This window comes from Bombina bombina, chromosome 4 (genome assembly GCF_027579735.1).
Source record: "Bombina bombina isolate aBomBom1 chromosome 4, aBomBom1.pri, whole genome shotgun sequence".
Classification (NCBI taxonomy): domain Eukaryota; kingdom Metazoa; phylum Chordata; class Amphibia; order Anura; family Bombinatoridae; genus Bombina; species Bombina bombina.
In genome coordinates, this window is record NC_069502.1 from 27,179,525 (window position 1) to 27,323,703 (window position 144,179).

At 40.0% G+C, this 144,179-nt stretch overlaps 1 protein-coding gene across 1 annotated transcript; it reads left to right on the plus strand.

Annotated features, from left to right (window-relative positions):
* Positions 1-22,480: 22,480 nt before the first annotated feature.
* On the plus strand, positions 22,481-80,767 carry LOC128656811 (vomeronasal type-2 receptor 26-like). Its single transcript, XM_053710973.1, has 3 exons — positions 22,481-22,522; positions 26,195-26,318; positions 79,770-80,767. Exons 1-3 carry the CDS (start codon positions 22,481-22,483, stop codon positions 80,669-80,671), a joined length of 1,068 nt encoding a protein of 355 aa, XP_053566948.1. The 3' UTR covers positions 80,672-80,767.
* Positions 80,768-144,179: the final 63,412 nt, after the last annotated feature.

Below are 144,179 nucleotides of genomic sequence, written 5' to 3' on the forward strand. Positions count from 1 at the left end.
ATTACGTTATGTATTATTTAGCTTAGTTAGTTTATTCCATGCTACTATTACGTTATGTATTATTTAGCTTAGTTAGTTTATTCCATGCTACTATTACATTATGTATTATTTAGCTTAGTTAGTTTATTCCATGCTACAATTACATTATGTATTATTTAGCTTAGTTAGTTTATTCCATGCTACTATTACGTTATGTATTATTTAGCTTAGTTAGTTTATTCCATGCTACTATTACATTATGTATTATTTAGCTTAGTTAGTTTATTCCATGCTACTATTACGTTATGTATTATTTAGCTTAGTTAGTTTATTCCATGCTACTATTACGTTATGTATTATTTAGCTTAGTTAGTTTATTCCATGCTACTATTACATTATGTATTATTTAGCTTAGTTAGTTTATTCCATGCTACTATTACGTTATGTATTATTTAGCTTAGTTAGTTTATTCCATGCTACTATTACGTTATGTATTATTTAGCTTAGTTAGTTTATTCCATGCTACTATTACGTTATGTATTATTTAGCTTAGTTAGTTTATTTCATGCTACTATTACGTTATGTATTATTTTTAATTGCTTTATTTTTGTAGGAGATTTATCAGCATGTTTAAATGTAGTAAAGCTAAGGAGAGTTAAGCAAAATGTTTCCTCTATTTCTATTGAGGAGGAGTAATAATTTGCTCTTACTATCCAGTCCAGTGCTATTTTACCAACACAAATTAGGTTATATATCTCAATGATAGCTCTGCTTTTCCTCCCCATAAAAATGTCGTCACCATTTGATTATATGCCTTTAAATCTTTTCTCTTAACAAAAATAGGAAGGTTTTGCATGAGATATAAGTGTCGGGAATAGTAACATTTTTATTAAATTCATTTTGCCCATTTTTCTAGATCATGCTTGATTTTTAGGAAAACGGGAAGATAATTCAAATCACACCATTCTTCCCAGTTTATAGAAAATTGAATTCCAAGATAGGTAAATGTATCTTTAGTCTCCTTAAATGGGATAGACTTTAGAGAATCTTTATTTTTATTAAGCCAAAAGATTTCAGTTTCCTGCGTATTTGTCTTATAGCCCATAAAGCTACCAAAGTCCTGTAAACTCTGTGATAACAGAGGAATATTTTTCTTAGTATCCGAAAGTAAGACTAATAAATCATCTGCATAAAGAAGTGTTATTATTTTTTTCCAAAATAGGTTTATTATTTTGGGGGGGCTTTTTTATTTTGATAGGGCTATTAAATTAGGTGTAATTAGTTTAAAGATCTTGTAATTTGTTTTTATTTTCTGTAATTTAGAGTTTTTTTTTTTGGTAATTTAGTTTATTTTATTGAATTTAGTTAATTGTATTTATTTTAGGTAATTGCATTTAATTGTAGGGTTAGGTTAGGTGTTAGTGTAACTTAGGTTAGGTGATATTTTACAGGTCAATTTGTTTTTATTTTAACTAGGAAGTTATTAAATAGTTAATAACTATTTAGTAACTATTCTACCTAGTTAAAATAAATACAAAATTGCCTGTGAAATAGAAATAAAACCTAAGATAGCTACAATGTAACTATTAGTTATATTGTAGCTATCTTAGGGTTTATTTTATAGGTAAGTATTTCGTTTTAAATAGGAATTATTTAGTTATTAATAGTAAGTTTTATTTAGATTTGTTTTAATTATATTTAAGCAAGGGGGAGTTAGGGTTAGACTTAGATTTAGGGGTTAATAAATTTAGTATATTGTCGGCGACGTTGGGGGTGACAGATTAGGGGTTAATAAAGGTAGGTAGGTGGCAGCGATGTTAGGGACGGCAGATTAGGGGTCACTAATATTTAACTAATGTTTGCGAGGCGGGAGTGCGGCGGTTTAGGGGTTAATATGTTTATTCTAGTGGCAGCAACGTTGGGGGCGGCAGATTAGGGGTTAATACGTATAATGTAGGTGATGTCCGGAGCGGCAGATTAGGGGTTAAAAAGTGTAAGATTAGGGGTGTTTAGACTCGGGGTTCATGTTAGGGTGTTAGGTGTAAACATAAAATGTGTTTCCCCATAGGAATCAATGGGGCTGCGTTACTTAGCTTTATGCTGCTTTTTTGCAGGTGTTAGACTTTTTTTCAGCCGGCTCTCCCCATTGATGTCTATGGGGAAATCGTGAATGAGCACGTACAACCAGCTCACCGCTGACTTAAGCAGCACTGGTATTGGAGTGCGGTATGGAGCACAATTTTGCTCTACGCTCACTTCTTGCCTTTTAACGCCGGGTTTGTAAAAACCTGTAATACCAGCGCTGTAGGTAAGTGAGCAGTGAGAATAACGTGCAAGTAAACACCGCACCCCTCATAACGCAAAACTCGTAATCTGGCCATTGGTTTTATTTCATTTCAAGATAAATAAAGACATGGGGGCATATTTATCAAGCTCCGAATGCAGGCTCGCCAGAAACAGCATTTATGAAGCAGCGGTCATAAAGACCGCTGCTCCATAAAGTGTCCGCCTGCTCTGAGCAGGTGGACAGACATTGCCGGAAATCGACCCGATCGAGTACGATCGGGTTGATTGACAACCCCTGCTGGCGGCCCATTGGCCGCGAGTCTGCAGGGGGCGGCGTTGCACCAGCAGCTCTTGTAAGCTCCTGGTGCAATGCTGAATACGGTGAGCGCATTGCTTGCCGTATTCAGCAAGGTCTGTCGGACCTGATCCGCACTGTCGGATAAATATGCCCCATGTTATGTACCACAACAGTTAAATCTGCTCAAACCTTAATACCATGAATGAAAACAGGTTAATGAACCTTTACTCCAGGAGTATATAATGAGTTTGGAAGTTCTAAAGAAATGTTTAGTAAAAATGCTTATTATGCATTACAGTTTAACTAAACTAGTTATATTGGTCGACTAAAACTAAAACAGTTCAGATACCTAAATTATGACTTAAACTAAAAAAAGGCATTTTAGTCAAAAGAATATGACTAAAACTAAATCAAAATTTGCTAGGGACAGTCAAATCCAAAATGTGTTTTTTTTTATGATTAAAATAGGGCATGTAATTTTAAACAAACTCCCAATTTACTTTTATTATCAATTTTGCTTTGTTCTCTTGATATTCTTAGTTAAAAGCTAAACATAATAGGTTCATTTGCTAATTTCTTAAACCTTGAAGACTGCCTCTGATCTGAATGCATTTTGACCACTAGAGGGCATTAGTGTTTCATATAGATAACATTGAGCTCATGCACATGAAGTGACCTAGGAGTGCTAAAATGCAAGTCTGTCAAAAGAACTGAAATAAGGGGGCAGTCAGCAGAAGCTTAGATACAAGGTAATTACAGAGGTAAAATGAGTATTATTATATCAGTGTTGTTTATGCAAAGCTAGGGAATTGGGTAATAAAGCGATTATCTTTCTTTTTAAACAACACAAATTCTGGTGTTGATTGTCCCATAAACACTAGTATGCACTCTATCTATTAAAAATATTCTTATATATATTACAAGGGTTAAAAGATATATGACAAGCTTTTTAAATGGTAAGATCTGTAATGTATATTTACATACATATACATGTATATATGTGTATTTATGTGTTTATATGTGAATGCATGTATATACATACATATATATATACACACACACACACAAATATATATATATATATATATAAGCACAGGATAGCGTACTCCCACTCGCCAAAAGTTCCAAGACCAGGGTGCATAAATCTTCAAATAGAATACTAGGAATAGGCACTCACTGGATTTAAACCACAACACACTTTATTATGTAGTGACGTTTTGGGAGTGAATGCCCCAAAACGTCATTACATAATAAAATGTGTTGCGGTTTAAATCCAGCGAGTGCATATTCCTAGTATTCTATATATATATTTGAAGCCCTTTCCACTCAAATACCTGAATACAATAACATTTATTTTATTATTCAATAATAAATAATAATTTAATTTTAATATGTAATAGTGTGTTTAACTGTGTATTTACTGTAAATAGCCTACATTTCAATGTTCTTCACATAGGGGAATATTTTCTATGTATTTTTATATGTATACAGTATACATACAGTATATATAATGACAGTTTTTTTCCAGTTTGCACTCTTCATTGAAGTCTATGGAAAGAAGAAGTTAGTAGGGTCACAATATCAGGAGTGTCGTTGTGTGCAAACATTTTACTTTAAACTTGTAATATGCCAGCTAACCCACACACATTAAGTTTACTTCCAGCGCTGCTTGCACATGAATAAAATCTCTAAAAAGCACCCCACTTGTAATTGGGCCGTCATTACCAGCAGCCGGCAGGAGGTGGAGTCAGAGAGCATGAGATGGAAACCCGGGAAACCAACAGGAAAGCATCAGTAACTAAAGCCCTCTGGTGACTCAGGGTAAAGTCTGGGGTTACAACATCACGGTCTAAAGATTAAGAGCCAATGGGTGCATGAAATAAACTATTTTTAAAGACATATATGCTTTGTATAACATTATATGAATGTGGAACTATACAATTTAAAATGTAATTATCTTTCTGTTTTAATACTTAGATTATAAATTACTTGAGAAAACTTCACTTTATGACACCAGGAGGTGAAGAAGTGTATTTTGATGAAAAGGGAAGCGCTTTTGCTAAATTTGATATTCTAAATAACGTTGTTCTATCAGACATGAATATAAGGAAGATTATAGTTGGAAATATTTACTTATCTGCAAAACAAGAACTTCAAATCAGCATCAACGACAGTGCCATTAAGTGGGGCCCAAACTTTAAAATGGTATGAACAAAAAACTGTATAATTTCCTTTGTTATGAATCAGTTGTCACATGACCCTACAACAAGCAAAACCAATGACCATCTGAATCATATGAATCAGTTGTCACATGACCCTACAACATGCAAAACCAATGACCATCTGAATCATATGAATCAGTTGTCACATGACCCTACAACAAGCAAAACCAATGACCATCTGAATCATATGAATCAGTTGTCACATGACCCTACAACAAGCAAAACCAATGGCCATCTGAATCATATGAATCAGTTGTCACATGACCCTACAACAAGCAAAACCAATGGCCATCTGAATCAGTTGTCACATAACCCTACAAAATGCAAAACCAATGACCATCTGAATCATATGAATCAGTTGTCACATGACCCTACAACAAGCAAAACCAATGGCCATCTGAATCATATGAATCAGTTGTCACATGACCCTTACAACAAGCAAAACCAATGGCCATCTGAATCATATGAATCAGTTGTCACATGACCCTACAAAATGCAAAACCAATGACCATCTGAATCATATGAATCAGTTGTTACATGACCCTACAACAAGCAAAACCAATGACCATCTGAATCATATGAATCAGTTGTCACATGACCCTACAACATGCAAAACCAATGACCATCTGAATCATATGAATCAGTTGTCACATGACCCTACAACATGCAAAACCAATGACCATCTGAATCATATGAATCAGTTGTCACATGACCCTACAAAATGCAAAACCAATGACCATCTGAATCATATGAATCAGTTGTCACATGACCCTACAACAAGCAAAACCAATGGCCATCTGAATCATATGAATCAGTTGTCACATGACCCTACAAAATGCAAAACCAATGACCATCTGAATCATATGAATCAGTTGTCACATGACCCTACAACAAGCAAAACCAATGACCATCTGAATCATATGAATCAGTTGTCACATGACCCTACAACAAGCAAAACCAATGGCCATCTGAATCATATGAATCAGTTGTCACATGACCCTACAACAAGCAAAACCAATGGCCATCTGAATCAGTTGTCACATAACCCTACAAAATGCAAAACCAATGACCATCTGAATCATATGAATCAGTTGTCACATGACCCTACAACAAGCAAAACCAATGGCCATCTGAATCATATGAATCAGTTGTCACATGACCCTTACAACAAGCAAAACCAATGGCCATCTGAATCATATGAATCAGTTGTCACATGACCCTACAAAATGCAAAACCAATGACCATCTGAATCATATGAATCAGTTGTTACATGACCCTACAACAAGCAAAACCAATGACCATCTGAATCATATGAATCAGTTGTCACATGACCCTACAACATGCAAAACCAATGACCATCTGAATCATATGAATCAGTTGTCACATGACCCTACAACATGCAAAACCAATGACCATCTGAATCATATGAATCAGTTGTCACATGACCCTACAAAATGCAAAACCAATGACCATCTGAATCATATGAATCAGTTGTCACATGACCCTACAACAAGCAAAACCAATGGCCATCTGAATCATATGAATCAGTTGTCACATGACCCTACAAAATGCAAAACCAATGACCATCTGAATCATATGAATCAGTTGTCACATGACCCTACAACAAGCAAAACCAATGGCCATCTGAATCATATGAATCAGTTGTCACATGACCCTACAACATGCAAAACCAATGACCATCGGAATCATCAGGAACTTGGGACATGTTGATAAAATAAGTATTATCCTTTTGAATTAGGGACGTAAGATCCTTTCATTATTAAGTGGTAGTTTTGTTTGGACATGATGCGAGGTAACTACTCTAATGGTGATATGAAAATGAATGGTGATCATCTACACTTCTAGTTGAAGGAGATGACCTAGGGAAATATTGAGAGCTTTGTAAACCCTATACATTTTTCAGCAAATGTTAGAAGTCTATGAGTAAACTTCTATTCAGTAGGGCATCTTCATAGAGATAAGAGCGCATTTAGATGAGACGGTAGAATATACATTTATATATCAAGTATATAATTTGTGTTAAAACATTGCTGCCAAATTTGTAAAAAAACAAATGTAAGGTGAGGGACTGATGGCGTAACATTACAAATATTATAAGGTGGTAGATGACAGTGATCTGGGGAGGTAAAGGAAGTGAAACTGCTTGGAATGGGCCAGATACTGGCAAAAGAAAAAGCAAACAGAAGACTCAGAAGGGGAGATTTACCAAGAAGCGGAATCTGCTACTGTAGCTCCCTGCTTAGTTTGCGTATTTGCTGGAAACTGTCGTTAAGAAGCTCATTAATGGCGGACTGCAATCATCCCAATCAGATACGATCTGAATGATTGACACCCGCTGCTAGCGGCCAATTGGTTATGAATGTGCAGGGGGCCACTTTGCACAAGCGGACATGATTCCCTATAGACCCCAGAATATTCACATAACCTTTGGGATAAATACTTCATGCCCTATGATTGAGAGGTCTCTGGGCTGGTGAGATCCCTAAAGATTGCTGTTAGTACTACTATTTCCCTTGTGATACTTTATAAGAATACTGCTAGTACTACTGTTTCCGTGGTGAGACTCTATAAGAATGCTGTTAGTACTACTATTTCCCTGCTGGGACTCTATAAGAATGCTGTTAGTTCTTCTATTTCTCTTGTAAGAGTCTATAAGAATGCTGCTAGTACTACTATTTCCCTGCTGGGACTCTATAAGAATGCTGCTAGTACTACTATTTCCCTGGTGAGAGTCAATAAGAATGCTGCTAGTACTACTATTTCCCTGGTGATAGTATATAAGAATGCTATTAGTAATACTATTCCCCTGCTGATATTCTATAAGAATGCTGCTAGTACTTCTATTTCCCTGGTGAGAGTCTATAAGAATGCTGCTAGTACTTCTATTTGCCTGGTGAGAGTCTATAGGAATGCTACTAGTATTACTATTTCAATGGACATAAAGGAAAGTCTGCCTTAAAAAATTAGGCTAAACGTGATTCTGGTCACACTTTTATTTTCAAGCACACAGTATATAAAAGACTGCTGCTAGTACTACTATTTCTCTGATTCAATTTTATAGTATTTCTTCTAGTATTACTATTTACCTGGTTAAAGTCTATAAGAATGCTGCTAGTACTACTATTTCCCTGCTGAAAGTCTATAAGAATGTTGCTAGTACTACTATTTCCCTGGTAAGAGTCTATAAGAATGCTGCTAGTACTACTATTTCTCTGGTAAGAGTCTATAAGAATGCTGCTAGTACTACTATTTCCCTGGTGAGAGTCTATAAGAATGCTGCTAGTACTACTATGTTACAAACTGCTATTTGTAACTGGCCCTTTAAATGGAAAATTGCCCTGCTTCCCTGGATTTTGGAGAAGCCTATTTGCCAGCCTCCTTCCTCATGACTATGGCCCCTGGAAGATTGTGCCCCTGAGAGTATATTAACTTTTATTGGGTGTGTATGGCCCTTTAAGAACCGTCTGGGGACATATTGTGACTTTGGTGAACAATGCCCCTTTAAGACTATGTCCCCAGACCTGTGAAATGACTTGTCCCTGGCTTTTTCCACTTTGTTCAGTTTCATTGTGTGCCATTAAGAGTTAATTTTGTTCAATTCTAAATACAAGTTTGCTGGGATCAGCTCTAATTACGTTTAGTGATAAACCTTACCATTGTCTAATCAGACTGCTAGTGATAAGGTGGACTGCATTGTTTTATTGTGTGTAACTTGTTATCTGCTGAAGTAATGTGGTGGCCTGTCAAAGGGAGTGTCTCTCTATCTAATATCAAATGTGTGATGGGGGATTTTATGCCTCCCCCTGAGAGTGTCCTGTTTGCATGTAACCTCAATAAAAAGCAGGCTGTGTGCTCCAGCACATCAGACCTATTTTGACCCTCTAACTTGCACCTTTGACTCATGTTTGTAGGGTACAGCTATAATCACTACAGGGATTGCTATGCTCTTCATACTCCCTTAGCTACAGGGATTGCATCAGAAGGAAGAGGTTCACCTACTGGAGCCTGGTCATAGGTCCAGGGCGCAGAGCAGACGGCGAGATACCAGCCCAGCAGCGGTGGTTCGTAGAGACTGCATTACGTATGGTGGCTACGCAGTAGTCTATAGTGTCTACGGTGCTGCTGCTCCTTTGGGGAGCGCTAGGAGCATCCCTTTTCTATGGTACAACTTCCAGCCAGTCTGGAGGCAACCGTAACATTTGGTGGCAGCGGTGGGATGGCGTCCTAGCGCAAGTAGCAGCACCACAACAGCACTGGTATCGTAAGAGAGTTATTGAGGGCAACGCTAGCCACTGTGCAGCATCCCTACCTACAGCAGCATGGAGCTGACAAGACACTGGTCAGAACCCTGTGGAGAGCACCTCAACCTGATCCGTCGCTATGAGGGCGCTGATTTCATTCCAGAGGTAAAGAGGCGGCTAGTCCGATATGGTCCATACCCTGCGCAGGAGGTAGTCAGTCGAATCATCCGAAAATTGGCTACTGAGAACGAAGCGGCACGAGCCTTTGAGCGCCAACTGTGGAGTTTGGGGGTATGGACACCTGCTCTCCAGCGAGAAAATGAGTTACAGGGGGCAGAGACAGTTGGTCCTGTCCCCCAGCAGCAGAGGAATATGCAGGGAATTGGGAGCCCAGACTCCATTCCCCAGCGGCAGGCTGAGTTACAGGGGGCAGAGACAGTTGGTCCTGTCCCCCAGCAGCAGAGTGAATTGCAGGGAATTTGGAGCCCAGACTCCATTCCCCAGTGGCAGGCTGAGTTACAGGGGGCAGAGACAGTTGGTCCTGTCCCCCAGCAGCAGAGGAATATGCAGGGAATTGGGAGCCCAGACTCCATTCCCCAGCGGCAGGCTGAGTTACAGGGGGCAGAGACAGTTGGTCCTGTCCCCCAGCAGCAGAGGAATATGCAGGGAATTGTGAGCCCAGACTCCATTCCCCAGCGGCTGGAAGTATGTATGGGAGAGGAGCTTGTTACCCCCTCTCCCCAGCGGCAGCTTAACGCACCAGGGGGAGACAGTAAGCCCCTCAACCGTGCAGATGGGACGTGGTCTCTGCACTTACAGCACAGGGGGCAGAGACAGTTGCTCCTGTCCCCCAGCAGCAGAGTGAATTGCAGGGAATTGGGAGCCCAGACTCCATTCCCCAGCGGCAGGCTGAGTTACAGGGGGCAGAGACAGTTGGTCCTGTCCCCCAGCAGCAGAGTGAATTGCAGGGAATTGGGAGCCCAGACTCCATTCCCCAGTGGCAGGCTGAGTTACAGGGGGCAGAGACAGTTGGTCCTGTCCCCCAGCAGCAGAGGAATATGCAGGGAATTGGGAGCCCAGACTCCATTCCCCAGCGGCTGGAAGTATGTATGGAAGAGGAGCTTGTAACCCCCTCTCCCCAGCGGCAGCTTAACGCACCAGGGGGAGACAGTAAGCCCCACAACCGTGCAGATGCACTTACAGCACAGGGGGCAGAGACAGTTGCTCCTGTCCCCCATAAGCAGAGTGAGATGCAGTGGATTGGGAGCCCAGTCTCCATTCTCCAGCTAACTCCTAACTTGGGCCCAGGGTTAACAGTGGAGATGTTAACCCCCACTGACCCCCACGTTCCCTTTGCCACCGGGCAGGACTATGCCCCAATGCCCCCAGCAGAAGAGCTGGCATTAGGACAGAACACTTCTGGCCTCTGCCCTACAGACCCCCTTGTTACAGGACTGGCCTGCAAACCCCTCACCCCAGCAGAAGAGCTGGCATCAGGACAGAGCGCTGCTGGCCTCTGCCCTACAGACCCCCTTGTTACAGGACTGGCCTGCAAACCCCTCACCCCAGCAGAAGCGCTGGCACCAGGGCAGAGTGCCGCTGGCCTCTGCCCCCCAAGTACCACCAGCTATTTGCCCAGCTGCGCCAGGAAGGCCGAGGATGCTACACTTTCATCCTACAACCTGGAACCTACAGGCCAGTACTACTTATTGTGGGGGGCGCTACTTTGCTAATGTTTATTTGTGGGTGGGTTACGAGACTAACTTAGGCACTGACCGACAGAAGGTCAGGTGCCTGGTTAGTCTCCCTCCAAAAGGGGAGATATGTTACAAACTGCTATTTGTAACTGGCCCTTTAAATGGAAAATTGCCCTGCTTCCCTGGATTTTGGAGAAGCCTATTTGCCAGCCTCCTTCCTCATGACTATGGCCCCTGGAAGATTGTGCCCCTGAGAGTATATTAACTTTTATTGGGTGTGTATGGCCCTTTAAGAACCGTCTGGGGACATATTGTGACTTTGGTGAACAATGCCCCTTTAAGACTATGTCCCCAGACCTGTGAAATGACTTGTCCCTGGCTTTTTCCACTTGGTTCAGTTTCATTGTGTGCCATTAAGAGTTAATTTTGTTCAATTCTAAATACAAGTTTGCTGGGATCAGCTCTAATTAGGTTTAGTGATAAACCTTACCATTGTCTAATCAGACTGCTAGTGATAAGGTGGACTGCATTGTTTTATTGTGTGTAACTTGTTATCTGCTGAAGTAATGTTGTGGCCTGTCAAAGGGAGTGTCTCTCTATCTAATATCAAATGTGTGATGGGGGATTTTATGCCTCCCCCTGAGAGTGTCCTGTTTGCATGTAACCTCAATAAAAAGCAGGCTGTGTGCTCCAGCACATCAGACCTATTTTGACCCTCTAACTTGCAGATTTCACTCATGTTTGTAGGGTACATCTATAATCACTACAGGGATTGCTATGCTCTTCATACTCCCTTAGCTACAGGGATTGCATCAGAAGGAAGAGGTTCACCTACTGGAGCCTGGTCAGAGGTCCAGGGCGCAGAGCAGACAGCAAGATACCAGCCCAGCAGCGGTGGTTCGTAGAGACTGCATTACGTATGGTGGCTACGCAGTAGTCTATAGTGTCTACGGTGCTGTTGCTCCTTTGGGGAGCGCTAGGAGCATCCCTTTTCTATGGTCCAACTTCCAGCCAGCCTGGAGGCAACCGTAACATACTATTTCCCTGGTGAGAGTCCATAAGAATGATGCTTGTACTGTTATTTCCCTGGTGAGAGTTTATAAGAATGCTGCTAGTACTACTATTTCCCTGGTGAGAGTTAGTGATGTCGCGAATTGTTCGCCGGCGAATAGTTCCCGGCAAACATAGCTTGTTCGCGTTTGCAACGGCGGGCAAACATATGCAATGTTCTATCCGCCCCCTATTCGTCATCATTGAGTAAACTTTGACCCTGTATCTCACAGTCTGCAGACACATTCCAGCCAATCAGCAGCAGACCCTCCCTCCCAGACCCTCCCAGCTCCTGAACAGCAGCCATTTTAGATTGATTCGGAAGCTGCATTCCTAGTGAGAGGAGGGACAGTGTAGCTGCTGCTGATTTAATAGGGAAATTGATAGCTAGGCTAGTGTATTCAGTGTCCACTACAGTCCTGAAGGACTCATCTGATCTCTGCTGTAAGGACAGCACCCCAAAAAGCCCTTTTTAGGACTAGAACATCAGTTTATTTTATTTTTTTCCTGTGTAATCTAATTGCAGTTGCCTGCCTGCCAAGCCACTTGCCCAGTGCCACCACTCATATCTGGTGTAACAGTAGTGTAAATTTAAAAAAAAAAAACTTTTTTGACTATGAAACATCAGTCTGCTAGTTTAATCTAATTGCAGCTGCCTGCCTGCCAGCATGTGTGCCAGGCCCACTTGCCCAGTGCCACCACTCATATCTGTTGTAACAGTAGTGTAAATTTAAAAAAAAAAACTTTTTTGACTGTGAAACATCAGTCTGCTTGTGTAATCTAATTGCAGTTGCCTGCCTGCCAGCGTGTGTGCCAGGCCCACTTGCCCAGTGCCACCACTCATATCTGTTGTAACAGTAGTGAAAATTTTAAAATAAACTTTTTTGACTGTGAAACATCAGTCTGCTAGTGTAATCTGATTGCAGTTGCCTGCCTGCCAGCGTGTGTGCCAGGCTCAAAGTGTATACTGTGCCCACTTGCCCAGTGCCACCACTCATATCTGGTGTAACAGTAGTGTAAAATTAAAAAAACCTTTTTTGACTATGAAACATCAGTCTGCTTGTGTAATCTAATTGCAGTTGCCTGCCTGCCAGCGTGTGTGCCAGGCCAACTTGCCCAGTGCCACCACTCATATCTGTTGTAACAGTAGTATTAATTTAAAAAAAAAAACTTTTTTGACTGTGAAACATCAGTCTGCTAGTGTAATCTAATCGCAGTTCCCTGCCTGCCAGCCTGTGTGCTAGGCCCACTTGCCCAGTGCCACCACTCATATCTGGTGTAACAGTAGTGTAAATTTAAAAAAAAAATGTTTTTGACTGTGAAACATCAGTCTGCTTGTGTAATCTAATTGCAGTTGCCTGCCAGCGTGTGTGCCAGGCCCAAATGCCCAGTGCCACTACTCATATCTGTTGTAACAGTAGTGTAAATTTCCCTGGTGAGAGTCCAACAGTATGGCATTTTTTTGTGTGTCTGCCTCTGACAACAGCGATGCCATTTGCAACCTGTGCCAAAAGAAACTGAGTCGTGGGAAATCCAACACCCACCTAGGTACAAGTGCTTTGCGAAGGCACATGATCGCACATCACAAACGCCTATGGGATCATAGTCTGCTTTTTTGTCTCAGGCTCACAGCGTATACTGTGCCCACTTGCCCAGTGCCACCACTCATATCATGTTTAATAGTAGTGTAAGTGTACATTTAAAAAAAAAAAAACTTTTTTGACTGTGAAACATCAACCTGCTTTTTTGTGTCAGGCTCACAGCGTATACTGTGCCCACTTGCCCAGTGCCACCACTCATATCTTGTTTAATAGTAGTGTAAGTGTCCATTTAAAACAAAAAAAAACTTTTGGACTGTGAAACATTAGTCTGCTTTTTTGTGTCAGGCTCACAGCGTATACTGTGCCCACTTGCCCAGTGCCACCACTCATATCTTGTTTAATAGTAGTGTAAGTGTACATTTAAAAAAAAAAAAACTTTTTTGACTGTGAAACATCAGTCTGCTTTTTTGTGTCAGGCTCACAGCGTATACTGTGCCCACTTGCCCAGTGCCACCACTCATATCTTGTTTAATAGTAGTGTAAGTGTACATTTAAAAAAAAAAAAACTTTTTTGACTGTGAAACATCAGTCTGCTTTTTTGTGTCAGGCTCACAGCGTATACTTTGCCCACTTGCCCAGTGCCACCACTCATATCTTGTTTAATAGTAGTGTAAGTGTAAATTTAAAAAAATAATAAAATTTTGGACTGTGAAACATCAGTCTGCTTTTTTGTGTCAGGCTCACAGCGTATACTGTGCCCACTTGCCCAGTGCCACCACTCATATCTTGTTTAATATTAGTGTAAGTGTACATTTAAAAAAAAAAAAAAAAAATTTGACTGTGAAACATCAGTCTGCTTTTTTGTGTCAGGCTCACAGCGTATACTGTGCCCACTTGCCCAATGCCACCACTCATATCTTGTTTGATAGTAGTGTAAGTGTACATTTAAAAAAAAAAAAAACTTTTTTGACTGTGAAACATCATTCTGCTTTTTTGTGTCAGGCTCACAGCGTATACTGTGCCTACTTGCCCAGTGCCACCACTCATATCTTGTTTAATAGTAGTGTAAGTGTACATTTAAAAAAAAAAAAAAAAACTTTTTTGACTGTGAAACATCATTCTGCTTTATTGTGTCAGGCTCACAGCGTATACTGTGCCCACTTGCCCAGTGCCACCACTCATATCTTGTTTAATAGTAGTGTAAGTGTACATTTAAAAAAAAAAAAACTTTTTTGACTGTGAAACATCAGTCTGCTTTTTTGTGTCAGGCTCACAGCGTATACTTTGCCCACTTGCCCAGTGCCACCACTCATATCTTGTTTAATAGTAGTGTAAGTGTAAATTTAAAAAAATAATAAAATTTTGGACTGTGAAACATCAGTCTGCTTTTTTGTGTCAGGCTCACAGCGTATACTGTGCCCACTTGCCCAGTGCCACCACTCATATCTTGTTTAATATTAGTGTAAGTGTACATTTAAAAAAAAAAAAAAAAATTTGACTGTGAAACATCAGTCTGCTTTTTTGTGTCAGGCTCACAGCGTATACTGTGCCCACTTGCCCAATGCCACCACTCATATCTTGTTTGATAGTAGTGTAAGTGTACATTTTAAAAAAAAAAAAACTTTTTTGACTGTGAAACATCATTCTGCTTTTTTGTGTCAGGCTCACAGCGTATACTGTGCCTACTTGCCCAGTGCCACCACTCATATCTTGTTTAATAGTAGTGTAAGTGTACATTTAAAAAAAAAAAAAAAAAACTTTTTTGACTGTGAAACATCATTCTGCTTTATTGTGTCAGGCTCACAGCGTATACTGTGCCTACTTGCCCAGTGCCACCACTCATATCTTGTTAAATAGTAGTGTAAGTGTACATTTAAAAAAAAAAAAAAACTTTTTTGACTGTGAAACATCAGTCTGCTTTTTTGTGTCAGACTCACAGCGTATACTGTGCCCACTTGCCCAGTGCCACCACTCATATCTTGTTTAATAGTAGTGTAAGTGTAAATTAAAAAAAAAAAAAAATGTTGGACTGTGAAACATTAGTCTGCTTTTTTGTGTCAGGCTCACAGCATATACTGTGCCCACTTTCCCAGTGCCACCACTCATATCTTGTTTAATAGTAGTGTAAGTGTACATTTAAAACAAAAAAAACTTTTTGGACTGTGAAACATCAGTCTGCTTTTTTGTGTCAGGCTCACAGCGTATACTGTGCCCACTTGCCCAGTGACACCACTCATATCTTGTTTAATAGTAGTGTAAGTTTACATTTAAAAAAAAAATGACAGGCAGAGGCAGGCCACCCCGCAGGTGCCGTCGTGGTCGTGGTGCTGTGATTCCCTTTGGCCCTAGAATAATGCCCAGTGTTCAGAGGCCACATACCATGAACTCGAAAAGTTCTGAGGACATAGTTGACTTTTTAACACAGGACACCCAATCTTTTATAGCTTCCGCTCCGAGCCTTGACGCACCATCCTCCTCCAGCTTATCTTCGGGCACCTCTCAAGTTACCACTCGCCCACCTGCCGCCACCACCAACATTAGCACCACAGCCACTTCACTTGATCTGTCAGAGGAGTTATTTACACATCAGTTGGAAGAAATGAGTGATGCGCAACCATCATTGACAGAGGATGTAGATAACAGTGATATGTCTTAGTCAGGCAGAATTACAGACATGAACGTACGGTGTGATGATGATGATGTTGTACCCGCTGTTGCTTCCTTTGTTGATTTGTCAGATACAAGTGAAGCGGTTGATGATGACGATGCATCCGTGGATGTCACATGGGTGCCCGCTAGAAGAGAAGAAGAATAGGAGGAAAGTTCAGATGGGGAGACAGAGAGGAGGAGACGAGTTGGAAGCAGGGGGAGGTCGTCGCAAGGAGCTAGTGGCACAGTCAGACAGCATGCATCGGCACCCGGGGTCAGCCAGACAGCACGCCAATCAATGCATTCTGTTGCCACCACCAGAATGCCGTCATCGCAGAGCTCAACAGTATGGCATTTTTTTGTGTGTCTGCCTCTGACAACAGCGATGCCATTTGCAACCTGTGCCAAAAGAAACTGAGTCGTGGGAAATCCAACACCCACCTAGGTACAAGTGCTTTGCGAAGGCACATGATCGCACATCACAAACGCCTATGGGATCAACACATGAGTACAAGCAGCACACAAACTCAAAGCCGCCATCCTCCTCCTGGTCCAGCATCTTCAGCCACGTCAACCACTGCTGTCCTCCTTGCCCCCTCTCAACCATCCGCCACTCCGTCTCTCTTACGGAGCATTTCCTGCTCATCTGCCCACAGTCAGGTGTCTGTCAAGGACATGTTTGAGCGTAAGAAGCCAATGTCACAAAGTCACCCCCTTGCCAGCGTCTGACAGCTGGCTTGTCTGAACTCTTAGCCCGCCAGCTTTTACCATACAAGCTGGTGGAGTCTTAGGCATTCAAAAAATTTGTAGCTATTGGGACACCGCAGTGGAAGGTACCTGGCCGAAATTTCTTTTCACAAAAGGCAATCCCCAACCTGTACTTGATTGTGCGAAAGGAAGTAATGGCATGTCTGGCACACAGTGTTGGGGCAAGGGTCCATCTGACCACTGATACCTGGTCTGAAAAGCATGGTCAGGGCAGGTATATCACCTACACTGTGCATTGGGTAAACCTGCTGATGGCTGCCAAGCATGGAATGCATGGCTCTGCAGAGGAGTTGGTGACACCGCCACGACTTGCAGGCAGGCCTGCTGCCACCTCCTCTACTTCTCCTACTCCATCCTCTTCCATAACCTCCTCGGCTGAGTCCTCTTCTGCTGCTGCGTCTTGCTCAACATCAACGGCACCCCCCCAGCTCCCCAGGTACTATTCCACATCCCGGATATGGCAGTGTCACGCCAACTTGGGGTTGACTTGCCTGAAAGCAGAGAGTCACACTGGACCAGCACTCCTGTCCACCCTGAACACACAGGTGGATCAGTGGCTGACTCCGCACCAACTGGAGATCGGCAAAGTGGTTTCTGACAATGGAAGTAATTTGGTGGCGGCATTGAAATTGGGCAAGTTGACACATGTGCCGTACATGGCACATGTGTGTAATCTGATTGTACAACGCTTTGTGCATAAGTACCCAGGCTTACAGGACATCCTGAAGCAGGCCAGGAAGGTGTGTGGCCATTTGAGGAGTTCCTACACGGCCATGGCGCACTTTTCAGATATCTAGCGGCGACATAACATTGATTTTCGACAGCCCGACACGGAATTCAACACTCCTAATGTTCGACCGCCTGCTCCAACAAGAAAAAGCCGTTAACGAGTATTTGTATGACCGGGGTGCTAGGACAGCCTCTGCGGAGCTGGGATTTTTTTTGCCTCATTACTGGACGCTCATGCGTCCTTTTGAGGAGGTGACAAACCTATTGATGTTCCCACAGGGTGTGGTAACAAACTGAAGTTCCAAACAGGATGTTTGTTAAACAGATGGATTAGTATGAGTAGGTCCCGGGACAGGAATTACACATATGGAGCCAGCTCAAACCAACTTTTAATAGCTGCTCGATGTACCTGTCCTATCTACTTACGTATCCAATCTGTTGGTGACAAATATGTTAGTCTTGTACACAGGAGCAATCGGCAAATCTACGCGTTTCAGCCGCCAGGGGCCTTTATCAAGCTCTTGATAAAGGCCCCTGGTGGCTGAAATGCGTAGATTTGCCGATTGCTCCTGTGTTGAAGACTAACATATTTGTCACCAACAGATTGGATACGTAAGTAGATAGGACAGGTACATCGAGCAGCTTTTAAAACTTGGTTTGAGCTGGCTCCATATGTGTAATTCCTGTCCCGGGACCTACTCATACTAATCCATCTGTTTAACAAACATCCTGTTTGGAACTTCGGTTCGTTACCACACCCTGTGGGAACATCAAAAGGTTACTTACACCGGAATACCCTTTGCACTGCAGCCCGGATTTGTTTGTGTTCATACAGGGATCACAATATCCTCCACTGCTTGCAGAGAACGCTGTATTAATTTCTAACACTGAGGAAAGGAGGACACACACATTCCGGAGTTTTTGGTTACAATCAAGTTTGCACAGAATAGCTATTCTCTGGACATTGTTGCGATATAAACAGGACGATACAGGTTTTAAATAATTCTCATGTATCTTTTTTCTGTTATTATTTGTTATAGATGAGGACATATATTTACACTGATTTTCATAGTGCAATTTCTTACTGCACACATTGTGTCTGTTTTTAGATGCCGGCATCATTATTTTTCATCCATTGTTATATTAACTTATGCAATAAATATTATTATTGTTATTAGAATGTATTTAATTATTTCTATCCATTTTAAAGACTGCCCATTAACTTTATATACTGGATTAGTTTATTGCTATTAGCCTATATCAGTTATATTTATTTTTATTGGCTTCCATATATACAAATATTAAATTCCTTATATTAAATAACCACATATTATTATTGATTTAATCCTTTATGTTTATTCTCTAAGCTCCCCTATGCTGAGTGCCATCCCAGAATAATCTTTTCCGTTTCTTTATCTATTTGGGTTTTTTGAGGTTAACCCATTTGTATCCTCTGGGTATTGGCATTAGAGTAATAGAGTGTTGTATCTCTATAAACACCTCTGTTTCTAGGAGGTGACAAACCTAGTCAGTCACACCGAAGGCACCATCAGCGACATCATACCATTTGTTTTCTTCCTGGAGCGTGCCCTGTGAAGAGTGCTGGATCAGGCCGTAGATGAGCGTGAAGAGGAAGAGTTGTGGTCACCATCACCACCAGAAACAGCTTTATCAGCATCGCTTGCTGGACCAGCGGCAATGCTGGAAGAGGATTGTAAGGAAGAGGAGTCAGAGGAGGAATTTGGCTTTGAGGAAGAGGAGGAAGACCAACCACAACAGGCATCCCATGCTGCTCGTTGTCACCTATCTGGTACCCGTGGTGTTGTACATGGCTGGGGGGAAGAAGATACCTTCAGTGACATCACTGAGGATGAGGAACGGGACATGAGTAGCTTGGCATCCAACCTTGTGCAAATGGGGTCTTTCATGCTGTCGTGCCTGTTGAGGGACCCTCGAATAAAAAAACTGAAGGAGAATGACCTGTACTGGGTGCCCACGCTACTAGACCCCCGGTATAAGCATAAAGTGCCTGAAATGTTACAGAATTACCGCAAGTCGGAAAGGATGCAGCAGCTCCAAAATAAATTAAAAAGTATGCTTTACACAGCGTATAAGGGTGATGTCACAGCACAACGGGAATCTAACAGGGGAAGAGGTGAAAGTAATCCTCCAACTCCCACGACCACGCCGGCAAGGACAGGACGCTTTACAGACGTGTTGTTGATGGAGGACATGCAGAGCTTTTTACGTCCTATGCATCGCCACAGCCCTTCGGGGTCCACCCTCAGAGAACCACTCGACCAACAGGTAGCAGACTACCTCGCCTTAAATGCAGATCTCGAAACTCCGAGGAGCAATGAACCCTTTGACTACTGGGTGTGCAGGCTTGACCTGTGGCCTGAGCTATCCCAATTTGCGATAGAACTTCCGGCCTGCCCCGCTTCAAGTGTCCTGTCAGAAAGGACCTTCAGTGCAGCAGAAGGTATTGTCACTGAGAAGAGAAGTCGCCTAGGTCAAAAAAGTCTAGATTACCTCACCTTTATTAAGATGAATGAGGGATGGATCCCGAAGGGACTGACATTGGGCGATACATTCAAGTAAAAAAGGCCTGATGAGATGAGCTGCCTTGGGCTAAAAATGGTCCACATGCTGCTGTATTTTATCTTCGAATGCCAGATGACTTGCGTGACTTATCCGCCACCAACTAGGGTTCAAGCCGCAATGTTTTAGGGCACTTTCTGCCTGGGAAACAAACATCAAGTTTTCTGGCCGCTGCTAAAGCAGTGGCTGCAACAATACCTTTTTTTCAGGCATGTGTACATGCCTAATTGTTCTGACCTCTGGTGCTGCACTGTGGCTTCAAATACCAAACCAAAAAAAAGGAACGTAACAGGGATTAAACTGAGATTGCACGCGCAGTGCCCCAAATTTGAAGTAGGAGGACCGACCAAGCATCTTTTTCCATCTCCCGGTTCCTAAAATCCATGCCATATACATGTCCCCTGATATGGGACGTAACAGGGATTAAACTGATCAGAATAGTACTACTTAACACACCACTCATATCTGGTGGCACAGTAGATTGCACGCGGTGCTCTGACAAAATGCAGAAGGACATTTGGCAGACTGACATTTGTAATTCTCTGTCTGGGAAATTATCTATCTATCAAATCTATCTATTTATCTATCAAATCTATCTATCGTATATATCAAATGTATCTATTGCATCTATTGATCTATCCATCTAATCTATGTATCTATCTATCAAATCTATCTATCTCGTGGCCGGACTGTTATCTGACAGCCACTTGTGTTTCGGCCATGCCATATACATATCCATGCCACATACACGTCCCCTGATAGGGGACATAACAGGGATTAAACTGATCAGAATAGTACTACTTAACACACCACTCATATCTGGTGGCACAGTAGATTGCACGCGCAGTGCCCTAAATTTGAAGTAGGAGGACCGACCAAGCATCTTTTTTCATCTCCCGGTTCCTAAAATCCATGCCATATACACGTCCCCTGATAGGGGACATAACAGGGATTAAACTGATCAGAATAGTACTACTTAACACACCACTCATATCTGGTGGCACAGTAGATTGCACGCGGTGCTCTCACAAAATGTAGAAGGACATTTTGCAGTCGGACATTTGGCAGACGGACATTTGGCCGACAGACAGAAAGCTAAAGAATGTTCTGATTTCGGCCGAGGGCAGATACGTTCCAGAGTGCTCTGTTCTAATCAGAGCCTCGGGCACCGCAACTGCCTCTGGGAACCTTACCATGGATCTCAGACCGCACGTCTTGTAATTCTCTGTCTGGGAAATTATCTATCTATCAAATCTATCTATTTATCTATCAAATCTATCTATTGTATCTATCAAATGTATCTATTGCGACATCACTAGTGAGAGTCTATAAGAATGCTGCTAGTACTACTATTTCCCTGGTAATAGTTTATAAGAATGCTGCTAGTACTACTATTTCCCTGGTGAGAGTCTATAAGAATGCTGCTAGTACTACTATTTCCCTGGTGAGAGTCTATAAGAATGCTGCTAGTATTACTATTTCCCTGGTGAGAGTCTATAAGAATGCTACTAGAACTACTATTTCCCTGGTGAGAGTCTATAAGAATGATGCTTGTACTTCTATTTCCTGATGAGAGAGGCTATAAGAATGCTGCTAGTACTACTATTTCCCTGGTGAGAGTCTATAAGAATGCTGCTAGTACTACTATTTCCCTGGTGAGAGTCTATAAGAATGATGCTTGTACTGTTATTTCCCTGGAGAGAGTCTATAAGAATGCTGCTAGTACTAATATTTCACTGGTGAGAGCCTATAAGAATGCTGCTAATACTACTATTTCCCTGGTGAGAGTCTATAAGAATGCTGCTAGTACTACTATTTCCCTGGTGAGAGTCTATAAGAATGATGCTAGTACTACTATTTCCCTGGTGAGAGTCTATAAGAATGCTGCTAGTACTACTATTTCCCTGGTGAGAGTCTATAAGAATGATGCTTGTACTATTATTTCCCTGGTGAGAGTCTATAAGAATGCTGCTAGTACTACTATTTCCCTGGTAATAGTTTATAAGAATGCTGCTAGTACTACTATTTCCCTAGTGAGAGTCTATAAGAATGCTACTAGAACTACTATTTCCCTGGTGATAGTCTATAAGAATGCTGCTAGTACTACTATTTCCCTGGTAAGAGTCTATAAGAATGCTGCTAGTACTACTATTTCCTTTCTGATAGTATATAAGAATGTTGCTAGTACTACTATTTCACTGGTGAGACTCTATAAGTTTACTGTTAGTACTAATATTTCCCTGGTGAGATTCTATAAGAATGCTGCTAGTACTACAATTTCCCTGATGAGATTCTATAAGAATCCAGCTACAACTTCAATTTCCCTGGTGATACTGTATAACAATCCTGCTAGTACTACTATTCCCCTTTTGATGCAGCTCCTACTACTATTTCAATGATGAGAGTCTATAAGAATGCTGCTAATATTACTATTACCCTGGTAAGAGTCTATAAGAATGTTGCTAGAACTTTCATTTCCCAATGAGAGTATATAAGAATGCTGCTAATAATACTATGTCCGTAATGAGAGTCTATAAGAATGCTGCTAATACTACTATTTCCCTGGTGAGAGTCTATAAGAATGAGCTAGTTCTTCTATTTCTCTTGTGAGAGTCTATATGAATGCTTTTAGTACTACTATTTCCCTGCTGGGAGTCTATAAGAATGCTGCTAGTACTACTATTCCCCTGGTAAGTGTCAATAAGAATGCTGCTAGTACTACTATTTTAATGATGAGAGTCTATAAGAATGCTGCTAGTACTAATATTTCCCTGGTGAGAGTCTATAAAAATGTTGCTAGTACTACTATTACCCTTTTGATACTCTAAAAGAATGCTGCTAGTGCTACTATTTCAATGGTAATAGTCTATAAGAATGTTGTTAGTACTACTAATTCCCTGGTGAGAGTCTATAAGAATGTTGTTAGTACTACTAATTCCCTGGTGAGAGTCTATAAGAATGTTGTTAGTACTACTATTTCCCTGATGAGAATCTATAAAAATGCTGCTAACAATACTATGTCAGTGATGAGAGTCTATAAGAATACTGCTAGTACTACTATTTTCCTGTTGAGAGTCTATAAGAATGAGCTAGTTCTTCTATTTCTCTTGTGAGAGTCTATAAGAATGCGTTTAGTACTTTTAGTACTAAAAGTACTAAAATCAAATCTAGGAGCAAGATTTAGATAATTGGCTCTTTGAGATAAAGACTCTCAATATCAGCCTTGAGTAGTTACAGATTAAGAGAACCAAATCTATGAGCGAGATTTAGATCATCTGTCCTTTGAGAGAAAGACTCTCACTATTAGCCATGAGTAGTTACAGCTTAAGGGAACCAAATCTATGAGCGAGGTTTAGATCATCGGTCCTTTGAGAGAGACTCTCACTATCAGCCCTGGGGATTTTTTACACTTTTATTCAGATTGGCTGATAGCATTCTATCAGCCAATCGGAATTCAAGGGGCGCCATCTTCGATGACGTCCCTTAAAAGAACCTTCATTCTGGAAGAGACGTCGATTGAAGAGGATGCTCCGCGCCGGGGTCTTGAAGATGGAGTCGCTCCACGCCGGATGGATGAAGATAGAAGATGCCGTCTGGATGAAGACTTTTGCCGGCTTGGATGAAGATTTCTCTTGGCTTCGATGAGGACTTCTGCCGATTCATTGAGGATGGATGTCGTTTCTTCAAAAACTGTAAGTGGATCTTCGGGGGTTAGTGTTAGGTTTTTTTAAGGTTTTATAGGGTGGGTTTTATTTGTAGCTTAGGATTTGTGCAGAAAAAAAGCTAAATGCCCATTTAAGGGCAATGCCCATACAAATGCCGTTTTCAGGGCAATGGGGAGCTTAGTTTTTTTTTTAGATAGGATTTTATTTGGGGGGTTTGGTTGTGTGGGTGGTGGGTTTTACTGTTGAAGTTTGTTTGTATTATTCTTTTACAGGTAAAAGAGCTGATTTCTTTGGGGCAATGCCCCGCAAAAGGCCCTTTTAAGGGCCGTTGGTAGTTTATTATAGGCTAGGGTTTTTTTATTTTGGGGGGCTTTTTTTTATTTTGATAGGGCTATTAGATTAGGGGTAATTGGTTTAAATATTTGATAATTTCTTTTTTATTTTGTGTAATTTAGTGGGGTTTTTTGTAATTTAGTTAATTGTATTTAATTAATGTAATTTATTTAATTGTAGTGTAAGGTTAGGTGTTAGTGTAACTCAGGTTAGGTTTTATTTTACAGGTAAATTTGTATTTATTTTAGCTAGGTAGCTAGTAAATAGTTAATAACTATTTATTAACCAGTCTACTTAGTTAAAATAAATACATTGTAACTATTAGCTAGCTTAGGTTTTATTTTACAGGTAAGTATTTAGTTTTAAATAGTAATTATTTAGTTAATGATAGTAATTCTCAATTAGATTTATTTTAATTACATTAAAGTTAGGGGTGTTAGGGTTAGACTTAGGGTTAGGTTTAGTGGTTAATAACTTTAGTATAGTGGCGGCGATATTAGGGACAGCAGATTAGGGGTTAATAAAAGTAATGTAGGTTGCGACGTTAGGAGCAGCAGATTAGGGGTTAATAATATTTAACTAGTATTTACGATGCGGGAGTGTGGCGGTTTAGGGGTTAATATGTTTATTATAGTGGCGGCGATGCGGGAGGGCCTCAGTTTAGGGGTTAATAGGTAGTTTATGGGTTTTAGTGTACTTTTTAGCACTTTAGTTATGAGTTTTATGTTACGGAGTTGTAGCATAAAACCCATAACTACTGACTTTCAGTTTGCGGTATGGATCTTGATGGTATAGGGTGTACTGCTCACTTTTTGGCCTCCCAGGCAAACTCGTAATACCGGCACTATGGAAGTCCCATTGAAAAAGGACTTTTGGAAAGTTGCGGTAGTTACGTTGCGTTACGGCCAAAAAACTGTGCGGTGCAGCTAAACCTGCAAGACTCGTAATAGCAGCGGTAGTCAAAAAGACCCTTAACGCTGCTTTTTCACTCATACCGCAAAAGTAGTAATCTAGCCGTTTATTAATTAATTTAACAGATTAAGAACAGGGACAAATTACCACCAAATACAATTTTACCTTTTATTTTTCATGCAGCACAGTCACTTTATTTCCCTCCTCAGTTCTTGTTCTTGGGAGATTTCAGTGATATCCCATGAGATCACAATGTGAAATCAGCACTGATTGCTGATTGCAGGCTCCACCTGCTGACAGACTCCTGCAATGCAGCTACATCGAGAATGTGCTAAAGAAAAAGCACTCTACTGAGCATGCAATTAGCACTGATTGCTGATTGCAGGCTCCACCTGCTGACAGACTCCTGCACTGCAGCTACATTGAGAATGTGCTAAAGAAAAAGCACTCTACTGAGCATGCAATTAGCACTGATTGCTGATTGCAGGCTCCACCTGCTGACAGACTCCTGCACTGCAGCTACATTTAGAATATGCTAAAGAAAAAGCACTTTACTGAGCATGTCCGGTGGTGACATAACTGTGCAATTGTTAAGTATAGCATGTGCTTACTAACATTGTTTTCTTTAGATTAGTTTACCTATATATAACAACTGATATTGAGCATTTAGGAGACAAATATTTTAGCAAATACTGACTTTTTATTTTGCTCAGAAAACGTATTTATAGACAGCTCTAATCTATATCTCAGACAAATGTCTTGCAAGTTGGTTTAACTGTTAAACATTAGCTGTGATTAAAGTTTTTCACAGCGATCAAAAATCATCCTTTGCTCTAGCAAATATCTCAGAAACTATATAAAGAACGTTATACTTCATATTAGGCAGTTGAGAAGATATTGTAAAAATATAAAAACACAAATTGAAGTAATTCTGAGGTTGATCACATTAAGGGTGCAAGTAACCTATTTGTAAAAAGTATTTCTAAGGTATCTATACAGGGGTAGTATGGGTACTGTTGACCTCAGCTATGATTGCACTAAATGTATACTACTAGTTTGTGATAGTCTTTAAACTTTGTTGTTTAGTTGTTTGCAATGGAAAGTTTTTACGTTACGGAATATTATGCATTTTAGAATGGAATAATTGTTTTAGTTAGATATCACTTCAGAATAAGACTGATGACCTTCTCTTCTCTCCCCAGATCCCTCAGTCTATGTGCACTGACAGCTGCCATCCTGGTTACAGAAAAGCCACTATAGAAGGACGGCCTAAGTGCTGCTATGACTGTGTCCCATGTTCTGAAGGAGAGATCTCCAATGGCACAGGTTATTACTGTTATTTTTATTTATAAGCACCCATGAATGGGTAGAGGGCCCTGACATGAGTTGACAACTGTTGTAGATCAGCAGATAATAGAAAAGTTAATATAGATTGTATGCATCCCTGAACTGTGGAGTTTTTAAGAAACACTTTAAAGCTAAGGGAAGAGTTATGGAGTGAGGTGAAGATTTCCACAAGATTATGAGACATCTGGAAATTCTTTGTATCAGTAATATAAGGAGCCAACAAATGAGGAGGAGAGAATGAGGTAATGGGCATCTGGAGACAAAGGAACAAATATAGGAGGGAGCAGTATTATTGAGGGCCTTGAATGTTAGGGTCAGGATGTAGGTTTTTGTATCTGGAGGATAGGGCAGGGATTTGCATAGAGACGCAGCAGATGAGAAGTGACATGTAAGGAAGAGGACAGAGAGGATGCAGTTGCAATAGTCAGGGTGAGAAATGAGGACAAAGTTGATTAGAAGTCTAAGTAGTGTCTTGTGTCAGTGTTTGTCAACTGCGGTCCTCAAATACCCCCAACCGGTCAGGTTTTCTTTATAGCTGAACTAGAGCAAAGGTGAAATAATCAGCAGACCAGTAACCACAGTAAGTAACCTGCTCTCACCCATCAGCTGATTATTTCACCTGTGTTCTAGTTCAGCTATAATGAAAACCTGGTCTGTTGGGGATATTTGAAGACCACAGTTGAGAAACAATGTCCTGTGTGATGAAATTATGAATAAAAAAAAAAAAGGTGCAAACGGCAGATATTAGTGAAGGATTGGATGTGAGCAGTTGATGAAAGATCAGTCAAGTGTGACCCCAATGTAATGGGCATCAAGGGTTGGAGTGATTATGCTATTTTCAAAAATTATAAAGCTGAGTGTAGCAATGAAGCCCATAGGGGTTAACTCCAAGGGACAGTCAACACCAGAATTTTTGTTGTTTTAAAAGATAGATAAACCCTAAATTACCAATTCCCTAGTTTTGCCTAACCAACACAGTTATAATTATACACGTTTTACCTCTGTGATCACCTTGTATCTAAGCCTCAGCAGACTGCCCCCTTATTTCAGTTCTTTTGACAGACTTGCATTTTAGCCATTCAAAGCTGACTCCATGGTAAATTCACCTGCATGAGCTCAATGCTATCTATATGAAACACATGAACTAATGCCCTCTAGTGGTGAAAAACTATCAAAATGCATTTAGATTAGAGGCTCTTGTGAGCTGCTGGTGCAACGCTGCCCCCCCGCAGATTCGCCGCCAGGAGGGGGGTCAAACAACCCGATCATATTCGATCGGGTTGAATTGCGGCGATGTGTGTCTGCCTGCTCAGAGTAGGCTCACCAGAAACACAGGCCCCATTGTGTAGTTCATTAACAAATCTAGACAGGTCACAAGGCTTGTTTTTCCCACAGAAAACCTCTGAATTAAATTGTTTCCTATGCAGCAAAGGATTCTGGGTAAGATATGCAAATGGGGTTCACAATGAAACAATTTTTTACTTCAAGTCTGCTTTTACGCCAAAGCATCACTGTTCACACAGCTTATAATCTTAGCTAGGGTTAGTGCAGTGATTCAGAACAATTCCAGGACAGCCTGTACCATGGTGTTTGCCTTTCGTGGTCCTTTGCTGCATTGGAAACAATGTAATTCAGAGGTTTTCTGTGGGAAAAACAAGCCTTGTGGTCTGTCTAGATTTGTTAATGAACTACACAATGAGTTATTTTCTCTATATTTTAAATGTTGTTGTATTTTGCCCAGAAATCAACTTCACCCAGCAGTGATTCACACCTTCTCCCAGCTGATGAGTGGCAAACACCATGAAACAGTCTGTCCTGGGATTGTTCTGATTCACTGCACTAACCCTAGCAAAGCTTATAAACTGTGTGAACAGCGATGCTTTGCCGTAAAGGGAGTCTTCATAAAAGCAAAGTAAAAAAGTGTGTCATTGTGAACCTCATTTGCATATCTTACCCAGAATCCTTTGCTGCATTGGAAACAATGTAATTCAGAGGTTTTCTGTGGGGAAAACAAGCCTTGTTATTCTCTATATTTTGTGCGTAGTGGCGGATTTTAAACTCTCTTTTTGCCTCCCCCTAATTTTAAATGTTGTTGTGTGTATATATATATATATATACAGATATATTTATAGATATATTTATAAATATTTCATCAATGACTCACAACTTTTCTTCTTTTTAAAAGCATTTATTTTCTAACATTTTGGCCCTAATTTTGGCCTTTGTCAAGTTAATGTATAACAAACTTTGCACACATTGGGGTCCATTTATTAATGTGCAGACGGACATGATCCGATATAGCTGTCGACATTTATCGTTGCACCAGCAGTTCTTGTGAACTACTGGTGCAATACCACCTCCTGCAGATTCGCTGCCAATTGGCCGCTATCAAGAGGTGTTAATCTGCCCGATCATATTAGATCAGGCGGATTGCTGTCCTCCAGTACAGAGGTGGTGGACGAGTTAAGGAGCAGCTGTATTAGGACCACTGCTTCCAAACTTCTGCTTCAGCCGGAACTGAAGCGGAGTGGGTCGGAGGCAGCATCCGCTGCTTCTTACATAGACCCCTTTATACCATATAGGTAAACTAAACCACACCCATAACCAGTGCTCCCTCTAAGACCACATTTTCTGAGCTGCCCTGCAGTGAAACAGTTAATAAGGTAACCGTAAATTGTGGTCTGCACTATGTAATGTTTGCTAACTGCAGAATGTTGTTCCCTAATTAACTGTTTCACTGCTGGGCAGCTCAGAAAAATGTGGTCTTAGAGGGAACACTGCCCATAACCCAGGCTCATTACATCTATGCCATCTAGTGGAAAACTGTAGGTATTGCAAACATTTGCTCCTTTAGCTAAACTTCCTGTATAAACTTCCTACTTCTTTCGTTTTTTTCTTTCAAGAGTTTTTGTCTTTCTAGCAAGATTAATTAATCAGTCTGTAAAAAGTGCACTCACATCGTCCGGGGTGTTAAGTGTGACGAAAGACAGTGTAGGGGTATGGACACACCTTCAGAAACCAAGACCACTTCACCTATACTCAGCGATTCACCTTGATTACCGTGAGTATAAGTGAAGCGGTCTTGGTTTAGAAGAAGTCTTTACGGACTTATGGAGATATGATTATGTTACAGGTGTGACGGCTTAATATCTGTTTTCTCTTCTTGTAAGCAACCATCCCCAGATTGGAAGTGTTCCGCATCTATCAACTATTACCACTAAGTATCCTAAAGGGATTTTCTGCATATGTGGAGGTTAGATTGGGTTGCCTCAGCAAGACATAGCTTCCTCTTTTTCAGCATACACAGAACGTTCATTGGGCTCTATTTATCATTATTTTCTGAAATACGGCTTTCAATTCTCCTATCAGTTCTCCTTAGCTCGCCCTTGGAGAGGCGCATAGGTGCGCCAATATTTATCATTAAAACTGTAGTATTTTAATGCCGATTTCCATTGGTGAGATGCGACAGATTAATGATAAATCTCATCATAATTTTTTAGAATGTGCCTTATTTATCATTAAAACAGCTTTGAATTTCGACTATTTGGATTCAATTTAATGTTTATTACATTTAAATCTTAATGTTTCTATTAACCTTTGCCCTGTTAAATCCCGAGTTTTAATACCAAATATATTTAAATCTAAATATTGAAAACCAAGACTTTCATAATGATTAATGTATATTTTTTAAATATTGGTAAATACCACTTTTTGCATTGTTAATAAAGCTTCTGAATTAAATGTTTTTGTGGGTTTTAAAACAAAATACCTTCGACTCTTAACACACCCCCTGAAGACTTATGCAATAGATAATAAAATCTCCCTTGCGTTAAAGACATTACAGCCAAAATTTGAATTGACATGTATGCATTTTGTTTTTTAAATAATCATTTTTAAACATACATCTATTATCAATAATGCCTCTAATAAAAGCTCTAGCTGTTTAAAAAGTGTATTTAAGTATGCACCGTGCACCAGCATTTTATACACAACACTTGTTCAGAGAGCCGAAGGTGCTTTTACCATCTGGTAATGACTCATTTTGCAAATTGCTGACATAATACAGTCCCCACTGGCACTCTTGCAGCTGCAGTATTAAATGCTGGTGCACTGAGACTATCTAGCTGTGCTTCACATGCGCATGCAGAGAAAAATGCTAACACTAAAACAGTGATTACGTTTACTAGAAGCATTTTTGAAAATACATGTATATTGTAAATATGTTTCTATTGAAATATGTAATTCATCTATGGACATTTAAATTTTGTCCGTACTGTCCCTTTAACTATCTTATATTGTTATTATATTGCTGTATTTACAATGATAATCTGTTATCTTAATAAAAATGTATTAGGACACAGATACACCTTTAAACAATATATTTTTATTATTTACAAAAAAAATATCATGTTGTCTTCACATTCATAAAAAGATTATTAATATAATTTCAATTTTTTTTTATTTTAAGCCGCATTGCATGCAATATCGAGTAGTTCTCCGTGAGTCCTTTGTCAGCTTTAATTAACACCTCCAATAATTGTTTTGTATTAATCAAAATGTTTTGATCTTAAGGAACTGTAAAAAAAAATATATATATTGAAATAGGAACATGATTTATAAAAACAAAAACATTTTTTTACATTGCATAACTATTTAAATAAATAAAATGAATCATTAAATGTAATGAACTGCCAATATACACAGTTATGAACATAGAAATATTTTAAAGCTTATCTTACCATAATAAGATAAACTTGAAAATTGTAAGGGACAACAGATGTCTGATATACTCACCCCAGTCATAATTGATGGTTGTTGAAGAATCATTGGATTTGTTGTCATCAAGAACCTCTCTGGCCACTGCTTCTTCTTGCATAGCTATGAAATATAAAATTATATATTTTACTACCTTACGATCATTTTGTCTGATTGATATATATTTGTCTCCTTTTTTCACATATCTATCATTCAACAATATCTCTATAGATATATATATATATAATTAATACACATAAAGTCATCAGCTATTTGTAATCTAATTAAGTAAATTCATTTTTTTTAAAAATATATTTCATATAGGTGCTACTAGCCTAAAATTGCAGTACTCATTTTTATATTATTACTTACTATATTGTAAATTTTCTTCTTGCACAACCACTTCCTCTATTTCATCCTCAAAATCTTCATCTTCTTGTAGTCTCTCATCGTTATTATTGTCCACTCCATCATGATTTGAATCCTCCTTCTGAATTTCTGCTTCATCTAAAATTTATCCAGCAAATGTTATTGTTAATTAAAAAATAATTTAAATCACAAAAGAAACATTAAAATTTTTTTAATGATTACCTTCCAAAGCTGGCAATTCAACATCTTCTTCTTCATTCAAATCATTGGAGATAATTGGCCTTGCCCGACGTTGTTGCCTATGTCTGACTTTAAACAAAATATATATTGTTATTTTATTTCAAAAATGTATTCACATAATCTAACATACAATTGATAGTTTTGATAAATACCTGTTGTATCATTCCCCTCGTTGTCCATAAATACTGTTGGCAAGCGGTCAGACTCTCCACCAGACCTCGAAGACTTCTTATTGGGCATAGATATCTTGGTGCTCTATGGTTTTTGACTATAACATAATATAAAAATTAAAAAAAAAAAATTGAATTATGGATGTATATTTTATTTTTTAATAATATCTGAAATACATTACATTTTAAAACCGTTTATTTTTTAGTGTGAACATATGTTGTGAACATACTCTATTCCCAATCGTTGAAAGAGATTAGATTAAAAAATGATTTCAAGAAGTGTAATCATTTTTTAATCAAATCTCTTTCAAAGATTGAGAATATAGTATGTTCACAACATCTGTTCACACTAAAAATGATTTGAGGTTACAAACATCTAAACACATTTGTCTGTGGTGCCGGTTATTATACAGTACAAATAGATAAAAGAAACAAACAGACATACTTAAATATGTTATCATTGTTCAAGGGAGACAGTGTCTACTGTTTAAAATCACCATTGCATGACACTGATATCTTTGTAATTGTGTTAAGTTGCTATAATCAAAAGAATGAAAGTTAATTAACTTTTGAAACAACTCTTAGACATTTTGTTCTACATAAGTATTAATGAAATTTGTACTAGTAAAACCATTTTTAATTGATTTCTATTTAAAATTGCATACATCATCATATTATTTTAAACAATTATCAATATGTCTAAGGCTTACATTTGTGCAAGTAACAACGGATAAGGGTCCTCAATTTGGATTGCCTCCTGTACAAATCATTGATTCATTGTACCGTTTGAGGCATTGCTTTCTTGTCCTCTTCTGTCCTGAAATACGCCTCACTCTTCTCACCATTTTGCACAGGATATTATTTCTCCTATCCTGATCCAGAGTATAAATTCCCCTTCTTTTTTTTGGAAAATATTTTTCCATGGTATAGGAAATAATTAACAATTCCCCAATTGATAATTTCTTGGATCGTGCCATCTTGCTCTTAAGATTTAAATTTCTAGAATGCTGTACCAAAATAACGGAACTAATTTCTATTTAAAAATGCGCAATTGCGCGTAATAAAATAATTCAATATCTAAAGGTAATATTGCTATAATTTGTTACATTTCAAAGTTTAAATTTATGTTCTAATATGTATTATTAACTAATTGTAACTTGTATTAACACCCTATGCTTTTATAAGCTTTATTTTATCAGTATCTAGTCGTGTTTATGGAAATGGTAACTTTTTACTTACGCTCGTGCTACAAACGGATTCTTTTATGATAGTATTATGTACACAATTTGTTAAGATTAATGATCACAGATATAATTTTAAAATTGGTACTTTTGGATAAAAATATAAAATTGAATTGTAAGAATATACATTAATATTTATTCAAATGGCAATCTTAAACCCAAAGAGATCACATGACCGGAAAGCAATAAAAATACACTTTACTGTGACATACTAATGCGACATAGGGATCTTTCCAGAAATATAACGTTTTCGCCCTTTTTTATGAAGTTTACAGATACAATTGTTTATAACTGTGCTTATAACGGAAAGTTAACTATTGAAGAACTAGTCGATAAGCCTGCCAAGAGGGCTGTCTAATTATTTTTTAAGCTACAGATGTAGAAACAATGTAATTTGTAACTCTTTTTTTATATAAAAATTTAAGCTACAGGTGTAGCAATACTATAATTTTAATGGACTACTATCTTAAATATATCAAAAATACTTTCTATATAATAAACTACAGATATAGCCACACTCTAATTAGACAAACTACTGTCCTAAATAAATACAAATGGAGTTGTGTGTTAGGGTTAAAAAGCAGTGTTGAGAGATCCCAACGCTGCTTTTTAGTGCCCACTGGTATTACGAGTCTTGAAATGACAGGCTCACCACTCACTTTTTTGGCCAGACTTGGAAATACCGCACATCCACTTACGTCAATTGCGTATCCTATATTTTCAATGGGACTTGCATAACGCCGGTATTACGAGTCTAACCAAAAGTGAGCGGTAGACCCTCTCCTGTCAAGACTTTTACCGCATTTAAAAGTCAGTAGTTAAGAGTTTTACACTACAACGCCGTAGCATAAAACTCTTAACTAAAGTGCTAAAAAGTACACTAACACCCATAAACTACCTATTAACCCCTAAAACGAGCCCCCCCCCCACATCGCAAACACTAAAATAAAATGTTTAACCTCTAATCTGCCAAACCGGACATCGCCGCTACTATAATAATTATATTAACCCCTAAACCGCCACACTCACGCATCGGGAACACTAGTTAAATATTATTAACCCCTAATCTGCCGACCCTAACATCGCCGACACCTACCTACATTTATTAACCCCTAATATGCCTACCCCAACGTTGCCGCCACTATATTAAATGTATTAACCCCTAAATCTAAGTCTAACCCTAACCCCCCTAACTTAAATATAATTACAATAAATCTAAATAAAATTACTATAATTAGCTAAATTATTCCTATATAAAACTAAATACTTACCGATAAAATAAACCCTAAGCTAGCTACAATATAACTAATAGTTACATTGTAGCCATCTTAGGGTTTATTTTTTATTTTACAGGCAACTTTTTATTTATTTTAACTAGGTACAATAGTTATTAAATAGTTATTAACTATTTAATAACTTCCTAGTTAAAATAAAGACAAATTTACCTGTAAAATAAAACATAACCTAAGTTAAAATTACACCTAACACTACACTATAATTAAATAAATTACCTAAACTAATTACAATTAATTACAATTTAAAATAAATATCTAAAGTACGAGAAAAAACCCCACTAAATTACAGAAAATAATAAAATAATGACAAGAATTTTAAACTAATTACACCTACTCTAATCCCCCTAACAAAATAAAAATGCCCCCCAAAATAAAAAAAGCCCTACCCGACACTAAATTACAAATAGCCCTTTAAAGGGCCTTTTGCAGGGCATTGTCCCAAAGTAATCAGCTCTTTTACCTGTAAAAAAAATTACAAATACCCCCCAACATTAAAACCTACCACCCACACAACCAACCTTACTCTGAAACCCACCCAATCCCCCCTTAAAAAAACTAACACTAACCCCCTGAAGATCACCCTAGCATGAGATGTCTTCACCCAACCGGGCAGAAGTAGTCCTCCAGACGGGCAGAAGTCTTCATCCAAGCCGGGCAGAAGAGGTCCTCCAGACGGGCAGAAGTCTTCATCCAGACGGCATCTTCTATCTTCATCCATCCGGCACGGAGCGGGTCCATCTTCAAGACATCCGACGTGGAGCATCCTCTTCTTTCTTCGTACGACGACTGAATGAAGTTTCGTTTAAATGACGGCATCCAAGATGGCATCCCTTTAATTTCCGATTGGCTGATAGAATTCTATCAGCCAATCGGAATTAAGGTAGAAAAAATCCTATTGGCTGATGCAATCAGCCAATAGGATTGAGATGGCATTCTATTGGCTGTTCCGATCAGCCAATAGAATGCAAGCTCAATCCTATTGGCTGATTACATCAGCCAATAGTATTTTTTCTACCTTAATTCCAATTGGCTGATAGAATTCTATCAGCCAATCAGAATTGAAGGGACACCATCTTGGATGACAGGTCTTGGTGCAAGAACCATAGGGATATTACAAAACAAATTAATACAACACACAGAGAAAGTCCAGCACTCACTTACAAGCTCTCAGCTAAGATTTAAAAGTCTGGGGTTAACTGAAAGATTTCAAACAGCCAATCGGATTAGAGCCGCTAAAATCCTATTGGTTGTTCTAATCAGCCAATAGGATTAGAGCTGCTAAAATCATATTGGCTGTTCCAATCAGCCAATAGGATTAGAGCTGCTAAAATCCTATTGGCTGTTTCAATCAGCCAATAGGAATGAGCTCTCATCCTATTGGCTGAATGGAACAGCCAATATGATTTTAGCAGCTCTAATCCATTTGGCTGATTGGAACAACCAATAGGATTTTTACAGCTCTAATACTATTGGCTGTTTGAAATCTTTTAGCCAATAGGAATGCAAGGGATGCCATCTTTGATGACGTCACTTGCATTGAAGTTCCAGTGTACGTCGAGACCGTATGAAGAGGATGCTTTGTGCCGGTCGTCTTCAGGATGGACCCACTCCACGCTGGATGGATGAAGATAGAAGATGCTGTCTGGATGAAGACTTCTTGCCACCTGGATGAGGACTTCGCCAGCTGGATGGAGATGAAAGAGGTCACTCTAGATGAAGACTTCTTGCCACCTGGATGAGGACTTTGCTGGCTGGATGGATCCTTCAAGCGGCACTTCAAGAACTGTAAGTGGATCGTCAGGGGATAGTGTTAGGTTTTTTAAGTTTTTTTTGGGTGGGTTTTATTTTTAGTTTAGGGTCTGGGCATGTAAAGGAGCTAAATGCCCTTTTAAGGGCAATGCCTTAAAAAGTTTTTTTTAGATAGTTATTTTATTTGTGGGGGTTTGTTGTGGGGTTGGTGGGTTTTACTGTTGGGGGGAGTTTGTATTTTTTTTTTACAGGTAAAAGAGCTGTTATCTTTGGGGCAATGCCCCACAAAAGGCCCTTTTAATGGTCATTGGTAGTTTATTGTAGGCTAGGGCTTTTTTTTATTTTGGGGGGGCTTTTTTATTTTGATAGGGCTATTAAGTTAGGTGTAATTCTTTTTTATTTTTGATCATTTGTTTCTTATTTTTTGTAATTTAGTTATTTTTATTTTTAGTAATTTTAGTGTTTATTATTTTTTGTAATGTTAAGTTTTAGTGTAAGGCAGGTTAGGGTTTTTTTCACAGGTAAGTTTGTATTCATTTTAACTAGGTAGTTATTAAATAGTTAATACCTATTTACTAACTATTCTACCTAGTTAAAATAAATACAAACTTAGCTGTGAAATAAAAATAAAACCTATGCTAGCTACAATATAACTATTAGTTATATTTTAGATAACTTACGGCCAGATTACGAGTTTTGCGTTAGAGGCTATGCGGTGCTAACGAGCAGTTTTCTCTCACCGCTCACTTACCTACAGTGCTGGTATTATGGGTTTTTACAAACCCGGTGTTAAAAGGCAAGAAGTGAGCATTGAGCAAAATTGTACTCCTTACCGCACTCCAATACCAGCGCTGTTTAAGTCAGCGGTGAGCTGCTGGTCATACGTGCTCGTGCACGATTTCCCCATAGACATCAATGGGGAGAGCTGGCTGAGAAAATGTCTAACACATGCAAAAAAGCAGCGTAAAACTCAGTAACGCAGCCCCATTGATTCCTATGGGGAAATAAAAGTTATGTTTACACCTAACACCCTAACATGAACCCTGAGTCTAAACACCCCTAATCTTACACTTATTAACCCCTAATCTGACACCCCCAACATTGTTGCCACCAACATTATATTTTTTAACCCCTCATCTGCCGACACTATAATAAACATATTAACCCCTAAAACCGCCACACTTCCACCTCGCAAACATTAGTTAAATATTATTAACCCCTAATCTGCCATCCCTAACATCGCCACCACCTACCTACATTTATTAACCCCTAATCTGCCACCCCCAACGTCGCCGCCACTATACTAAATGTATTAACCCCTAGACCTAAGTCTAAACCTAACCCTATTTAAAACTAACTACTTACCTGTGAAATAAACCCTAAGCTAGGGTTTAAACTATTAAACCCTAGTAACTATTCTACCTAGTTAAAATAAATACAAACTTGCCTGTAAAATTAAAATAAACGCTAAGCTAGATACAATGTAACTATTAGTTATATTGTAGCTAACTTAGGGTTTATTTTATAGGTATTTAGTTTTAAATAGGAATTATTTAGGTAATGATAGTAATTTTATTTAGATTTATTTAAATTATATTTAAGTTATGGGGTGTTAAGGTTAGGATTAATAAATTTAGAATAGTGGCGGGCAGATTAGGGGTTAATAAGTGTAGGTAGGTTGTGGCAACATTGGGGGCGGCAGATTAGGGGTTAATAAAAATAATGTAGGTGTCGGTGATGTTGGGGGCAGTAGATTAGAGGTTAATAAGTATAATGTAGGTGGCGGCGATGTCCGGAGCGGCAGATTAAGGGTTAATAAGCATAATGTAGGTGGCGGCGATGTTAGGGACGGCAGATTAGGGGTTAATAATATTTAACTAGTGTTTGCAAGGCAGGAGTGCGGCTGTTTAGGGGTTAATATGTTTATTCTAGTGGCGGCGATGTCTGGACCGACAGATTAGGAGTTAAAAATGTTGCTATAGTGTTTGTGATGCGGGAGGGCCTCGGTTTAGGGGTTAATAGGTAGTTTATGGGTGTTAGTGTACTTTTTAGCACTTAGTTCTGAGTTTTATGTTACGGCGTTGTACCATAAAACTCTTAACTACTGATTTTAAAATGTGTTAGGGATCTTGGAGGTAGAGGGTGTACCCAGGACAGACTCGTAATACCGGCGCTATGGAAGTCCCATAGAAAAAAGACTTAAGTTTACGTAAGTAGTTTTGTGGTAAGGCCAAAGAAGTGTGCGGTGCCCCTAAACCTGCAAGACTCGTAATAGCAGCGGTAGTGAAAAAACAGCATTAGGACCTGTTAACGCTGCTTTTTCAGCCTAACGCAAAACTCGTAATCTAGCCGCTAGGTTTTTTTTCACAGGTAAGTTTATATTTACTTTAAAATAGGTATTATTTAGTTAATAATTGTAATTTTAGTTTAGCTGTATTTTAATTATGTTAAAGTTAGAGGGTATTAAGCTTAGGGTTACGTTAGGGTTATGATAGGGTTAGGTTTAGGGGTTAATGGATTTATTTAGTGGTAGTGATGTGGGAGGCCAGATTTTTAGGGGTTAATAGCTTTAGTATAGTGGCGGCGACATTCTGAACTGCAGATTAGGGGTTAATAGTTTTATGTAGGTGGTGGCGATGTTGGGGGTGGCAGATTAGGGGTTAATAACTGTATGTAGGTGGCGTCGATATTGGAGGCACCAGGTTAGGGGTTAATAACTGTATGTAGGTGGTGGTGATATAGGGGCGGCAGATTAGGGGTTAATAACTGTATGTAGGTGGCGGCAATGTCGGGGCCAGCAGATTAGGGCTGTTTAGACTTTTGGTTTATGTTAGGGTGATAGGTTTAAATGTAACTTTTTATTTCCCCATAGACATCAATGGGACTGCATTACGGAGCTTTTGTTTCCACAATCGCAGGTGTTAGGCTTTTTTTTTGCCGGCTCTCCCCATGGATGTCTATGGGGAAATCGTCCACGAGCACGTCAAAGCAACGATTGTTTTCTGTGCGGTATGGAGTTCAACGCAACCATTTTGCCCGCACAAGCCTGCTTTTTTAAAACTTGTAATACCAGCGCTATAGGAGGGTGAAATAACGACGCTTTTGTGGTGGTCGTTAAAATCCCTATAGCGCTCAAAACTCATAATCTAGCTGATTATTAAATATTATAATTATAAATATTATAGTCCTTTGTATTTAAATATATGTTCATGTACCATATACCTTTGAACCCTTATTAATACTTTTAATAAATATTTATATAAATACTTTTTGAAACATTTTATTTTAGTGCATTTATGTTGTGTTTGGTGCAACTTTTTTTAACTCTCTTTATACAAGGTTTTCAGTCTGACCCAACAATCGTAAATTGTGATTGCGCTTTCGCATTTACATTTACTTTCAACTTGTAATATGAGCGCTATTTTGGTTCTGCGCAAAAAGCTGAGAAAACACGATATCGATTGCACACAAGTTATTGTGCTGCTTGTAATAATATTTAATATATTATACATGTGTTTTGCATATATCCAAGAATTAACAATTTTACTTCAGGTCTCCAAAATCGCTAAATTTCCCAGCACTATTTAGTGTTGCTCTCCAGCACCACTTGTAAATTGAACGATAATAACGCACCCTGCGCTATCAATATAAAGAATAGGGAGTGCTAAAAAATAGTGTAGGCAGCATTAAGATTCTCCTTTTTTATCATTCACTTGTAATACTAGATTGTGCTCTATTCTTGGCTATAATTAATGTATTAACCCATTTTATAATGCATCTATTTGTTACTATTTCAATTTGTACGAATGCGACAAATAGCAAATCATTTGTCAGTTTTTGCATTCAGCTGAAAACAAGGGCACAATATTAAGTTATTGCATTTTTATTTACCCTAATGGATCCCCCATTGCTTCCTGTTGTTCGTTTATCATTTCTTATCATATTTCTGTTTTCTGCTCTAACTTTTTAAATAGTTCTGGTCATTTTTTTTTTAATGCATTTTCCTAAACAATTAATCATAACATTTTACTTTAGATTTTATTCCTTCAAAATGCCTATTTTAAGTATCAGGCCCCCCTTTCTCATACTGCAGGTGTACAAAGTTCCTAGAAAGAGAATTGAACAAAGAATCTGTACCAGGATGTAGGGCGTGCTAATATACCAAACCACCCCTAAATATTACTGTGCCAAACGGAGAGTAAAAAGATACAGTAAAACACACAAATAAAAAACATATAACATACAAGAACACTGATACAAAATGGTCTAAAGTACCTCTGGTATACCAGGATTAGATTAAGTATCGTGCTGGCACTAAAAGGTCAAAAAATAGTCCTAGTAACACCAAAAAAGTTCATGAAGAAAAGATGAACATCCCAGAAATCCACAGACAATTAAATTGAATGGAGCCCTGTAGATAAATGCATATCCCCATTTGAAACCTCCAATAGAATGTGAGCTGCTAAAATCCTATTGGCTGATTTGAACAGCCAATAGGATTTTAGCAGCTCTAATTCCTATTGGCTGATTCACATTTTTCAGCCAATAGCAATGCAAAGGATGCCATCTTGAATCGCGTACCTTGCATTGAAGATTCAGTGTATGGTGGAGACCGTATGAAGAGGATGCTCCGCGCCGGATCTCTTCAGGATGGACCGGCTCTGCGCCGCCGGGATCAAGATAGAAGATGCCGCCTGGATGAAGATTGAAGAGGCCACCTGTATGAAGAATTCTCGCCGCTTGGATGAGGATTTGCCGCTGGGATAAGATTGAAGAGGCGGCCTGGATGAAGACTGTTCGCCGCATGGATGAAGATCATTCAAGCGGGACTTAAAAAACTGTAAGTTGATCTTCGGGGGTTAGTGAGTTAGTTTTTTAAGGGTTTTTTGGGTGTGTTTTTTTTAGTTTAGGGTTTGGGCAATGTAAAAGAGCTAAATGCCCGGCGTTAACAGGCAAGAAGTTAGCGTAGAGCAAAATTGAGCTCCGCACTTCACTCCAATACCAGCTCTGCATAAGTCAGCGGTGAGCTGGTTGTACGTGCTCGTGCACGATTTCCCCATAGACATCAATGGGGAGAGCCGGCTGAAAAAAAGTAAAGCTCCTTAACGCAGCCCCATTGATTCCTATGGGGAAACACATTTTACATTTACACCTAACACTCTAACATGAACCCCGAGTCTAAACACCCCTAATCTTACACTTATTAACCCCTAATCTGCTGCCCCCGACATCGCCGACACCTGCATTATATTATTAACCCCTAATTTGCCGCTCCAGTCATCGCCGACACCTACATTATATTTATTAACCCCTAATCTGCTGCCCCCAACGTCGCCGCCACCTACATTATATTTATTAACCCCTAATCTGCTGCCCCTGACATCGCCGACACCTGCATTATATTTATTAACCCTACCCCCAATGTCGCTGCAACCTACCTACATTTATTAACCCCTAATCTGCCGCCCCCAACGTCGCCGCCACTATTCTAAATGTATTAACCCCTAAACCTAAGTCTAACCTACTCTAACCCCCCAACTTAAATATAATTTAATTAAGTATAAATAAAATTACTATCATTAACTAAATAATTCCTATTTAAAACTAAATACTTACCTATAAAATAAGCCCTAAGATAGCTACAATATAACTAATAATTACATTGTAGCTATCTTAGGTTTTAGTTTTATTTTACAGGCAACTTTGTATTTATTTAACTAGGTGCAATAGTTATTAACTATTTACTAACTACCTTGCTAAAATAAATACAAATTTATCTGTAAAATAAACCCTAACCTAAGTTACACTAAAACCTAACACTACACTATAATTAAATAAATGACCTAACTGAAATACAATTAAATAAATCAAATACAATTAGCTAAATTTCACAAAAATAAAAACACTAAATTACAGAAAATAAAAAACAAATTACAAGATCTTTAAACTAATTACACCTAATCTAATAGCCCTATCAAAATAAAAAAAAGCCCACCCAAAATAAAAAAAAAAACCTAGCCTAACCTAAACTACCAATAGCCCTTAAAAGGGCCTTTTGCTGGGCATTGCCCCCAAGAAATCAGCTTTTACCTGTAAATAAAAATAAAAACAACCCCTCAAACAGTAAAACCCACCACCCACACAACCAACCCCCCAAATAAAACCCTAACTAAAAAAACCTAAGCTCCCCATTGCCCTGAAAAGGGCATTTGGATGGGCATTGCCCTTAAAAGGGCATTTAGCTCTATTGCAGCCCAAAGCCCTAACCTAAAAATAAAACCCACCCAATACACTCTTAAAAAAATCCTAACACTAACCCCTGAAGATCCACTTACCGGGAGAAGTCTTCATCCAAGCGGCAAGATGTCCTCAACGAAGCCGGCAGAAGTGGTCCTTCTGATGGGCAGAAATCTTGACGGGAGAGGGTGTACCACTCACTTTTTGGCCTCCCAGGACAAGCTTGTAATACCGGCGCTATGGAAGTCCCAATTGAAAAAAGACTATACACAATTTGCGTAAATTGGTTTGCGGTAAGGCCAAAAAAGTGTGTGGCGCCCCTAAACCTGCAAGACTCGTAATAGCAGCGGGCGTGAAAAAGCAGCATTAGGACTTGTTAACTCATCTTTTTCACCTTACCGCAAAACTCCTAATCTAGGCGTTAGTTTAATTGTAAGTTTAAACTTACAGCTGCCGGTTTTTTCCTACTTTTTTCCTACTTCCAGTATTACGAATCTTGTGGGTATAGCTGTACAGCACACTTTTTTGACAGTCACGCAACTTAACTACTACTACTAAGTCCTTTTTCAATGGGACTTACAAAGTGCCGGTATTACGAGTTTGCCTGTCCAGCCAAAAAGTGAGCGGTACAGCCCATAACTACAAGATCCGTACCGTAAACTGAAAGTCAGTAGTTACGGCTTTTACGTTACAAGTCCGTAACATAAAACTCATAACTAAAGTGCTAAAAAGTACACTAACATCCATAAACTACTTATTAATAGTGGTGTCGCGAACTTAAAAATTTCGGTTCGCGAACGGTGGACTCGAACTTCCGCCGAACCGCCATTGAATTCAATAGGCAGGCGAACTTTAAAACCTACAAGGACTCTTTCTGGCCACAATAGTGATGGAAAAGTTGTTTCAAGGGTACTAACACCTGGACTGTCGCATGCTGGAGGGGGATCCCTGGCAAAACTCCCATGGAAAATTACATAGTTTATGCAGAGTCTGCTTTTAACCCATAATGGGCCTAAATCAACTAACATTCCCAAATTGTTTGCAATAACGTGCTTTAAAACATCAGTTATGATGTCGTATCTATCAGGTAGTGTAAGGGTTACGGCCGCATCACAGTGACAGAGCAAACTCCAAGTGTTACGCACCGCAATCAACCGCAAACAGTCCACTTGCACAACCACGAGATAGATAGATAGATTTGATAGATAGATACATAGATAACATAGCTCAATCGATGCAATATACATATGATCGATACACTGTACATAGCTCAATAGATGCAATATACATTCAATCGATACGAATTACATCGATCAATAGATGCAATATACATTTGATAGATACGAATGTTATCGAATCAAAGATGCAATATACATTTTATAGATATGAATGACATCAACCAAAATATGTAATATACATTTTATAGATACGAATTACATTGATCAATAGATGCAATCTACATTTGATCGATACGTTTGATAGTTCGATCGATTTGATATATAAATAAATGGATTTGAAATATATATAATTTCCCTGACAGAGTATAACAATAAGACATGTGGTCTGTGACCCGTGGTGTGTTTAGTAGTAATATTCTTAACATTTTACTACAACCTGTTACTCCCCCTATCAGATGAGGTCTATATGGCCTTCATTTGTGGAACCGGGAGATGGAAGAAGATGATTGTTCTGTCCTCCTACTTCAAATTTGTCAGAAACACAAGTGGCTATCTCAAAACATCATGGACAGAAGATAGATTGATAGATAGGATAGATATACATAGATTGATATTTAGATAGAATAGATAGAAGAGAAATAGATAGATTTGTTAGATATATAATTACCCTAATAAAGTCTAATAATTAAACATGCGTTCTTGGACCCAACTAGGTTGTGTTAAGTAGTACTATTCTTCACACTTTCAGCCCTGTAACTCCCCCTATTGGTGGAGGTCTATATGGTGGTTATGATTACCCTGACAAAGTATAACAACAAGACACGCGGTCTGGGACCCATGGTAATTTTGTTGGGACCCACCTGACAAAGTATAACATCAAGACACACGGTGTTGGACCCATGATAACTAGCTTGTGTTAATTATTACTTTTCTTAGCACTTTAATCCCTGTTACCCCCCCCTATCGGGGGTGGTCTATATGGCCTGCCTGATTACCCTGAAAAAATATAATAATAAGACATGCGGTCTGGTACCTATTTTAACTAGGTTGTGTTTTAAGTACTACCATTCTTAGCACTTTAATATCTGTAACTCCCCCCTATTTGGTGAGGTCTATACGGCCTGGATGATTACCCATACAAAATATAATAATAAGACATCTGCTCTTGGTCTGCGACCCATGGTAACTATGTTGTCTTAATTAGTAATGTCCTTAGCATTTTAATAGCTGTTACTCATACTCACCCTATCGGTGGAGGTCTATATGGCCTGCATGATTACCCTTACAAAATATAATAACCAAACATATGCTATGGGACCCATGGTAAGTAGGCTGTGTTAAGTAGTACTGTTCTTTGCAGTTTCATACCTGTTACAACACCAAATGGTGGCAGGTCTATATGGCCTTCATGATTAGCTGCACCCAAACCCAAAAAAAAAGCAGAGTGGTCTTAGACTAACACCCATGGCTAACTCGGTTGTTTCAATTAGTACTATTCTTAGCACTTTCATCCCTGTTACGGGTGGTCTACATGGCCATCATGATTAGCCTAACAAAATACTACAATCCAACCTTTGCTCAGTCTTCATAGGCCCTTCATTGGCTGTATTTTGATAGTACAGTTCTTATTATTTTTATAGCTGATACAACACCGAATGTTGTCAGCTCTATATGGCCTGCATGATTAGCCGCACCGAATACAAAAATAAATCCAAGCGGTCTTGGATTAACACCCATGGCTAACTCGGTTGTTTCAAGTAGTACTATTCTTAGCACTTTCATCTCATCATCCCTGTTACTTCCAGGACTCTCGGTGGTGGTCTACATGGCCATCATGATTAGCCTAACCAAATACTACAATCCAACCTTGGCTCAGTCTTCATAAGGCCCTTCATTGGTTGTATTTTTGTAGTTCTGTTCTTATTAGTTAAATAGCTGATACAACACCGAATGGTGGCAGCTCTATATGGCCTGCATGATTAGCCGCACCCAAAGCAAAAATAAATCCAAGCGGTCTTGGATTAACACCCATGGCTAACTCGGTTGTTTCAAGTAGTACTATTCTTAGCACTTTCATCTCATCATCCCTGTTACTTCCAGGACTCTCGGTGGTGGTCTACATGGCCATCATGATTAGCCTAACCAAATACTACAATCCAACCTTGGCTCAGTCTTCATAAGGCCCTTCATTGGTTGTATTTTGGTAGTACTGTTCTTATTAGTTTAATAGCTGACACAACACCGAATGGTGGCAGCTCTATATGGCCTGCATGATTAGCCGCACCCAAAGCCAAAAAAAAGCCAAGGGGTCTTGCACTAACACCCATGGCTAACTCTGTTGTTTCAAGTTGTACTATTCTTAGCACTTTCATCTCATCCCTGTTACTTCCAGGACTCTCGGTGGTGGTCTACATGGCCATCATGATTACCCTCACCAAAATATAACAACAATACGTGCGTGCAGGGAACCATGGTAAGGTTACTTCCTTTCGCAAAATCGAGTATAACAGTTGCAGGCAGAGGTTCTGACCCTGCATTATGGCTGCACCTCTCCCTAAAAGAGGCATGCGTTACAGAGTCTGTGGGCATGTATGCAAAGAGATGGCCTGCCTAAAAAGAGGAGCAAGGCTGTACAGGTTGTTCTCCTTCAGCCGTTTTATACGCTGTCCCACGGCCACGACCCTCAACAACCATAAGTACCACAAGCCTGGGTACTTATGGACAAATCGTTGTACAATTAGATTGCACACATGTGCCATGCACGGCACATGTGTCAACTTGCCCAATTTCAATGCCGCCACCAAATTACTTCCATTGTCAGAAACATCCCTTGCCAATCTCCAGTTGGTGCGGAGTCAGCCACTGATCCACCTGTGCGTTCAGGGCGGTCAGGAGTGCTGGTGCGGTGTGACTCTCCGCTTTCAGGCAAGTCAACCCCAAGACGGCGTGACACTGCCGTACCCGGGATGTAGCATAGTACCTGTGGAGCTGGGGGGGGGGGTGCCATAGATGTGGAGCAAGACGCAGAAGTTGAAGAGGACTCAGCCGAGGAAGAGGTTATGGAAGAGGATGGAGTAGGAGGAGTAGAGGAGGTAGCAGCAGGCCTGCCTGCAAGTCGTGGTGGTGTCACCAACTCTTCTGCAGAGCCACGCATTCCATGCTTGTCAGAAGTCAGCAGGTTTACCCAATGCGCAGTGTAGGTGATATACCTGCCCTGACAATGCTTTGCAGACCAGCTATCCGTGGTCATATGGACCCTTGCCCCAACGCTGTGTGCCAGACATGCCATAACTTCCTTTCTCACAACAGAGTACAGGTTTGGGATTGCCTTTTGTGAAAAGAAATTTCTGCCAGGTACCTTCCACTGCGGTGTCCCAATAGATAAAAATTTTTTTAAAGCATCAGACTCCACCAGCTTGTATGGTAAAAGCTGGCGGGCTAAGAGTTCAGACAAGCCAGCTGTCAGACGCCTGTCAAAGGGGGAGACTTTGAAAAATTGGCTTCTTACGCTCAAACATGTCCTTGACAGACACCTGACTGTGGGCAGATGACCAGGAACTGCTACGTAAGAGAGACTGAGTGGAGGATGGTTGAGAGGGGGCAAGGAGGACAGCACTGGTTGACGTGGCTGAAGATGCTGGAACAGGAGGAGGAGGGCGGCTTTCACTTTGTGTGCTGCTTCTACTCACGTGTTCTTCCTATCGGCGTTTGTGATGGGAGACCATGTGCCTTTGCAAAGCAGTTGTACCTAGGTGGGTGTTGGACTTCCCATGACTCAGTTTCTTTTGGCACAGTTTGCAAATGGCATCGCTGTTGTCAGAGGCAGACACACACAAAAAATGCCATACTGCTGAGCTCTGCGATGACGGCATTCTGGTGGTGGCAACAGCATGTGTTGATGGGCGTCGGCGTGCTGTCTGGCTGACCCCTGGTGACGATGCATGCTGTCTGACTGTGCCACTAGCTCCTTGAGACGACCTCCCCATGCTTCCAAATCGTCTCCTCCTCCTCCTCCTCTCTGTCTCCCCATCTGAACTTTCTCCCTCTTCTTCTTCTCTTCTAGCAGGCACCCACGTGACATCCACCGACACATCATCATCAACCGCTTCACTTGTATCTGAAACATCAAGAAAGGAAGCAGCAGCGGGTACAACATCATCATCACACCGTACCTCCATGTCGGTAATGCTGCCTGACTGAGACTTATCACTATTATCTACATCCTCTGTCAATGATGGTTGCGCATCACTCATTTCTTCCAAATGATGTGTCAATAAATCCTGTGACAGATCAAGTGAAGCAGCTGTGGTGCTAGTGTTGGTGGTGGCGACAGGCGGGGGAGTGGCACTGGTCACTTGAGACCTGCCCAAAGCACAGCTGGACGTAGATAGTGCGTCAAGGTTAGGAGGACTAGCAGCGGAAGCTGAAGAAGATTGGGTGTCCTGTGTTAGCCATTCAACTAGGTCCTCCTCAGAAGTTTTTGCATCCCCCTGGCACCCGGCGTCTGAACAATGTGCATATTTGTAGGGTCTAAAGGAATCACAGCACCATGACCACGACCACGGAACCTGCGGGGTGGCCTGCCTCTGCCTGTCATTTTTAAAAAAATGGACAATAACAATACTATTACACCAATTGAGTGGTGGCACTGTGAAAGTGGGCACAGTATACGCTGAGAGACTGACAACAACAAAAAAGACAGATGTTTTAAAAATCACCAATTGTTATTTTTTTTAAATATTACAAGTACTGTGACAACAAATATGATTGTTTGTCACTAGTTGGCAAATGGGCCTGTCTGGCACACACACTGGGAGAAAGGAAACTGCAATTCAATGGCACTAGGAGACTGAAGAATCACAGTCAAAACAGTTATGATTAACAAAAATTCCAATCCTGTTACAATAAATATGATTGGTGGCACTAATTGGCTAGTTGGAACTGGCACACAGGCAGGCAGGAGGAAAATGCAATTCAAGGGCACTAGTAGACTGCAGATTGACAGTCAAAACAGTGATGATTGACAAATTTTGCAATACTGTTAAAAGAAATATGATTGTTGGCACTAATTGGATAGTTGGGCCTGGCACACAGGCTGGCAGGCAGTAGAAAAGTGCAATTCAATGGCACGAGCAAACTGAGGATTTTAAGATCAACAATCAAATTTTTTTTAATTTTAATTAGTAACTATACTGTGACAACAATTATGATTGGTGTAAATACAGGGAGTGCAGAATTATTAGGAAAGTTGTATTTTTGAGGATTAATTTTATTATTGAACAACAACCATGTTCTCAATGAACCCAAAAAACTCATTAATATCAAAGCTGAATAGTTTTGGAAGTAGTTTTTAGTTTGTTTTTAAGTTATAGCTATTTTAGGGGGATATCTGTGTGTGCAGGTGACTATTACTGTGCATAATTATTAGGCAACTTAACAAAAAACAAATATATACCCATTTCAATTATTTATTTTTACCAGAGAAACCAATATAACATCTCAACATTCACAAATATACATTTGTGACATTCAAAAACAAAACAAAAACAAATCAGTGACCAATATAGCCACCTTTCTTTGCAGGAACACTCAAAAGCCTGCGATCCATTGATTCTGTCAGTGTTTTGATCTGTTCACCATCAACATTGCGTGCAGCAGCAACCACAGCCTCCCAGACACTGTTCAGAGAGGTGTACTGTTTTCCCTCCTTGTAAATCTCACATTTGATGATGGACCACAGGTTCTCAATGGGGTTCAGATCAGGTGAACAAGGAGGCCATGTCATTAGATTTTCTTCTTTTATACCCTTTCTTGCCAGCCACGCTGTGGAGTACTTGGACGCGTGTGATGGAGCATTGTCCTGCATGAAAATCATGTTTTTCTTGAAGGATGCAGACTTCTTCCTGTACCACTGCTTGAAGAAGGTGTCTTCCAGAAACTGGCAGTAGGACTGGGAGTTGAGCTTGACTCCATCCTCAACCCGAAAAGGCCCCACAAGCTCATCTTTGATGATACCAGCCCAAACCAGTACTCCACCTCCACCTTGCTGGCGTCTGAGTCGGACTGGAGCTCTCTGCCCTTTACCAATCAAGCCATGGGCCCATCCATCTGGCCCATCAAGACTCACTATCATTTCATCAGTCCATAAAACCTTAGAAAAATCAGTCTTGAGATATTTCTTGGCCCAGTCTTGACATTTCAGCTTGTGTGTCTTGTTCAGTGGTGGTCGTCTTTCAGCCTTTCTTACCTTGGCCATGTCTCTGAGTATTGCACACCTTGTGCTTTTGGGCACTCCAGTGATGTTGAAGCTCTGAAATATGGCCAAACTGGTGGCAAGTGGCATCTTGGCAGCTGCACGCTTGACTTTTCTCAGTTATTTTTCAGTTATTTTGCGCCTTGGTTTTTCCACACGCTTCTTGCGACCCTGTTGACTATTTTGAATGAAACGCTTGATTGTTCAATGATCACGCTTCAGAAGCTTTGCAATTTTAAGAGTGCTGCATCCCTCTGCAAGATATCTCACTATTTTTGACTTTTCTGAGCCTGTCAAGTCCTTCTTTTGACCCATTTTGCCAAAGGAAAGGAAGTTGCCTAATAATTATGCACACCTGATATAGGGTGTTGATGTCATTAGACCACACCCCTTCTCATTACAGAGATGCACATCACCTAATATGCTTAATTGGTAGTAGGCTTTCGAGCCTATACAGCTTGGAGTAAGACAACATGCATAAAGAGGATGATGTGGTCAAAATACTCATTTGCCTAATAATTCTGCACTCCCTGTAGTTGGCAAGACGGCCTGGCACAAAAGGCTGGCAGGCAGGAGGTAAATGCAATTCAAGGACACTAGAAAACTGAATACTGAGAGTCAAAACAGTGATGATTGACAATGTTTGCAATACTGTTAAAAGAAATATGATTGCTGGCAATAATTGGCTATGTGGGCCTGGCACACAGCAGGCTGCAAGGCAGGAGGAAAGTGCAATTCAATGGCACCAGCAAACTGAGGATTCCCAACAACTATTACCAAAAATTTAATTTTTTAATTATTAAGAATACTGTGACAACAAATATGATTGGTGTAAATATTTTTCAAGTAGGCCTGGCACACAGGCTTGAAAGGCAGTAGAAAAGTGCAATTCTAGGGCATGAGCAAACTGAGGATTAAGATCAACAATCAAGATTTTTTTTAATTTTAATTAGTAACTATACTGTGACAACAATTATGATTGGTGTAAATAGTTGGCAAGACGGCCTGGCACAAAAGGCTGGCAGGCAAGAGGTAGATGCAATTCAAGGACACTAGGAGACTGATTACTGACAGTCAAAACAGTGCTGATTGACAATTTTTGCAATACTGTTAAAAGAAATATGATTGCTGGCAATAATTGGCTAGGTGGGCCTGGCACAAAGCAGGCTGCAAGGCAGGAGGAAAGTGCAATTCAATGGCACCAGCAAACTGAGGATTCACAACAACTATTACCAACAATTTTAATTTTTAATTATTAAGAATACTGTGACAACAAATATGATTGGTGAAAATATTTTTCAAGTAGGTCTGGCACACAGGCTTGGAAGGCAGTAGAAAAGTGCAATTCTAGGGCACGAGCAAACTGAGGATTAAGATCAACAATCAAGAATTTTTTAATTTTAATTAGTAACTATACTGTGACAACAATTGATTGGTGTAAATAGTTGGCAAGACGGCCTGGCACAAAAGGCTGGCAGGCAGGAGGTAGATGCAATTCAAGGACACTAGGAGACTGATTACTGACAGTCAAAACAGTGATGATTGACAATTTTTGCAATACTGTTAAAAGAAATATGATTGCTGGCAATAATTGGCTAGGTGGGCCTGGCACACAGCAGGCTGCAAGGCAGGAGGAAAGTGAAATTCAATGGCACCAGCAAACTGAGGATTCACAACAAATATTACCAAAAATTAAAATTTTTAATTATTAAGAATACTGTGACAACAAATATGATTGGTGTAAATATTTTTCAAGTAGGCCTGGCACACAGGCTTGGAAGGCAGTAGAAAAGTGCAATTCTAGGGCACGAGCAAACTGAGGTTTAAGATCAACAATCAAGAATTTTTTCATTTTAATTAGTAACTATACTGTGACAACAATTATGATTGGTGTAAATAGTTGGCAAGACGGCCTGGCACAAAAGGCTGGCAGGCAGGAGGTAAATGCAATTCAAGGACACTAGGAGACTGAATACTGACAGTCAAAACAGTGATAATTGACAATTTTTGCAATACTGTTAAAAGAAATATGATTGCTGGCAATAATTGGCTAGGTGGGCCTGGCACACAGCAGGCTGCAAGGCAGGAGGAAAGTGAAATTCAATGGCACCAGCAAACTGAGGATTCACAACAAATATTACCAAAAATTAAAATTTTTAATTATTAAGAATACTGTGACAACAAATATGATTGGTGTAAATATTTTTCAAGTAGGCCTGGCACACAGGCTTGGAAGGCAGTAGAAAAGTGCAATTCTAGGGCACGAGCAAACTGAGGATTAAGATCAACAATCAAGAATTTTTTCATTTTAATTAGTAACTATACTGTGACAACAATTATGATTGGTGTAAATAGTTGGCAAGACGGCCTGGCACAAAAGGCTGGCAGGCAGGAGGTAAATGCAATTCAAGGACACTAGGAGACTGAATACTGACAGTCAAAACAGTGATGATTGACAATTTTTGCAATACTGTTAAAAGAAATATGATTGCTGGCAATAATTGGCTAGGTGGGCCTGGCACACAGCAGGCTGCAAGGCAGGAGGAAAGTGCAATTCAATGGCACCAGCAAACTGAGGATTCACAACAACTATTACCAAAAATTTTAATTTTTAATTATTAAGAATACTGTGACAACAAATATGATTGGTGTAAATATTTTTCAAGTAGGCCTGGCACACAGGCTTGGAAGGCAGTAGAAAAGTGCAATTCTAGGGCACGAGCAAACTGAGGATTAAGATCAACAATCAAGATTTTTTTAATTTTAATTAGTAACTATACTGTGACAACAATTATGATTGGTGTAAATAGTTGGCAAGACGGCCTGGCACAAAAGTCTGGCAGGCAGGAGGTAAATGCAATTCAAGGACACTAGGAGACTGAATACTGAGAGTCAAAACAGTGATGATTGACAATTTTTGCAATACTGTTAAAAGAAATATGATTGCTGGCAATAATTGGCTAGGTGGGCCTGGCACACAGCAGGCTGCAAGGCAAGAGGAAAGTGCAATTCAATGGCACCAGCAAACTGAGGATTCACAACAACTATTACCAAAAATGTTAATGTTTAATTATTAAGAATACTGTGACAACAAATATGATTGGTGTAAATATTTTTCAAGTAGGCCTGGCACACAGGCTTGGAAGGCAGTAGAAAAGTGCAATTCTATGGCACAAGCAAACTGAGGATTAAGATCAACAATCACATTTTTTTTAATTTTAATTAGTAACTATACTGTCTGTGACAAAAATTATGATTGGTGTAAATAGTTGGCTAGACGGCCTGGCACAAAAGGCTGGCAGGCAGGAGGTAAATGCAATTCAATGGCACTAGGAGACTGAATATTTGCAGTCCAAAAAATTATGATTTTTATTTTTTTATATACTGTTACAAGAATTATGATTGGTGCCAGTAATTGGCTAGTTGGGCCTGGCACACAGGCTGGCAGATATGAGTTGTGGATGGTAGGTAGGGCAGCAATTTAACACAGTATGCTGTGTAAGTGACAAAAACACAGGCCTGATAGAAAATTAAGTTAGATTACACTAGCAAAATATTTTAAAATTTTAGATTTTAATATTAAAATTATGTTAAGAAGTGCAATGCACATATGAGTGGTCGCACTGGCTGGCTGCTACGTAGGGCAGCAATTAACAACAGTATGCTGTGTAAGTCAGATAGACAATTAGACACAGGCCTGATAGAAAATAAAATTAGATTACACTAGCATAATGATTTAAAGACTTTTTTTGGGGAATTTAAAGAAAAAGGTTAAGCACATACATATGAGTCGTGGCTGATAGCCTTGGAAGGGCAGCTATTAAAAACAGTAGGCTCTGTAAGTCAGATACACACACGCCTGATAGAAAATACTATTAGATTACACTAGAAAAATGATTGAAATTATTTTTTTGGGGGGGGGATTAAAAAAAGGTTAAACACATATGAGTCGTGGCTCATAGACTAGGGAGGGCAGCAAGTAAACACAGTAGGCTCTGTATGTCAGCAAAACACACAGGCCTGATAGAAAATTATATTAGATTACACTATCAAACAAATTTAAACTTTTTTTTTTTTATATTTAAATTAAGGTGAAGAAGATATGAGTGCTGGGTGGCTGCCTGGCACAGACCAATTAACCAAAAGACTGAAAAAAAATGAGGTATATTAATGCTGAGTGAGCCTGACAGACACAGGCCTGATAGTAAATGTAATTAGATTACACTAGCAAAATATTTTTTTTTTTAAATTTAAAATAATGTTATAAACGGATATTAACACTGGTGGCTGGCACAGAGCAATGAACCAGAGTATATGCTGTGTGACACAGGCCTGATAGAAAATGAAAAAAAAAATTCACTAGCAAAATAATTAAATTTTTTGGTTAGTTAAATTTAAACTAATGTTGTTAGGGAGATATCAGTGGTGGCAGTAATCACAGCATATGCTGTGAGCCTTAAACACACAGCTGAATTCCAGGCAAATGCTAATAAAAAAAAAAACTTAAAAAAAAAAAAAAAAAAACGGCACGAAATATAGCCCTAAAAAGGGCTTTTTGGGGTGCTGTGCTTGCAGCAGAGATGAGTGGAGTCCTTCTGGACTGTAGTGGACACTAAATACACTAGCCTAGCTATGTTTTTCCTATTAATGTCAGGAGGAAAAACACAACGCATCCTCCCATTAAGAAAGCAAGGTCGTTATGAGTCTAAAATGGTGGATTCCGAGTAGCTGGGAGGGTCTGTGAGGGAGTGTCTGATGTTGATTGGCTATAATGTGTCAGACGGCTGTGACATAAAGGGTCAAAGTTTCCTCAATGATGACACATAGGGGCGGATCGAACATCGCCATGTGTTCGCCCACAAACGCGAACGCAAACAAGCTATGTTCGCTGTGAACCGTTCGCGGGTGAACAGTTTGGGACATCACTACTTATTAACCCCTAAACCGAGGCCCTCCCACATTACAAACACTAAAATAAAATTATTAACCCTTAATCTGCCGCTCCGGACATCACCGCCACTATAATAAACATATTAACCCCTAAACCGCCGTATTCCCGCATCACAAACACTAGTTAAATAGTATTAACCCCTAATCTGCTGTCCCTAACATCACTGCAACCTACATTACTGTTTTTAACCCCTAATATGCCGCTCCCAAAATCGCCGCCACTTTACTAGTTATTAACCCCTAAACCTAACCCTAGGTCTAACCCTAACCCTAACGTAACCCTAACACCCACTAACTTTAACATAATTTAAATTATTCCAAATAAAAATTACAATTCATACCTAAATTATTTAAAACTAAATAAATACTTAGCTTTAAAATAAAACCTAAGCTAGCTACACTATAACTAATAGTTACAGTTGCAAGAAAAAGTATGTGAACCCTTTGGAATGATATGGATTTCTGCACAAATTGGTCATAAAATGTGATCTGATCATCATCTAAGTCACAACAATAGACAATCACAGTCTGCTTAAACTAATAACACACAAAGAATGAAATGTTGCCATGTTTTTATTGAACACACCATGTAAACATGCACAGTGCAGGTGGAAAAAGTATGTGAACCCCTAGACTAATGACATCTCCAAGAGCTAATTGGAGTGTGATGTCAGCCAACTGGAGTCCAATCAATGAGATGAGATTGGAGGTGTTGGTTACAGCTGCCCTGCCCTATAAAAAACACACACCAGTTTTGGGTTTGCTTTTCACAAGAAACATTGCCTGATGTGAATGATGCCTCGCACAAAAGAGCTCTCAGAACCTACGATTAAGAATTGTTGACTTGCATAAAGCTGGAAAGGGTTATAAAAGTATCTCCAAAAGCCTTGCTGTTCATCAGTCCATGGTAAGACAAATTGTCTATAAATGGAGAAAGTTCAGCACTGCTGCTACTCTCCCTAGAAGTGGCCGTCCTGTAAAGATGAATGCAAGAGCACAGCGCAGACTGCTCAATGAGGTGAAGAAGAATCCTAGAATGTCAGCTAAATACTTACAAAAGTCACTGGCAAATGCTAACATCCCTGTTAGCAAATCTACAATACGTAAAACACTAAACAAGAATGGATTTTATGGGAGGATACCACAGAGGAAGCCACTGCTGTCCAAACAAAACATTGCTGTACGTTTACAGTTTGCACAAGAGCACCTGGATGTTCCACAGCAGTACTGGCAAAATATTCTGTGGACAGATGAAACCAAAGTTGAGTTGTTTTGAAGAAACACACAATACTATGTGTGGCGAAAAAGAGGCACAGCACACTAACATCAAAACCTCATCCCAACTGTGAAGTATGGTGGTGGGGGCATCATGGTTTGGGGCTGCTTTGCTGCGTCAGGGCCTGGACGGATTGCTATCATCAAAGGAAAAATGAATTCCCAAGTTTATCAAGACATTTTGCAGGAGAACTTAAGGCCATCTGTCTACCAGCTGAAGCTCAACAGAAGATGGGTGTTGCAACAGGACAATGACCCAAAGCGTAGAAGTAAATCAACAACAGAATGGCTAAAACAGAAGAAAATACGCCTTCTGAAGTGGCCCAGTCAGAGTCCTGACCTCAACCTGATTGAGATGCTGTGGCATGACCTCAAGAAAGCTATTCACACCAGACATCCCAAGAATATTGCTGAACTGAAATAGTTCTGTAAAGAGGAATGGTCAAGAATTACTCCTGACCGTTGTGAATGTCTGATCTGCAACTACAGGAAACGTTTGGTTGAAGTTATTGCTGCCAAAGGAGGTTCATCCAGTTATTAAATCCAAGGGTTTACATACTTTTTCCACCTGCACTGTGAATGTTTACATGGTGTGTTCAATAAAAACATGGCAAGTACATTTCATTCTTTGTGTGTTATTAGTTTAAGCAGACTGTGATTGTCTATTGTTGTGACTTAGCTGATGATCAGATCACATTTTATGACCAATTTGTGCAGAAATCCATATCATTCCAAAGGGTTCACATACTTTTTCTTCAAACTGTATATTGTGTCTAGCTTATGTTTTATTTTTATTTCACAGGTAAGTTTGTATTTAATTTCACTAGGTAGATTAGTTATTAAATAGTTATTAACTATTTACTACCTAGCTAAAATAAATACAAACTTATCTGTGAAATAAAACTTAACCTGTCTTACACTAAAACCTACCATTACACTAAAATTAAATAAATTAAATTACAAAAAAAAACATTTATCTAAATTACAAAAAATAATAAACTCTAAATTACAAAAAATAATAAAAACTAAATTACACAAAATAAAAAAGAAATGATCAAATAGTTAAACTAATTACAAGCCCTATAAAAATAACCCCCCAAATAAAAATCCTCTAGCCTACACTAAACTGCCAATGGCCCTTAAAAGGGCCTTTTGCAGGGCATTGCCCCAAAGAAATCAGCTCTTTTACCTGTAATAAAAAAATATTAACATCCCCCCAACAGTAAAACCCACCACCCACACAACCAACCCCCCAAATTAAAAACCTACCTAAAAAACCTAAGCTCCCCATTGCCCTGAAAAATGCATTTGAATGGGCATTGCCCTTAAAAGGGCATTAAGTTCTTTTACGTTGCCCAAACCCTAATCTAAAAATAAAACCCACCCAATAAACCCTTAAAAGAACTAACACTAACCCCCCCCAAGATCCACTTACTGTTTTTGAAGATCGGACATCCATCCTCATCCATCCGGGAGAAGTCTTCATCCAAGCGGCAAGAAGTCCTCAAAGAAGGCAGGAGAAGTCTTCATACAAGCGGCAAGAAGTCATCCTCCAGGCAGGCAGAAGTCTACATCCAGACGGCATCTTCTATCTTCATCCTTCCGACGCGGAGTGGCTCCATCTTCAAGACATCCAGCATTGAGCATCCTCTTCTTTTGATGGTTCTTGAAGAATGAAGGTTCCTTTAAATGATGTCATCCAAGATGTTGTCCCTTGACATCTGCAATCAGCCAATAGGATTGAGCTTCAATCCTATTGGCTGATCCAATCAGCCAATAGGATTGAGCTTGCATTCTATTGGCTGATTGGAACAGCCAATAGAATACAAGCTTAATCATATTGGCTGGCTGATTGCATCAACCAATAGGATTTTTTACCCTTTAATTCCAATTGGCTGATAGAATTCTATCAGCCAATCGGAATTCAAGGGACACCATCTTTTTTTTGGTGTAATTTAGTGTTTATTATATTTTATAATTTAGAGTTTATTATTTTTTTTATTTTTTTTTATTGAGACATTATTGAAAAAGAGACATGTGGAACAAATAGTAGGTATACATACAGCAATATAACTTTCCCCAAATGGGGCATCCATTTATAGAATTATGCGGGACAGTCCAAGTGCTTACAGAGTCATATTGTTCCCCTGGCTATATTATTGATTGTCCATTTCCTCACTATTATTCGCTAATGATCCACATTCTGAATGTCTCTTTCAATTTTTCCTTGTTTATACAGCAGAATTAACATAACTAAATATCTAATCAAGCAAAATAATAAAAAAATACATAGGTTACAGGATTTCAAATTTCAAGTTGTTCTGTTTATTTCTCCCGGTCTGAGGGCAATTATCACGTACAGGCTAAGGTGTGCGTGCGACACGGATTAAATTTAATGTAGATCACTAGTGATGTTGCGAACTTAAAATTTTCGGTTCGCGAACGGCCATTGAATTCAATAGGCAGGCGAATTTTAAAACCTACAAGGACTCTTTCTGGCCACAATAGTGATGTAAAAGTTGTTTCAAGGTTACTGACACCTGGACTGTGGCATGCTGGAGGGGGATCCCTGGCAAAACTCCCATGTAAAATTACATAGTTTATGCAGAGTCTGCTTTTAACCCATAAAGGGCCTAAATCACCTAACATTCCCAAATTGTTTGCAATAACGTGCTTTAAAACATCAGTAATGATGTTGTATCTATCAGGTAGTGTAAGGGTTACGGCCGCATCACAGTGACAGAGCAAACTCCAAGTGTAACGCACCGCAATCAACCGCAAACAGTCCACTTGCAGAACCACGAGATAGGTAGATTTGATAGATAGATACATAGATTACATAGCTCAATCGATGCAATATACATACGATCGATACACTGTACATAGCTCAACAGATGCAATATACATTTGATAGATACGAATTACATCGATCAATAGATGCAATATACATTTGATAGATACGAATGTTATCGAATCAAAGATGCAATATACATTTTATAGATACAAATGACATCAACCAAAATATGTAATATACATTTTATAGATACGAATTACATCGATCAAAAGATGCAATCTACATTTGATCGATACGTTTGATAGTTCGATCGATTTGATAGATAAATAAATCGATTTGAAATATATATAATTTCCATGACAGAGTATAACAATAAGACATGTGGTCTGTGACCCGTGGTGTGTAAAGTAGTACTATTCTTAACATTTTACTACAACCTGTTACTCCCCCTATCGGTTGAGGTCTATATGGCCTTCATTTTTGGAACCGGGAGATGGAAGAAGATGATTGTTCTGTCCTCCTACTTCAAATTTGTCAGAAACACAAGTGGCTGTCTCAAAACAGTCCGGACAGAAGATAGATCGATCGATAGGATAGATAGATAGATATACATAGATTGATAGTTAGATAGAATTGATAGAAGAAAAATAGATAGATTTTTTAGATATATAATTATCCTGATAAAGTCTAATAATTAAACATGCGGTCTTGGACCCAACTAGGTTGTGTTAAGTAGTACTATTCTTCGCAGTTTCAGCCCTGTAACTCCCCCTATTGGTGGAGGTCTATATGGCGGTTATGATTACACTGACAAAGTATAACAACAAGACACGCGTTCGGGGACCCATGGTAATTTTGTTGTGTTAAGTAAAACTTTTCTTATCACTTGAATCCCTCTTACCCACCCTTTTGTTGGAGGTCTATATGGCCTGCATGATTAGCCTGACAAAGTATAACAAGAAAACATCTGGTCTGGGACCCATGATAATTAGGTTGTGTTTAAGTAGTACTATTCTTAGAACTGTAATCCCTGTTACTCCCCCTATCAAGGGCGGTCTATATGGCCTGCATGATTACCCTGACAAAGTATAACAACAAGACACACGGTGTTGGACCCATGGTAACTAGCTTGTGTTAATTAGTACTTTTCTTATCACTTTAATCCCTGTTACCCCCCCTATCGGGGGAGGTCTATATGGCCTGCCTGATTACCCTGAAAAAATATAATAATAAGACATGCGGTCTGGGACCCATGTTAACTAGGTTGTGTTTTAAGTAGTACCATTCTTAGCACTTTAATCTCTCTAACTCCCCCTATTTGGGGAGGTCTATACGGCCTGGATGATTACCCATGCCAAATATACTAATAAGACATCTGCTCTGGGTCTTGGACCCATGGTAACTATGTTGTGTTAAGTAGTAATATCCTTAGCATTTTAATAGCTGTTACTCACCCTATCGGTGGCGGTCTACATGGCCTGCATGATTACCCTTACAAAATATAATTAAAAAACATGCAGTCTGGGACCCATGGTAACTAGTTTGTGTTAAGTAGTAATTTCCTTTGCATTTTAATACCTGTTAGGGGAGGTCTACATGGCCTGCATGATTACCCTTACAAAATATAATAACAAAACATGCGGTCTGGGACCCATGGTAACTAGGTTGTGTTAATTATTACTCTTCTTAGCATTTTAATACCTGTTACTCACCCTATCTATACGGCCTGCATGATTACCCATACAAAATATAATAAGACATCTGCTCTGGGTCTGTGACCCATGGTAACTCGGTTGTGTTAATTTGTACTGTTCTTAGCATTTTAATACCTGTTACACCCTTTTGGGGGAGGTCTATATGGACTGCATGATTACCCTGACAAAGTATAACAACAAAACACGCGGTGTGGGACCCATGGTAACTAGCTTGTGTTAATTAGTACTGTTCTTAGCATTTTAATACCTGTTACTCACCCTATCTGGGGAGGTCTATATGGCCTGCATGATTACCCTTACAAAATAGAATAACAAGACATGCGGTCTGGCACCCATGGTAACTAGGTTGTGTTAAGTAGTACTCTTCTTAGCATTTTAATACCTGTTACTCACCCTATCGGGGGAGGTCTATATGGCCTGCATGATTACCCTAACAAAATATAATAATAAGACATATGCTCTAGGACCCATGTTAACTTTGCGTTAAGTAGTACTGTTCTTAGCATTTCAATACCTGTTACTCACCCTATCGGTGGAGTTCTATATGGCCTGCATGATTACCCTTACAAAATATAATAACAAAACATATGCTCTGGGACCCATGGTAACTAACTAGGTTGTGTTCAGTAGTACTGTTCTTAGCAGTTTAATACCTGTTACAACACCGAATGGTGGCAGGTCTATCTGGCCTTCATGATTAGCCGCACCAAAACCCAAAAAAAAGCCAAGGCTAACTCTGTTGTTTCAATTAGTACTATTCTTAGCACTTTCATCCCTGTTACTTTCAGGCCTCTTGGGGGTGGTCTACATGGCCATCATGATTAGCCTAACAAAATACTACAATCCAACCTTTGCTCAGTCTTCATAGTCCCTTCATTGGCTGTATTTTGGTAGTACTGTTCTTATTATTTTAATACCTGATACAACACCGAATGGTGGCAGCTCTATATGGCCTGCATGATTAGCCGCACCCAAACCAAAAAAAAGCCAAGCGGTCTTGGATTAACACCCATGGCTAACTTGTTTGTTTCAAGTAGTACTATTCTTAGCACTTTCATCTCATCATCCCTGTTACTTCCAGGACTCTCGGTGGTGGCCTACATGGCCATCATGATTAGCCAAACCAAATACTACAATACAACCTTGGCTCAGTCTTCATAAGGCCCTTCATTGGCTGTATTTTGGTAGTTCTGTTCTTATTAGTTTAATAGCTGATACAACACCGAATGGTGGCAGCTCTATATGGCCTGCATGATTAGCCGCACCCAAAACAAAAATAAAGCCAAGAGGTCTTGGATTAACACCCATGGCTAACTCGGTTGTTTCAAGTAGTACTATTCTTAGCACTTTCATGTCATCCCTGTTACTTCAAGGACTCTCGGTGGTGGTCTTCATGGCCATCATGATTAGCCAAACCAAATACTACAATACAACCTTGGCTCAGTCTTCATAAGGCCCTTCATTGGCTGTATTTTGGTAGTACTGTTCTTATTAGTTTAATAGCTGATACAACACCGAATGGTGGCAGCTCTATATGGCCTGCATGATTAGCCGCACCCAAAACAAAAATAAAGCCAAGAGGTCTTGGATTAACACCCATGGCTAACTCGGTTGTTTCAAGTAGTACTATTCTTAGCACTTTCATGTCATCCCTGTTACTTCCAGGACTCTCGTGGTGTTCTACATGGCCATCATGATTAGCCAAACCAAATACTACAATCAAACCTTGGCTCAGTCTTCATAAGGCCCTTCATTGGCTGTATTTTGGTAGTACTGTTCTTATTAGTTTAATAGCTGATACAACACCGAATGGCGGCAGCACTATATTGCCTGCATGATTAGCCGCACCCAAAAAAAAAATAAAGCCAAGAGGTCTTGGATTAACACCCATGGCTAACTCGGTTGTTTCAAGTAGTACTATTCTTAGCACTTTCATGTCATCCCTGTTACTTCCAGGACTCTCGGTGGTGGTCTACATTGCCATCATGATTAGCCAAACCAAATACTACAATACAACCTTGGCTCAGTCTTCATAAGGCCCTTCATAAGGCTTCCAGGCAGGAGGAAACTGCAATTCAATGGCACTAGTAGACTGAATATTTGCAGTCCAAAAAATTATGAATTTTTTTTTTTTTTATACAATTACAAGAATTATGATTAGTGCCAGTAATTGGCTAGTTGGGCCTGGCACACAGGCTGGCAGATATGAGTCGTGGATGGTAGGTAGGGCAGCAATTTAACACAGTATGCTGTGTAAGTGACAAAAACACAGGCCTGATAGAAAATTAAGTTAGATTACACTAGCAAAATATTTTAAAATTTTAGATTTTAATATTAAAATTATGTTAAGAAGTGCAATGCACATATGAGTGGTCACACTGGCTGGCTGCTACGTAGGGCAGCAATTAACAACAGTATGCTGTGTAAGTCAGATAGACAATTAGACACAGGCCTGATAGAAAATAAAATTAGATTACACTAGCATAATGATTTAAAGACTTTTTTGGGGGAATTTAAAGAAAAAGGTTAAGCACATACATATGAGTCGTGGCTGATAGCCTTGGAAGGGCAGCTATTAAAAACAGTAGGCTCTGTAAGTCAGATACACACACGCCTAATAGAAAATACTATTAGATTACACTAGAAAAATTATTTAAATTATTTTTGGGGGGGGGGGGGGGAATTAAAAAAAGGTTAAACACATATGAGTCGTGGCTCATAGACTAGGGAGGGCAGCAAGTAAACACAGTAGGCTCTGTATGTCAGCAAAACACACAGGCCTGATAGAAAATGATATTAGATTACACTATCAAAAAAATTTAAACTTTTTTTTTTTAATATTTAAATTAAGGTGAAGAAGATATGAGTGGTGGCTGCCTGGCATAGACCAATTAACCAAAAGACTGAAAAAATTGAGGTAAATTAATGCTGAGTGAGCCTGACAGACACAGGCCTGATAGAAAATGTAATTAGATTACACTAGCAACATTTTTTTTTTTTTTTAATTTAAAATAATGTTATAAACGGATATTAACACTGGTGGCTGGCACAGAGCAATGAACCAGAGTATATGCTGTGTGACACAGGCCTGATAGAAAATGAAAAAAAATTACACTAGCAAAATAATTAAAATTTTTGGTTAGTTAAATTTAAACTAATGTTGTTATTGAGATATCAGTGGTGGCAGTAATCACAGCATATGCTGTGAGCCTTAAACACACAGGCTGAAAGCCAGGCAAATGCTAATAAAAATACGAAAAAAAAAAAAAAAAACAGGCATGAAATATAGCCCTAAAAAGGGCTTTTTGGGGTGCTGTCCTTGCAGCAGAGATGAGTGGAGTCCTTCTGGACTGTAGTGGACATTAAATACACTAGCCTAGCTATGTATTTCCCTATAATGTCAGGAGTACAAACACAACACGTCCTCTCACTAAGACAGCAAGGTCGTTATGAGTCTAAAATGGCGGCTTCCGAGTAGCTGGGAGGGTCTGTGAGGGAGTTTCTGATAATGATTGGCTCTAATGTGTCAGATGGCTTTGACATACAGGGTCAAAGTTTCCTCAATGATGACACATAGGGGGCGGATCGAACATCACCATGTGTTCGCCCGCAGCCGCGAACGCGAACAAGCTATGTTTGCTGGGAACCGTTCGCGGGCGAACAGTTCGGGACATCACTATAGATCACATTAGAGTGCCTTGAAGGCCCAGCATGTTCCACTTGGGTACTATTGAGACTGGCAAAGACCTTGTTTATGAGTGTCATATTTAGGAGTGCAACGTCTTTTGTGTACATGATTCCCACAAAAACACCATATCGTGAAAGAGGCTTATGTTCCCTGTCTTAAGATAATAAAAGCGCTCCATCGTAAGGGAATGTTCTACTAACACTCTCCACTCTTGTTCAGAGGGAATAGTGGGGAATTTCCAATTTCTTGGGATCAATTATTTTGCTGAATTAAGTAAGATTTGAAAAAGGTGTTTCCTGATTCTACAGATAACTTTCAGTCGTTTATTAAGCAGTGCGATATCTGGAGTCAGAAGCATTTGAATGTGTAGAATTGAGTTAATGTTGTTTGTTATCATCTCCCAAAAGGACTTTATCTCTTTACACTGCCACCAAATATGTAGGAAGTTCTCTCTTTGTCCACACCTCTCCTGCATTTATCACTGGCTTTTGTAAACATGTATTGGATTCTTGTTGGAGTCAAGTACCAACGCATCATGACCTTAATGGTTGTTTCTAGTGCTTTGTACGAGTGTGCTGATTTTGCTAGTGTTTTAATTCTTGACTTCCAGACTATGCTGGAGGATTGGGAGCCCAATTCCCTAATCCCACCCTCTTATGTAAATAGGTAATGTGGGATTTTTACATCTTAATAGCAATTTATATAAAATAGATATGAGTTTTTTGGGGACCATGTTACTAGCACATATTATTTCAAAAGCAGTGATTGCATGTCATGGTGTTTTTGTGCTTGTGCATAAATATAAAATGAGACATTTGATGGTATCTTATCCAGGGTTTAAAAAAAACGTCACCTAACTGGTCTATCTGGCTTTTGGGTAGAGGTTTTCCATTTTAGGTTAAAAGATAAATGGGAAGTGCACTTAAGAAATCAGGCTTGTTTGTTTTCTGAGATTCTTTGCCTGCTGGGAAATCTTGCAGATTGAGCAGAGTAGTTAAAGGGGAATATTTAGTTGATAGAGTTGGATATTTGTTGCGCAGGTGAGTCCAATCTATCCATGTCATGTTTACAGTTGAAGAAAGGGAAATTGTGGATTTGTTTGCTACTTCTGGATTCCAACAAAGGATACCTGTATTGTTTGTGTTTGTCAAGTTGGTCGCAAGCTGTACCCAACTTTTACAAGAATCACTGTTAGAAGTGGTCCATTCAACCACTTTTTGCAAGGATATGGCTTGCTTATATGTCAGCAGGTCTGGCACCCCTAGGCCGCCCTCAGTTGTCAGTTTATATAATGTTTGTTTGGATATCCTGGGGGGTCTATGCCTCCAGATATAATCATTAATAATGGCTTGTAAGGTATGAATATCATGCAGTGCACCTGGTAGAGGCAAGGCTTGTAGTAAGTTTAGTGCTTTTGGTAAAAGCATCATTTTTACAGCATGAATCCTCCCCAGCCAAGAAAGGTGCTTAGGCATCCATTCTACGGTAAATTGTTTAAATTTTTCTACTAGCTTACCATAATTGAGCTTACGTAAAGAGACTGGGTCCGGGGATAAGTGAAGCCATAAGTATTTTAGGGAGAATTTTTGTATTTTGAATGGGCAAATCTGTAAGATATAATTTATTGTTTTAGGAGATAAGTCAATGTGAGCAGTTCTGACTTCTTGAGATTTATTGAGAAGTTGGACACCCTTCCAAATCTGGTGAGTTCTTCTAGTACAGCAGAAAGGGATGTCATCGGGTTAGTGAGCATCATTAGGACATCGTCGGCGAACATTGCTAATTTGTATGATCTTTTGTTTATGTACAAACCACTTAAACTAGGATTGAGTCGTAGGAGTTCTAAGGATAAGATAAACAGTAGAGGGGACAGGGGGCAACCCTGTCTTGACCCATTTTGAATTTCAAATGAATCCGAAAGGCATTCATTGACCTTGATCTGGGCTGTTGGGTTCTGGTATAGTGCCATGATTTGTCTTATGAATTTGTCAGGGAAACCAAAATGAAGGAGGGTGGAGCGTAAAAATGTCCAGTCTAAGTGGTTGAATGCCTTTTTGGTGTCAGAAGATAAGTATATAGCTGAGATATTATTGGACTTTATGTGTTCTAGTAGGTCTAGCACTTTTATAGTGTTATCCTTTGCCTCTCTCTGTGGTACAAAATTAACCATGATCATGGTGGACAATAAGAGGGAGAATACAATTCATTCTTATCACCAATATCTTAGCATATAACTTTAGGTCGACATTTAGTAAAGATATCAGCCTAAAGTTTGCAGGAATGTTGGGAACTTTCCCCGGTTTGGGCAATACTGAGACATGTGACTGCAGCATTGTGTCTGGGAATGACAACTGTTCCGGAATTTGATTAAATAGGCGTAAAAGGTATGGAGTGAGGATATCAGAGAAATATCCTTTGCATACCTTCTCGTGTGCTGCTTATTGGATGGGGTTGTTTGTTCTAGGGTTTTAAAGAAATTATTGACCGAGGGTGTTTTTAAGGGAGTAGTTTTCCACTGCGAGTCCTTTTTGTTACTCTTTTTAGGAGACATTTTGTTCTTCCCCTTCACCTCTATTTCTTTCTGTCTTTTATTTAATTATTTATTGTAGCTTTAGATAATATAGAATATTAAGATAGAGTCTGCTGCTTAAGTGAGGTTGGCGATGAACAGAAGTTCATCCTATTGTACAATTAGCACCCCTCCAGCTCTGAGTGAGATCGTAGTGAGGTGCAGGCCTGCTGAATAAGTTTGAGGTGCTGTCAGCTTATGGTGCGGTGCGTACCTTAATTATCCTGAGGTGATTCAGCTGTTAACCTCAGCGAAGGAGTACAGATTCACAGTGCTGCAAGCCCCGCCTGACAGGCAAAGTTGTTCTCGTACAGTTTTAGATGCAGTGAATTAGCCTTGCTGAATCTAGAGACACGCGTCTACAACTGAAGGTGCGTCTGTGTGCGGCCTATTCACAGCCTTCTCAGGTGTAGGAAATCTACTGCCGTAAGTTCTTCTCGCCTGGACCGGATGCGATGTGCAGACCTGCTTGATGAAAGGCTACTGTGATAAGAGCTGGAGTCGGGTGTAAATAGCAATTTGGGTCAAACTACAAGGCTCAGAAGCGAGAGCTCATTTAAAGTGCAGCTGCCATCGTGAAGTGCTGGCTCCGCCTCCTTCAGAGTTTTTTATTTTTTGTAATTTAGATAAATGATTTTTTGTAATTTAATTTATTTAATTATAGTGTAATGTTAGGTTTAACTGTAAGACAGGTTAGGTTTAATTTTACAGGTACATTTGTATTTATTTTAACTAGGTAGTTAGTAAATAGTTAATAACTATTTACTAACTAGTCTACCCAGTTAAAATAAATACAAACTTACCTGTACAATAAAAATAAAACCTAAGGCCTAGATTTAGTGTTTGGCGTTAGCCGTGAAAACCAGCGTTAGAGGCTCCTAACGCTGGTTTTAGGCTACCTCCGGTATTTGGAGTCACTCAAAAAAGGGTCTAACGCTCACTTTCCAGCCGCGACTTTTCCATACCGCAGATCCCCTTACGTAAATTGCGTATCCTATCTTTTCAATGGGATTTTTCTAACTCCGGTATTTAGAGTCGTGTATGAAGTGAGCGTTAGACATCTAACGACAAAACTCCAGCCGCAGGAAAAAAGTCAGTAGTTAAGAGCTTTCTGGGCTAACGCCGGTTCATAAAGCTCTTAACTACTGTACTCTAAAGTACACTAACACCCATAAACTACCTATGTACCCCTAAACCGAGGTCCCCCACATCGCCGACACTCGATTACATTTTTTTAACCCCTAATCTGCCGACCGCCACCTACGTTATACTTATGTACCCCTAATCTGCTGCCCCTAACACCGCGACCCCTATATTATATTTATTAACCCCTAACCTGCCCCCCACAACGTCGCAACCAGCTACCTACAATAATTAACCCCTAATCTGCCGACCGCAAAGCGCCGCCACCTACGTTATACTTATGTACCCCTAATCTGCTGCCCCTAACACCGCCGACCCCTATATTATATTTATTAACCCCTAATCTGCCCCCTCAATGTCGCCTCCACCTGCCTACACTTATTAACCCCTAGGGGCCTAGTTATCAAGCCGTCAACCTCAAATACGCTGGAATTCCGCATCGTATTTGTGGCGAGGCTGATACGCCTTAGTTATCAAAGGCTCGAGACCGGCAAAAGTAGAATTTTGTGACGTAAGCATCGATCCGCCGGACTCAGTCCGACACAGATCGATTCTTACGTCACTCCAGATGTTCCGCACACAAGTGCGGCACATTCTCACTACTTTTGCTAGTTATCAAAAAACTGGCAGGTAAGCTCGGCACTTTTACGGCCCAGCGTACCTGGTTTTCAATCCGCCACCCCTGGAGACGGCGGATCCCATAGGAATCAATGGGAGTCTGACCATAGCGAAAGTACAAGATCGCTGCTGACAGACATCCCATTGATTTCTATGGGAGCTGTCTACACCTAACACCCTAACATGTACCCCGAGTCTAAACACCACTAATCTGTCCCCCCCTACACCGCCGCAACTAAATAAAGTTATTACCCCCTAAACCGCCGCTCCCGGAGCCCACCGCAACTATAATAAATGTATTAACCCCTAAACCGCCGCTCCCTGAACCCGCCGCAACCTATATTAAATGTATTAACCCCTAATCTGCCCCCCCCTACACCGTCGCCACCTATAATAAATTTATTAACCCCTATCCTGCCCCCCCTACACCGTCGCCACCTATAATAAATTTATTAACCCTATCTGCCCCCCCCTACACCGTCGCCACCTATAATAAATTTATTAACCCCTATCCTGCCCCCCCTACACCGTCGCCACCTATAATAAATTTAATAACCCCTAATCTGCCCCCCCTACACCGTCGCCACCTATAATACATTTATTAACCCCTATCCTGCCCCCCACTACGCCGCCGCCACTGTAATAAAATTATTAACCCCTAAACCTAAGTCTAACCCTAACCCTAACGCCCCCCTAACTTAAATATTAATTAAATAAATCTAAATAAATTAACTCTTATTAACTAAATGAATCCTATTTAAAACTAAATACTTACCTTTAAAATAAACCCTAATATAGCTACAATATAAATAATAATTATATTCTAGCTATCTTAGGATTTATATTTATTTTACAGATACCTTTCAATTTATTTCAACTAGGTACAATAGCTATTAAATAGTTATTAACTATTTAATAGCTTACCTAGCTAAAATAAAGAGAAATGTACCTGTTAAATAAATCCTAACTTAAGTTACAATTAAACCTAATACTACACTATCATTAAATTAATTAAATAAACTACCTACAAATAACTACAATTAAATACAATTACATAAACTAACTAAAGTACAAAAAATAAAAAAAGCTAAGTTACAAAAAATAAAAAAATAAGTTACAAACATGTTAAAAATATTACAACAATTTTAAGCTACTTACACCTAATCTAAGCCCCCTAATAAAATAACAAACCTCCCCAAAATAAAAAAATGCCCTACCCTATTCTAAATTAAATAAATTTCAAAGCTCTTTTACCTTACCAGCCCTTAAAAGGGCCATTTGTGGGGGCATGCCCCAAAGAAAACAGCTCTTTTGCCTGTAAAAGAAAAATACAACCCCCCCCCAACATTAAAACCCACCACCCACATACCCCTAATCTAACCCAAACCCCCCTTGCAAAAACCTAACACTAATCCCCTGAAGATCATCCTACCTTTAGTTGTCTTCACTCAGCCGAGCCACCGATGGAACTGAAGAGGACATCCGGAGCGGAAGAAGTTAATCCTCCAAGCGGCGCTGAAGAAATCCTCCATCCGATGAAGTCATCATCCAGGCGGCGCTGAAGAAAAGTCTTTGATCCGGCCGATGTCATCTTCAAAGAGGCGCTGAAGAGGTCTTCTATCCGGGCAAAGTCATCTTCCAAGCCGGGTTTTGAATCTTCCTTCCGCCGACGCGGAACCACCTTCTTCACCGACGGACTACGACGAATGACGGCTCCTTTAAGGGACGTCATCCAAGATGGCGTCCCCTCAATTCCGATTGGCTGATAGGATTCTATCAGCCAATCGGAATTAAGGTAGGAAAATTCTGATTGGCTGATGGAATCAGCCAATCAGATGCAAGTTCAATCCGATTGGCTGATCCAATCAGCCAATCAGATTGAGCTCGCATTCTATTGGCTGATCGGAACAGCCAATAGAATGCGAGCTCAATCTGATTGGCTGATTCCATCAGCCAATCAGATTTTCCTACCTTAATTCCGATTGGCTGATAGAATCCTATCAGCCAATCGAAATTGAGGGGACGCCATCTTGGATGACGTCCCTTAAAGGAGCCGTCATTCGTCGTAGTCCGTCGGTGAAGAAGGTGGTTCCGCATCGGCGGAAGGAAGATTCAAGACCCAGCTTGGAAGATGACTTCGCCGGGATAGAAGAACTTGCGGCGGGTTCAGGGAGCGGCAGTTTAGGGGTTAAACTATTTATTTAGTTGCGGAGAGGTGCGGGATCAGCAGGATAGGGGTTAATAATTTTATAATAGAGGGCGACGGTGTAGGGGGGGCAGGATAGGGGTTACTAGGTATACTGTAGGTGGCAGCGGTGTCCGGGAGCGGCGGTTTAGGGGTTAATACATTTATAAGAGTTGCGGCGGGGTCTAGGAGCGGCGGTTTAGGGGTTAATACGTTTATAAGAGTTGCGGCGGGGTCTAGGAGCGGCGGTTTAGGGGTTAATACGTTTATAAGAGTTGCGGCGGGGTCTAGGAGCAGCGGTTTAGGGGTTAATACATTTATAAGAGTTGCGGCGGGGTCTAGGAGCAGCGGTTTAGGGGTTAATACATTTATAAGAGTTGCGGCGGGGTCTAGGAGCGGCGGTTTAGGGGTTAATACATTTATAAGAGTTGCGGCAGGGTCTAGGAGCGGCGGTTTAGGGGTTAGTAACTTTATTGAGTTGCGGGAGGCTCCGGGGGCGCCGGTATAGGGGGTAGAACAGTGTAGTTTAGTGTGAGTGCTTAGTGACAGGCTAGCAATAAAGCTGGGAAAAAGCCGAAGGGCAGCGAGATCGGATGAGTGATAACTCTCACAGTCCGCTGCTCATCGCCCCGCGGCTTTTTGACAGCTTTATTTGATAACTTAGGCGTATTTTTTCAGGTCCGCAGCGGCGATGTGAGGCGAGTTTAGGCGGGCGTATTGGGCCGGCGAAGCCAGAAAAGTAGACGGCTTGATAACTACCCCCCCTAATCTGCCGAGCGGACCGCACCGCTATTATTATAAAGTTATTAATCCCTAATCCGCCTCACTAACCCTATAATAAATAGTATTAACCCCTATTCTGCCCTCCCTAACATCGCTGACACCTAACTTCAATTATTAACCCCTAATCTGCTGACTGGAGCTCACCGCTATTCTAATAAATGTATTAACCCCTAAAGCTAAGTCTAACCCTAACACTAACACCCCCGTAAATTAAATATAATTTTAATCTAACGAAATTAATTAACTCTTATTAAATAAATTATTCCTATTTAAAGCTAAATATTTACCTGTAAAATAAATCCTAATATAGCTACAATATAAATTATAATTATATTATAGCTATTTTAGGATTAATATTTATTTTACAGGTAACTTTGTATTTATTTTAACCAGGTACAATAGCTATTAAATAGTTAAGAACTATTTAATAGCTAAAATAGTTAAAATAATTACAAAATTACCTGTAAAATAAATCCTAACCTAAGTTACAATTAAACCTAACACTACACTATCAATAAATTAATTAAATAAAATACCTATAATTATCTACAATTAAACCTAACACTACACTATCAATAAATAAATTAAATACAATACCTACAAATAACTACAATGAAATAAACTATCTAAAGTACAAAAAATAAAAAAGAACTAAGTTACAAAAAATAAAAAAATATTTACAAACATAAGAAAAATATTACAACAATTTTAAACTAATTACACCTACTCTAAGCCCCCTAATAAAATAACAAAGCCCCCCAAAATAAAAAAATGCCCTACCCTATTCTAAATTACTAAAGTTCAAAGCTCTTTTACCTTACCAGCCCTGAACAGGGCCCTTTGTGGGGCATGTCCCAAGAAGTTCAGCTCTTTTGCCTGTAAAAAAAAACATACAATACCCCCCCCAACATTACAACCCACCACCCACATACCCATAATCTAACCCAAACCCCCCTTAAATAAACCTAACACTACGCCCCTGAAGATCTTCCTACCTTATCTTCACCATACCAGGTTCACCGATCGATCCAGAAGAGCTCCTCCGATGTCCTGATCCAAGCCCAAGCGGGGGGCTGAAGAGGTCCATGATCCGGCTGAAGTCTTCATCCAAGCGGGGCAGAAGAGGTCTTCCATCCAATTGAAGTCTTCATCCAAGCGGGATCTTCTATGGTCATCCATCCGGAGCGGAGCGGCAGGATCCTGAAGACCTCCGACGTGGAACATCCATCCTGGCCGACGACTGAACGACGAATGACGGTTCCTTTAAATGACGTCATCCAAGATGGCGTCCCTAGAATTCCGATTGGCTGATAGGATTCTATCAGCCAATCGGATTGAACTTGATTCTGATTGGCTGATGGAATCAGCCAATCAGAATATTCCTACCTTAATTCCGATTGGCTGATAGAATCCTATCAGCCAATCAGAATTCGAGGGACGCCATCTTGGATGACGTCATTTAAAGGAACCGTCATTCGTCGTTCAGTCGTCGGCCAGGATGGACATCGGAGGAGCTCTTCTGGATCGATCGGTGAACCTGGTATGGTGAAGATAAGGTAGGAAGATCTTCAGGGGCTTAGTGTTTATTTAAGGGGGGTTTGGGTTAGATTAGGGGTATGTGGGTGGTGGGTTGTAATGTTGGGGGGGGTATTGTATGTTTTTTTTTTACAGGCAAAAGAGCTGAACTTCTTGGGGCATGCCCCGCAAAGGGCCCTGTTCAGGGCTGGTAAGGTAAAAGAGCTTTGAACTTTAGTAATTTAGAATAGGGTAGGGCATTTTTTTATTTTGGGGGGCTTTGTTATTTTATTAGGGGGCTTAGAGTAGGTGTAATTAGTTTAAAATTGTTGTAATATTTTTCTTATGTTTGTAAATATTTTTTTATTTTTTGTAACTTAGTTCTTTTTTATTTTTTGTACTTTAGATAGTTTATTTCATTGTAGTTATTTGTAGGTATTGCATTTAATTTATTTATTGATAGTGTAGTGTTAGGTTTAATTGTAGATAATTATAGGTATTTTATTTAATTAATTTATTGATAGTGTAGTGTTAGGTTTAATTGTAACTTAGGTTAGGATTTATTTTACAGGTAATTTTGTAATTATTTTAACTATTTTAGCTATTAAATAGTTCTTAACTATTTAATAGCTATTGTACCTGGTTAAAATAAATACAAAGTTACCTGTAAAATAAATATAAATCCTAAAATAGCTATAATATAATTATAATTTATATTGTAGCTATATTAGGATTTATTTTACAGGTAAGTATTTAGCTTTAAATAGGAATAATTTATTTAATAAGAGTTAATTAATTTCGTTAGATGTAAATTATATTTAATTTAGGGGGGTGTTAGTGTTAGGGTTAGACTTAGCTTTAGGGGTTAATACATTTATTAGAATAGCGGTAAGCTCCAGTCGGCAGATTAGGGGTTAATAATTGAAGTTAGGTGTCGGCGATGTTAGGGAGGGCAGATTAGGGGTTAATACTATTTATTATAGGGTTAGTGAGGCGGATTAGGGGTTAATAACTTTATTATAATAGCGGTGCGGTCCGCTCGGCAGATTAGGGGTTAATAAGTGTAGGCAGGTGGAGGCGACGTTGGGGTGGGGCAGATTAGGGGTTAATAAATATAATATAGGGGTCGGCGGTGTTAGGGCAGCAGATTAGGGGTACATAGGGATAATGTAAGTAGCGGCGGTTTACGGAGCGGCAGATTAGGGGTTAATAATAATATGCAGGGGTCAGCGATAGCGGGGGCGGCAGATTAGGGGTTAATAAGTGTAAGGTTAGGGGTGTTTAGACTCGGGGTACATGTTAGAGTGTTAGGTGCAGACGTAGGAAGTGTTTCCGCATAGCAAACAATGGGGCTGCGTTAGGAGCTGAACGCGGCTTTTTTGCAGGTGTTAGGTTTTTTTTCAGCTCAAACAGCCCCATTGTTTTCTATGGGGGAATCGTGCACGAGCACGTTTTTGAGGCTGGCCGCTTGCGTAAGCAACTCTGGTATCGAGAGTTGAAGCTGCGTTAAATATGCTCTACGCTCCTTTTTTGGAGCCTAACGCAGCCTTTATGTGGACTCTCAATACCAGAGTTATTTTTATGGTGCGGCCAGAAAAAAGCCGGCGTTAGCTACGTGGGTCCTTACCGACAAATCTCTAAATCTTGCCGGAAGATAGCTGCAATGTAACTATTAGTTATATTGTTGCTAGCTTAGGTTTATTTTACAGGTAAGTATTTAGTCTTAAATAGGTATTATTTAGGTAATAATAGTGATTTTTATTTAGATTTATTTTAATTATATTAAAGTTAGGGGTGTTAGGGTTAGACTTAGGTTTAGGGTTTAACATATTTGATTAGTGTTAGTGATGTGGGAGGCCAAAGGTTTAGGGGTTAATAACTTTAGTATAGTGGTGAAAGATTAGGGGTTAATAAGTGTAGGTATGTGGCGGCGACATTGGGGGCGGCAGATTAGGGGTTAATAAGTGTAATGTATGTGGCGGCGACATTGGGGCGGCAGATTAGGGGTTAATAAGTGTAATGTAGTCGGCAGTGACATTCGGTGGCAGATTATTGGTTAATAAGTGTTGGCGGCGATGTCGGGGGTGACAGATTAGGGGTTAATAAGTGTGATGTAGATGGCGGCGACATTGGGGTGGCAGATTAGGGGTTAATAAGTGTAATGTAGTTTGCAGCGACATTGGGGTGGCAGATTAGGGGTTAATAATTGTTGGCGGCGATGTTGGGGGCAGCATATTAGGGGTGTTTAGACTCGGGGGTTTATGTTAGAGTCTTAGGTTTAAACATATATTTTCTTTCCCCATAGGAATCAATGGGGCTGCGTTACGGAGCTTTTCACTCCATTATTGCAGGTGTTAGGCTTTTTTTTAGCCGGCTCTCCCCATTGATGTCTATGGGGAAATCGTGCACGAGCACTTGAAAGGGCTTGCGGTTTAGGGGTTAATCGTTTAGTTTTGTATATTTCGTTGTGGGGGGCTTGCGGTTTAGGGGTTAATAGCTTTATTTTAGTTGCGGCGGTGTAGGGCTTAATAACTCAATAACTAGTATAGTGGGGGCGATGTGGGCGGACAGCAGATTAGGGGTTAATTATATTTGAATAGTGTTTGCGATGCTGAAGGGCGGTGGTTTAGGGTTCAGTAAGTTTATTATAGTAGCAACGATGTCAGGGAGTGGCAGAATAGGAGTTAATATTTTTTTAAGTGGTTAATACATTTAATTTAGTGTTTGCAATGTGGGAGCGCCTCAGTTTAGGGGCTAATAGGTAGTTTAAGGGTGTTAGTGCATTTTTGAACACTTCAGTTGTGAGTTTTATGTTACAGATTTGTAGCTAAAAAATTTCATAACTACTGCTTTTAGGTTGAGTTACAGATCTTGGCGCTTTAGGCTGTAACACCATTTTTTTTAGCCAGAACGCAACGCTCGTAATACTAGTGCTATGGGAAGAGTGCGGTACTGACGTTGCGCTAAAAGGCGTGCGGTACAGCTATATTGACAAGACTTGTAATGGCTGCGGTGCTGTTTTAATGCTGAAAATACCATATTTTCAGCTTTAAAAGGCGAACGCACACACTTGTAATCTAGCTGTAAGTTTTTTTATGCAAATGTTGATTTGTTGAATATGTGATAAACCTTTTTAAGGCACAATATACCATTTACCCTTAGTTTAAGGGACCCCCCTTATTTGTGTTTCTCAGAAAGAGAACCTGTCCACACACATTCAGGCTTTTCGGAGCAGCATCAGCTTCCAGAACCCCATCCCTGCTCTTGCACAACTAAAAGCTACGTATTAATAGTACTAACAATAATTCTGGTAACAGAAGCATTAGTAGTGAATTGGTGGTAATTGTAGTCTTCGTAGCACTAGTGACTTTTCATCAAAGCTCTCTGCATCTCTAGGGTGGCACTATCATGTTTTTATTTATTAAAAAAAGGGAAAACAATACACTTCCCATCTGTTATTTCTCATTCCTTTGTTAAAAACATTTGTCTTCTGATAATGGACTAAATTACAAGTGGAGACAAAAATATGAGTGCAATTTATTGCTAACACCGCACAAATTAAATCAATATCACTGCTATTCTTGCGCTCATATTATAACTTGAAAGTAAAATTTGTGGATGCAAATTTTCAGGTGTGCTAACATCGGGATAGCGCAGCCCTGCTAACTCCCGTTCCCCATAGACTTCTATGGGGCGCACTACTAAAGTCTCTTCTAGCTTTTGCTCATGTGCTGAGCCGAAGGTGCGCTAAGCCAACTACACTACAGAGATGTGATTATCATTCTCTGGTAATTCGGTTTTACGATACACTTGCACGCAAATCTTAGCATGGTCCAGCAATATTGATAACTACAAGATCTGTACCGCCACCTGAAAGTCAGTAGTTATGGGTTTTACGCTACAAAGCTGTACCATAAGACTCATAACTAAACTTTACGCTCCGTTATTGCAGGTGTTATGCTTTTTTTTTGCCGGCTCTCCCCATTGATGTCTATGGGGACTTTGTGCACGAGCACGTCAAATCAGCTCAAAGCAGCGCTGGTATTTGTGTGCGGTATGGAGCTCAATGCAGCCATATTGCCGGGTTTTTGCCAACCTGTAATAGCAGCGCTATTAAAGGTGAGCGGTGACAATAACTTGCAAGTTATTACCGAGCCACTCATAACGCAAAACTCGTAATCTGTCCGATTCTTAATATCCCCAATGTCAGAACAACAAAACAAAAAAATGCACAATTTTTCTCATGTGACTTGAAAGTACTCATTATTGTTTAATTGTTGTATAACTGCAATTTGTTCATGCCAGTCCTGTTTTGTTTCCAGTTACAATAACATGAATGATATCAGCAGAGCTTGTTACTCTATAACTTGCTTTAATGAGTATAACTATTGTTGTACTTGTTGTAATATGTTTAGGGCTGTCACTAGTAAGTAATTAGCAACTGAACTCCTTATTTTTCCCCCTTCTTCCATTGTCTCCACCCCCAAAATTTCTATAACTGTTGATAATTCCATCATTACCGGGCCCTACCCCGCACGCCCAATGTCTTTGGGTCACACTTGACTCAGATCTTTCTTTCACTCCTCACATTCAGTCCTTGGCTAAAGCCTGCCGCTTCCAAAACATTAAAAACATCACTAAAATTAGACATTTCCTTACACAAGATACAACCAAGATTTTAATCCACTCTCTCATCCTTTCCCGTCTCGACTACTGCAACTCCGTCCTCTCTGGTCTACCTAGCTGCCGCATAGCTCCTTTACAATCCATTATGAATGCCTCTGCCAGGCTCATCTTCCTTACTCGTCGCTCTTCATCTGCTGCACCTCTCTGCCAATCCCTTCACTGGCTTCCTCTTGCCTCTAGGATTAAACATAAAATCCTCACCCTGACATATAAAGCTCTCAACTGCACTGCTCCCCCTACATCTCAGAACTTGTCTCTAGATACTCTCCCTCCCGTCCCCTTCGATCAGTTCAGGATCTCCTCCTCTCCTCCTCTCTTGTTACTTCCTCACATTCCCGTTTGCAGGACTTCTCCAGACTGGCCCCCATCTTGTGGAATTCCCTGCCTCGCTCCATAAGACTCTCCCCTAGTTTTAACAGCTTCAAGCACTCCCTAAAATCTTTACTATTCAGGGATGCATACAACCAACACTAACCTTTCCTAACGCCATTGCTTTCCCCTTGAACCCCTTAGATTGTAAGCCTATGGGCCCAGCTGTTTACAGATCGCTTCATAAGAGCCGACTACAACAGTGAAACTCTCGGCAGGGCCCTTTACCCACTTGACCCCTACAAAAGCTATCCTGTACATCGACTATGTTTACAGCGCTGCGGAATCTGTTGGCGCTCTACAAATACCTGATAATAATAATAATAATAAGCAAGAAATGTATGATCTCACAGAGAGAGAAAAATGCACTTAGTGAGAATTCCTCCTCGATAAGTATTTTATGCCTTGGCTTGATTTTACTAACTACAGACAACATACAATCTGGGTTATAACAGATTAAGTATTTATATGCCTCTGCCAGACTCGTCTTCCTTACACGTCGCTCTTCATCTGCTGCGCCTCTCTGCCAATCCCTTCACTGGCTTCCTCTTGCCTCTAGGATCAAACACAAAACTCTCACTCTGACATACAAAGCCCTCAACTGCACTGCTCCCCCCTACATCTCAGACCTTGTCTCCAGATACTCTCCCTCCCATCCCCTTCGCTCTACTCATGACCTCCTACTCTCCACCTCTCTTGTCACCTCATCACACTCCCGTTTACAGGACTTCTCCAGACTGGCTCCCATCTTGTGGAACTCTCTGCCTCGCTCCACAAGACTCTCTTCTAGTTTTAAAAGCTTCAAGTGCTCCCTAAAGACTCTACTGTTCAGGGACGCATACAACCTACGCTAACCTTTCCTAATACCAGTTCCTCTCCTCCACTGCAATCCCCTGAACCCTCTTAGCATGTAAGCCTAAGAGTCCAGCTGTTTGTAGATCACCTTCTTAAGAGCTGACTACAACAGTGCAACTCTTGGCAGGACCCTCTACCCTATAATTGTTTTGTTGTACTCCCCCTTTGTTTATAGCGCTGCGGAATCTGTTGGCGCTCTACAAATAACCGATAATAATAATAATAAAATAATAATAAGTAACACTTACAACTATCAAATATTAGTTGACACAAATCTATTTATTAACAATCACAACAAGTAACAATAAAATACCAGAGATCATAAGGTATCTGATTACAGAATTTGAGTTCCACATCACTGTATTTATATAAATCTTAGACCAATCAGATAGCCCATACCATAAGTGAAAGGCTAATTATATATATCTTAACATCCTTATAAGACTTCATACATTTGCCTGATGTATAAATAATGTTATTTTAACTTTACTCATGCGCAGTTCAATAGCAGTACTTAATAGTAATTTTAAATAACTTTTTTTTCCTATCTAGCACTAGGGTTTTTTATTTAAATGAGCAACAGTTCTGAATGTTAATGTCACTGTTCTAATGTAATAGCTTTAAAAGGGATTTAACCCATTGCTAACTAAATCCTGACTAATATAAATCCTTATTCTAATACTATCTTATCCTATAATAATTACATTTTATAACTCCCCAGTACTGACGCAGCAAGTTGTAAATATTGTTATATTAAAAACTAAAACATAAATATTTCAATGATCTGTTTTTTTCTAGATTTTGAAAATTGCCTGCAGTGTCCTGAGGACCTATGGCCTGATAAAGACAAGGTGATGTGTATTCCAAGAATCATAGAATTCCTCTCCTATCTGGATCCACTTGGTGAAGTCATGTCAGTCCTGGCAATTTTCCACTCTGCTGTAACAGTTGCCGTTTTAGGTGTATTTATAAAGCACAGACAGACTGCAATTGTTAAAGCCAATAATGAGAATCTCAGCTACTCGCTACTAATTTCACTCGCCATGTGCTTCCTCTGCTCTTTGCTTTTTATTGGACGTCCTGTAACAGTGACCTGTATGGTTAGACAAGCTGCCTTTGGAATTATTTTCACTCTTGCTGTTTCCTGTATTTTGGCAAAAACAGTCACTGTAGTCATTGCCTTTAATGCTATGAAACCCAACAGCAAATTAAGAAAATGGATAGGGAAAAGAATACCCTACTGCATTGTAGTCTTCTGCTCCCTTGGAATGATGGTGATATGTGTCATTTGGTTGCTCATCTTTCCCCCTTTTCAGGAATACGACACCCATACAAAGCATGACAAAATCATACTACAGTGTAATGAAGGGTCAGACGCTATTTTCTATATTGTCGTTGGTTACATGGGGGTTTTGGCTTTTCTAAGCTTTGTTGTGGCTTTTTTTGCCAGAAAACTGCCGGACACTTACAATGAAGCTCAGTACATTACCTTCAGCATGCTGGTCTTCTGCAGTGTTTGGGTCACATTCATCCCAGCCTACCTCAGCACCAAAGGCAAATATATGGTGGCTGTGGAGGTCTTCACGATCTTGGCATCTGGTGCTGGACTTCTCTTCTGTATCTTTATTCCTAAATGTTATATTATACTAATGAGACCTGACCTTAACTCTCGAGCTTATGTTACAAGAAAAGTTCATTAGTAGAAATTATTACATTCTTGTTTTAGATTTTTACTGAAATATATTTGAGTTAGACAGTTCAATAATTGTGAGGCTGAATCATCAATGCCTTGACATAAATCCCCCCAAAAATTAAAGTAAAAAAAATAATTTTTCATATGTTTTCTTTAAAATCATATACTGTCATGTATTTTATGAGAATACAGGAAATAAAATACAAATATATATCCTATAGAAGGTGCTAGAACAGATATAATGAATATATTGATAATAAAACAGTGTATATATGTATTGCTTACAATAAACAAATGACAACATGCATATAATGCAATGCAAAATAGACAAATATTATTGAAGGAGCAACAATGAATAAATGAGGTGGCTAAGTGTGGGCCAAAAAAAGCACAAAATGAAATGTAGGTCTTATTGTCTATATACTTATAGCTTCCCAACAGGTATTTAGGGAAAAAGTCCTTGATAGAGGAACACCGGATTTTCAACTTGTTTGAGGAGGGAGGCAGCACTCTAACTTTACCAGGGGCGGTGAGGAGACTATTCAGCAAAACGACAAGACAGAAAGAGGCACGCATTTGTGAATCAGTAACACAAGATGTATAAGGCACGGTTAGGAGACACAGGGTACTCGTATGTGACAAAGATACTCTACTGTGTCTGTAGGGGCAGGCTGTTTTTTTATCAGCATTCCAGATAGCTGAACTCTGGCATATCTGGAACTCCAGAAGCACAGGAACACAGAATCTGCAGCAGAATATAGTGGGAGGGCAAACAGCCCTCTCGGTAGCGTAGGCTAAGAGATAGACACTGAGCACTGAGAGTTTAAAACATACCAAATGCATTTATTAAACTATATATATAAAAACAACTCATGCTGATTCCAGTGTAATCTCTAGCATAAGATTAGAGAAACTATACAATTTCTCGGTAGAACCGTTTAATCAGGCATATTGAATTTATATGAATAGACTCATTATATAGGGCTATGCTACCAAAAGGTGAAATATGACCCCTCCCCTTCCAATGAGTAGATAGCCCAATCAGAACCTTTCATCTCCAAACAACAAAACTGTTACACCTGTGTCTAGTCATTGGTACAAAACTATGTAACAAAATAAAGGAAAGAAGTGACATTGTGTGTGGTTCTATATTAATCACTCATATGGTGTAATGTATTATTAATAGAGCAACTGACAAACTGCTCGTTGATGCCGCTATATAAATAACTAAATATCCAGTATCGCCAGTTATTTGCCCATAAAAATAGACACCTTACAATCAAAGGCAACATACGCCTAAAGTATCATGTGTTTTTACAAGCAAGTGCCTTGCCAGGGTGCCTGAATGCTGGAGAATACTTGCTTGTTACTTGTTGTATAAAAGAATAGTTATACGCAGGGCTGCCACTAGACATTTTGGGGCCCCTGACTTAACCATTGATCAGGGCCACCCCCCCCCCCTCCTTTGACGTGCAATTTTTGACCAAGTGACTAAAACGTATATACACTTTATTCTTAAGTGTCTATTTAAACTTGGAAATGTTGTAAAGGTAGTAACATACACACACACAGACACACTCATACACTGAAACACACACACACACACACATAAGGATTCACATATAGACACTCTAGCAGACACGCAAAGAAACACACAACACACACTCAGACACAGACACCCAAACAGACACTTAGCACTTGTTTACATTGACCTGACAAGTAATGAGGTAAACTACAGTTTTGTAAAAAAGGAGATTTAGAAAACAAAATATGGAGTTCTGATTATCTTTTTGTAAAGGAAGATACCAAGTAAATGATGACAACAGCATGCAGTGGCTGAAAGGAAGGGCCCTGAACTGCCTAAACAATAATTTAAAGGTTAAATGGTAGATTGGTGACTTCCGGAAAGGGCTCATTAGTCTCAAAGTCTGTAGAAAGATGTGAATAATCAGTAGTAAGGTCAAAATGTCCTAAAAAGGAACAGACAATGGACACACACACAAACTCAAACTTGCACATACACCCAAGAAAACATAGACAGAGACAGCCTCAGAAAACACACAAAGACATACACACACACATACACAGAAACATCCACAGAAAACACACAAACCCAGAGAGACAACCACAGAAAACACATACATACACACACCTTCACTGAGACAACCACAGAAAACACACAGACATACACACCCTCACAGAGAAACCTACAGAAAACACACACCCTCACAGAGACATCCACAGAAAACACACAAAGACATACAAACACAGAGAGACAACCACAGAAAACACATACATACACACACCTTCACTGAGACATCCACAGAAAACACACAGACATATACACCTTCACAGAGACACCCACAGAAAACACACACCCTCACAGAGACATCCACAGAAAACACAGACATATATACCTATATACACACACACACCCTCACAGAGACATCCACAGAGAACAGAGACATACACACTCACCCTCACAGAGGCATCCAGAGAAAATACACAAAGACAAACATACACACACCCTCACAGAGACACCCATCGAAAAAGCTCAAAGACATATGCACACACCCTCACAGACATCCACAGAAAATGCACAAAGACATAGACACCCACCCTCACAGAGAGACCGACAGAAATAAAATACATACACACTCACACAAACCAAAGCACAAAGACATAAACACAGACACCCACAGAAACACTCACAGGAGGAAACATTTATTCACCTTGCATGTGACATGCGTGATAAAAAAAAATTGCAGAAATTAAGAGATCACTTTTTAAAGAATCATATTTGTAAATGCGCAAACAAAAATAATTTTGTGAATTCAAAATTGAACATTAATGATCTGGGTAGATGGCTAGATGAAGAAAAGTACTTTTAAAAGCTTGACACATTTTGTTTGTTTTTTCCCCAACCAAAAGCACCACTTCAAATATAGTGCAATTTCTGTCCGAGGACTGGATTCTGATTTGATTATCAGTTTAACAAGAAGGCAGCTACGTAATAGTGGGGGGAGTTCGGCATCCATATTGACCGGGTATTAGAGTAGTTAGCGCCGCTGATTAGGACAGAAGCAAGGCGGCAAGGGAGGAGGGGTATAGTGTAGGCGGACCTCCGTTTTTTAATTTACAATATAAAAACATGTTACACTATGGGGCCCATTTATCAAAGGGCTTGCGGACCTGATCCGACACTGCGGATCAGGTCCGCAAGACCTCGCTAAATGCGGAGAGCAATACGCTCTCCACATTTAACATTGCACCAGCAGCTCACAAGAGCTGCTGGTGCAACGCCGCCCCCTGCTGACTCGCGGCCAATCGGCCGCCAGCAGGGAGCTGTCAATCAACCCGATCGTATTCGATCGGGTTGATTTCCGGCGGTTCCTGTCCGCCTGCTCAGAGCAGGCGGACAGGGTTATGAAGCAGCGGTCTTTAGACCGCTGCTTCATAACTTGTGTTTCTGGCGAGTCTGAAGACTCGCCAGAAACACGGCCCTTCAAGCTCCATACGGAGCTTGATAAATGGGCCTGTAAGTGTTGAATGTCCCTTTAAGTTGAGTTTGCAGTGCAGGTGCATATACTACGTCCCCATAATCCATGATTGGCATCAACATTTGCTGTACAATCTTTTCCTTTACTGTAGGGCTGAGGCAGGATTTGTTTCTGTACAGGGCACCTAGTTTTGGATAAAGATTAGATGCAAGTTTTTCTATGTGGAGGCCAAAATATAGATTGGGGTCTAACAACATACCCAAGTATTTAAAAGAGTGGACTGCAGTCAGTGTGCAATTTGATTTTGTTTTGATGCATAGATGGGAATTTTGTAGTTTGTGTAATTTACGCCCCATTCCAAAGATCATTGTGACAGTTTTGTCAGTGTTTAGAAAGAGTTTGTTTTTTGAGATCCACTTTTCTACCTCTGTGAATTGGTCTTGGAGCACTGCTTCAAGCTGCGGGATATTGGATTTGCTTGCATATATTACTGTGTCATCTGCGTACATGTGTACAGTAGTGATGTCGCGAACTTAAAAATTCAATAGGCAGGCAAACTTTAAAACCTACAAGGACTCTTTCTGGCCACAATAGTGATGGAAAAGTTGTTTCAAGGGGACTAACACCGGGACTGTGGCATGCTGGAGGGGGATCCATGGCAAAACTCACATGGAAAATTAAATAGGCCTAGATTTAGAGTTTGGCGGTAGCCGTCAAAACCAGCGTTAGAGGCTCCTAACACTGGTTTTAGGCTACCGCCGGTATTTGGAGTCAGTCAGGAAAGGGTCTAACGCTCACTTTCCAGCCGCGACTTTTCCATACCGCAGATCCCCTTACGTCAATTGTGTATCCTATCTTTTCAATGAGATCTTTCTAACTCCGGTATTTAGAGTCGTGGCTGAAGTGAGCTTTAGAAATCTAATGACAAAACTCCAGCCGCAGAAAAAAGTCAGTAGTTAAGAGCTTTCTGGGCTAACGCCGGTTTATAAAGCTCTTAACTACTGTGCTCTAAAGTATACTAACACCCATAAACTACCTATGTACCCCTAAACCGAGGTCCCCCCACATCGCCGCCACTCGATTACATTTTTTAACCCCTAATCTGCCGACCACCACCTACGTTATCCTTATGTACCCCTAATCTGCTGCCCCTAACACCGCCGACCCCTATATTATATTTATTAACCCCTAATCTGCCCCCCACAACGTCGCCGCCAGCTACCTACAATAATTAACCCCTAATCTGCCGACCGCAAAGTGCCGCCACCTACATTATAGCTATGTACCCCTAATCTGCTGCCCCTAACACCGCCGACCCCTATATTATATTTATTAACCCCTAATCTGCCCCCCTCAATGTCGCCTCCACCTGCCTACACTTATTAACCCCTAATCTGCCGAGCGGATCTCACCGCTACTATAATAAAGTTATTAACCCCTAATCCGCCTCACTCCCGCCTCAATAACCCTATAATAAATAGTATTAACCCCTAATCTGCCCTCCCTAACATCGCCAACACCTAACTTCAATTATTAACCCCTAATCTGCCAACCGAATCTCGCCTCTACTGTAATAAATGGATTAACCCCTAAAGCTAAGTCTAACCCTAACACTAACAGCCCCCTAAGTTAAATATAATTTAAATCTAACGAAATAAATTAACTCTTATTAAATAAATTATTCCTATTTAAAGCTAAATACTTACCTGTAAAATAAACCCTAATATAGCTACAATATAAATTATAATTATATTGTAGCTATTTTAGGATTTATATTTATTTTACAGGCAACTTTGTATTTATTTTAACCAGGTACAATAGCTATTAAATAGTTAAGAACTATTTAATAGCTAAAATAGTTAAAATAATTACAAATTTACCTGTAAAATAAATCCTAACCTAAGTTACAATTAAACCTAACACTACGCTATCAATAAATAAATTAAATAAACTACCTACAATTATCTACAATTAAACCTAACACTACACTATCAATAAATAAATTAAATACAATTCCTACAAATAAATACAATTAAATAAACTAACTAAAGTACAAAAAATAAAAAAGAACTAAGTTACAAAAAATAAAAAAATATTTACAAACATTAGAAAAAAATTACAACAATTTTAAACTAATTACACCTTCTCTAAGCCCCCTAATAAAATAACAAAGACCCCCAAAATAAAAAAATGCCCTACCCTATTCTAAATTACAAAAGTTCAAAGCTCTTTTACCTTACCAGCCCTGAATAGGGCCCTTTGCGGGGCATGCCCCAAAGAATTCAGCTCTTTTGCCTGTAAAAAAAAAAACCATACAATACCCCCCCCAACATTACAACCCACCACCCACATACCCCTAATCTAACCCAAACCCCCCTTAAATAAACCTAACACTAAGCCCCTGAAGATCTTCCTGCCTTGTGTTCACCTCGCCGGGTTCACCGATCGGTCCAGAAGAAGGTCCGAAGTCTTGATCCAAGCCCAAGCGGGGGGCTGATGAGTGACGTCCATCCTCGGGCTGAAGTCTGGATCCAAGCGGCGGCTGAAGAAATCCACCATCGGAATGAAGTCGGAAGTCCATCATCGGGATGAAGTCTTCTATCAAGCCGCATCTTCAATCTTATTTCTTCCGGAGCCGAGCGGAGCCATCTTCTTCCCAGCAGACGCGGATCCAACCTCTTCAAGCGACGCCTACTAGCCGAATGACGGTTCCTTTAAGGGACGTCATCCAAGATGGCGTCCCTCGAATTCCGATTGGCTGATAGGATTCTATCAGCCAATCGGAATTAAGGTAGGAAAATTCTGATTGGCTGATGGAATCAGCCAATCAGAATCAAGTTCAATCCGATTGGCTGATCCGATCAGCCAATCAGATTGAGCTTGCATTCTATTGGCTCTTCCTTAAAGGAACCGTCATTCAGCTAGTAGGCGTCGCTTGAAGAGGTTGGATCCGCGTCCGCTGGGAAGAAGATGGCTCCGCTCCGCTCCGGAAGAAAGAAGATTGAAGATGCGGCTTGATAGAAGACTTCATCCCAATGATGGACTTCCGACTTCATCCCGATGATGGATTTCTTCAGCCGCCGCTTGGATCCAGACTTCAGCCCGAAGATGAACTTCACTCTTCAGCCCCCCGCTTGGGCTTGGATCAAGACTTCGGACCCTCTTCTGGACCGATCAGTGAACCCGGCAAGGTGAACACAAGGTAGGAAGATCTTCAGGGGCTTAGTGTTAGGTTTATTTAAGGGGGGTTTGGGTTAGATTAGGGGTATGTGGGTGGTGGGTTGTAATGTTGGGGGGGTATTGTATGTTTTTTTTTTTACAGGAAAAAGAGCTGAATTCTTTGGGGCATGCCCCGCAAAGGGCCCTTTTAAGGGCTGGTAAGGTAAAAGAGCTTTGAACTTTTGTAATTTAGAATAGGGTAGGGCATTTTTTTATTTTGGGGGTCTTTGTTATTTTATTAGGGGGCTTAGAGTAGGTGTAATTAGTTTAAAATTGTTGTAATTTATTTCTAATGTTTGTAAATATTTTTTTATTTTTTGTAACTTAGTTCTTTTTTATTTTTTGTACTTTAGTTAGTTTATTTAATTGTATTTATTTGTAGGAATTGTATTTAATTAATTTATTGATAGTGTAGTGTTAGGTTTAATTGTAGATAATTATAGGTATTTTATTTAATTAATTTATTGATAGTGTAGTGTTAGGTTTAATTGTAACTTAGGTTATGATTTATTTTACAGGTAATTTTGTAATTATTTTAACTATTTTAGCTATTAAATAGTTCTTAACTATTTGATAGCTATTGTACCTGGTTAATATAATTACAAAGTTGCCTGTAAGATAAATATAAATCCTAAAATAGCTATACTATAATTATAATTTATATTGTAGCTATATTAGGATTTATTTTACAGGTAAGTATTTAGCTTTAAATAGGAATAATTTATTTAATAAGAGTTAATTTATTTTGTTAGATTTAAATTATATTTAACTTAGGGGGTTGTTAGTGTTAGTGTTAGACTTAGCTTTAGGGGTTAATACATTTATTAGAATAGCGGTGAGCTCCAGTCGGCAGATTAGGGGTTAATGTTTGAAGTTAGGTGTCGGCGATGTTAGGGAGGGCAGATTAGGGGTTAATACTATTTATTATAGGGTTAGTGAGGCGGATTAGGGGTTAATAACTTTATTATAATAGCGGTGCGGTCGGCGATGTTAGGGCAGCAGATTAGGGGTACATAGGGATAATGTAGGTGGCGGGGGTGTACGGAGCGGCAGATTAGGGGTTAAAAATAATATGCAGGGGTCAGCGATAGCGGGGGCAGCAGATTAGGGGTTAATAAGTATAAGGTTAGGGGTGTTTAGACTCGGGGTACATGTTAGAGTGTTAGGTGCAGACGTAGGAAGTGTTTCCCCATAGCAAACAATTGGGCTGCGTTAGGAGCTGAACGCGGCTTTTTTGCAGGTGTTAGGTTTTTTTTCAGCTCAAACAGCCCCATTGTTTTCTATGGGGGAATCGTGCACGAGCACGTTTTTGAAGCTGGCCAAGTTATAGGGCAATAAGTACAAGTAGCACTTTGCTATTTCAAAACCATGTTTTTTCAAAATTGGCGATAGTTACATTGTAACACCAATATCTGTCATGAATCCCTGAATAACCCTTCAAATGTATATATTTTTTAAAAGAAGACAACCTAAGGTATTAAACTTGGGGTATTTTGACTTTTTTCATGCAACCTTTTTACCACCAATCTATGCCAAAGTTTGGGGGGGGGAAAAAAATAATTTGATTTTTTTGACAAAATAGCAATTTAAGAATACATTTACTGATAATATTAAGGGTTACTGCCAAATAACACCCTCATATGTCTTCAGCAGCATCTCCTGGGTACAGTGATACCACCCATGTATAGGTGTGTCGGGTTCTCTGGGGGCTAAAAGCTCTTATTTTTAGGGAGCGCATTCCAGTTTTTCAACTTGGAATTTTCACATCGGTCATCATGCACCCATGTCCTATTTGGGACATTTCTGAAGCTGGTCAATGGAATTTACCCCCATCAAACCATATATTTTTGAAAAGTAGACACCCTAGGGTATTTCAAATGCTTGTATTTTAACACTTTCCATGCACTAATTCAACCACCAGTCTTTGTCAAACTTTTGGGTAGTCATTATTTTGTGTTATTTTTCACACACATTGTACTTTAGGCATGGATTCTCAGTTCCTGTTATGTGTTACTGCCAAAAAAAACCTCAATATGTGTTCAACAATATCTCCTGAGTACAGTGATACCACTCATGTATAGGTGTGTCGGGTTCTCTGGGGGCTAAAAGGCCTTAATTTTAGGAAGCGCATTCCAGTTTTTCAACTTGGAATTTTCACATCGGTCATCATGCACCCATGTCCTATTTGGGACATTTCTGAAGCTGGTCAATGGAATTTACCCCCATCAAACCATATATTTTTGAAAAGTAGACACCCTAGGGTATTTCAAATGCTTGTATTTTAACACTTTCCATGCACTAATTCAACCACCAGTCTTTGTCAAACTTTTGGGTAGTCATTATTTTGTGTTATTTTTCACACACATTGTACTTTAGGCATGGATTCTCAGTTCCTGTTATGTGTTACTGCCAAAAAACACCTCAATATGTGTTCAACAACATCTCCTGAGTACAGTGATACCACCCATGTATAGGTGTGTCGGGTTCTCTGGGGGCTAAAAGGCCTTAATTTTAGGAAGCGCATTCCAGTTTTTCAACTTGGAATTTTCACATCGGTCATCATGCACCCATGTCCTATTTGGGACATTTCTGAAGCTGGCCAATGGAATTTACCCCCATAAAACCATATATTTTTGAGAAGTAGACCCCCTAGGGTATTTGAAATGCTGGTATTTTCACACTTTCCATGAACTTATTTAACCACCAGTCTTTGTCAAACTTTTGGGTAGTCATTTTTTTGTGTTATTTTTCACACACATTGTATTTTAGGCATGGATTCCCAGTTCCTGTTATGTGTTACTGCCAAAAAACACCTCAATATGTGTTCAACAACATCTCCTGAGTACAGTGATACCACCCATGTATAGTTGTGTTGGGTTCTCTGGGGGCTAGAAGGCCTTATTTTTAGGAAGCGCATTCCAGTTTTTCAACTTGGAATTTTCACATCGGTCATCATGCACCCATGTCCTATTTGGGACATTTCTGAAGCCGGTCAATGAAATTTACCCCCATAAAACCATATATTTTTGAGAAGTAGACCCCCTAGGGTATTTGAAATGCTGGTATTTTCACACTTTCCATGAACTTATTTAACCACCAGTCTTTGTCAAACTTTTGGGTAGTCATTTTTTTGTGTTATTTTTCACACACATTGTACTTTAGGCATGGATTCTCAGTTCCTGTTATGTGTTACTGCCAAAAAACACCTCAATATGTGTTCAACAACATCTCCTGAGTACAGTGATACCACCCATGTATAGGTGTGTTGGGTTCTCTGGGGGCTATAAGGCCTTATTTTTAGGAAGCGCATTCCAGTTTTTCAACTTAGAATTTTCACATCGGTCATCATGCACCCATGTCCTATTTGGGACATTTCTGAAGCCGGTCAATGAAATTTACCCCCATAAAACCATATATTTTTGAGAAGTAGACCCCCTAGGGTATTTGAAATGCTGGTATTTTCACATTTTCCATGAACTTATTTAACCACCAGTCTTTGTCAAACTTTTGGGTAGTCATTTTTTTGTGTTATTTTTCACACACATTGTACTTTAGGCATGGATTCTCAGTTCCTGTTATGTGTTACTGCAAAAAAACACCTCAATATGTGTTCAACAACATCTCCTGAGTACAGTGATAGCACCCATGTATAGGTGTGTTGGGTTCTCTTGGGGCTAGAAGGCCTTATTTTTAGGAAGCGCATTCCAGTTTTTCAACTTGGAATTTTCACATCGGTCATCATGCACCCATGTCCTATTTGGGACATTTCTGAAGCCGGTCAATGACCATGAACTTATTTAACCACCAGTCTTTGTCAAACTTTTGGGTAGTCATTTTTTTGTGTTATTTTTCACACACATTGTACTTTATGCATGGATTCTCAGTTCCTGTTATGGTAATTTTTCAATTTTCATTGTTACAGACACATTGCTTTTTTACTATGATTTAGGAGAGACTGTTGTAAGTTATTGCAAAAGAATACTTCAGGTTGTTTTCTGCAAGGCACCCTGAGTACACCTATGCCCCCCATGCATAGGTTTGCCAGGATTTTGGGAAGGTTATGTTACATGATTTTAGTTATTAAAAATGAGAGTATTTCTTCTGATAGGCCTATCTTTAGTTTGGGGCCTATCGCATACCCCACTTTTATTTATTGCATTCAAAGTGTATATTTTTTAAATGTTGACACCCCAAGGTATTGTATATGGTGTGCTTTGATGCCTTTGAAGCAACCGTTTTAGCCCAAAAAATTGGAGAAAGTATTTGGTGGTAATTTTTCAATTTTCATTTTTACAGACACATTGCTTTTTGACTATGATTTAGGAGAGATTGTTGTAAGTTATTGCAAAAGAATACTTCAGGTTGTTTTCTGCAAGGCACCCTGAGTACACCTATGCCCCCCATGCATAGGTTTGCCAGGATTTTGGGAAGGTTATGTTACAATTTTATGACTTGTGATTTTAGTTATTAAAAATGAGAGTATTTCTTCTGATAGGCCTATCTTTAGTTTGGGGCCTATCGCATACCCCACTTTTATTTATTGCATTCAAAGTGTATATTTTTTAAATGTTGACACCCCAAGGTATTGTATATGGTGTGCTTTGATGCCTTTGAAGCAACCGTTTTAGCCCAAAAAATTGGAGAAAGTGTATGGTGGTAATTTTTCAATTTTCATTTTTACAGACACATTGCTTTTTGACTATAATTTAGGAGAGACTGTTGTAAGTTATTACAAAAACATACTTCAGGTTGTTTTCTGCAAGGCACCCTGAGAACACCTATGTCCCCCATGCATAGGTTTGACAGGGGTTTTGGTTAAAAAAAAACAGGCCCAATTTTAGAAAAAAATAGAGTAGTGAAATGTAAAAATCTGGCACAGTAAAAGTAAAAAAAACAAAAAAACATCTAACTGTAAACATAACCAAAAAAAATATATATATATATGTAACAGCAAATGTATTTTTTTTTTTTTTTAAATTGACCATTGTATGGTACCGCTTGAAGCAGTCCCCAATGCAGAGTGCAGGCTGTCCAGGGCAATCAGGACAGTAATATATGGTGTCCCTTCTCTTCCCCCTCTTGGTACAGACTCTGCATTTTTTTTGTGGTTTCTGCTTTGTGGCAGTAGGGGGGATTTTAAAAATAAAATGGGTAGCCCCAACTCTGCTCTCTCCCATCACCGCCCGGGGAGCAGGTGCATCATGGTACAAAATCCCCGTAATAATCTGGAGCTGAAACTGTAAAAAAGTCTTTTTAACTCTGGGGTTTGCTTTTTTGAACAACAAAAAAGCGTTGTGGGTTGCAATCTGCATTAGGTAAATTGCAACCTTTTTGTACCAGGCCCTTGTCTTCCGCATAATTAGGTAGGGCTGCAGCAGCTGATCAGCCAGATCAACCCCACCCATATGCCGGTTATAAGACTTGATGCACACTGGCTTCCTTATGATCTCAGCTCTGCCACGTACAGAAACCGCCACCGTCCTCTCTGTGTGGATGGTGGTAAGAAGGTATACATCCTTCTTGTCTCTTTACTTCAGTGCCAACAGCTCCTCTTGGTGCAGATATGAGGTCTCCCCCCTTCGTAGCCGGGTGCGTACAAGCTGTCCTGGGAAACCTGCGCGGTTCTTTTTAATTGTACCGCAAGCTACTGTATCAAAGCAATACAGTAGCTTGAACAAAAGGACACTTGTATAAAAATTGTCTAAGTACAAGTGATACCCTTTGTTCATTAGGGGTAATATAAGGTCCCAGACAATCTTGCCAGTGGTTCCCATATGTTCTGGGCAACCTGGAGGGTCAAGGTGGCTATCCTTTCCCTCATACACCCGGAAGGCCTGAGTATACCCAGTCTCGCTGTCACAGAGCTTATACACCTTTACCCCATATCTGGAGCGTTTGGAAGGAATATACTGCTTGAATCCCAGCCTTCCCTTATACTTCATTAGGGATTCATCAACGCATATATTCCTTCCAGGTGTATAAGCCTCTGCAAACCTGGCAGAAAAGTGGGTTATCAGGGGGCGGATTTTATACAGCCTGTCAAATTGGGGATGCTCCCTAGGGGGGCACAGGCTGTTGTCGCTGAAGTGCATGAAATGCAGAATCATTTCATACCTCTTCCTCGACATAGTCTGGGAGAAAATGGGGGTAGAGCAGATGGGGCTAGTACTCCAGTAGGAGCAAATGGAGGGTTTTTTATGATGCCCATCAGCATAGTCAATGCCCAGAATTTTTTGAATTCTGGCACATTGATGGGGGCCCATTGCTGCTTTGCCAAATATGTTCCAGGCTTTGCAGCACGGAACTGATGGGCATATAAATTAGTTTGGGCGACAATGTTCCCCAATATATCATCGCCCAGAAACACTTCCAGAAACTGCTGGGGGCTAAAACCTGCCACATCTATATTTATGCCAGCATTTGCTGTGAAGGGTGGGATATCTGGCCTCTGGAGATGAGGCGTTACCCACTCTTCAGCAGCAATGGCAGCAACACGCCTCCTTCTGGCAGGGGGGCTAGCAGGGGGGCTGGCAGGGGGGCTAGCAGCCACAGATACATCACTATCAGTTGAGACTGCATCTAGTGATGTATCTGAGCACATGGCAGGGTCAAAATTGGGGTCTGAGTCAGAAATAGAGGCATCTGACTCTGACGCAAGGATGGCATACGCCTCCTCAGCACTATATCTTTTCTGTGACATTTTTGTATCTTTTCTTTTTGTTCCTACATTTTTGTATCTGTCACAGAAAACAATTACTAAAAAAAATTAAATTAACTAAATTAATTAACTAAATTAACTAGCAAAAAAGTACAGCTATGCTACTGCCAGTGATTTATAGCGATCACTGGCAAGCTAGAGGTTAATGGCTCTGAAAATTAAATTAACTAAATGGTTCTGAAAAGAGCCTTTGGGTTTTTAAAAAATTACAACAACAAAATTAACCCCTAAAAAAATGCACAGACAGCAAAAAAGTACAGCTATGCAACTGCCAGTGATTTATAGCGATCACTGGCAAGCTAGGGGTTAATGGCTCTGAAAATTAAATTAAATTAACTAAATGTTTCTGAAAAGAGCCTTTGGGTTTTTAAAAAATTACAACAACAAAATTAACCCCTAAAAAAATGCACAGACAGCAAAAAAGTACAGCTATGCAACTGCCAGTGATTTATAGCGATCACTGGCAAGCTAGGGGTTAATGGCTCTGAAAATTAAATTAAATTAACTAAATGTTTCTGAAAAGAGCCTTTGGGTTTTTAAAAAATTACAACAACAAAATTAACCCCTAAAAAAATGCACAGACAGCAAAATGCAGCAAAAAAAAGTGCACCTATGCTACTGCCAGTGATATATAGTGATCACTGGCAAGCTAGGGGTTAATGGCTCTGAAAATTAAATTAAATTAACTAAATGTTTCTGAAAAGAACCTTTGGGTTTTTAAAAAATTACAACAACAAAATTAACCCCTAAAAAAACGCACAGACAGCAAAAATGCAGCAAAAAAAAAGTGCACCTATGTTACTGCCAGTGATATATAGTGATCACTGGCAAGCTAGGGGTTAATGGCTCTGAAAAGAGCCTTTGGTTCTATATTTTTTAACAAATAAAAGAAATAAATCTCTCTCTCTGCTAAATACAGGTCTCTCTCTCTCTCCAACAAAATGGCAAGTGAGGAGAGGGAGGGAGATCCACACTGATCATAGTCAATATTTACAAATATTGACATGATCAGACAAATGGGGTATTTTATTATTATTTTTTTTTTTAGGGTGGGAGGCTCAGATTGGGTGACCCTAGCTTGCCCCTATGATGATGCAGGCTAGGGACACCCCCAGAGGCCCCATGATGCACTGGGCATTGCCATCTTGGATGCCTAGTGAAGGGGGAGGGGGGGGCTATTTAGGGCTTTTTTTTATTTTATTCGTTTTTTTTTTTTTTAATTTTTAACTTTTATTTTACAACTAACTAAGTGCCTCGACCCACCGAGGCACTTAGCACACAAGCAGAGCATCGGAAGCGTGTCCGATCGCTTCCGATGCTCTGAAACACTGCCGGGCTCCATGTGGAGCGAAACCGGAAGTGATCACTCGTGGGGGAGTGATCAATCCGGTCCCGGCACTCGGGAACAGTATTGCAGGATGCCTAGACATCAAGGCAAGCCTGCAATACTGTTAGAGCAGCTGGAAGCGATTTCGATCGCTTCCAGTGCTCTGTTAAACCGACGACGTATGCCATACGTCCTCGGTCGTTAAGTGCTTTTTTTTTGAGGACGTATGGCATACGTCGTCGGTCGTTAAGGGGTTAAAAGGTGCGGCCAGAAAAAAGCCAGCGTTAGCTACGCACCCCTTTGGCCGCAGAACTCTAAATCTAGGCGATAGTTTATGCAGAGTCTGCTTTTAACCCATAAAGGGCCTAAATCACCTAACATTCCCAAATTGTTTGCAATAACGTGCTTTAAACCATCAGTTATGATGTCGTATCTATCAGGTAGTGTAAGGGTTACGGCCGCTTCACAGTGACAGAGCAAACTCCAAGTGTAGCGCACCGCAATCAACCGCAAACAGTCCATTTGCACAACCACGAGATAGATAGATTTGATAGATAGATACATAGATTACATAGCTCAATCGATGCAATATACATATGATCGATACAGTTTACATAGATCAATAGATGCAATATACATTTGATAGATACAAATTACATCGATCAATAGATGCAATATACATTTGATAGATACGAATGTTATCGAATCAAAGATGCAATATACATTTTATAGATACGAATTACATCGATCAATAGATGCAATCTACATTTGATAGATACGTTTGATAGTTCGATCGATTTGATAGATAAATAAATCGATTTGAAATACATATAATTTCCCTGACAGAGTATTACAATAAGACATGCGGTCTGTGACCCGTGGTGTGTTAAGTAGTACTATTCTTAGCTTTTTACTACAACCTGTTACTCCCCCTGTCGGTGGAGGTCTATATGGCCTTCATTTTTGGAACCGGGAGATGGAAGAAGATGATTGTTCTGTCCTCCTACTTCAAATTTGTCAAAAACACAAGTGGCTGTCTCAAAACAGTCCAGACAGAAGATAGATAGATAGATAGATAGATAGATAGATAGATAGATAGGATAGATAGATATACATAGATTGATAGTTAGATAGAATCGACAGAAGAGAAATAGATAGATTTATTAGATATATAATTACCCTGATAAAGTCTAATAATTAAACATGCGGTCTTGGACCCATGATAACTAGGTTGTGTTAAGTATTACTATTCTTAGCACTTTCAGCCCTGTAACTCCCCCTATTGGTGGAGGTCTATATGTCGGTTATGATTACCCTGACAAAGTATAACAACAAGACACGCTGTCTGGGACCCATGGTAATTTTGTTGTGTTAAGTAAAACTTTTCTTATCACTTGAATCCCTCTTACCCCCCCTTTTGTTGGAGCACTATATGGCCTGCATGATTAGCCTGACAAAGTATAACAAGAAAACATCTGGTCTTGGACCCATGGTAACTAGGTTGTGTTTAAGTAGTACTATTCTTAGAACTGTAATCCCTGTTACTCCCCCTATCAAGGGAGGTCTATATGGCCTGCATGATTACCCTGACAAAGTATAACAACAAGACACATGGTGTTGGACCCATGGTAACTAGCTTGTGTTAATTAGTACTTTTCTTAGCACTTTAATCCCTGTTACCCCCCCCCCCCATCGGAAGAGGTCTATATGGCCTGCCTGATTACCCTGACAAAATATAATAATAAGACATATGCTCTGGGACCCATGGTAACTAGGTTGTGTTTTAAGTAGTACTATTCTTAGCACTTTAATCTCTGTAACTCCCCCTATTTGGTGAGGTCTATACGGCCTGGATGATTACCCATACAAAATATAATAATAAGACATCTGCTCTGGGTTTTGGACCCATGGTAACTATGTTGTGTTAAGTAGTAATATCCTTAGCATTTTAATACCTGTTACTCACCCTATCGGTGGAGGTCTATATGGCCTGCATGATTACCCTTACAAAATATAATAACAAAACATGTGGTCTGGGACCCATGGTAACTAGGTTGTGTTAAGTAGTAATGTCCTTAGCATTTTAATACCTGTTACTCACCCTATCGGGGGAGGTCTATATGGCCTGCATGATTACCCTTACAAAATATAATAACAAAACATGCGGTCTGGGACCCATGGTAACTAGGTTTTGTTAAGTATTACTCTTCTTTGCATTTTAATACCTGTTACTCACCCTATCGGGGGAGGTCTTTACGGCCTGCATGATTACCCATACAAAATATAATAATAAGACATCTGCTCTGGGTCTGGGACCCATGGTAACTAGGTTGTGTTAAGTAGTACTGTTCTTAGCATTTTAATACCTGTTACACCCTGTCGGTGGAGGTCTATATGGCCTGCATGGTTACCCTAAAAAAATATAATAACAATACATGCGTTCTGGAACCCATGGTAACTAGGTTGTGTTAAGTAGTAATGTCCTTAGCATTTTAATACCTCTTACTCACCCTATCGATGGAGGTCTATATGGCCTGCATGATTACCCTTACAAAATATAATAACAAGACATGTGGTCTGGGACCCATGGTAACTAGGTTGTGTTAAGTAGTACTCTTCTTAGCATTTTAATACCTGTTACTCACCCTATCGGGGGAGGTCTATATGGCCTGCATGATTAACCGAAAAAAATATAATAATAAAACATATGCTCTGGGACCCATGGTAACTTTGTGTTAAGTAGTACTGTTCTTAGCATTTCAATACCTGTTATTCACCCTATTGGGGGAGGTCCATATGGCCTGCATGATTACCCTTACAAAATATAATAACAAAACATATGCTCTGGGACCAATGGTAACTAGGTTGTGTTAAGTAGTACTGTTCTTAGCAGTTTAATACCTGTTACAACACCGAATGGTGGCAGGTCTATCTGGCCTTCATGATTAGCCGCACCCAAACCCAAAAAAAGCCAAGCGGTCTTAGACTAACACCCATGGCTAACTCGGTTGTTTCAAGTAGCACTTTCATCTCATCCCTGTTACTTCCAGGCCTCTCGGTGGTGGTCTACATGGCCATCATGATTAGCCTAACAAAATACTACAATTCAACCTTGGCTCAGTCTTCATAGGCCCTTCATTGGCTGTATTTTGGTAGTACTGTTCTTATTAGTTTAATACCTGATACAACACCAAATGGTGGCAGCTCTATATGGCCTGCATGATTAGCCGCACCCTAACCAAAAAAAAGCCAAGCGGTCTTGGATTAACACCCATGGCTAACTCGTTGTTTCAAGTAGTACTATTCTTAGCACTTTCATCTCATCCCTGTTACTTCCATGCCTCTCGGTGGTGGTCTACATGGCCATCATGATTAGCCTAACAAAATACTACAATCCAACCTTGGCTCAGTCTTCATAGGCCCTTCATTGGCTGTATTTTGGTAGTACTGTTCTTATTAGTTTAATACCTGATACAACACCAAATGGTGGCAGGTCTAAATGGCCTGCATGATTAGCCGCACCCAAAGCCAAAAAAAAGCCAAGCGGTCTTGGACTAACACCCATGGCTAACTCGGTTGTTTAGAGTTGTACTATTCTTAGCACTTTCATCTCATCCCTGTTACTTCTAGGCCTCTCGGTGGTGGTCTACATGGCCATCATGATTAGCCTAACAAAATACTACAATCCAACCTTGGCTGAGTCTTCGTAGGCCCTTCATTGGCTGTATTTTGGTAGTACTGTTCTTATTAGTTTAATACCTGATACAACACCGAATGGTGGCAGCTCTATATGGCCTGCATGATTAGCCGCACCCAAAGCCAAAAAAAAGCCAAGCGGTCTTGGACTAACAACCATGGCTAACTCGGTTGTTTCAATTAGTACTATTCTTAGCACTTTCATCCCTGTTACTTCCAGGCCTCTCGGGGGTGGTCTACATGGCCATCATGATTAGCCTAACAAAATACTACAATCCAGCCTTGGCTCAGTCTTCATAGGCCCTTCATTGGCTGTATTTTGGTAGTACTGTTCTTATTAGTTTAATACCTGATACAACACCGAATGGTGGCAGCTCTATATGGCCTGCATGATTAGCCGCACCCAAAGCCAAAAAAAAGCCAAGAGGTCTTGGATTAACACCCATGGCTAACTCGGTTGTTTCAAGTAGTACTATTCTTAGCACTTTCATCTCATCCCTGTTACTTCCAGGCCTCTTGGTGGTGGTCTACATGGCCATCATGATTAGCCTAAAAAATACTACAATTCAACCTTGGCTCAGACTTCATAGGCCCTTCATTGGCTGTATTTTGGTGGTACTGTTCTTATTAGTTTAATACCTGAAACAACACTGAATGGTGGCAGGTCTATATGGCCTGCATGATTAGCCGCACACAAACCCAAAAAAAAGCCAAGCGGTCTTGGACTAACACCCATGGCTAACTCGGTTGTTTCAATTAGTACTATTCTTAGCACTTTCAAACCTGTTACTTCCAGGCCTCTCGGGGGTGGTCTACATGGCCATCATGATTAGCCTAACAAAATACTACAATCCAACCTTGCCTCAGTCTTCATAGGCCCTTCATTGGCTGTATTTTGGTAGTACTGTTCTTATTAGTTTAATACCTGATACAACACCGAATGGTGGCAGCTCTATATGGCCTGCATGATTAGCCGCACACAAAGCCAAAAAAAAGCCAAGCGGTCTTGGACTAACACCCATGGCTAACTCGGTTGTTTCAATTAGTACTATTCTTAGCACTTTCATCCCTGTTACTTCCAGGCCTCTCGGGGGTGGTCTACATGGCCATCATGATTAGCCTAACAAAATACTACAATCCAACCTTGGCTCAGTCTTCATAGGCCCTTCATCGGCTGTATTTTGGTAGTACTGTTCTTATTAATTTAATACCTGATACAACACCAAATGGTGGCAGCTCTATATGGCCTGCATGATTAGCTGCACCCAAAGCCAAAAAACAGCCAAGCGGTCTTGCATTAACACCCATGGCTAACTCGTTGTTTCAAGTAGTACTATTCTTAGCACTTTCATCTCATCCCTGTTACTTCCAGGCCTCTCGGTGGTGGTCTACATGGCCATCACGATTAGCCTAACAAAATACTACAATTCAACCTTGGCTCAGACTTCATAGGCCCTTCATTGGCTGTATTTTGGTAGTACTGTTCTTATTAGTTTAATACCTGATACAACACCGAATGGTGGCAGCTCTATATGGCCTGCATGATTAGCCGCACACAAACCCAAAAAAAAGCCAAGCGGTCTTGGACTAACACCCATGGCTAACTCGGTTGTTTCAATTAGTACTATTCTTAGCACTTTCATCCCTGTTACTTCCAGGCCTCTCGGGGGTGGTCTACATGGCCATCATGATTAGCCTAACAAAATACTACAATCCAACCTTGCCTCAGTCTTCATAGGCCCCTCATTGGCTGTATTTTGGTAGTACTGTTCTTATTAGTTTAATACCTGATACAACACAGAATGGTGGCACCTCTATATGGCCTGCATGATTAGCCGCACCCAAAGCCAAAAAAAAGCCAAGCGGTCTTGGACTAACACCCATGGCTAACTCGGTTGTTTCAATGGTGGTGGTCTACATGGCCATCATGATTAGCCTAACAAAATACTACAATTCAACCTTGGCTCAGTCTTCATAGGCCCTTCATTGGCTGTATTTTGGTAGTACTGTTCTTATTAGTTTAATACCTGATACAACACCAAATGGTGGCAGCTCTATATGGCCTGCATGATTAGCCGCACCCTAACCAAAAAAAAGCCAAGCGGTCTTGGATTAACACCCATGGCTAACTCGTTGTTTCAAGTAGTACTATTCTTAGCACTTTCATCTCATCCCTGTTACTTCCATGCCTCTCGGTGGTGGTCTACATGGCCATCATGATTAGCCTAACAAAATACTACAATCCAACCTTGGCTCAGTCTTCATAGGCCCTTCATTGGCTGTATTTTGGTAGTACTGTTCTTATTAGTTTAATACCTGATACAACACCAAATGGTGGCAGGTCTAAATGGCCTGCATGATTAGCCGCACCCAAAGCCAAAAAAAAGCCAAGCGGTCTTGGACTAACACCCATGGCTAACTCGGTTGTTTAGAGTTGTACTATTCTTAGCACTTTCATCTCATCCCTGTTACTTCTAGGCCTCTCGGTGGTGGTCTACATGGCCATCATGATTAGCCTAACAAAATACTACAATCCAACCTTGGCTGAGTCTTCATAGGCCCTTCATTGGCTGTATTTTGGTAGTACTGTTCTTATTAGTTTAATACCTGATACAACACCGAATGGTGGCAGCTCTATATGGCCTGCATGATTAGCCGCACCCAAAGCCAAAAAAAAGCCAAGCGGTCTTGGACTAACACCCATGGCTAACTCGGTTGTTTCAATTAGTACTATTCTTAGCACTTTCATCCCTGTTACTTCCAGGCCTCTCGGGGGTGGTCTACATGGCCATCATGATTAGCCTAACAAAATACTACAATCCAGCCTTGGCTCAGTCTTCATAGGCCCTTCATTGGCTGTATTTTGGTAGTACTGTTCTTATTAGTTTAATACCTGATACAACACCGAATGGTGGCAGCTCTATATGGCCTGCATGATTAGCCGCACCCAAAGCCAAAAAAAAGCCAAGAGGTCTTGGATTAACACCCATGGCTAACTCGGTTGTTTCAAGTAGTACTATTCTTAGCACTTTCATCTCATCCCTGTTACTTCCAGGCCTCTTGGTGGTGGTCTACATGGCCATCATGATTAGCCTAAAAAATACTACAATTCAACCTTGGCTCAGACTTCATAGGCCCTTCATTGGCTGTATTTTGGTGGTACTGTTCTTATTAGTTTAATACCTGAAACAACACTGAATGGTGGCAGGTCTATATGGCCTGCATGATTAGCCGCACACAAACCCAAAAAAAAGCCAAGCGGTCTTGGACTAACACCCATGGCTAACTCGGTTGTTTCAATTAGTACTATTCTTAGCACTTTCAAACCTGTTACTTCCAGGCCTCTCGGGGGTGGTCTACATGGCCATCATGATTAGCCTAACAAAATACTACAATCCAACCTTGCCTCAGTCTTCATAGGCCCTTCATTGGCTGTATTTTGGTAGTACTGTTCTTATTAGTTTAATACCTGATACAACACCGAATGGTGGCAGCTCTATATGGCCTGCATGATTAGCCGCACCCAAAGCCAAAAAAAAGCCAAGCGGTCTTGGACTAACACCCATGGCTAACTCGGTTGTTTCAATTAGTACTATTCTTAGCACTTTCATCCCTGTTACTTCCAGGCCTCTCGGGGGTGGTCTACATGGCCATCATGATTAGCCTAACAAAATACTACAATCCAACCTTGGCTCAGTCTTCATAGGCCCTTCATCGGCTGTATTTTGGTAGTACTGTTCTTATTAATTTAATACCTGATACAACACCAAATGGTGGCAGCTCTATATGGCCTGCATGATTAGCTGCACCCAAAGCCAAAAAACAGCCAAGCGGTCTTGCATTAACACCCATGGCTAACTCGTTGTTTCAAGTAGTACTATTCTTAGCACTTTCATCTCATCCCTGTTACTTCCAGGCCTCTCGGTGGTGGTCTACATGGCCATCACGATTAGCCTAACAAAATACTACAATTCAACCTTGGCTCAGACTTCATAGGCCCTTCATTGGCTGTATTTTGGTAGTACTGTTCTTATTAGTTTAATACCTGATACAACACCGAATGGTGGCAGCTCTATATGGCCTGCATGATTAGCCGCACACAAACCCAAAAAAAAGCCAAGCGGTCTTGGACTAACACCCATGGCTAACTCGGTTGTTTCAATTAGTACTATTCTTAGCACTTTCATCCCTGTTACTTCCAGGCCTCTCGGGGGTGGTCTACATGGCCATCATGATTAGCCTAACAAAATACTACAATCCAACCTTGCCTCAGTCTTCATAGGCCCCTCATTGGCTGTATTTTGGTAGTACTGTTCTTATTAGTTTAATACCTGATACAACACAGAATGGTGGCACCTCTATATGGCCTGCATGATTAGCCGCACCCAAAGCCAAAAAAAAGCCAAGCGGTCTTGGACTAACACCCATGGCTAACTCGGTTGTTTCAATTAGTACTATTCTTAGCACTTTCATCCCTGTTACTTCCAGGCCTCTCGGGGGTGGTCTACATGACCATCATGATTAGCCTAACAAAATACTACAATCCAACCTTGGCTCAGTCTTCATAGGCCCTTCATCGGCTGTATTTTGGTAGTACTGTTCTTATTAATTTAATACCTGATACAACACCAAATGGTGGCAGGTCTAAATGGCCTGCATGATTAGCCGCACCCAAAGCCAAAAAAAAGCCAAGCGGTCTTGGACTAACACCCATGGCTAACTCGGTTGTTTAGAGTTGTACTATTCTTAGCACTTTCATCTCATCCCTGTTACTTCCATGCCTCTCGGTGGTGGTCTACATGGCCATCATGATTAGCCTAACAAAATACTACAATCCAACCTTGGCTCAGTCTTCATAGGCCCTTCATTGGCTGTATTTTGGTAGTACTGTTCTTATTAGTTTAATACCTGATACAACACCAAATGGTGGCAGGTCTAAATGGCCTGCATGATTAGCCGCACCCAAAGCCAAAAAAAAGCCAAGCGGTCTTGGACTAACACCCATGGCTAACTCGGTTGTTTAGAGTTGTACTATTCTTAGCACTTTCATCTCATCCCTGTTACTTCTAGGCCTCTCGGTGGTGGTCTACATGGCCATCATGATTAGCCTAACAAAATACTACAATCCAACCTTGGCTGAGTCTTCGTAGGCCCTTCATTGGCTGTATTTTGGTAGTACTGTTCTTATTAGTTTAATACCTGATACAACACCGAATGGTGGCAGCTCTATATGGCCTGCATGATTAGCCGCACCCAAAGCCAAAAAAAAGCCAAGCGGTCTTGGACTAACAACCATGGCTAACTCGGTTGTTTCAATTAGTACTATTCTTAGCACTTTCATCCCTGTTACTTCCAGGCCTCTCGGGGGTGGTCTACATGGCCATCATGATTAGCCTAACAAAATACTACAATCCAGCCTTGGCTCAGTCTTCATAGGCCCTTCATTGGCTGTATTTTGGTAGTACTGTTCTTATTAGTTTAATACCTGATACAACACCGAATGGTGGCAGCTCTATATGGCCTGCATGATTAGCCGCACCCAAAGCCAAAAAAAAGCCAAGAGGTCTTGGATTAACACCCATGGCTAACTCGGTTGTTTCAAGTAGTACTATTCTTAGCACTTTCATCTCATCCCTGTTACTTCCAGGCCTCTTGGTGGTGGTCTACATGGCCATCATGATTAGCCTAAAAAATACTACAATTCAACCTTGGCTCAGACTTCATAGGCCCTTCATTGGCTGTATTTTGGTGGTACTGTTCTTATTAGTTTAATACCTGAAACAACACTGAATGGTGGCAGGTCTATATGGCCTGCATGATTAGCCGCACACAAACCCAAAAAAAAGCCAAGCGGTCTTGGACTAACACCCATGGCTAACTCGGTTGTTTCAATTAGTACTATTCTTAGCACTTTCAAACCTGTTACTTCCAGGCCTCTCGGGGGTGGTCTACATGGCCATCATGATTAGCCTAACAAAATACTACAATCCAACCTTGCCTCAGTCTTCATAGGCCCTTCATTGGCTGTATTTTGGTAGTACTGTTCTTATTAGTTTAATACCTGATACAACACCGAATGGTGGCAGCTCTATATGGCCTGCATGATTAGCCGCACACAAAGCCAAAAAAAAGCCAAGCGGTCTTGGACTAACACCCATGGCTAACTCGGTTGTTTCAATTAGTACTATTCTTAGCACTTTCATCCCTGTTACTTCCAGGCCTCTCGGGGGTGGTCTACATGGCCATCATGATTAGCCTAACAAAATACTACAATCCAACCTTGGCTCAGTCTTCATAGGCCCTTCATCGGCTGTATTTTGGTAGTACTGTTCTTATTAATTTAATACCTGATACAACACCAAATGGTGGCAGCTCTATATGGCCTGCATGATTAGCTGCACCCAAAGCCAAAAAACAGCCAAGCGGTCTTGCATTAACACCCATGGCTAACTCGTTGTTTCAAGTAGTACTATTCTTAGCACTTTCATCTCATCCCTGTTACTTCCAGGCCTCTCGGTGGTGGTCTACATGGCCATCACGATTAGCCTAACAAAATACTACAATTCAACCTTGGCTCAGACTTCATAGGCCCTTCATTGGCTGTATTTTGGTAGTACTGTTCTTATTAGTTTAATACCTGATACAACACCGAATGGTGGCAGCTCTATATGGCCTGCATGATTAGCCGCACACAAACCCAAAAAAAAGCCAAGCGGTCTTGGACTAACACCCATGGCTAACTCGGTTGTTTCAATTAGTACTATTCTTAGCACTTTCATCCCTGTTACTTCCAGGCCTCTCGGGGGTGGTCTACATGGCCATCATGATTAGCCTAACAAAATACTACAATCCAACCTTGCCTCAGTCTTCATAGGCCCCTCATTGGCTGTATTTTGGTAGTACTGTTCTTATTAGTTTAATACCTGATACAACACAGAATGGTGGCACCTCTATATGGCCTGCATGATTAGCCGCACCCAAAGCCAAAAAAAAGCCAAGCGGTCTTGGACTAACACCCATGGCTAACTCGGTTGTTTCAATGGTGGTGGTCTACATGGCCATCATGATTAGCCTAACAAAATACTACAATTCAACCTTGGCTCAGTCTTCATAGGCCCTTCATTGGCTGTATTTTGGTAGTACTGTTCTTATTAGTTTAATACCTGATACAACACCAAATGGTGGCAGCTCTATATGGCCTGCATGATTAGCCGCACCCTAACCAAAAAAAAGCCAAGCGGTCTTGGATTAACACCCATGGCTAACTCGTTGTTTCAAGTAGTACTATTCTTAGCACTTTCATCTCATCCCTGTTACTTCCATGCCTCTCGGTGGTGGTCTACATGGCCATCATGATTAGCCTAACAAAATACTACAATCCAACCTTGGCTCAGTCTTCATAGGCCCTTCATTGGCTGTATTTTGGTAGTACTGTTCTTATTAGTTTAATACCTGATACAACACCAAATGGTGGCAGGTCTAAATGGCCTGCATGATTAGCCGCACCCAAAGCCAAAAAAAAGCCAAGCGGTCTTGGACTAACACCCATGGCTAACTCGGTTGTTTAGAGTTGTACTATTCTTAGCACTTTCATCTCATCCCTGTTACTTCTAGGCCTCTCGGTGGTGGTCTACATGGCCATCATGATTAGCCTAACAAAATACTACAATCCAACCTTGGCTGAGTCTTCATAGGCCCTTCATTGGCTGTATTTTGGTAGTACTGTTCTTATTAGTTTAATACCTGATACAACACCGAATGGTGGCAGCTCTATATGGCCTGCATGATTAGCCGCACCCAAAGCCAAAAAAAAGCCAAGCGGTCTTGGACTAACACCCATGGCTAACTCGGTTGTTTCAATTAGTACTATTCTTAGCACTTTCATCCCTGTTACTTCCAGGCCTCTCGGGGGTGGTCTACATGGCCATCATGATTAGCCTAACAAAATACTACAATCCAGCCTTGGCTCAGTCTTCATAGGCCCTTCATTGGCTGTATTTTGGTAGTACTGTTCTTATTAGTTTAATACCTGATACAACACCGAATGGTGGCAGCTCTATATGGCCTGCATGATTAGCCGCACCCAAAGCCAAAAAAAAGCCAAGAGGTCTTGGATTAACACCCATGGCTAACTCGGTTGTTTCAAGTAGTACTATTCTTAGCACTTTCATCTCATCCCTGTTACTTCCAGGCCTCTTGGTGGTGGTCTACATGGCCATCATGATTAGCCTAAAAAATACTACAATTCAACCTTGGCTCAGACTTCATAGGCCCTTCATTGGCTGTATTTTGGTGGTACTGTTCTTATTAGTTTAATACCTGAAACAACACTGAATGGTGGCAGGTCTATATGGCCTGCATGATTAGCCGCACACAAACCCAAAAAAAAGCCAAGCGGTCTTGGACTAACACCCATGGCTAACTCGGTTGTTTCAATTAGTACTATTCTTAGCACTTTCAAACCTGTTACTTCCAGGCCTCTCGGGGGTGGTCTACATGGCCATCATGATTAGCCTAACAAAATACTACAATCCAACCTTGCCTCAGTCTTCATAGGCCCTTCATTGGCTGTATTTTGGTAGTACTGTTCTTATTAGTTTAATACCTGATACAACACCGAATGGTGGCAGCTCTATATGGCCTGCATGATTAGCCGCACCCAAAGCCAAAAAAAAGCCAAGCGGTCTTGGACTAACACCCATGGCTAACTCGGTTGTTTCAATTAGTACTATTCTTAGCACTTTCATCCCTGTTACTTCCAGGCCTCTCGGGGGTGGTCTACATGGCCATCATGATTAGCCTAACAAAATACTACAATCCAACCTTGGCTCAGTCTTCATAGGCCCTTCATCGGCTGTATTTTGGTAGTACTGTTCTTATTAATTTAATACCTGATACAACACCAAATGGTGGCAGCTCTATATGGCCTGCATGATTAGCTGCACCCAAAGCCAAAAAACAGCCAAGCGGTCTTGCATTAACACCCATGGCTAACTCGTTGTTTCAAGTAGTACTATTCTTAGCACTTTCATCTCATCCCTGTTACTTCCAGGCCTCTCGGTGGTGGTCTACATGGCCATCACGATTAGCCTAACAAAATACTACAATTCAACCTTGGCTCAGACTTCATAGGCCCTTCATTGGCTGTATTTTGGTAGTACTGTTCTTATTAGTTTAATACCTGATACAACACCGAATGGTGGCAGCTCTATATGGCCTGCATGATTAGCCGCACACAAACCCAAAAAAAAGCCAAGCGGTCTTGGACTAACACCCATGGCTAACTCGGTTGTTTCAATTAGTACTATTCTTAGCACTTTCATCCCTGTTACTTCCAGGCCTCTCGGGGGTGGTCTACATGGCCATCATGATTAGCCTAACAAAATACTACAATCCAACCTTGCCTCAGTCTTCATAGGCCCCTCATTGGCTGTATTTTGGTAGTACTGTTCTTATTAGTTTAATACCTGATACAACACAGAATGGTGGCACCTCTATATGGCCTGCATGATTAGCCGCACCCAAAGCCAAAAAAAAGCCAAGCGGTCTTGGACTAACACCCATGGCTAACTCGGTTGTTTCAATTAGTACTATTCTTAGCACTTTCATCCCTGTTACTTCCAGGCCTCTCGGGGGTGGTCTACATGACCATCATGATTAGCCTAACAAAATACTACAATCCAACCTTGGCTCAGTCTTCATAGGCCCTTCATCGGCTGTATTTTGGTAGTACTGTTCTTATTAATTTAATACCTGATACAACACCAAATGGTGGCAGCTCTATATGGCCTGCATGATTAGCCGCACCCTAACCAAAAAAAAAGCCAAGCGGTCTTGCATTAACACCCATAGCTAACTTGTTGTTTCAAGTAGTACTATTCTTAGCACTTTCATCTCATCCCTTACTTCAATGCCTCTCGGGGTGGTCTACATGGCCATCATGATTAGCTTAACAAAATACTACAATCCAACCTTGGCTCAGTCTTCATAGGCCCTTCATTGGCTGTATTTTGGTAGTACTGTTCTTATTAGTTTAATACCTGATACAACACCGAATGGTGGCAGCTCTATATGGCCTGCATGATTAGCCGCACCCAAAGCCAAAAAAAAGCCAAGCGGTCTTGGACTAACACCCATGGCTAACTCGGTTGTTTAGAGTTGTACTATTCTTAGCACTTTCATCTCATCCCTGTTACTTCCAGGCCTCTCGGTGGTGGTCTACGTGGCCATCATGATTAGCCTAACAAAATACTACAATCCAACCTTGGCTCAGTCTTCATAGGCTCTTCATTAGATGTATTTTGGTAGTACTGTTCTTATTAGTTTAATACCTGATACAACACCGAATGGTGGCAGCTCTATATGGCCTGCATGATTAGCTGCACCCAAAGCCAAAAAAAAGCCAAGCGGTCTTGGACTAACACCCATGGCTAACTCGGTTGTTTCAATTAGTACTATTCTTAGCACTTTCATCCCTGTTACTTCCAGGCCTCTCGGGGGTGGTCTACATGGCCATCATGATTAGCCTAACAAAATACTACAATCCAGCCTTGGCTCAGTCTTCATAGGCCCTTCATTGGCTGTATTTTGGTAGTACTGTTCTTATTAGTTTAATACCTGATACAACACCGAATGGTGGCAGCTCTATATGGCCTGCATGATTAGCCGCACCCAAAGCCAAAAAAAAGCCAAGCGGTCTTGGATTAACACCCATGGCTAACTCGGTTGTTTCAAGTAGTACTATTCTTAGCACTTTCATCTCATCCCTTACTTCAATATGCTCTGGGACCAATGGTAACTAGGTTGTGTTAAGTAGTACTGTTCTTAGCAGTTTAATACCTGTTACAACACCGAATGGTGGCAGGTCTATCTGGCCTTCATGATTAGCCGCACCCAAACTCAAAAAAAAGCCAAGCGGTCTTAGACTAACACCCATGGCTAACTCGGTTGTTTCAAGTAAAACTTTCATCTCATCCCTGTTACTTCCAGGCCTCTCGGTGGTGGTCTACATGGCCATCATGATTAGCCTAACAAAATACTACAATTCAACCTTGGCTCAGTCTTCATAGGCCCTTCATTGGCTGTATTTTGGTAGTACTGTTCTTATTAGTTTAATACCTGATACAACACCGAATGGTGGCAGCTCTATATGGCCTGCATGATTAGCCGCACCCAAAGCCAAAAAAAAGCCAAACGGTCTTGGACTAACACCCATGGCTAACTCGGTTGTTTCAAGTTGTACTATTCTTAGCACTTTCATCTCATCCCTGTTACTTCCAGGCCTCTCGGTGGTGGTCTACGTGGCCATCATGATTAGCCTAACAAAATACTACAATCCAACCTTGGCTCAGTCTTCATAGGCCCTTCATTGGCTGTATTTTGGTAGTACTGTTCTTATTAGTTTAATACCTGATACAACACAGAATGGTGGCAGCTCTATATGGCCTGCATGATTAGCCACACCCAAAGCCAAAAAAAAGCCAAGCGGTCTTGGACTAATACCCATGGCTAACTCGGTTGTTTCAAGTTGTACTATTCTTAGCACTTTCATCTCATCCCTGTTACTTCCAGGCCTCTCGGTGATGGTCTACATGGCCATCATGATTAGCCTAACAAAATACTACAATCCAACCTTGGCTCAGTCTTCATAGCCCCTTCATTGGCTGTATTTTGGTAGTACTGTTCTTATTAGTTTAATACCTGAAACAACACCGAATGGTGACAGGTCTATATGGCCTGCATGATTAGCCGCACCCAAACCCCCCCAAAAAAACAAGCGGTCTTGGACTAACACCCATGGCTAACTCGGTTGTTTCAAGTTGTACTATTCTTAGCACTTTCATCTCATCCCTTACTTCCATGCCTCTCGGGGGTGGTCTACATAGCCATCATGATTACCCTCACCAAAATATAACAACAAGACGTGCGTGCAGGGAACCATGGTAAGGTTACTTCCTTTCGCAAAATCGATTATAACAGTTGCAGGCAGAGGTTCTGACCCTGCATTATGGCTGCACCTCTCCCTAAAAGAGGCATGCGTTACAGAGTCTGTGGGCATGTATGCAAAGAGCTGGCCTGCCTAAAAGGAGCAGCAAGGCAGTACAGGTCATTCTCCTTCAGCCGTTTTATATGCTGGCCCACGGCCACGACCCTCAACAGCCACAACATAATGAAACACCACATATGCCATCCTTTTGAACAATAGAGTACAGGTATGGCATTGATTTTAGTTACACAGAGATATTTATTAGGAACCGGGAAATTGAAAAAAAAAAAACATGATTGGACACCCAGTACAGTACAGGTCGTTCTCCTTCGGCCTTTTTAGAAGAGGGTCCCGTATCCTCAACAAAAACAACAGCAGGAAAGAGGACATATGCCATCCTTTTGAACAATAGAGTACAGGTACAGCATTGATTTTAGAAACCCAAAGATAATTTTTAGGAAACGTGAAATAGAAAAAAACATTGATTGGACAGGACACCAAGTACACTTCTTTCTCCTTCGGCCTTTTTATAAGAGGGTCCAGGACCCTCAACAGAAATAAAAGCAGGAAAAAGGACATATGGCATCCTTTTGAACAATAGATTACAGGTAAGGCATTGATTTTAGAAACCCAGAGATAATTCTTTGCAACTGGGAAATAGAAAAAAACATTGATTGGACACCCAGTACACTTCTTTATCCTTAGGCCTTTTTAGAAGAGGGTCCCGGACCCTCAAACAAAACAACAGCAGGAAAGAGGACATATGGCATCCTTTTGAACAATAGATTACAGGTAAGGCATTGATTATCGATTCCCTGAGATAATTTTTATGAACCGGGAAATAGAAAAAAACATTGATTGGACACCCAGTACACTTCTTTATCCTTAGGCCTTTTTAAAAGAGGGTCCAGGACCCTCAACCGAAACAACAGCATGAAAGAGGACATATGGCATCCTTTTGAACAATAGATTACAGGTAAGGCATTGATTTTAGAATCCCTGAGATAATTTTATGAACAGGTAAATAGAAAAAAACATTGATTGGACACCCAGTACACTTCTTTCTCCTTCGGCCTTTTTAAAGAGTGTCCATGACCCTCAAACAAAACAACAGCAGGAAAGAGGACATATGGCATCCTTTTGAACAATAGAGTACAGGTAAAGCATTGATTTTAGAAACCCAGAGATAATTTGTTGCAACCGGGAATTTGAACCAAAAAAATGATTTGACACCCAGGACACTTCTCTCTACTTCAGCCTTTTTATAAGAGGGTCCAGGACCCTCAACAGAAACAACAGCAGGAAAGAGGACGTATGGCATCCTTTTGAACAATAGAGTACAGGTAAAGCATTGATTTTAGAAACCCGGAGATAATTTGTTGCAACCGGAAATTTGAATAAAACAAATGATTGGATGGACACCCAGTACACTTCTTTCTCCTTCAGCCTTTTTATAACAGGGTCCAGGATCCTCAACAGAAACAACAGCAGGAAAGAGGACATATGGCATCCTTTGAACAATAGAGTACAGGTAAAGCATTGATTTTAGAAACCCGGAGATAATTTGTTGCAACCGGGAAATTGAACCAAAAAAATGATTGGACACCCAGGACACTTCTTTCTACTTCAGCCTTTTAATAAGAGGGTCCAGGACCCTCATATGAAACAACAGCAGTAAAGACGACATATGGCATCCTTTTGAACAATAGAGTACAGGTACGGCATTGATGTTAGAAACCCAGAGATAATTTTTTGGAAATGTGAAATTGCCCAAAAAACCATGCTTGGACACCCACTACAGGTCGTTCTCCTTCAGCATTTTTATAAGAGGGTCCAGCACCCTCAACAGAAACAACTGCAGGAAACATCACATATGCCATCCTTTTGCACAATCGAGTACAGGTATGGCATCCATTTTAGAAACCCGGAGATAATTGAGAGGAACCGGGAACATTTTTCAAAAAATGTGCTTGGGCACCCATTACTGGTCGTTCTCCTTCAGCCTTTTTATACCATGGGCCACAACCCACAACAGGCACAACAGCATGAAACACCACATATGCCACCCTTTTGCACAATAGAGTACAGGTATGGCATAGATGGAACCCGGAGATAATTTAGAGCAACCAAGAGATGGATAAAGATGCTTGGTCAGTCCTCCTACTTCAAATTTGGGGCACTGCGCGTGCAATTTAATGGTCCACCAGATATGAGTGGTGTGTTAAGTTGTAGTATTCTTAACAGTTTAATCACTGTTATGTGCCTTATTTTTTTATTTGAGTTTTGTACCCACAGAGCAGCAGCAGAGGCCAGAAAAATTAGGAATGTACAAATGACAGAAAAATTTGGGTATTGTTGAAGCAACTGCTGTAGCAGCGGCCAGAAAAATTGATGTTTGTAAGACATTTAGAAAGTGCCCTAAAAGCTTGTGGCTTGAACACTAGCTGTTGGCGGATAAGTCAAGCAAGTCATCCGGCTTTAAAAGAAAAAAAAAGGCCAGCCTGTGTACCAGTTGTAGCCCAAGCCAGCTCATCTCATCATCAGGCCTTTTTTACTCAAATGTATCGCCCAATATCAGTCCCTTCGGGATCCATCCCTCATTCATTTTTATAAAAGTGAGATAGTCAAGGCTTTTTTTGACCTAGGCGACTTCTCTTCTCAGTGACAAAACTTCCTGCTGCACTGAAGGTCCTTTCGGACAGGACACTTGAAGCGGGGCAGGCCAGAAGTTCCATTGCAAATTGGGATAGCTCAGGCCACAAGTCAAGCCTGCACACCCAGTAGTCAAGGGGTCCATCGCTCCTGAGAGTGTCGAGATCCGCAGATAAAGCTAGGTAGTCTGCTACCTGTCGGTTGAGTCTTTCTCTGAGGCTAGATCCTGAAAGGCTCTGGGGATGCATAGGAGTTAAAAAGGTATGCATGTCCTCCATCAACAAGACGTCAGGAAACTGCTGTCTGACTGTGCCACTAGCTCCTTGAGACGACCTCCCAATGCTTCCAACTCGTCTCCTCCTCCTCTCTGTCTCCCCATCTGAACTTTCCCCCTCTTCTTCTTCTCTTCTAGCAGGCACCCACGTGACATCCACCCACACATCATCATCAACCGCTTCACTTGTATCTGACACATCAAGAAAGGAAGCAGCAGCGGGTACAACATCATCATCATCACACCGTACCTCCATGTCGGTAATGCTGCCTGACTTAGACATATTGTTGTTATCTACATCCTCTGTCAATGATGGTTGCGTATCACTCATTTCTTCCAACTGATGTGTCAATAACTCCTGTGACAGATCAAGTGAAGCGGCTGTGGTGCTAGTGTTGGTGGTGGCGACAGGCGGGCGAATGGCACTGGTCACTTGAGACCTGCCCAAAGCACAGCTGGACGTAGATGGTGCGTCAAGGTTAGGAGGACTAGGAGCGGAAGCTGCAGAAGATTGGGTGTCCTGTGTTAGCCATTCAACTAGGTCCTCCTCAGAACTTTTCGCGTCCCCCCTGGCATCAGGCATCTGAACAATGTGCATATTTTTAGGGTCTAAAGGAATCACAGCACCACGACCACGACCATGGAACCTGCGGGGTGGCCTGCCTCTGCCTGTCATTTTTTTAAAAATGGACACTGACAATACTATTACACAAATTATGAGTGGTGGCACTGGGCAAGTGGGCACAGTATACGCTGTGAGACTGACAACAAAAAAAAGACAGATGTTTTAAAAGTCACAAATTGTTAATTTTTTTAAATATTAGAAGTACTGTGACAACAAATATGATTGTTGGCAATAGTTGGCAAATGGGCCTGTCTGGCACACATGCTGGGAGAAAGGAAACTGCAATTCAATGGCACTAGGAGACTGAAGATTCACAGTTAACCCCTTAGTGACCAGACCACTTTTCAATTTGTTGACCATCTGGGACCAAGGCTATTTTTGCATTTCTGCGATGTTTGTGTTTAACTGTAATTTTCCTCTTACTCATTTACTGTACCCACACATATTATATACTGTTTTTCTCGCCATTAAATGGACTTTCTAAAGATATGATTATTTTCATCATATCTTATAATTTACTATAAAAAAAAATATAAAATATGAGGAAAAAATGAAAAAAAAAGCCCTTTTTCTAACTTTGAGCCCCAAAATCTCTTACACATCTACAACCACCATAAAATACCAATGCTAAACAGTTTCTAAATTTTGTCCTGAGTTTATAAATACCCAATGTTTACATGTTCTTTGCTTTTTTTGCAAGTTATAGGGCAATAAGTACAAGTAGCACTTTGCTATTTCAAAACCATGTTTTTTCAAAATTGGCGATAGTTACATTGTAACACCAATATCTGTCATGAATCCCTGAATAACCCTTCAAATGTATATATTTTTTAAAAGAAGACAACCTAAGGTATTAAACTTGGGGTATTTTGACTTTTTTCATGCAACCATTTTACCACCAATCTATGCCAAAGTTTGGGGGGGGGGGGAAAATAATTTGATTTTTTGACAAAATAGCAATTTAAGAATACATTTACTGATAATATTAAGGGTTACTGCCAAATAACACCCTCATATGTCTTCAGCAGCATCTCCTGTATGTATAGGTGTGTCGGGTTCTCGGGGGGCTAAAAGCTCTTATTTTTAGGGAGCACATTTAGGGAGCACATTCCAGTTTTTCAACTTGGAATTTTCACATCGGTCATCATGCACCCATGTCCTATTTGGGACATTTCTGAAGCTGGTCAATGGAATTTACCCCCATCAAACCATATATTTTTGAAAAGTAGACACCCTAGGGTATTTCAAATGCTTGTATTTTAACACTTTCCATGCACTAATTCAACCACCAGTCTTTGTCAAACTTTTGGGTAGTCATTATTTTGTGTTATTTTTCACACACATTGTACTTTAGGCATGGATTCTCAGTTCCTGTTATGTGTTACTACCAAAAAAAAACTTAATATGTGTTCAACAACATCTCCTGAGTACAGTGATACCACCCATGTATAGGTGTGTCGGGTTCTCTGGGGGCTAAAAGGCCTTAATTTTAGGAAGCGCATTCCAGTTTTTCAACTTGGAATTTTCACATCGGTCATCATGCACCCATGTCCTATTTGGGACATTTCTGAAGCTGGCCAATGGAATTTACCCCCATCAAACCATATATTTTTGAAAAGTAGACACCCTAGGGTATTTCAAATGCTGGTATTTTAACACTTTCCATGCACTAATTCAACCACCAGTCTTTGTCAAACTTTTGGGTAGTCATTTTTTTGTGTTATTTTTCACACACATTGTACTTTAGGCATGGATTCTCAGTTCCTGTTATGTGTTACTGCCAAAAAACACCTCAATATGTGTTCAACAACATCTCCTGAGTACAGTGATACCACCCATGTATAGGTGTGTTGGGTTCTCTGGGGGCTAGAAGGCCTTATTTTTAGGAAGCGCATTCCAGTTTTTCAACTTGGAATTTTCACATCGGTCATCATGCACCAATGTCCTATTTGGGACATTTCTGAAGCCGGTCAATGAAATTTACCCCCATAAAACCATATATTTTTGAGAAGTAGACCCCCTAGGGTATTTGAAATGCTGGTATTTTCACACTTTCCATGAACTTATTTAACCACCAGTCTTTGTCAAACTTTTGGGTAGTCATTTTTTTGTGTTATTTTTCACACACATTGTACTTTAGGCATGGATTCCCAGTTCCTGTTATGTGTTACTGCCAAAAAACACCTCAATATGTGTTCAACAACATCTCCTGAGTACAGTGATACCACCCATTTATAGGTGTGTTGGGTTCTCTGGGGGCTAGAAGGCCTTATTTTTAGGAAGCGCATTCCAGTTTTTCAACTTGGAATTTTCACATCGGTCATCATGCACCCATGTCCTATTTGGGACATTTCTGAAGCCGGTCAATGAAATTTACCCCCATAAAACCATATATTTTTGAGAAGTAGACCCCCCAGGGTATTTGAAATGCTGGTATTTTCACACTTTCCATGAACTTATTTAACCACCAGTCTTTGTCAAACTTTTGGGTAGTCATTTTTTTGTGTTATTTTTCACACACATTGTACTTTAGGCATGGATTCTCAGTTCCTGTTATGTGTTACTGCCAAAAAACACCTCAATATGTGTTCAACAACATCTCCTGAGTACAGTGATACCACCCATGTATAGGTGTGTTGGGTTCTCTGGGGGCTAGAAGGCCTTATTTTTAGGAAGCGCATTCCAGTTTTTCAACTTGGAATTTTCACATCGGTCATCATGCACCCATGTCCTATTTGGGACATTTCTGAAGCCGGTCAATGAAATTTACCCCCATAAAACCATATATTTTTGAGAAGTAGACCCCCTAGGGTATTTGAAATGCTGGTATTTTCACACTTTCCATGAACTTATTTAACCAGCAGTCTTTGTCAAACTTTTGGGTAGTCATTTTTTTGTGTTATTTTTCACACACATTGTACTTTAGGCATGGATTCCCAGTTCCTGTTATGTGTTACTGCCAAAAAACACCTCAATATGTGTTCAACAACATCTCCTGAGTACAGTGATACCACCCATTTATAGGTGTGTTGGGTTCTCTGGGGGCTAGAAGGCCTTATTTTTAGGAAGCGCATTCCAGTTTTTCAACTTGGAATTTTCACATCGGTCATCATGCACCCATGTCCTATTTGGGACATTTCTGAAGCCGGTCAATGAAATTTACCCCCATAAAACCATATATTTTTGAGAAGTAGACCCCCCAGGGTATTTGAAATGCTGGTATTTTCACACTTTCCATGAACTTATTTAACCACCAGTCTTTGTCAAACTTTTGGGTAGTCATTTTTTTGTGTTATTTTTCACACACATTGTACTTTAGGCATGGATTCTCAGTTCCTGTTATGTGTTACTGCCAAAAAACACCTCAATATGTGTTCAACAACATCTCCTGAGTACAGTGATACCACCCATGTATAGGTGTGTTGGGTTCTCTGGGGGCTAGAAGGCCTTATTTTTAGGAAGCGCATTCCAGTTTTTCAACTTGGAATTTTCACATCGGTCATCATGCACCCATGTCCTATTTGGGACATTTCTGAAGCCGGTCAATGAAATTTACCCCCATAAAACCATATATTTTTGAGAAGTAGACCCCCTAGGGTATTTGAAATGCTGGTATTTTCACACTTTCCATGAACTTATTTAACCACCAGTCTTTGTCAAACTTTTGGGTAGTCATTTTTTTGTGTTATTTTTCACACACATTGTACTTTAGGCATGGATTCTCAGTTCCTGTTATGTGTTACTGCCAAAAAACACCTCAATATGTGTTCAAAAACATCTCCTGAGTACAGTGATACCACCCATGTATAGGTGTGTTGGGTTCTCTGGGGGCTAGAAGGCCTTATTTTTAGGAAGCGCATTCCATTTTTTACACTTCCCATTTTCACATCCCATGCACCCATGTTCTATTTAAGACATTTCTGAAGCCGGCCAATGTAATTTACCCCCATAAAACCATATATTTTTGAAAAGTAGACATCCTAGGGTATTTCAAATGCAGGTGTTTTAACACTGTCCATACACTAATTCAACCACTAGTCTTTGTCAAACTATTGGGCATTCATTTCTTTGTGTTATTTTTCACATACATTGTACTTTAGACATGGATTCACAGCTCCTGTTATGTGTTACTACCAAAGAAGACACCAATATGTGGTCACCAACATCTCCTGAGTTCAGTGATACCACCTATGCATAGGTTTGGTGGCTTGTTTGGGCGGTGCAATGCCAAATGTCTGACATGTGTTTGTGATTTTTTTTCACATTTAACATATTTTCTTTGCCTATCGTCTTTTTTGGGGGTCTTTTAACATACCCCAATTTATTTGTTTTCCATAAATGTGATTATATTTAAAAAGTTGACCCCCCAAGGTATTATACATGGAGTGGTTTGATGACTTTGATGCAACCGTTTTAGCCCAAAAAATTGGAGAAAGTATATGGTGGTAATTTTTCAATTTTCATTGTTACAGACACATTGCTTTTTTACTATGATTTAGGAGAGACTGTTGTAAGTTATTGCAAAAGAATACTTCAGGTTGTTTTCTGCAAGGCACCCTGAGTACACCTATGCCCCCCATGCATAGGTTTGCCAGGATTTGGGGAAGGTTATGTTACATGATTTTAGTTATTAAAAATGAGAGTATTTCTTCTGATAGGCCTATCTTTAGTTTGGGGCCTATCACATACCCCACTTTTATTTATTGCATTCAAAGTGTATATTTTTTAAATGTTGACACCCCAAGGTATTGTATATGGTGTGCTTTGATGCCTTTGAAGCAACCGTTTTAGCCCAAAAAATTGGAGAAAGTATATGGTGGTAATTTTTCAATTTTCATTTTTACAGACACATTGCTTTTTGACTATGATTTAGGAGAGATTGTTGTAAGTTATTGCAAAAGAATACTTCAGGTTGTTTTCTGCAAGGCACCCTGAGTACACCTATGCCCCCCATGCATAGGTTTGCCAGGATTTTGGGAAGGTTATGTTACAATTTTATGACTTGTGATTTTAGTTATTAAAAATGAGAGTATTTCTTCTGATAGGCCTATCTTTAGTTTGGGGCCTATCGCATACCCCACTTTTATTTATTGCATTCAAAGTGTATATTTTTTAAATGTTGACACCCCAAGGTATTGTATATGGTGTGCTTTGATGCCTTTGAAGCAACCGTTTTAGCCCAAAAAATTGGAGAAAGTGTATGGTGGTAATTTTTCAATTTTCATTTTTACAGACACATAGCTTTTTGACTATAATTTAGGAGAGACTGTTGTAAGTTATTACAAAAACATACTTCAGGTTGTTTTCTGCAAGGCACCCTGAGAACACCTATGTCCCCCATGCATAGGTTTGACAGGGGTTTTGGTTAAAAAAAAACAGGCCCAATTTTAGAAAAAAGTGTAGTGAAATGTAAAAATCTGGTACAGTAAAAGTAAAAAAAAAAAAAAACATCTAACTGTAAACATAACCAAAAATATATATATATATATGTAACAGCAAATGTATTTATTTTTTTAAAAATTGACCATTGTATGGTACCGCTTGAAGCAGTCCCCAATGCAGAGTGCAGGCTGTCCAGGGCAATCAGGACAGTGATATATGGTGTCCCTTCTCTGCCCCCTCTTGGTACAGACTCTGCATTTTTTTTGTGGTTTCTGCTTTGTGGCAGTAGGGGGGATTTTAAAAATAAAATGGGTAGCCCCAACTCTGCTCTCTCCCATCACCGCCCGGGGAGCAGGTGCATCATGGTACAAAATCCCCGTAATAATCTGGAGCTGAAACTGTAAAAAAGTCTTTTTAACTCTGGGGTTTGCTTTTTTGAACAACAAAAAAGCGTTGTGGGTTGCAATCTGCATTAGGTAAATTGCAACCTTTTTGTACCAGGCCCTTGTCTTCCGCATAATTAGGTAGGGCTGCAGCAGCTGATCAGCCAGATCAACCCCACCCATATGCCGGTTATAAGACTTGATGCACACTGGCTTCCTTATGATCTCAGCTCTGCCACCTACAGAAACCGCCACCGTCCTCTCTGTGTGGATGGTGGTAAGAAGGTATACATCCTTCTTGTCTCTGTACTTCAGTGCCAACAGCTCCTCTTGGCGCAGAGCTGAGATCTCCCCCCTTCGTAGCCGGGTGCGTACAAGCTGTCCTGGGAAACCTGCGCGGTTCTTTTTAATTGTACCGCAAGCTACTGTATCAAAGCAATACAGTAGCTTGAACAAAAGGACACTTGTATAAAAATTGTCTAAGTACAAGTGATACCCTTTGTTCATTAGGGGTAATATCAGGTCCCAGACAATCTTGCCAGTGGTTCCCATATGTTCTGGGCAACCTGGAGGGTCAAGGTGGCTATCCTTTCCCTCATACACCCGGAAGGCCTGAGTATACCCAGTCTCGCTGTCACAGAGCTTATACACCTTTACCCCATATCTGGAGCGTTTGGAAGGAATATACTGCTTGAATCCCAGCCTTCCCTTATACTTCATTAGGGATTCATCAACGCATATATTCCTTCCAGGTGTATAAGCCTCTGCAAACCTGGCAGAAAAGTGGGTTATCAGGGGGCGGATTTTATACAGCCTGTCAAATTGGGGATGCTCCCTAGGGGGGCACAGGCTGTTGTCGCTGAAGTGCATGAAATGCAGAATCATTTCATACCTCTTCCTCGACATAGTCTGAGAGAAAATGGGGGTAGAGCAGATGGGGCTAGTACTCCAGTAGGAGCGAATGGAGGGTTTCTTTATGATGCCCATCAGCATAGTCAATGCCCAGAATTTTTTGAATTCTGGCACATTGATGGGGGCCCATTGCTGCTTTGCCAAATATGTTCCAGGCTTTGCAGCACGGAACTGATGGGCATATAAATTAGTTTGGGCGACAATGTTCCCCAATATATCATCGCCCAGAAACACTTCCAGAAACTGCTGGGGGCTAAAACCTGCCACATCTATATTTATGCCATCATTTGCTGTGAAGGGTGGGATATCTGGCCTCTGGAGATGAGGCGTTACCCACTCTTCAGCAGCAATGGCAGCAACACGCCTCCTTCTGGCAGGGGGGCTAGCAGGGGGGCTGGCAGGGGGGCTGGCAGGGGGGCTTGCAGCCACAGATACATCACTATCAGTTGAGACTGCATCTAGTGATGTATCTGAGCACATGGCAGGGTCAAAATTGGGGTCTGAGTCAGAAATAGAGGCATCTGACTCTGACGCAAGGATGGCATACGCCTCCTCAGCACTATATCTTTTCTGTGACATTTTTGTATCTTTTCTTTTTGTTCCTACATTTTTGTATCTGTCACAGAAAACAATTACTAAAAAAAATTAAATTAACTAAATTAATTAACTAAATTAACTAGCAAAAAAGTACAGCTATGCTACTGCCAGTGATTTATAGCGATCACTGGCAAGCTAGAGGTTAATGGCTCTGAAAATTAAATTGAATTAACTAAATGGTTCTGAAAAGAGCCTTTGGGTTTTTAAAAAATTACAACAACAAAATTAACCCCTAAAAAAATGCACAGACAGCAAAAAAGTACAGCTATGCAACTGCCAGTGATTTATAGCGATCACTGGCAAGCTAGGGGTTAATGGCTCTGAAAATTAAATTAACTAAATTAATTAACTAAATTAACTAGCAAAAAAGTACAGCTATGCTACTGCCAGTGATTTATAGCGATCACTGGCAAGCTAGAGGTTAATGGCTCTGAAAATTAAATTAAATTAACTAAATGTTTCTGAAAAGAGCCTTTGGGTTTTTAAAAAATTACAACAACAAAATTAACCCCTAAAAAAAATGCACAGACAGCAAAAAAGTACAGCTATGCAACTGCCAGTGATTTATAGTGATCACTGGCAAGCTAGGGGTTAATGGCTCTGAAAATTAAATTAAATTAACTAAATTAATTAACTAAATTAACTAGCAAAAAAGTACAGCTATGCTACTGCCAGTGATTTATAGCGATCACTGGCAAGCTAGGGGTTAATGGCTCTGAAAATTAAATTAACTAAATGTTTCTGAAAAGAGCCTTTGGGTTTTTAAAAAATTAGAAAAACAAAATTAACCCCTAAAAAAATGCACAGACAGCAAAAAAGTACAGCTATGCAACTGCCAGTGATTTATAGCGATCACTGGCAAGCTAGGGGTTAATGGCTCTGAAAATTAAATTAAATTAACTAAATGTTTCTGAAAAGAGCCTTTGGGTTTTTAAAAAATTACAACAACAAAATTAACCCCTAAAAAAATGCACAGACAGCAAAAAAGTACAGCTATGCAACTGCCAGTGATTTATAGCGATCACTGGCAAGCTAGGGGTTAATGGCTCTGAAAATTAAATTAAATTAACTAAATGTTTCTGAAAAGAGCCTTTGGGTTTTTAAAAAATTACAACAACAAAATTAACCCCTAAAAAAATGCACAGACAGCAAAATGCAGCAAAAAAAAAGTGCACCTATGCTACTGCCAGTGATATATAGTGATCACTGGCAAGCTAGGGGTTAATGGCTCTGAAAATTAAATTAAATTAACTAAATGTTTCTGAAAAGAGCCTTTGGGTTTTTAAAAAATTACAACAACAAAATTAACCCCTAAAAAAATGCACAGACAGCAAAATGCAGCAAAAAAAAGTGCACCTATGTTACTGCCAGTGATATATAGTGATCACTGGCAAGCTAGGGGTTAATGGCTCTGAAAAGAGCCTTTGGTTCTATATTTTTTAACAAATAAAAGAAATAAATCTCTCTCTCTGCTAAATACAGGTCTCTCTCTCTCTCCAACAAAATGGCAAGTGAGGAGAGGGAGGGAGATCCACACTGATCATAGTCAATATTTACAAATATTGACATGATCAGACAAATGGGGTATTTTATTATTATTATTTTTTTTAGGGTGGGAGGCTCAGATTGGGTGACCCTAGCTTGCCCCTATGATGATGCAGGCTAGGGACACCCCCAGAGGCCCCATGATGCACTGGGCATCGCCATCTTGGATGCCTAGTGAAGGGGGAGGGGGGGGCTATTCGGGCTTTTTTTTTTATTTATCCGGGTTTTTTTTTCTTAACTATTACTTTTATTTAATAACCAACTAAGTGCCTCGACCCACCGAGGCACTTAGCAAACAAGCAGAGCATCGGAAGCGTGTCCGATCGCTTCCGATGCTCTGAAACACTGCCGGGCTCCACGTGGAGCGAAACCGGAAGTGATCACTCGTGGGGGAGTGATCAATCCGGTCCCGGCACTCGGGAACAGTATTGCAGGATGCCTAGACATCAAGGCAAGCCTGCAATACTGTTAGAGCAGCTGGAAGCAATTTCGATCGCTTCCAGTGCTCTGTTAAACCGACGACGTATGCCATACGTCCTCGGTCGTTAAGTGCTTTTTTTTTGAGGACGTATGGCATACGTCGTCGGTCGTTAAGGGGTTAAAACAGATATGATTAAAAATATGATTGGTGGCACTAATTGGCTAGTTGGGCCTTGCACACAGGCAGGCAAGCAGCAGGAAAATGCAATTCAAGGGCACTAGTAGACTGCAGATTGACAGTCAAAACAGTGATGATTTACAATTTTTTCAATACTGTTAAAAGAAATATGATTGCTGCCAGTAATTGGCTAGTTGGGCCTGGCACACAGGCTGGCAGGCAGGAGGAAAGTGCAATTCAATGGCACGAGCAAACTGAGGATTCAGAATAACAATCAAAAATTTTTTAATTTGAATTATTAACAATACTGTGACAACAAATAAGATTGGTGTAACTAGTTGGCAAGTCGGCTTGGCACACAGGCTGGCAGGTAGGAGGAAAATGCAATTCAAGGACACTAGTAGACTGCAGATTGACAGTCAAAACAGTGATGATTGACAATTTTTGCAATACTGTTAAAAGAAATATGATTGCTGGCACTAATTGGCTAGTTGGGCCTGGCACACAGGCTGGCAGGCAGGAGGAAAGTGCAATTCAATGGCACGAGCAAACTGAGGATTCAGAACAACAATCAAAAATGTTTTAATTTTAATTAGTAACAATACTGTGACAACAAATATGATTGGTGTAAATAGTTGGCAAGTCGGCCTGGCACACAGGCTGGCAGGCAGGAGGAAAATGTAATTCAAGGACACTAGTAAACTGCAGATTGACAGTCAAAACAGTGATGATTGACAATTTTTGCAATAGTAACAATACTGTGACAACAAATATGATTGGTGTAAATAGTTGGCAAGTCGGCCTGGCACACAGGCTGGCAGGCAGGAGGAAAATGCAATTCAAGGACACTAGTAGACTGCAGATTGACAGTCAAAACAGTGATGATTGCAATGGCACAAGCAAACTGAAGATTCAGAACAACAATCAAAATTTAATAATTTTAATTATTAACAATACTTTGACAACAAATATGATTGGTGTAAATAGTTGGCAAGTCGGCCTGGCACACAGGCTGGCAGGCAGGAGGAAAGTGCAATTCAATGGCACGAGCAAACGGAGGATTCAGAATAACAATAAAAAATGTTTTAATTTTAATTATTAACAATACTGTAACAACAAATAAGATTGGTGTAACTAGTTGGCAAGTCGGCCTGGCACACAGGCTGGCAGGCAGGAGGAAAATGCAATTCAAGGACACTAGTAGACTGCAGATTGACAGTCAAAACATTGATGATTGACAATTTTTGCAATACTGTTAAAAGAAATATGATTGCTGGCACTAATTGGCTAGTTGGGCCTGGCACACAGGCTGGCAGGCAGGAGGAAAGTGCAATTCAATGGCACGAGCAAACTGAGGATTCAGAACAACAATCAAAAATTTTTTAATTTTAATTATTAACAATACTGTGACAACAAATATGATTGGTGTAAATAGTTGGCAAGTCGGCCTGGCACACAGGCTGGCAGGCAGGAGGAAAGTGCAATTCAATGGCAAGAGCAAACTGAGGATTCAGAACAACAATCAAAAAATTTTTAATTTTAATTATTAACAATACTGTGACAACAAATATGATTGGTGTAAATAGTTGGCAAGTCGGCCTGGCACACAGGCTGGAAGCAGGAGGAATGTGCAATTCAATGGCACGAGCAAACTGAGGATTCAGAATAACAATCAAAAATGTTTTAATTTTAATTAATAACAATACTGTGACAACAAATAAGATTGGTGTAACTAGTTGGCAAGTCGGCCTGGCACACAGGCTGGCAGGCAGGAGGAAAATGCAATTCAAGGACACTAGTAGACTGCAGATTGACAGTCAAAACAGTGATGATTGACAATTTTTGCAATACTGTTAAAAGAAATATGTTTGCTGGCACTAATTCGCTAGTTGGGCCTAGCACACAGGCTGGCAGGCAGGAGGAAAGTGCAATTCAATGGCACAAGCAAACTGAGGATTCAGAACAACAATCAAAAATGTTTTAATTTTAATTATTAACAATACTGTGACAACAAATATGATTGGTGTAAATAGTTGGCAAGTCGGCCTGGCACACAGGCTGGCAGGCAGGAGGAAAGTGCAATTCAATGGCACGAGCAAACTGATGATTCAGAACAACAATCAAAACATTTTTAATTTTAATTATTAACAATACTGTGACAACAAATATGATTGGTGTAAATAGTTGGCAAGTCGGCCTGGCACACAGGCTGGCAGGCAGGAGGAAAGTGCAATTCAATGGCACGAGCAAACTGAGGATTCAGAACAACAATCAAAAATGTTTTAATTTTAATTTTTAACAATACTGTGACAACAAATAAGATTGGTGTAAATAGTTTGCAAGTCGGCCTGGCACACAGGCTGGCAGGCAGGAGCAAAATGCAATTCGAGGACACTAGTAGACTACAGATTTACAGTCAAAAAAGTGATGATTGACAATTTTTTCTATACTGTTAAAAGAAATATGATTGCTGGCACTAATTGGCTAGTTGGGCCTGGCACACAGGCTTTCAGGGAGGAGGAAAGTGCAATTCAATGGCACGAGAAAACTGAGGATTCAGAATAACAATCAAATTTTTTTAATTTTAATTATTAACAATACTTTGACAACAAATATGATTGGTGTAAATAGTTGGCAAGTCGGCCTGGCACACAGGCTGGCAGGCAGGAGGAAAGTGCAATTCAATGGCACGAGCAAACTGAGGATTCAGAATAACAATCAAAAATTTTTTAATTTTAATTATTAACAATACTGTGACAACAAATAAGATTGGTGTAACTAGTTGGCAATAGTGATGTCCCGAACTGTTCGCCCGCGAACGGTTCACGGCGAACATAGGTTGTTCGCGTTCGCGTTCGCGTTTGTGGGCGAACACATGGCGATGTTTGATCTGCCCCTATGTGTCATCATTGTGGAAACTTTGACCCTTTATGTCACAGCCGCCTGACACATTAGAGCCAATCAACATCAGAAACTCCCTCACAGATACTCCCAGCTACTCGGAATCCGCCATTTTAGACTCATAACGACCTTGCTTTTTTAATGAGAGGACGTGTTGTGTTTTTGCTCCTGACATTAATAGGAAAAACATAGCTAGGCTAGTGTATTTACAGTCCAGAAGGACTCCACTCATCTCTGCTGCAAGCACAGCACCCCAAAAAGCCCTTTTTAGGGCTATATTTCGTGCCGTTTTTTTTTTTTTTTTTTATTAGCATTTGCTTGGCTTTCAGCTGTGTGTTTAAGGCTCACAGCATATGCTGTGACTACTGCCACCACTGATATCTCCCTAACAACATTAGTTTAAATTTAACTAACCCAAAAATATAATTATTTTTCTAGTGTAATTTTTTTTCATTTTCTATCAGGCCAGTGTCACACAGCATATACTCTGGTTCATTGCTCTGTGCCAGCCAGCAGCCACCAGTGTTAATATCCGTTTATAACATTATTTTTAATTTAAAAAAAAAAACACAAAAAAATATTTTTCTAGTGTAATCTAATTACATTTACTATCATGCCTGTGTCTGTCAGGCTCACTCAGCATTAATATACCTCTTTTTTTTCAGTCTTTTGGTTAATTGGTCTGTGCCAGGCAGCCACCCAGCACTCATATCTATTTTTCTTTCACCTTAATTTTAATATAAAAAAAAAAAAAAGTTTAAATTTGTTTGTTAGTGTAATCTATTATAATTTTCTATCCGGCCTGTGTGTTTTGCTGACATAGAGAGCCTACTGTGTTTACTTGCTGCCCTCCCTAGTCTATGAGCCACGACTCATATGTGTTTAACCTTTTTTTAATTTCCCCCCCAAAAAAATAATTTCAATCATTTTTCTAGTGTAATCTAATAGTATTTTCTATCAGGCGTGTGTGTATCCGACATACATAGCCTACTGTTTTTAATAGCTGCCCTTCCAAGGCTATCAGCCACGACTCATATGTATGTGCTTAACCCTTTTCTTAAAATTTCCAAAAAAAAGTCTTTAAATCCTTATGCTAGTGTAATCTAATTGTATTTTCTATCTGGCCTGTGTCTAACTGTCTATCTGACTTACACAGCATACTGTTGTTATAATTGCTGCCCTATGTAGCAGCCAGCCAGTGCGACCACTCATAGAGTCATATGTGCATTGCACTTCTTAACATAATTTTAATATTAAAATCTAAATTTTTTAAATATTTTGCGTGTAATGTAACTTAATTTTCTATGGCCTAGATTTAGAGTTCGGCGGTAGCCGTCAAAACCAGCGTTAGAGGCTCCTAACGCTGGTTTTGGCCGCCCGCTGGTATTTGGAGTCAGTGATTAAAGGGTCTAACGCTCACTTTGCAGCCGCGACTTTTCCATACCGCAGATCCCCCTACGCCATTTGCGTATCCTATCTTTTCAATGGGATCTTTCTAACGCCGGTATTTAGAGTCGTTTCTGCAGTGAGCGTTAGAGCTCTAACGACAAGATTCCAGCCGCCTGAAAATAGCAGGAGTTAAGAGCTTTCTGGCTAACGCCGGTTTATAAAGCTCTTAACTACTGTACCCTAAAGTACACTAACACCCATAAACTACCTATGTACCCCTAAACCGAGCTCCCCCCACATCGCCGCCACTCGATTAAAAATTTTAACCCCTAATCTGCCGACCGCCACCTACGTTATACTTATGTACCCCTATTCTGCTGCCCCTAACCCCGCCGACCCCTATATTACATTTATTAACCCCTAATCTGCCCCCCACAACATCGCCGCCAGCTACTTACAATAATTAACCCCTAATCTTCCGACCGCAAAGCGCCGCCACCTACGTTATCCCTATGTACCCCTAATCTGCTGCCCCTAACACCGCCGACCCCTATATTATATTTATTAACCCCTAATCTGCCCCCCTCAACGTCGCCGACACCTACCTACACTTATTAACTCCTAATCTGCCGAGCGGACCTGAGCGCTACTATAATAAAGTTATTAGCCCCTAATCCGCCTCACTAACCCTATCATAAATAGTATTAACCCCTAATCTGCCCTCCCTAACATCGCCGACACCTACCTTCAATTATTAACCCCTAATCTTCCGATCGGAGCTCACCGCTATTCTAATAAATGGATTAACCCCTAAAGCTAAGTCTAACCCTAACACTAACACCCCCCTAACTTAAATATAATTTTAATCTAACGAAATAAATTAACTCTTATTAAATAAATTAATCCTATTTAAAGCTAAATACTTACCTGTAAAATAAATCCTAATATAGCTACAATATAAATTATAATTATATTATAGCTATTTTAGGATTAATATTTATTTTACAGGCAACTTGGTATTTATTTTAACTAGGTACAATAGCTATTAAATAGTTAAGAACTATTTAATAGTTACCTAGTTAAAATAATAACAAATTTACCTGTAAAATAAATCCTAACCTAAGATATAATTAAACCTAACACTACCCTATCAATAAAATAATTAAATAAACTACCTACAATTACCTACAATTAACCTAACACTACACTATCAATAAATTAAATAAACACAATTGCTACAAATAAATACAATTAAATAAACTAGCTAAAGTACAAAAAATAAAAAAGAACTAAGTTACAGAAAATAAAAAAATATTTACAAACATAAGAAAAATATTACAACAATTTTAAACTAATTACACCTACTCTAAGCCCCCTAATAAAATAACAAAGCCCCCCAAAATAATAAATTCCCTACCCTATTCTAAATTAAAAAAGTTACAAGCTCTTTTACCTTACCAGCCCTGAACAGGGCCCTTTGCGGGGCATGCCCCAAGAAGTTCAGCTCTTTTGCCTGTAAAAAAAAACATACAATACCCCCCCCAACATTACAACCCACCACCCACATACCCCTAATCTAACCCAAACCCCCCTTAAATAAACCTAACACTAATCCCCTGAAGATCTTCCTACCTTGTCTTCACCATCCAGGTATCACCGATCCGTCCTGGCTCCAAGATCTTCATCCAACCCAAGCGGGGGTTGGCGATCCATAATCCGGTGCTGAAGAGGTCCAGAAGAGGCTCCAAAGTCTTCATCCTATCCGGCAAGAAGAGGACATCCGGACCGGCAAACATCTTCTCCAAGCCGCATCTTCTATCTTCTTCCATCCGGTGCGGAGCGGGTCCATCTTGAAGCAGGCGACGCGGATCCATCCTCTTCTTCCGATGTCTCCCGACTAATGACGGTTCCTTTAAGGGACGTCATCCAAGATGGCGTCCCTCGAATTCCGATTGGCTGATAGGATTCTATCAGCCAATCGGAATTAAGGTAGGAATTTTCTGATTGGCTGATGGAATCAGCCAATCAGAATCAAGTTCAATCCGATTGGCTGATCCAATCAGCCAATCAGATTGAGCTCGCATTCTATTGGCTGTTCCGATCAGCCAATAGAATGCGAGCTCAATCTGATTGGCTGATTGGATCAGCCAATCGGATTGAACTTGATTCTGATTGGCTGATTCCATCAGCCAATCAGAAAATTCCTACCTTAATTCCGATTGGCTGATAGAATCCTATCAGCCAATCGGAATTCGAGGGACGCCATCTTGGATGACGTCCCTTAAAGGAACCGTCATTAGTCGGGAGACATCGGAAGAAGAGGATGGATCCGCGTCGCCTGCTTCAAGATGGACCCGCTCCGCACCGGATGGAAGAAGATAGAAGATGCGGCTTGGAGAAGATGTTTGCCGGTCCGGATGTCCTCTTCTTGCCGGATAGGATGAAGACTTTGGAGCCTCTTCTGGACCTCTTCAGCACCGGATTATGGATCGCCAACCCCCGCTTGGGTTGGATGAAGATCTTGGAGCCAGGACGGATCGGTGATACCTGGATGGTGAAGACAAGGTAGGAAGATCTTCAGGGGATTAGTGTTAGGTTTATTTAAGGGGGGTTTGGGTTAGATTAGGGGTATGTGGGTGGTGGGTTGTAATGTTGGGGGGGGGTATTGTATGTTTTTTTTTACAGGCAAAAGAGCTGAACTTCTTGGGGCATGCCCCGCAAAGGGCCCTGTTCAGGGCTGGTAAGGTAAAAGAGCTTGTAACTTTTTTAATTTAGAATAGGGTAGGGAATTTATTATTTTTGGGGGCTTTGTTATTTTATTAGGGGGCTTAGAGTAGGTGTAATTAGTTTAAAATTGTTGTAATATTTTTCTTATGTTTGTAAATATTTTTTTATTTTCTGTAACTTAGTTCTTTTTTATTTTTTGTACTTTAGCTAGTTTATTTAATTGTATTTATTTGTAGCAATTGTGTTTATTTAATTTATTGATAGTGTAGTGTTAGGTTAATTGTAGGTAATTGTAGGTAGTTTATTTAATTATTTTATTGATAGGGTAGTGTTAGGTTTAATTATATCTTAGGTTAGGATTTATTTTACAGGTAAATTTGTTATTATTTTAACTAGGTAACTATTAAATAGTTCTTAACTATTTAATAGCTATTGTACCTAGTTAAAATAAATACCAAGTTGCCTGTAAAATAAATATTAATCCTAAAATAGCTATAATATAATTATAATTTATATTGTAGCTATATTAGGATTTATTTTACAGGTAAGTATTTAGCTTTAAATAGGAATAATTTATTTAATAAGAGTTAATTTATTTCGTTAGATTAAAATTATATTTAAGTTAGGGGGGTGTTAGTGTTAGGGTTAGACTTAGCTTTAGGGGTTAATCCATTTATTAGAATAGCGGTGAGCTCCGATCGGAAGATTAGGGGTTAATAATTGAAGGTAGGTGTCGGCGATGTTAGGGAGGGCAGATTAGGGGTTAATACTATTTATGATAGGGTTAGTGAGGCGGATTCGGGGTTAATAACTTTATTATAGTAGCGCTCAGGTCCGCTCGGCAGATTAGGGGTTAGTAAGTGTAGGTAGGTGTCGGCGACGTTGTGGGGGGCAGATTAGGGGTTAATAAATATAACATAGGGGTCGGCGATGTTAGGGCAGCAGATTAGGGGTACATAGGGATAACGTAGGTTGCGGCGGTTTACGGAGCGGAAGATTAGGGGTTAATAATAATATGCAGTGGTCAGCGATAGCGGGAGTGGCAGATTAGGGGTTAATAAGTGTAAGGTTAGGGGTGTTTAGACTCGGGGTACATGTTAGAGTGTTAGGTGCAGACGTAGGAAGTGTTTTCCCATAGGAAACAATGGGGCTGCGTTAGGAGCTGAACGCTGCTTTTTTGCAGGTGTTAGGTTTTTTTTCAGCTCAAACAGTCCCATTGTTTCCTATGGGGGAATCGTGCACGAGCACGTTTTTGATGCCGGCCGCGTCCGTAAGCAACTCTGGTATCGAGAGTTGCATTTGCGGTAAAAATGCTCTACGCTCCTTTTTTGGAGCCTAACGCAGCATTTGTTTTAACTCTCGATACCAGAGTTAAATTTATGGTGCGGCCAGAAAAAAGCCCGCGGAGCGTTAACAGCCCTTTTACCGCCGAACTCTAAATCTAGGCCTATGAGTCCTGTGTTTTTGTCACTTACACAGCATACTGTGTTAAATTGCTGCCCTACCTACCATTCACGACTCATATCTGCCAGCCTGTCTGCCAGGCCCAAGTAGCCAATTAGTGGCACCAATCACAATTCTTGTAACAGTAATAAAAAAAAAAAAATGTAAAGTAAGGAAACCCAGAAAGTGATAGGCAGTCTATAATATATTAACAACAAAAAGGTATCAAATAAAGTGCAAGGTGCTAAATAGAAACTCTCAAGTTCCTTGGTATATCACTCATTCACTCGCTCCAGCGTGGACAATGGAGATCTCACTCACCCAATCCTATGGAGAAGGCGGGTATCGCCATTCACGGCTGCAAGTACAATCCGGACGCCTCTAAGGGGGCACGGCCCAATCCCGGCCAATGGAACACACTCTGGAACGAGGCAGAGATCCCTTGCTCCGCCTCAACTTATTCCAGATACTTGTTCCTCCGATAGAATGCAGTATCCCTCCGCCAGTGACGTAGCAAAAAACAGTTCCTGCTTGCAATAGGGAACTGCCAAATGTAGAACAGCACACAATGCAATCCTTTTTGAAGAGTATAAGCTCGTAATGCACAGCAGGAAACAGCCAAACTCCGGACAATAATAACTTGAAAAGAGAAAGTGGAGGCTGTTTCCTTAAAATTAATTCCTTTATTTATTCAGATTAAAATCGGCAAACACAGCAAGGATAGGGTATGGTGTAGAAGGCGCAGCACAGTCTGGCTTACGCGTTTCGGATGAAATCCGTAGTCATAGCCTACTGTGCTGTGCTCCACACCTGTTTAAAACTAGTTAAAACAAATGTGATTGGCGCACACATGAAAAACAACGCCTTCAAGTTTAACCAATACCAACAGTATGTAAAGTTAACCCACTAGTGTAAGAACCGCACATTGCAATACATTGTCTGAGCCCATACAAACGTAATATACATACTGTAATAATTATGTGAATAACCAACATAGTGTTATGCATTACAGACAAAATGTCAAATATTAAGGGTTAGTAATTAATTATATATTATTAGAAATTCTATTGCCCAAATAGTGCGCATAGGAGACTCTATTAATATATCCTCATTCTTTAAGAGTTGAATCATTGCTCTTATCCTCTCTAATGCACTGATGGGCAACAGAATTCAAACAGTACCCTCAGTATAAAATACCACAATAGTTGATATCATATGTCAAAAATAGATAAATATATTAACAAATCCTATAAAAATGTAAACATGCAATAAGCAAATAATTTTAAATGAATAGTAACCTGTCAAATACTATATGTAATAAAGATGTCTTGGCAAATCGTCATCATAATAACATATGATAAAGACAACAAGCAGACAAATAGGACATCCCCATATAGTAATTTAATGTGATTTGATACAGGTTAAGCACACATGACCAACCGATGAGTCTTACATTATAATAAACTAGGAGATCATTGGTAGGTGTATTGCGAAATACCATAATATTATTCCCACAGGTTCATTACGTCATATCTCGAATTTAGACCATCAGGCACCCGAGTGCCTAAGGTAAAAATCCAAAAAGCTTCGCGTCTGGCGAGCAATTGGTCCAAATTTCCCCCCCTCACAGGTCTAGAAACTTTCTCAATAGCACACCATGTAAATCCTTTGAGGTTATTATCATGGTAGACTCCAAAGTGTTGCACTATTGGAGTCGTGGATCTCTTAGTAGAGAAAGAGGAAAGATGTTCCCTAATTCTAGAGTTCAGGTCTCTGGAGGTGAGTCCCACATATTGAATCTGGCACAATGTGCATTCAATCATATAGACTACCGATTCCGTTTTACAATTCATACAGGAATTGATTTTGTAGCTTTTCCTCGTTTTTGCACTCACAAATTCCTTTGTCACCTTGGCATAATCACAGGGCTTGCACTTCCTGTGACCGCATCTATACATCCCAGTATGTACCAACCATGATCCCCTCTCATCTTTGTCAGTTTTTAACAGGGTTGGCGAGAGAATAGAGCCCAATGTGGGGCTCTTCCTGTAGGCACATCTGAGCCCTTGTCGGACTGTATCAACCAATTTATCCTCAGCCTTCAATATTGGAAAATGTTTCCTAATAATCTCACATACCTGAGGATATTGGGTACTGTGTGTTGTAACAAAAGTAATTCCCTGTTTGGTTGTACTGTGCTTATTTTTAGTTTTCAGTAAGCTCTCTCTAGGTGTTACCTGTACAGATTCTCTTGCCCTTTTGATCACTTTTTTGGGATACTTTCTCTCTTTTAATCTCATCTCCAATCTTTCTGCCTCCTTGCAAAAGTCCTCATTGGAGGTACAGTTCCTTTTAATCCTGGTATATTCACCTTTGGCAATGGCAAAGGGAACATGTCTGGGATGACAGCTTGTTCCTAAGAGTAAGGAATTCCCTGAAATGGATTTTCTGAAAATCCTGGAAAGTATTTTGCCATCTGAACTGCCCTCCAATGTAATATCCAGATAGTTAATAGAACTCTGACTCGCTTCAAAAGTGAAGCTTAGTCCAATATCATTATGATTAAGATAGTCAATGAATCCCTGAATGTCAGACTGATTACCCGACCAGATGAAAAGAAGATCATCTATGTATCTCCTATAAAAGGAGATACATTTCTTGTAAGGGTTTCTATCTCCAAAGATGTGGTAGAACTCCCACCAGCCCAAAAAAAGATTGGCAAAGGAGGGAGCAAATTTGGCCCCCATGGCGGTACCACATCTCTGGAGATAGAAAACATCCTCAAATTTGAAAAAATTGTGTGACAAAAGAAAAAGGGTGACCTTCAAAATGTACTTAATGAAGTCATCAGAGTAATCTGTATTGTATTCCAGAAAAAAGGCAATGGCCTCTATCCCTTTAGAGTGTGGAATACTGGAATAGAGCGACACTGCGTCCACTGTGAGCCAGATAGATTGTGGTGTCCATCTTACATTATCCATAACATTAAGGATATGTTTGGTATCCCTAATGTAAGAATGGAGAGTGACAACGAGGGGTTGAAGGATTGAGTCCAACCACTCTGACAGATTACCTAGAAGGGATTCCACACCACTCACTATAGGCCGTCCCTGGACACTTTCCAGGGATTTATGTGTCTTAGGTAAATGGTGGAACAACGGTATTTTCGGACAATCAACTAACAAATAGTCCATTGTTGCCTGATCTACAAAACCTTGTTCCAATCCATCATCCAAAAGATGTACTAATTTGGAACGAAAGTGAGTGGTGGGATCTCTTTGTAAAACTAAGTAATTATTCTCATTACATAGTTGTCTGTGGCCTTCATCTATGTATTGTTGTCGGTCCATGACCACAACCATTCCACCTTTATCGGAATTTTTGATCACCAGACTAAGGTCCTCTTTAAGAGAGGCCAAAGCACTCTTCTCAGCAAGAGACAAATTAAATTTACTTGGGGGCTGATTGGCCTTTAGTTGTAAAAGATCCCTTTCGACCCTGTTGTAAAATGTTTCAATGACTGATCCCCTGTTCTGAATAGGGTAGAATTTAGATTTCTCCTTAAATTTGGGACCCATGTTGCGACTACCCGAGTTCCCCATTGATTCTATTTGCAACTGTTGCAGTGTGACTGTGTCACATTTATGTTCAAAATCAACTGGGTCCCCGGTATCAGTATCAACATGGGTAACTGGCACATCGGTATGATCAAGTGTACTCAATCCGTGAAAATGTTTCTTCAAAGTTAAATTACGTGTTAATTTGTTAACATCCATAATAGTTCTAAATACATCAAAATCTATAGTGGGTGCAAAATTTAAACCTTTATTCAAAACACTATATTGTGCAATACTAAGCTGTTTAGATGATAAATTAATGACATTGCCTACAATCTTGGAATCGATTATTTGTATCTGGTCTGTGGACGAGGTTCCCTCAATTGATACTTGTCTTGATTCTTCGTATATTGCACTTTGGGCTGTGTATTCTGTTTGTTCTGTTTCCCTCCCCCCGCTGATGCATCTAGGTCTTGGGGAAAAACCTGATTGATGGCTAGAGTGTCTGGTCTGTTTTGAAAATACATATTAGGTGCTAATTCTGTGTAGTTACCTTGTTTGGGTTTAACTGCTACTGTGTTGTGTTGTACATAGCCTTGATTAGTGCTCATTATACCTGTGTAAGCTGTTTGGGGAATATGTACAAAATTAGGAGGGGCAGTATCTTCGAAATCTGGCCGTGTTTGTTCACTAATGATCTCACCCTCACTCGATCCCTCTGAATCACTACCAGAGAAGGTCACATTCTTTTTATTATTATTGCCACGATTTCTACTACGATTTCTATTGCCCCTCCTCCTACGGCCAAACCTAGGTTGATTTGCCCTAAAATTCCCCCTGGCACTTCTATTCCATATGTACACAGAATTGTTAGAATAGTCATATTTGTCCCTAATGTATTTGGTATGTTTTGTCTCCATGATCCCAGACCTCCCCTTGGCAACCAACTCTTTCAAAGTTTTATCAAATCTGGCAAAATCATTATGACTGCTCCTCCTATTCAATTCTATCTGTAATTCATTAATATCTGCTCTAATGTTATCCAACAACTTATTTTTATACTGTATAAGCAATTTCATAAGTCTCATAGAGCATTCAGATAGTACATTGTTCCAAGCATCTATAAAGTCTTTATCTTGTGCATCCACGTCAAAGGTCGGAAACTTGTATAGCCTTAATCCCCTCGGTATCATACTCAGACTCAAATATTTTTCTAATGTCCAGATATCCCACTGGGTTTTAGATTCTTTAAGTAACAATGTCTCCATTTGTTCAAACAAAGTGCTCAGTGCTAATACTCCTTTATCCTCAGAGAAAATCAATTCACAATCTGTAGGCAAAGTCGTACGTGCAGTTACAGGCATCAGTGAGTAAAAGGCCTGCTGTGTTTCCTCCATAACTGTGCTAACAAGTCTTATTAAAAGGCTGGACCAATATCACAAAACTGGGTGTAGGTATGTCCGGTAATACCCAAAAGAGATAAATGTAAAGTAAGGAAACCCAGAAAGTGATAGGCAGTCTATAATATATTAACAACAAAAAGGTATCAAATAAAGTGCAAGGTGCTAAATAGAAACTCTCAAGTTCCTTGGTATATCACTCATTCACTCGCTCCAGCGTGGACAATGGAGATCTCACTCACCCAATCCTATGGAGAAGGCGGGTATCGCCATTCACGGCTGCAAGTTCAATCCGGACGCCTCTAAGGGGGCACGGCCCAATCCCGGCCAATGGAACACACTCTGGAACGAGGCAGAGATCCCTTGCTCCGCCTCAACTTATTCCAGATACTTGTTCCTCCGATAGAATGCAGTATCCCTCCGCCAGTGACGTAGCAAAAAACAGTTCCTGCTTGCAATAGGGAACTGCCAAATGTAGAACAGCACACAATGCAATCCTTTTTGAAGAGTATAAGCTCGTAATGCACAGCAGGAAACAGCCAAACTCCGGACAATAATAACTTGAAAAGAGAAAGTGGAGGCTGTTTCCTTGAAATTAATTCCTTTATTTATTCAGATTAAAATCGGCAAACACAGAAAGGATAGGGTATGGTGTAGAAGGCGCAGCACAGTCTGGCTTACGCGTTTCGGATGATGACGATTTGCCAAGACATCTTTATTACATATAGTATTTGACAGGTTACTATTCATTTAAAATTATTTGCTTATTGCATGTTTACATTTTTATAGGATTTGTTAATATATTTATCTATTTTTGACATATGATATCAACTATTGTGGTATTTTATACTGAGGGTACTGTTTGAATTCTGTTGCCCATCAGTGCATTAGAGAGGATAAGAGCAATGATTCAACTCTTAAAGAATGAGGATATATTAATAGAGTCTCCTATGCGCACTATTTGGGCAATAGAATTTCTAATAATATATAATTAATTACTAACCCTTAATATTTGACATTTTGTCTGTAATGCATAACACTATGTTGGTTATTCACATAATTATTACAGTATGTATATTACGTTTGTATGGGCTCAGACAATGTATTGCAATGTGCGGTTCTTACACTAGTGGGTTAACTTTACATACTGTTGGTATTGGTTAAACTTGAAGGCGTTGTTTTTCATGTTTTTCATGTGTGCGCCAATCACATTTGTTTTAACTAGTTTTAAACAGGTGTGGAGCACAGCACAGTAGGCTATGACTACGGATTTCATCCGAAACGCGTAAGCCAGACTGTGCTGCGCCTTCTACACCATACCCTATCCTTGCTGTGTTTGCCGATTTTAATCTGAATAAATAAAGGAATTAATTTTAAGGAAACAGCCTCCACTTTCTCTTTTCAAGTTATTATTGTCCGGAGTTTGGCTGTTTTCTGCTGTGCATTACGAGCTTATACTCTTCAAAAAGGATTGCATTGTGTGCTGTTCTACATTTGGCAGTTCCCTATTGCAAGCAGGAACTGTTTTTTGCTACGTCACTGGCGGAGGGATACTGCATTCTATCGGAGGAACAAGTATCTGGAATAAGTTGAGGCGGAGCAAGGGATCTCTGCCTCGTTCCAGAGTGTGTTCCATTGGCCGGGATTGGGCCGTGCCCCCTTAGAGGCGTCCGGATTGAACTTGCAGCCGTGAATGGCGATACCTGCCTTCTCCATAGGATTGGGTGAGTGAGATCTCCATTGTCCACGCTGGAGCGAGTGAATGAGTGATATACCAAGGAACTTGAGAGTTTCTATTTAGCACCTTGCACTTTATTTGATACCTTTTTGTTGTTAATATATTATTGACTGCCTATCACTTTCTGGGTTTCCTTACTTTACATTTTTCTCTTTTGGGTATTACCGGACATACCTACACCCAGTTTTGTGATATTGGTCCAGCCTTTTAATAAGACTTGTTAGCACAGTTATGGAGGAAACACAGCAGGCCTTTTACTCACTGATGCCTGTAACTGCACGTACGACTTTGCCTACAGATTGTGAATTGATTTTCTCTGAGGATAAAGGAGTATTAGCACTGAGCACTTTGTTTGAACAAATGGAGACATTGTTACTTAAAGAATCTAAAACCCAGTGGGATATCTGGACATTAGAAAAATATTTGAGTCTGAGTATGATACCGAGGGGATTAAGGCTATACAAGTTTCCGACCTTTGACGTGGATGCACAAGATAAAGACTTTATAGATGCTTGGAACAATGTACTATCTGAATGCTCTATGAGACTTATGAAATTGCTTATACAGTATAAAAATAAGTTGTTGGATAACATTAGAGCAGATATTAATGAATTACAGATAGAATTGAATAGGAGGAGCAGTCATAATGATTTTGCCAGATTTGATAAAACTTTGAAAGAGTTGGTTGCCAAGGGGAGGTCTGGGATCATGGAGACAAAACATACCAAATACATTAGGGACAAATATGACTATTCTAACAATTCTGTGTACATATGGAATAGAAGTGCCAGGGGGAATTTTAGGGCAAATCAACCTAGGTTTGGCCGTAGGAGGAGGGGCAATAGAAATCGTAGTAGAAATCGTGGCAATAATAATAAAAAGAATGTGACCTTCTCTGGTAGTGATTCAGAGGGATCGAGTGAGGGTGAGATCATTAGTGAACAAACACGGCCAGATTTCGAAGATACTGCCCCTCCTAATATTGTACATATTCCCCAAACAGCTTACACAGGTATAATGAGCACTAATCAAGGCTATGTACAACACAACACAGTAGCAGTTAAACCCAAACAAGGTAACTACACAGAATTAGCACCTAATATGTATTTTCAAAACAGACCAGACACTCTAGCCATCAATCAGGTTTTTCCCCAAGACCTAGATGCATCAGCGGGGGGAGGGAAACAGAACAAACAGAATACACAGCCCAAAGTGCAATATACGAAGAATCAAGACAAGTATCAATTGAGGGAACCTCGTCCACAGACCAGATACAAATAATCGATTCCAAGATTGTAGGCAATGTCATTAATTTATCATCTAAACAGCTTAGTATTGCACAATATAGTGTTTTGAATAAAGGTTTAAATTTTGCACCCACTATAGATTTTGATGTATTTAGAACTATTATGGATGTTAACAAATTAACACGTAATTTAACTTTGAAGAAACATTTTCACGGATTGAGTACACTTGATCATACCGATGTGCCAGTTACCCATGTTGATACTGATACCGGGGACCCAGTTGATTTTGAACATAAATGTGACACAGTCACACTGCAACAGTTGCAAATAGAATCAATGGGGAACTCGGGTAGTCGCAACATGGGTCCCAAATTTAAGGAGAAATCTAAATTCTACCCTATTCAGAACAGGGGATCAGTCATTGAAACATTTTACAACAGGGTCGAAAGGGATCTTTTACAACTAAAGGCCAATCAGCCCCCAAGTAAATTTAATTTGTCTCTTGCTGAGAAGAGTGCTTTGGCCTCTCTTAAAGAGGACCTTAGTCTGGTGATCAAAAATTCCGATAAAGGTGGAATGGTTGTGGTCATGGACCGACAACAATACATAGATGAAGGCCACAGACAACTATGTAATGAGAATAATTACTTAGTTTTACAAAGAGATCCCACCACTCACTTTCGTTCCAAATTAGTACATCTTTTGGATGATGGATTGGAACAAGGTTTTGTAGATCAGGCAACAATGGACTATTTGTTAGTTGATTGTCCGAAAATACCGTTGTTCCACCATTTACCTAAGACACATAAATCCCTGGAAAGTGTCCAGGGACGGCCTATAGTGAGTGGTGTGGAATCCCTTCTAGGTAATCTGTCAGAGTGGTTGGACTCAATCCTTCAACCCCTCGTTGTCACTCTCCATTCTTACATTAGGGATACCAAACATATCCTTAATGTTATGGATAATGTAAGATGGACACCACAATCTATCTGGCTCACAGTGGACGCAGTGTCGCTCTATTCCAGTATTCCACACTCTAAAGGGATAGAGGCCATTGCCTTTTTTCTGGAATACAATACAGATTACTCTGATGACTTCATTAAGTACATTTTGAAGGTCACCCTTTTTCTTTTGTCACACAATTTTTTCAAATTTGAGGATGTTTTCTATCTCCAGAGATGTGGTACCGCCATGGGGGCCAAATTTGCTCCCTCCTTTGCCAATCTTTTTTTGGGCTGGTGGGAGTTCTACCACATCTTTGGAGATAGAAACCCTTACAAGAAATGTATCTCCTTTTATAGGAGATACATAGATGATCTTCTTTTCATCTGGTCGGGTAATCAGTCTGACATTCAGGGATTCATTGACTATCTTAATCATAATGATATTGGACTAAGCTTCACTTTTGAAGCGAGTCAGAGTTCTATTAACTATCTGGATATTACATTGGAGGGCAGTTCAGATGGCAAAATACTTTCCAGGATTTTCAGAAAATCCATTTCAGGGAATTCCTTACTCTTAGGAACAAGCTGTCATCCCAGACATGTTCCCTTTGCCATTGCCAAAGGTGAATATACCAGGATTAAAAGGAACTGTACCTCCAATGAGGACTTTTGCAAGGAGGCAGAAAGATTGGAGATGAGATTAAAAGAGAGAAAGTATCCCAAAAAAGTGATCAAAAGGGCAAGAGAATCTGTACAGGTAACACCTAGAGAGAGCTTACTGAAAACTAAAAATAAGCACAGTACAACCAAACAGGGAATTACTTTTGTTACAACACACAGTACCCAATATCCTCAGGTATGTGAGATTATTAGGAAACATTTTCCAATATTGAAGGCTGAGGATAAATTGGTTGATACAGTCCGACAAGGGCTCAGATGTGCCTACAGGAAGAGCCCCACATTGGGCTCTATTCTCTCGCCAACCCTGTTAAAAACTGACAAAGATGAGAGGGGATCATGGTTGGTACATACTGGGATGTATAGATGCGGTCACAGGAAGTGCAAGCCCTGTGATTATGCCAAGGTGACAAAGGAATTTGTGAGTGCAAAAATGAGGAAAAGCTACAAAATCAATTCCTGTATGAATTGTAAAACGGAATCGGTAGTCTATATGATTGAATGCACATTGTGCCAGATTCAATATGTGGGACTCACCTCCAGAGACCTGAACTCTAGAATTAGGGAACATCTTTCCTCTTTCTCTACTAAGAGATCCACGACTCCAATAGTACAACACTTTGGAGTCTACCATGATAATAACCTCAAAGGATTTACATGGTGTGCTATTGAGAAAGTTTCTAGACCTGTGAGGGGGGGAAATTTGGACCAATTGCTCGCCAGACGCGAAGCTTTTTGGATTTTTACCTTAGGCACTCGGGTGCCTGATGGTCTAAATTCGAGATATGACGTAATGAACCTGTGGGAATAATATTATGGTATTTCGCAATACACCTACAAATGATCTCCTAGTTTATTATAATGTAAGACTCATCGGTTGGTCATGTGTGCTTAACCTGTATCAAATCACATTAAATTACTATATGGGGATGTCCTATTTGTCTGCTTGTTGTCTTTATCATATGTTATTATGATGACGATTTGCCAGGACATCTTTATTACATATAGTATTTGACAGGTTACTATTCATTTAAAATTATTTGCTTATTGCATGTTTACATTTTTATAGGATTTGTTAATATATTTATCTATTTTTGACATATGATATCAACTATTGTGGTATTTTATACTGAGGGTACTGTTTGAATTCTGTTGCCCATCAGTGCATTAGAGAGGATAAGAGCAATGATTCAACTCTTAAAGAATGAGGATATATTAATAGAGTCTCCTATGCGCACTATTTGGGCAATAGAATTTCTAATAATATATAATTAATTACTAACCCTTAATATTTGACATTTTGTCTGTAATGCATAACACTATGTTGGTTATTCACATAATTATTACAGTATGTATATTACGTTTGTATGGGCTCAGACAATGTATTGCAATGTGCGGTTCTTACACTAGTGGGTTAACTTTACATACTGTTGGTATTGGTTAAACTTGAAGGCGTTGTTTTTCATGTGTGCGCCAATCACATTTGTTTTAACTAGTTTTAAACAGGTGTGGAGCACAGCACAGTAGGCTATGACTACGGATTTCATCCGAAACGCGTAAGCCAGACTGTGCTGCGCCTTCTACACCATACCCTATCCTTGCTGTGTTTGCCGATTTTAATCTGAATAAATAAAGGAATTAATTTTAAGGAAACAGCCTCCACTTTCTCTTTTCAAATAAAAAAAAATAAAACATAATTTTTTTGACTGCAAATATTCAGTCTCCTAGTGCCATTGAATTTCATTTACCTCCTGCCTGCCACTGCCAGCCTTTTGTGCCAGGCCGTCTAGCCAACTATTTACACCAATCATAATTGTTGTCACAGTCAGACAGTATAGTTATTAATTTAAATAAAAAAAAATTTTAGTGTTGATCTTAATCCTCAGTTTGCTCGTGCCTTTGAATTGCACTTTTCTACAGCCTTCCAAGCCTGTGTGCCAGGCCTACTTCAAAAATATTTACACCAATCATATTTGTTGTGACAGTATTCTAATAATTAAAAATTCAAATTTTTGGTAATAGTTGCTGTGATTTGAATCGTCAGTTTGCTGGTGCCATTGAATAGCACTTTCCTCCT

Excerpts from the sequence above, each read along its gene's own strand:
- LOC128656811 (XM_053710973.1), top strand. The coding sequence starts at position 22,481 with ATGAGAGTCTATAAGAATGCTGCTAATATTACTATTACCCTG. Across the intron at positions 22,523-26,194 it reads CTAATATTACTATTACCCTG|ATCCCTCAGTCTATGTGCAC; the intron begins GTAAGAGTCTAT and ends TTCTCTCCCCAG. Across the intron at positions 26,319-79,769 it reads AGAGATCTCCAATGGCACAG|ATTTTGAAAATTGCCTGCAG; the intron begins GTTATTACTGTT and ends GTTTTTTTCTAG.